Source organism: Drosophila biarmipes, unplaced genomic scaffold (genome assembly GCF_025231255.1).
Source record: "Drosophila biarmipes strain raj3 unplaced genomic scaffold, RU_DBia_V1.1 ptg000008l, whole genome shotgun sequence".
Taxonomy (NCBI): domain Eukaryota; kingdom Metazoa; phylum Arthropoda; class Insecta; order Diptera; family Drosophilidae; genus Drosophila; species Drosophila biarmipes.
In genome coordinates, this window is record NW_026114529.1 from 4,117,371 (window position 1) to 4,261,549 (window position 144,179).

General features: G+C 40.2%; 2 protein-coding genes and 2 long non-coding RNA genes across 5 annotated transcripts; 2 read left to right on the forward strand and 2 right to left on the reverse strand.

Moving 5' to 3' along the window:
• Positions 1 to 6,148: 6,148 nt before the first annotated feature.
• On the forward strand, positions 6,149 to 110,818 carry LOC127011768 (uncharacterized). The gene is made up of 3 exons (XR_007765087.1): positions 6,149 to 6,230; positions 60,463 to 60,681; positions 110,782 to 110,818. It is a non-coding gene; the product is annotated as an uncharacterized LOC127011768 (long non-coding RNA).
• Positions 26,642 to 41,140, forward strand: LOC127011770 (uncharacterized). Of its 2 annotated transcripts, none has more exons than XR_007765089.1 (3): positions 26,642 to 26,709; positions 26,812 to 26,983; positions 41,014 to 41,140. It is a non-coding gene; the product is annotated as an uncharacterized LOC127011770 (long non-coding RNA). The 2 variants fall into 2 exon arrangements; XR_007765090.1 differs by lacking the exon at positions 41,014 to 41,140 and adding an exon at positions 36,092 to 36,192.
• LOC127011764 (uncharacterized) lies at positions 91,274 to 98,745 on the reverse strand. Its single transcript, XM_050889848.1, has 2 exons — positions 98,360 to 98,745; positions 91,274 to 91,983 (listed from the first exon to the last, which is right to left on the reverse strand). The coding sequence occupies exons 1-2, from the start codon at positions 98,412 to 98,414 to the stop codon at positions 91,562 to 91,564; spliced, it is 477 nt and encodes a 158-aa protein (XP_050745805.1). The 5' UTR covers positions 98,415 to 98,745; the 3' UTR covers positions 91,274 to 91,561.
• On the reverse strand, positions 98,920 to 113,447 carry LOC127011765 (uncharacterized). The gene is made up of 2 exons (XM_050889849.1): positions 113,258 to 113,447; positions 98,920 to 99,161 (listed from the first exon to the last, which is right to left on the reverse strand). The coding sequence occupies exons 1-2, from the start codon at positions 113,318 to 113,320 to the stop codon at positions 98,982 to 98,984; spliced, it is 243 nt and encodes an 80-aa protein (XP_050745806.1). The 5' UTR covers positions 113,321 to 113,447; the 3' UTR covers positions 98,920 to 98,981.
• Positions 113,448 to 144,179: the final 30,732 nt, after the last annotated feature.

Below are 144,179 nucleotides of genomic sequence, written 5' to 3' on the forward strand. Positions count from 1 at the left end.
GCTATTGTTGTCCTCCTCAAGGGCTGCTGGATCCTGGTGGCTGATCATGGAGAAGAGAACTCAGTAGACGACTGCCACTGGAAAAGTCGCCTTTCCTCGAAGCCGGCGGCTTTCGTCAGAAAGGATTCTCTTCCTCTTCTAATCATTTAAGGTCTTTTATACCCTAGTAGAGCTTTCACTTAGCTGCCAGTTTGAATCGGATAAACTAGGTGTTCCCACCTTGGGTTACTATCTGTCGGTATCCGATATCTTTGGAGTCAACGGCCGGTTGTTGCACTTTGCCAGCTACCTGGGTATGGTTACCAGTCGGTCGATCGGCCGTTGCTTACCCCACGCGACACCAGTAAGTTGCCGAATTGCAATTTCTTTTGACCTTATTAGCCTGAGTGTGTTTAGTCAAATTCACCCTTTCCTCTGACTTAAGATTCGTCGTTGAATCTTTCTATACGGAGGGCGTACATAACAACAGCATTGTTCGTTAGTTTAAAAAAGTTTTTTTTAAATTCATTTTTGGCCAATTTCCTATGACTTGTATTTAAATAAATATACGACTTCAACCAATAAGACTGTTTACAAGAAAGTACCCTAGGAATATTTTTCAATTTAACACCATGTTGATACACAGCTGTAGATTTTTAAAATTAATTATAAAATTTAATTTGTTCGTTTGATCAGCATTAAATTTTGGTGTTCTCGAAGGTGGTGGTTATTTATTTTCATGACAAAAAGGCAGGGAATTATGTGCTATGTTGATATGTTTAATATGTTTAGGTCACTTATTTCCTGTTCATTTAAAAATTTAAAATCTAATAAAGGAAGGTGTTGACTCATGGCCCATCCATATAAATTGTTCGCATCAAAGTATGCTAAGAAATAAGTAGTTTTACTTCTATGAAAATCATTTAAGTATTTATTGTTAGAAATTCTCTGAGTACCCTGAGTCAACCCCCCTCGTATAGACCTTTTAATAAAACTATACATATCCGGATGCTTATAAGTAGCATAGCATCCCACGAAATGGAAGGGTGCTGTGACATAATTTACAGGATCTAATTTTTAAATGTTTAAAAATATTTTCCTAAAATTCTCGAAGACGTCTGCTGGAAGTATTATTCTAAGTATAAAATTAAATAGTCTATTAAATTGCAATTAAAGGTCGTTCTCGACAGTACTCCTCACATGGGTCCAATTCTCTTGTTGGTTTTGAATGGCTCCCCCAGTATTGGTTGCTCAAGGTAGTGCATTTGAGTGCCTTACAAAATTCATCTACGAATTGGTCCCTTTAAAAAAGTGAACATTAATATTATAAACAATCTGCATCTGGGCTACAATATAAATAATTACCTTCATATGTTCATAGTTTGCTTTTTGATGGATTATACTTGTAATGATCCCGCTCCGCCAATGAAGAAGATAGGTTCATAGTGTTTTCTGGTTCTCGTTCTTTACTTAAATTTATCATTTATTTTATATTTGGTTTTGTACAAATTTATTGGTTGTTTCGGAGCAGCCGTTGTTGCCGCTCCGAGCTCGAAGGATGTTCTTCCTAATTTTCTTAGGAGCTAAAGAGGTCTAAGTCTCGTAGCGGCGCTGCCATTATGCTGAAACTTGCACTATCAGCGTGCCGGCCAAGCTACAGCGAGCGGTTCGTATTTCACTTAAGTCGATGACCGAGACTCTGAATTGTATAAACACTGTGACAAAGTGTTACAGTGCGTGCCCCTTTTCGTACTCTTGGTACAGTGGCTGGTCGACAATTGCAATTATGCTGACACTTGCACTTTCAGCGTGCGGGCAAAGGCACAGCGTGCCCATTTTAGTACTCTTGGTATATATTTGCAAACTAAGAGAAAAAATGATATTTTTTATAGCAATAATATATGTTAATATGTTTTTTATTTTTTTTTCTATCTTTATCTTATTTTTTCTATCTTATTTTTTATGTTTTCTTTATCTCCTATTTCTTCTACCTTATAAGGACCTGTATATTTAAGATCTAACTTATGTCCTGTTTCATTTTTCAATAAAACCTGATTTCCTATTTTTAAATAGAAATCTAAACTAGTTTTGCCGTAACTAACTTTCTGTTTTAGCTTATGAGATTCTAGCATTAGTCTTGCTCTCTAAAATGTCTGTTCTAATCTAAATTTGGATTCCTTAGCATAATCTTCTATATTCTATATTATAAAGGGGTTTTATTTTATCTATGCTATTAAAATGTTTTGGTAGATTTGAAATTTTACCAAAAACTAGCTCATATGGACAATAGTCATGTGGGGTTGTATTAAAACAATAGACGAAGTATCGCAGCCATACATACCAATCTGTTTTGTCAACTGAGATGTATGAACGAATGAACTCATTGAGTGTTCTGTGGCTTCGCCCCACGGAACCTACTGTCTGGTGGTGGTGTGCAGTTAATGTTATGTTTTTAATATGTAAATATTTAGATAGATCTTCAATAATTGAATTTTTATATTCTATTCCCATGTCCGTAATGATCGCCTTTATTGGACCGAACTTTAAAATAAAATCTTCCAATATAGCTTTTGCTACTGTATTTGCACTTTTATTTGGTATAGGTATAGCTACTAGGTATTTAGTTAAATCGCAGATGAGTGTTACTGCGTATTCGATTCCATTATTACATTTTGGAAGTGGACCAATAGTATCTACAATTACTATATCGAAAGCTCTTTGTGGAGTTTCGGTTATAGTTAGTGGTGTTTTAGTATGTTTAGTCGTTTTCGACTTTTGGCATTTAGGACATTTCTTTATGTACTCTTTTATGTCTTTGGACATATTTTTCCAGTAATAGTGCCTCTGGACCTTGATCAAGGTTTTTGTAATGCCTGTATGACCACCTTGTATTGGATCATCATGGAATGCAGACAATATAGCTTCTTATTCTTTATTATTTTTTATTACGGTCACCGGGTTTTGTAGTGCTACTCTTAATGATTTCAATATATTATTGACCATAATTTAAAAATTATCAATTGAAACATGTTTAAAGATATTTTCCCACGGTGGCACTTTGAGTTGGCCAACTTTGTGAATACCAGCCTGCTTTTCAAGCCTTTGAAAGAATTGACCTAAGTCAATGATTCCATTAGTTAACAAATCGCTAACATTATATCTTGCTGTAATTTTCTTTTCGTGCTTAAATATATACATTTTATTATTCACATGCAAGGTAACTACTTTACGTAATTCATTATTATTAATGACTTCATATACGCTGCTTTTGGAATTTGCTTTCACCTTTCGTAAATGATCTTGATGCGTATGCAACTGAAAGCTCCACAAGCGTATTTGCTGGCATCTGTGATTATGCAAAATTCTTTGCTAAAATCTGGGTATTGCAACAGAGTAGGGTTTATTAATGCTGATTTAAGATGTTCGAAGGCTTTTTTACATTCTGTTGTCCATTCGAATTTTACATCTTTCTTACATAATCTTGTTATGTGACGAGAGTATAAGTTACTTCATGCATGAAAATTGAACATTTTTCAGGATGTAACTTTAGGTTGTGTTATCTACATTTCTCGAAAACATCAGTTAAGTTCTTGAGCATATGATTTTCAGAATAACCTATGACTATTTAGTCATCCATATAAAGAAATGCTTGCGAAGGTTCTAATCCAGAGAAAGATATAGTCATTATTCTCTAAAAAGAGATTGGCGCTATTTTTAAACTGAATGGTAATCGCGTGAAGCAATACGAACCATTGTTTGTTGAAAAGGATGTTATACCGATGTAGCTTTAGGTTGCGTTACCTACATTTCTCGAAAACATCAGTTAAGTTCTTGAGCATGTTTTTCAGAACAACCTATGACTATGTAACGAACTGATTTATTTGCTTTCTGCTCGCTACGGTATTTGTGCGGCTAGCTCAGAAGGTTGTGTGTGTTCGTCCCACCAAATTTATATAAACGTGACCGCCCAGTAGTTCAGTGAAAAAGCACAGAATTCACGGGTTCGTAGTGGGTTTATTGCGGGTATAGCTGCAGTCGGCTTTATAATTTGCTTGTCTTGCTGTCTCCGACGGTGTGGGTTGTCTCGATGTTCGCTCGCCTCGTTGACACGGTGTTCCCGTTTTGTCGCTCCTTGAAGATCCTTGACCGCTGCTTGCTCCTGACGCGTTTGGCTCGGTGACTGCTCGGCCACGATTCAGACTCGTTATGGGGTCAGCCGTGCGGGCTGAGGGAAGCGTCACCGTTCTCAGACTAGGGTGAACAGTGACGAGTTCTCCAGGATCACTCCTCTCGACACACGACCACCTGTCCCTTGCTGCCATGGGGTGCCACGGGGGTTTCCGCTCAGATCGTGCGGATAGTCAAGGCGGAACGCCTCGCTCTTCACTTTGCTTCTACGCCTCGTATAAACGAACGTTCCACCCTAGCCTCACCCTTTCGCGTACTGTCCGTGCAGTTCCTGCGGTCTCGATTCTCCTTGCGTGGCTGTTGCGGTGTGTTATCCTGCTTGCTGGTGGCGGCGTATTTCGAACTGCTCCTGACTGGGTGGCTATGCGTAGCGTGACTTCTGTGTTGGGTTCGTAGGCATACGCCGACCCGGGACTTCTCTCCCTTCTGGCTCGTTACTCTCGGGGTTCGGTCACGCCGCTCCGGGACTTCTCTTCCTTCTGGCTGGACTTTTTGGGTACTAACAAAAGTGGGCTATTATAAGGTGATACAGAGGGTTCCACAATTTTATCATTGATGAGTTTTTGGACTTGTTTTTTAATTTCGTCTTGTTGACTATGAGGATTTTTATAATTTTGTATATATATGGGTTAATTATCAGTTAATCTCAGCTTTTGTTTATAAAAATTATTGGTATTGATCGATTCGGTTTCTAGTCCGAATACATCACTATGCTGGGTGCATACTGCTGTAAGTTGTTCATTGAATTGAATTGCGGAAAGTTTTTGCAAGTTGGTATAATACAATTTTTTGTCTGGTTTCTAAATCCGCAAATAAATTATATAATATATAAACTACTTGATCTGTGTTGTTGTGGAATTTAGAAATCTTATATATGCATATTGGACTGTTGCAATGGTATTTGCGATATAGATACCATGCTGTATTTCTTGATTCTGAATTAATACACTGTCTTCTTCTGAATTTATTTCCATTTTTCGGACGACTTGGGATCTTGCTGCCAGAATTAGGGAGTTGTTACCAGAACTGTATGCCATTGCAACATAAATCGAATATTTGAGGTTATTTGGTCTTTTTATAAGCCAGTCTTCAGACGGCTTGAAATCTAATTGACAGTTGTATCTTTTGATAAAATCGATTCCTAGAATTCCATCACATGGAAAAGCGAATTGCATATTTACGAAATGGAAATCATTTGGAAGTTTGAATTTCAATAATAGTTAAGCCTTATTTGGTAACTTTCTGACATATACCCTGTATGTTTATAATGTGATTATCTTGAATGTTTTTAAAGTTATAGCAATTTTCCTTCAATATGGATAATTCTGCAGCTGTGTATAGTAGAAGAACTAATTCTTTTCCTGCATGTATGTATTTTGGCTGATATTTAGAGCGTTAATTTTAATGTTGCTTACTGTCGTGTATTTAAAGGTGCTTGGGAGTTTCCCGAATTTGTTTGTGCTACCCTAACGTTGTTATTGTGGTTGTTGTTGTTACCACCATTACCGTTGTTGTTTTCCCCACGACTGTATCCGCCGCGGTTGTTTCCCCCACGTTTGTTGTTTCCGTAATAATTGTTATTTTGGTTATTGTAATTTTTTTTTAGCCATTCTTTTGATTATATTCGTTATTCTGAGAATATCTGGTATTGGTATAATTACCTCGATTATTTCCTCCTTCGCGATAAGTGTTTTTATAATTATTACCGCGATAATTATTTCCACGTTGGGTGCTAGATTGTATGTACTTGGCGACGGCTTCGTTCATAGTTGCAAAATTGCATGCTTCCAATATTGTTTTGATGCGGCCATGCCCACAATTTTAGACCATTGTGGTGATGGCTTCCTTGGTTTTGAATTTGTCAGCGTGTTCGGCCGATAGGCCTTCATCAATATACGAATCTTCTAGGAGCTCTCGTTTAACTACGTCGAATGTTTCTCCGACTATAGTATCTTGCAGTTATTTATTTATAGCTTCTATTGTTGTTTCGTTTTGACTCTGTATAATGTCGATCCAATTATTTTGGATTTGATGACTTCTACAGCCAAAACCTCGAATGTAAGGTTAACCAACTTCAAAGCTCTGACGAATCTCTGAAGGTGTATCCTTTGCCCGTTAAACCCCGGGATGGCATTTGATATTTCTTTAATGTATGACCTTTGGGCAATTATCTCCTCAGTCATTGTGGTTGGTTTTATTTCTACAATGCTGTTGTTAGAAGTGGGTCCGGCCATACAGACCGATCTAGATCGGAACTTCCACATCAAGCGTAAGCTTAGCCAGCAGAACATCGCGGTAGGTAAACCGTGTCCCAATAGAAAATCAATTACCCGGGAGATCCAACAGAAATAGATTTGCGCTAGAAGAGAATAAACTAGAATAGGCTCAGGACAACAGAAACCTAATCCCCCACCAATTTACATTAGGGATAACATCTCGAAAGCCCTGGTCAACAAAATTCTTACGCTAACTGAGGACGAAAACTTTCATGTTGTTCCGGTCACAAAAAGGGATATGCGTGAAACCAAGCTGCAGACCAAATCTGAAGAACAATTCCGAGTTTTATCCAAATAACTGGAGGAAGCTTGGAAAAGCTACTAGACATACCAAATTGAGCCCAACGTAACCGTAAAGGAAATTATCGATGCTCCTAAGGAAAAAGGGAAAGGGAAAAGGAATGGAAAGTCTTGAAGACAAATGAAATATATATGAAATATATATAAGTGGCTCAACGACACCAAGCACGTGCTTGTTACGCGCGGGGCCCTTTTATCAATTTGGGTAAAAAATGCGAGTTCGCGAGGAAGACACATACATAAAACAAATAGAGACGGTACACAAGTGAAAATAAAAGGCATAATTAAGAATTAATAATTTTGTGTTAGTCTAACGGGAACGTTGAATGTTAGGCGGTTTAAAAGTTCTGCAGAATCAATGTCACCTCTTATAAGATTTTGTATAAGAATAGTACCAAGCATTGTTCTACGATTTACAAGTGTAGGTAAATTAAGCAATTGTAATCTACTCTCGTAGGAAGGAAGCCTTACGTTTTGATCCCAGCTCAAACTACGGAGGGCAAATAAGAGAAATTTTGTTTGTACCGACTCAATACGGTCGATGTGCACTTGATATTGTGGACTCCAAACCGACGAACAATATTCCAAAATAGGACTGACAAGGGAGGTAAATAATAATTTGGTCGTATAAGGGTCATCAAATTCTTTTGACCAACGCTTTATAAACCCAAGAACACTCATGGCTTTGTTAACAGTGGACATAATGAGTCAGTCAAATTTAAGTTTAGAGCCAAGAAGAACACCTAAATCGTTAACTGAATATATATGGTCAAGTGGCGTATTCTTAAGAAAGTAACTGATAAACATAGTAGCACCCCTATAAAAAGTCATAACGTTGCATTAAGGCAGTTCAAATTTAAAAGATTGTACTCACACCATCCATGAAAACAATCAATATCCGACTGTAAGTTAATTCCCGACGCTATATCATTATATGATAAACAAAGCTTAACATCATCAGCATACATTAGTACACGAGAATGTGTTATGATTGAGGGAAGATCGTTAATAAGCAAAGTAAACAGAAAAGAGTGGTTAACGGAGTCAAAGGCCTTACTAAAATCTGTATATACAATGTCAGTCTGCATTTTATTCTTAAACCCATTTATTACAATAGATGACAATTCAAGAAGATTGGTGGTGGTGATTCGCTTAACAAAACCATGCTGACACTGTGATATAAGCGAGGAACATAAATGTTGCAAATGAGAAGTGATAATACGTTCAAATGCTTTAGGAATCGCCGACAATTTAGAAATACCTCTATAATTTTGGGCATCTGCTTTCGCATCTTTTTTATGGAGTGGAATAATAAAAGAGTCCTTCCAGATAGAAGGAAAAACTGATGATGAAATAGACAAATTAAAAAGTTTAAGAATCGGTTTACAAATGGTTGACGCACAAAACTTAAGCACACATCCAGGAAGTCCATCTGAACCGGGACAACATGTTGGCGTTGTTGTTCCTGAATCTCTTACGAGAGAGCTTTTGGTGATTACAGGGGAGAAAATACAATTTGCCCTATTTAAGGGATTAGGGTAGTTAGAATTTGACCAAGCTGTCAAACTATAAGAAGTTTGGAAAAACTCAGCAAATAAATCAGCAATTCCAGAATCCGTCGATGCCTCCATTGAGTTTAGACGTACCGATAAAGGCAATGCCGATGCCTTACGCTTGGCATTAACAAAACTATAAAACTGTTTCGGATCGTTTACATCGACTTAGATACATAGAGTAGCAATGACTGTTGAGAACATTAAAATCTGTTCGAGCCACAACATATTTCGAAAAGTCTGCTGGTCTACCCGATTTTTTATACTTTTTATAAGTGTTAGATTGAAAGGTTTGATAGAAACCCATCAGGTACGCATTCATTAAAAAACGTATTTAGGACTGTATAGAATAGTTCAGTGGCACTTTCAATGTCTGTAGAATTGTACAAGTCTGTCAATTATAATGAGAAATCATATCGTTTATTATATTAGTTAACAAGTTTATTAGAGTTACATTTACGAAAACATCTCATTTTAGTTGGAGAAACTAAAGCAGAGAGGGTATCAGAGCAGGGGAGGCAAATTGTCAGTTCCATAGTTGGATGATATGGGTCTTCAGGTACAACAAGAGCGTCAATTCTACATACTGTGATTTCAGACGGATCTGAAACAAACACAAGATCTAAATGTCGTCTTAAGGAATTTTTTATAAAAATTACTTGCTGTAACGATAATTCTAAAAGGCCATCCACAAAATCATGGGCGGATAACGGCATAGCGACAAATGAGTCAGTAGGAGGAGACCAAGAAACTGATAGAAAGAAGGGATAAAACAGATTTTATTTCAGACAGATAGTGCTCATAAATTACTAGGTCAGAGCCAGGTGGAATATAAAAACATGTAACAAAATCAGATAACGATTGCAATGAAACTTCTACACTTAGAAATTCAATTTCATTAGGTATGTGAATGAGAATTCTTTCAGATGTTAGGCTAGAGGTAACGGCAATCAGGACACCGCCCCCCTTACGTGAGTGGCGATCGGTCCTATAAGTATTAAAGTTATTAGCCAAGTTTCCGTAAAAGCTAAAATATTTTCTGTAAATGCAGAGGAGTCAGCATAAAGCTTGGGTAGCTTCATATTTAATCCCCTAACATTTTGATACGCCGACATTAAACTTTTTAGTTTTTTGACACAGTGGAGGGCCTGTTATTTGTTCTCGGTTTATTTGGGACAAATTCTTTAATTACTAAACCATCATTAAGCCAAAAGCTTTCAGGAAGTAAAACATTAAAAATGTCAGGCGGGGCAAATATTTTCAAAGAAGATATCCTACGAGCATATGAAAATCGAAATTGTTCAACTGCAATATCTTCGGATGGAAATTTTTCATGTATAAATTCCAGAACATCCTCAGATGTGGTATCTGGGGTGAATCTAGAAACAAATAATTGTTTCCTTTGTGGAACAACTGAAAGTTTCTTACGCTCCCCAACAGCAGTCTGAACCTCACTAGGCTGAGATCCAGGAACGGTGCCTACAGTACCTATAGGAACTTAGCCAGTACAGAAGCTTTTAGTCCGGAAACATGAGCTAGCTGTATCCATACGCACAGTTGGTTCGCTTAACCCTGTGTCGACAGGAACTGCTGTTACCAAGTTTGGATTTGGGTTGGATTCCATGGTGGTATTAACGGCGGTTAAGCTGGCTTTTTTGCGTTTAGGCGACTCTGTTAATAATTTTTTATTATTAAACTGGGCACAGACGGTATGAACCCCTCATTGAATTGCCTAAAAGCACCCGAGATATTCAACAGGCTGTCTCGAGTCTGCTTCATAAAGCCGCTCATCTCAACCACCATTTCCTTGCAGGAACCACATGACGACTATAAACGACGCTTAGAGGGCTCTTGAACTTTACGTTTTATTTAATTATACAAGGTGAGTTCCAAAGTAAACAGGACTTAAAACAAAACAACAAATAGTTTTTTCGGCAAAATCAATTTATTTTAATCAAAATAGTCTCCTTCTGCTTTAATACAGCGTTTTGCACGGTCTAAAAGCATGTCGAGCGAGTGTTTTAGCTCGTTGCCCGGTATGGCCACCAGTACGCCAGTGTAAGCCTTTTGAAAGGCCTCTACGTCTGCATAACGCTTTCCTTTCACAGGCAAATGCATTTTTCCGCAGAGGCAGAAGTCGTATTGTGCCAAATCAGGTGAGTACGGGGAGAGGTTGATGTATAACACAAGCGTCGATCGATGACACGGCGCATTATCGTGCAACAAACGCCAACTTCCGTCTTCGCGATATTCGGGCAGAAAAAACGCTTCATAACTCCAAGGTAGAATACCGCATTAACGTTTTGGGTGGACAATACCCTTGGAATCATAAAAACAAATCAGCATTGTCCTCACTTTTGACTTCTCTACGCGCGATTTTTTGGGCTCGGTTTGTCCGACGCCTTCCATTCTGCACTCTAACGTTTCGTTTTGAGATCTTATTGAAGACAAAACTTTCGTCACCAGTTACAATCTTGTAAAGGAAGTTCGGGTCTTTTTTTGCCTCTTTAATGGTGTCCTTCGAATGTTGAATTCTGAGCAATTTTTGGACGTCAGTCAATTTGTGCGGAACAAACCGTGCACACACCTTGTGTAGGCCCAAATGTTCGGTCAAAATGCGATAAATCGATATTGTGGAGATGTTCAATTCTATTTCCATGAATTTCAAAGATGATTTCGACTGATTTTTTAAGAATTCACACACAGTTTCGATGGAATTTTCGGTGATCACGGATTTTGGTTGGCTCACATGTTCATCGTCATTTATGTCCTCACGACCACTTTGAAAACGTTGAAACCACTGACACTTCAAATGCAATAACCTCACTTTCAATAGATGAAATGTCATGAAATTTTTATTGACATTAGCTGACTCTTGACATATAGATGGCGCCACTAGAGGGCGCTAGATTAAAAAAGTCCTGTTTACTTTGGAACTCACCTTGTAATATAAAAATATAAGTTTATAAAAGAATGTGCTCAATAGATATAATATTATATTTGAATGGTTATTTATTAAAGATTAATTCTTGGTCCTAACTATGAAGGTATTGCTATTGTCCGATATTATATTATTATGCAAACGAGAAAGAATAATGCCTTTTGGAACGGTAGAGATGACAACAGCTTTTTTTGACTCGTACAATGTACAAGTGGAGAGAAATCTCTTAGTAACACCTTGTTAAATTTTTAAGAATGGTTGCTAGCATACGTGATATTAAAAAATAAAATTATTTCTCTCACCGATTCTTTGACAACTATTTTATTGTCGTTTGATTTTTATTAAATTTAATTCAAAATTATTAAAAACGGGAAAAATTATATTCGCATTATAATAAGATAATAAGAATAAAAGATATAATAATAAAAGAAATCATTTTAACAAATTTTTTCACGATTATTCCTATGGTAGCCATAAGATAAAGTGGTCCGATCCGGCTGGTTCCGACTTATATAGTACCTGCAAAAGAAGGAAGAAAGTTTCAGCCCGATAGCATTAAAACTGAGACTAGATTGCGTAGAAACGGACGGACCGACGGGCAGAGGGACAGACGGACATGTCTAGTGATGCTGATCAAGAATTTGGCATGTAAAAGAAAATTTGGCCGTATGCCGTAACCATGGTATTGACCGGGACTAGTCAGCTGTATTGTGAACCAAAAAAAAAGGTTTCCCATTTCCCGATGAAAAATATAAAAAAGGAATATGTTTTTTTTTCATTAATTTTTTTTTAATAATGCCAATGTAATCATTAAACATTGGCTTATCCTAGCATTTAATTCTACCATTGGCTTATCCTAGCAATTCTACCGTTTTTCGGTTCTTTTAAAGATACAGATTTATCTTCACAAAGCCAGGCGAAGTCTTTCTTTCTTAATTTTCGGGCCGATGAGAAATATAAGTAAGGAATATGTTTTTTTTTTCATTATTTTTTTTTTTAATAATGCCAATGTAATCATTAAACATTGGCTTATCCTAGCATTCAATTCTACCATTGGCTTATCCTAGCAATTCTACCGTTTTTCGGTTCTTTTAAAGATACAGATTTATCTTCACAAAGCCAGGCGAAGTCTTTTTTTCTTAATTTTCGGGCCGATGAAAAATATAAAAAAGGAATATGTTTTTTTTTTCATTAATTTTTTTTTTTATAATGCCAATGTAATCATTAAACATTGGCTTATCCTAGCATTCAATTCTACCATTGGCTTATCCTAGCAATTCTACCGTTTTTCGGTTCTTTTAAAGATACAGATTTATCTTCACAAAGCCAGGCGAAGTCTTTTTTTCTTAATTTTCGGGCGGCGCAGTTCATGCGACTGTCCGTTTTCCGATCCTCCCTTTGTACACGGCAGATGCGTTTTTGGGTTGCAAACAGTTGCAACTTACTGCGATCTTCCCTCTGGTTTCGGCTCCGTTGCCGGATCTCTCATTTATGTTTTTCTTTTACGAGGTGATCGTTCTTGCTTGCGTTTAGTTGTATCCAGCGCTGCTGGATACACACCTAATCCAATTGAATGCTATAGCAGAGCCCATTCATTCAGTCTTGAAAGAGCGGCAGTTATGATCCCTGCTCCACGTATCTTGTCCGTCAAGCAGCTTGTGTGGCTTGATAATATACTTGGTGTGCACGCATCACGTCTAGTGACATGATGGTCCCGAATTGTGGCTTTTATATATGCATTAGGATAGTTCTGATTAAGTGCTCTACCAATCATCTCCTATTCATTCGTGCAATCCCGCAGTTCTGAGTGTACCAACCTGATTCCGTAAATCATCCGCGTTCCGAACATGGCGTTATACGCTTCCAATATTTGTGACACAAATTTTTTCCCGTTGTCCGATTGTATAAACTCGGAGGCCTCATATTTATGGAAAATGTTGGTCTCAAGAAAGTTGACGACCTCGGCAGCTACTGCTTGTCTCATAGGCCGCAGCCAGGCAAATTTGGAGAAATGGTCATGGTATACAATAATCACCGAATTCCCAGCTTTGGCTTTGGGTATGTCGATTCCGTGACCCGCTGATCTTGGTGATCTTATAGACCTCTCCCACTTTCACTACTTTTTGGACGTCTACAGCCATCGCTGTACAAACCCCCATGCCACGCCGTTATGGCATGGATACTAAATCGGTTCGCTTGGTTGGTCCTCGCTGGTCACTTCGATTTTAGGTTGCTCTAAGCTGGTGGTTCCTAAGTCACGACAACTAATCAAAACCAAAACCAAATTCAATAAGTGGGTCCGGCCATACAGACCGATTTAGATCGGAGCTTCCACATCAAGCGTAAGCTTAGCCAGCAGAACATCGCGGTAGGTAAACCGTGTCCCAATAGAAAATCAATTACCCGGGAGTTCCAACAGAAATAGATTTGCGCTAGAAGAGAATAAACTTGAATAGGCTCAGGAGACTTAACAGAAACCTAAGCCCCCACCAATTTACATTAGGGATATCATCTCGCAAGGCCTGGTCAACAAAATTCTTACGCTAACTGAGGACGAAAACTTTCATGTTGTTCCGGTCACAAAAAGGGATATGCGTGAAACCAAGCTGCAGACCAAATCTGAAGAACAATTCCGAGTTTTATCCAAATAACTGGAGGAAGCTTGGAAAAGCTACTAGACATACTAAATCGAGCCCAACGTAACCGTAAAGGAAATTATCGATGCTCCTAAGGAAAAAGGGAAAGGGAAAAGGAATGGAAAGTCTTGAAGACAAATGAAATATATATGAAATATATATAAGTGGCCCAACGACACCAAGCACGTGCTTGTTACGCGCGGGGCCCTTTTATCAATTTGGGTAAAAAATGCGAGTTCGCGAGGAAGACACATACATAAAACAAATAGAGACGGGACACAAGTGAAAATAAAAGGCATAATTAAGAATTAATAATTTTGTGTTAGTCTAACGGGAACGTTGAATGTTAGGCGGTTTAAAAGTTCTGCAGAATCAATGTCACCTCTTATAAGATTTTGTATAAGAATAGTACCAAGCATTGTTCTACGATTTACAAGTGTAGGTAAATTAAGCAATTGTAATCTACTCTCGTAGGAAGGAAGCCTTACGTTTTGAGACCAGCTCAAATAAGAGAAATTTTGTTTGTACCGACTCAATACGGTCGATGTGCACTTGATATTGTGGACTCCAAACCGACGAACAATATTCCAAAATAGGACGGACAAGGGAGGTAAATAATAATTTGGTCGTATAAGGGTCATCAAATTCTTTTGACCAACGCTTTATAAACCCAAGAACACTCATGGCTTTGTTAACAGTGGACATAATGAGTCAGTCAAATTTAAGTTTAGAGCCAAGAAGAACACCTAAATCGTTAACTGAATATATATGGTCAAGTGGCGTTTTCTTAAGAAAGTAACTGATAAACGTAGTAGCACCCCTATAAAAAGTCATAACGTTGCATTAAGGCAGTTCAAATTTAAAAGATTGTACTCACACCATCCATGAAAACAATCAATATCCGACTGTAAGTTAATTCCCGACGCTATATCATTATATGATAAACAAAGCTTAACATCATCAGCATACATTAGTACACGAGAATGTGTTATGATTGAGGGAAGATCGTTAATAAGCAAAGTAAACAGAAAAGAGTGGTTAACGGAGTCAAAGGCCTTACTAAAATCTGTATATACAATGTCAGTCTGCATTTTATTCTTAAACCCATTTATTACAATAGATGACAATTCAAGAAGATTGGTGGTGGTGATTCGCTTAACAAAACCATGCTGACACTGTGATATAAGCGAGGAACATAAATGTTGCAAATGAGAAGTGATAATACGTTCAAATGCTTTAGGAATCGCCGACAATTTAGAAATACCTCTATAATTTTGGGCATCTGCTTTCGCATCTTTTTTATGGAGTGGAATAATAAAAGAGTCCTTCCAGATAGAAGAAAAACTGATGATGAAATAGACAAATTAAAAAGTTTAAGAATCGGTTTACAAATGGTTGACGCACAAAACTTAAGCACACATCCAGGAAGTCCATCTGAACCGGGACAACGTGTTGGCGTTGTTGTTCCTGAATCTCTTACGAGAGAGCTTTCGGTGATTACAGGGGAGAAAATACAATTTGCCCTATTTAAGGGATTAGGGTAGTTAGAATTTGACCAAGCTGTCGAACTATAAGAAGTTTGGAAAAACTCAGCAAATAAATCAGCAATTTCAGAATCCGTCGATGCCTCCATTGAGTTTAGACGTACCGATGAAGGCAATGCCGATGCCTTATACTTGGCATTAACAAAATTATAAAACTGTTTCGGATCGTTTACATCGACTTAGATACATAGAGTAGCAATGACTGTTGAGAACATTAAAATCTGTTCGAGCCACAACATATTTCGAAAAGTCTGCTGGTCTACCCGATTTTTTATACTTTTTATAAGTGTTAGATTGAAAGGTTTGAAAGAAACCCATCAGGTACGCATTCATTAAAAAACGTATTTAGGACTGTATAGAATAGTTCAGTGGCACTTTCAATGTCTGTAGAATTGTACAAGTCTGTCAATTATAATGAGAAATCATATCGTTTATTATATTAGTTAACAAGTTTATTAGAGTTACATTTACGAAAACATCTCATTTTAGTTGGAGAAACTAAAGCAGAGAGGGTATCAGAGCAGGGGAGGCAAATTGTCAGTTCCATAGTTGGATGATATGGGTCTTCAGGTACAACAAGAGCGTCAATTCTACATACTGTGATTTCAGACGGATCTGAAACAAACACAAGATCTAAATGTCGTCTTAAGGAATTTTTTATAAAAATTACTTGCTGTAACGATAATTCTAAAAGGCCATCCACAAAATCATGGGCGGATAACGGCATAACGACAAATGAGTCAGTAGGAGGAGACCAAGAAATATTAGGTAGGTTAAAGTCACCTAAAACAATCAAAAGGTCTCTGATAGAAAGAAGGGATAAAACAGATTTTATTTCAGACAGATAGTGCTCATAAATTACTAGGTCAGAGCCAGGTGGAATATAAAAACATGTAACAAAAACAGATAACGATTGCAATGAAACTTCTACACTTAGAAATTCAATTTCATTAGGTATATGAATGAGAATTCTTTCAGATGTTAGGCTAGAGGTAACGGCAAACAGGACACCGCCCCCCTTACGTGAGTGGCGGTCGGTCCTATAAGTATTAAAGTTATTAGCCAGAACTTCAGAGTCGGATATCCCTGGTTTCAGCGAAGTTTCCGTAAAAGCTAAAATATCTTCTGTAAATGCAGAGGAGTCAGCATAAAGCTTGGGTAGCTTCATATTTAACCCCCTAACCCCCTAACCGCCAACATTAAACTTTTTAGTTTTTTGACACAGTGGAGGGCCTGTTATTTGTTCTCGGTTTATTTGGGACGAATTCTTTAATTACTAAACCATCATTAAGCCAAAAGCTCTCAGAAAGTAAAACATTAAAAATGTAAGGCGGAGCAAATATTTTCAAAGAAGATATCCTACGAGCATATGAAAATCGAAATTGTTCAACTGCAATATCTTCGGATGGAAATTTTTCATGTATAAGTTCCAGAACATCCTCAGATGTGGTATCTGGGGTGAATCTAGAAACAAATAAATGCTTCCTTTGTGGAACAACTGAAAGTTTCTTACGCTCCCCAGCAGCAGTCTGAACCTCACTAGGCTGAGATCCAGGAACGGTGCCTACAGTACCTATAGGAACGGTCGGCACCGATTTCTTTGACTTAGCCAGTACAGAAGCTTTTAGTCCGGAAACATGGACTACACTCGAGCTAGCTGTATCCATACGCGCAGTTGGTTCGCTTAACCCTGTGTCGACAGGAACTGCTGCTACCAAGTTCGGATTTGGGTTGGATTCCATGGTGGTATTAACGGCGGTTAAGCTGGCTTTTTTGCGTTTAGGCGACTCTGTTAATAATTTTTTATTATTAAACTGGACACAGACGGTATGAACCCCTCATTGAATTGCCTAAAAGCACCCGAGATATTCAACAGGCTGTCTCGAGTCTGCTTCATAAAGCCGCTCATCTCAACCACCATTTCCTTGCAGGAACCACATGACCACATAAGACCACAGTTAAGATCAATAAAATCTTTAACTCTGCCGGTGAATCCTGCACATTTGACGTGCATCATCGAATCGCAGAGCCAGCAAAAAATAAAGGGGTCTTTCGTTGAAGACGCAAGTGTGCAGTTCTTCTTGGAACATACAAGGGCCATTATAAGACAAACAAATGAAATAAAATATCAAAAATACCTCAAAGTAAATTTGGCACTGGGATCAAATTTAAAAATCAACAAAGGCACAAAACACAAAAAAAAAATAAGAGCGCTAGATCGCGAAAATTTATCAAAACGTAAGAGAGCACGAGAGAAAAAAATATTCTATCGACTGAGCGTGGCTTGTGCTACACTAACAACTTTCAGTACGAACAAATACAAAGTAAATCAAGCAAGAGAGAGACAGAGAGAGAGTTGCAGAAAATAGCACCGAAAAAGTCTACTAGAAATTCAGCGGGTGCATAGAGAGCAGGTTACAGTAATAAAATAGAGCGAGGGAGATTGAGAGAGTAAAAGAGTTTTAGCAAGTTTGGGAGCGTAAGTTACAAAAACAAACCTATGAGATTAAACAAATCTAATAGAAATGCTAAAAGAACTATCAACACGTACCCGTTTACTGGGAGATCTATTTAGAAATACTAGCACAATTGTTAGGCTAATCTTTGCAAATAAATATACACAGAACACTCGCACAAAATCGCTTGTGAAAAGTAAACACAGCTGTTCACAAGCGACGCTAAATCGAAAAAGAAATGCACCCCATAACCTACCTAAAAATGCCTTTACTCCCAAAGTAGCTACAACAAAAATATTTTCTCGTTGGTTTTATATCAGTCAATTCATTCTATGGGTTTCTCCGCAAGCCACTCTAAACGTCGGGTATCTATCTCACATTTCTGTAAAAAACACATGTGCCAACTCACTTACCTAAAAATTGATTTAAATATCAATGTACAATTCAACAATAAATATTATTAAGACTAGCGATCATAGCAGGTAAAAAAAGGTCAGTCGTCTTAATTTATATATAAATTTTTAGGGAAATTCTAGTCTTTTCATGAAATCAGGCGCACGTGGTTTTTAACTTTACATTACACGAGTTTTTATATTATCTTACATTTTTTTCCGCGAGAGAGCGAGAATTGAGAGAGTCCTAGATACTTACAAATTGAATAAAAGGCATTTTAAATATTAAATATTAAAAATATTATTATTGAGGGTATAATGATTTCAGTCAGAAGTTTGCAACGCAGTGAAGGAGACGTTTCCGACCGCATAAAGTATATATATTCTTGATCAGCATCACTAGACGAGTCGAGCTATCCATGTCCGTCTGTCCGTCCGTCTGTCCGTCCGTTTCTACGCAAACTAGTCTCTCAGTTCTAAAGTTATCGGGTTGAAACTTTCCCAAAAGTCTTCTTTCTATTGCAGGTAGTATATAAATCGGAACCAGCCGGATCGGACAACTATATCTTATAGCTCGCGTAGGAACTATCGGGGAAAAAGGGGAGAGCAGGTTACAGTTATAAAATAGAGCGAGGGAGATTGAGAGAGAGTAAAAGAGTTTTAGCAAGTTTAGGAGCGTAAGTTACACAAACAAAGCTATGAGATTAAACAAATCTAATAGAAATGCTAAAAAAAACTATTAACACGTACCCGTTTACTGGGAAATCTATTTAGAATTACTAGCACAATTGTTAGGCTAATCTTTGTAAATAAATACACACAGAACACTCGCACAAAACCACTGGAAAAGACAAAAACTCGGAGCACAAAAGTAAACACAGCTGAATTTAAATTTTTATCAAAATCGGACGACTATATCTTATAGCTGCCATAGGAAATTAACATTTTTTAATTATATCTTAATTTTGAGTTAAATTTTATTAAAATCGGACGACTATATCATATAGTTGGATTAGATCGGATAATTGGTGGGAAATAATATGAAACAAATTATAGCTTTTGGGCTTTTTGACATATTATCTTATAATATTGGGAATATAAATTTTTATATTTTTAAGAATTTCGAATTCAATTAAATAAAATTATTGATTATTTTTTATACCTCAAGGGTATACAAACTTCGGCTTTCTTTCTTGTTTTTTTCATAAAATAATTCATACTTAATGATTACATTGGCTTATCCTAGCATATAATTCTACCAAGATTTTCGGTTCTTTTAAAGATACAGATATATCCTCACAAAGCCAGGCGAAGTCTTTTTTTTAATTTTCGGGCGGCGCAGTTCATGCGACTGTCAATTTTCCGATCCTTCCTTTGTACACGGCAGATCCGTTTTCGGGTCCGATAAAGTTGCTCCTGGACTCGGAGCAACTGAGCGCAAGTTTGTTTCAGCGGGGTGCCACGCCAACTCTAACGCCCACAATCCGCGAATATCTGTAGCGCCTGCAGTTTTTATGATAGAAACAAAATTTTAACTGAAATGAATTTGTCTCAACAATACCTATCGACGTGCCAAAAAAATGTGCCAGTAATAAATAAGGGATCACAGAGTATAAAAGACTATGTAGTATTCGATATATAATATATAATACCTATCGAAAATGGTATGTTTATTTGTGAATATATATGTAATATGGTATACTAAATTTCTTATAAATCTTAAGACTTTATAGACATTCTTGATGAGATGAAACCTGAGATTGGATACACTAAAGTTGAAAAATTTATTTAACAAAAATGGACAACGAACAGCTTTGTATGTTTTTACCTAAAAGTTATGTAAATAACTTTGCTAGAAAGACAGAGGACGGACAGCGGCGGTAGAAGGAGGAAGAGGCGCGGTGGCAGACCGATGCTCGGCACCGGGATGCCGAGAAGGAGAAGCGGCGATTGTGGTGGAAGACTCGTGTGACTTGCAGTCCGGCAGGAGGTGAACGAACCATGGGCGCCTTCCCATAGCTGGACGCGGTTGCTGTTTATTTATTTCTTTCCCGAAGATGAAGGCAATGTAAGGAGCTGAATAGCTCCCCACAAATAGCAGCACCAATTATATAAGGTGGCCTGGAGGCTACCAGATACGTGGCGAATAGGCCCGTAGCAACAGCATGGCGAAGAAATATGGAAGAGTAAGAAGTTGGAAGATATGAGATTGGAAAATGAGAGTTTGGAGAACGATAACTTGGAGAAAGAGAATTTTGAGAACGAGAAACTGAAGAAAGAGGATATTAAGACTTCGAGGGCTGATTTTAGTGGACACTGCGGTGGACTTTGGACCAGAAGAAGAACTGCTACATCTTAGCAGGACTAAAGGTGGAAGCCGTCCTGGACTAGCCCAGCCGTTCAGCAAGTCTCAGAGCGGCCAGAGTCGACCAAGAGAGATACATCTTAATTAATAGTGTTGAAAATTATTTTGTTTGCAGAGAGTATCAAATTTACCACCTGTAAAGGTGCACACATCAGCAAAACGCTGACTATTCACGACTATAAACGACGCTTAGAGGGCTCTTGGAACTTTACGTTTTATTTAATTATACAAGGTGAGTTCCAAAGTAAACAGGACTTAAAAAAAAACAACAAATAGTTTTTTCGGCAAAATCAATTTATTTTAATCAAAATAGTCTCCTTCTGCTTTAATACAGCGTTTTGCACGGTCTAAAAGCATGTCGAACGAGTGTTTCAGCTCGTTGCCCGGCATCACCACCAGTATGCCGGTGCAAGCCTTTTGGATGGCCTCTACGTCTGCATAACGCTTTCCTTTCATCGGCAAATGCATTTTTCCGAAAAGGCACAAGTTTTAACGTTTTGGCCGGGTGGGACTAATACTTTGCGGACAATACCCCTAAAATCATAAAAACAAATCAGCAATGTCCTCACTTTTGACTTCTCCATGCGCGATTTTTTGGGCTCGGCTCGTCCGGCGCCATTAGAGGGCGCTAGATTAAAAAAGTCCTGTTTACTTTGGAACTCACCTTGTAATATAAAAATATAAGTTTATAAAAGAATGTGCTCAATAGATATAATATTATATTTGAATGGTTATTTATTAAAGATTAATTCTTGGTCTTAACTATGAAGGTATTGCTATTGTCCGATATTATATTATTATGCAAACGAGAAAGAATAATGACTTTTGGAACGGTAGAGATGACAACAGCTTTTTTTGCCTCGTACAATGTACAAGTGGAGAGAAATCTCTTAGTAACACCTCGTTAAATTTTTAAGAATTGTTGCTAGCATACGTGATAATAAAAAATAAAATTATTTCTCTCACCGATTCTTTGACAACTATTTGTTATTGTCGTTTGATTTTTATTAAATTTAATTCAAAATTATTAAAAACGGGAAAAATTATATTCGCATTATAATAAGATGCATAGAAACGGTCTGACCGACGGGCAGAGGGACAGACGGACATGTCTAGTGATGCTGATCAAGAATTTGGCATGTAGAAGAAAATTTGGCCGTATGCCGTAACCATGGTATTGACCGGGACTAATCAGCTGTATTGTGAACCAAAAAAAAAAGTTTCCCATTTCCCGATGAAAAATATAAAAAAGGAATATGTTTTTTTTCATTAATTTTTTTTTTAATAATGCCAATGTAATCATTAAACATTGGCTTATCCTAGCATTCAATTCTACCATTGGCTTATCCTAGCAATTCTACCGTTTTTCGGTTCTTTTAAAGATACAGATTTATCTTCACAAAGCCAGGCGAAGTCTTTTTTTCTTAATTTTCGGGCGGCGCAGTTCATGAGACTGTCCGTTTTCCGATCCTCCCTTTGTACACGGCAGATGCGTTTTTGGGTTGCAAATAGTTGCAACTTACTGCGATCTTCCCTCTGGTTTCGGCTCCGTTGCCGGATCTCTCATTTACGTTTTTCTTTTACGAGGTGATTGTTCTTGCTTGAGTTTAGTTGTATCCAGCGCTGCTGGATACACACCTAATCCAATTGGATGCTATAGCAGAGCCCATTCATTCAGTCTTGAAAGAGCGGCAGTTGTGATCCCTGCTCCACGTATCTTGTCCGGCGAGCAGCTTGTGTGGCTTGATAATATACTTGGTGTGCACGCATCACGTCTAGTGACATGATGGTCCCGGATTGTGGCTTTTATATATGCATTAGGATAGTTCTGATTAAGTGCTCTACCAATCATCTCCTATTCATTCGTGCAATCCCGCAGTTCTGAGTGTACCAACCTGATTCCGTAAATCATCCGCGTTCCGAACATGGCGTTATACGCTTCCAATATTTGTGACACAAATTTTTTCCCCTTGTCCGATTGTATGAACTTGGAGGCCTCATATTTATGGAAAATGTTGGTCTCAAGAAAGTTGACGACCTCGGCAGCTACTGCTTGTCTCATAGGCCGCAGCCAGGCAAATTTGGAGAAATGGTCATGGCATACAATAATCACCGAATTCCCAGCTTTGGCTTTGGGTATGTCGATTCCGTGACCCGCTGATCTTGGTGATCTTATAGACCTTTCCCACTTTCACTACTTTTTGGACGTCTACAGCCATCCCTGTACAAACCCCCATGCCTCGCCGATATGGCTGGTCACTTCGATTTTAGGTTGCTCTAAGCTGGTGGTTCCTAAGTCACGACAACTAATCAAAACCAAAACCAAATTCAATAAGTGGGTCCGGCCATACAGACCGATTTAGATCGGAGCTTCCACATCAAGCGTAAGCTTAGCCAGCAGAACATCGCGGTAGGTAAACCGTGTCCCAATAGAAAATCAATTACCCCGGAGATCCAACAGAAATAGATTTGCGCTAGAAGAGAAACTAGAATAGGCTCAGGACAACAGAAACCTAATCCCCCACCAATTTACATTAGGGATAACATCTCGAAAGCCCTGGTCAACAAAATTCTTACGCTAACTGAGGACGAAAACTTTCATGTTGTTCCGGTCACAAAAAGGGATATGCATGAAACCAAGCTGCAGACCAAATCTGAAGAACAATTCCGAGTTTTATCCAAATAACTGGAGGAAGCTTGGAAAAGCTACTAGACAAATTATCGATGCTCCTAAGGAAAAAGGGAAAGGGAAAAGGAATGGAAAGTCTTGAAGACAAATGAAATATATATGAAATATATATAAGTGGCCCAACGACACCAAGCACGTGCTTGTTACGCGCGGGGCCCTTTTATCAATTTGGGTAAAAAATGCGAGTTCGCGAGGAAGACACATACATAAAACAAATAGAGACGGGACACAAGTGAAAATAAAAGGCATAATTAAGAATTAATAATTTTGTGTTAGTCTAACGGGAACGTTGAATGTTAGGCGGTTTAAAAGTTCTGCAGAATCAATGCCACTTCTTATAAGATTTTGTATAAGAATAGTACCAAGCACTGTTCTACGATTTACAAGTGTAGGTAAATTAAGCAATTGTAATCTACTCTCGTAGGAAGGAAGCCTTACGTTTTGATCCCAGCTCAAACTACGGAGGGCAAATAAGAGAAATTTTGTTTGTACCGACTCAATACGGTCGATGTGCACTTGATATTGTGGACTCCAAACCGACGAACAATATTCCAAAATAGGACGGACAAGGGAGGTAAATAATAATTTGGTCGTATAAGGGTCATCAAATTCTTTTGACCAACGCTTTATAAACCCAAGAACACTCATGGCTTTGTTAACAGTGGACATAATGTGTCAGTCAAATTTAAGTTTAGAGCCAAGAAGAACACCTAAATCGTTAACTGAATATATATGGTCAAGTGGCGTATTCTTAAGAAAGTAACTGATAAACGTAGTAGCACCCCTATAAAAGTCATAACGTTGCATTTAGGCAGTTCAAATTTAAAAGATTGTTCTCACACCATCCATGAAAACAATCAATATCCGACTGTAAGTTAATTCCCGACGCTATATCATTATATGATAAACAAAGCTTAACATCATCAGCATACATTAGTACACGAGAATGTGTTATGATTGAGGGAAGATCGTTAATAAGCAAAGTAAACAGAAAAGAGTGGTTAACGGAGTCAAAGGCCTTACTAAAATCTGTATATACAATGTCAGTCTGCATTTTATTCTTAAACCCATTTATTACAATAGATGACAATTCAAGAAGATTGGTGGTGGTGATTCGCTTAACAAAACCATGCTGACACTGTGATATAAGCGAGGAACATAAATGTTGCAAATGAGAAGTGATAATACGTTCAAATGCTTTAGGAATCGCCGACAATTTAGAAATACCTCTATAATTTTGGGCATCTGCTTTCGCATCTTTTTTATGGAGTGGAATAATAAAAGAGTCCTTCCAGATAGAAGGAAAAACTGATGATGAAATAGACAAATTAAAAAGTTTAAGAATCGGTTTACAAATGGTTGACGCACAAAACTTAAGCACACATCCAGGAAGTCCATCTGAACCGGGACAACATGTTGGCGTTGTTGTTCCTGAATCTCTTACGAGAGAGCTTTTGGTGATTACAGGGGAGAAAATACAATTTGCCCTATTTAAGGGATTAGGGTAGTTAGAATTTGACCAAGCTGTCAAACTATAAGAAGTTTGGAAAAACTCAGCAAATAAATCAGCAATTCCAGAATCCGTCGATGCCTCCATTGAGTTTAGACGTACCAATAAAGGCAATGCCGATGCCTTACGCTTGGCATTAACAAAACTATAAAACTGTTTCGGATCGTTTACATCGACTTAGATACATAGAGTAGCAATGACTGTTGAGAACATTAAAATCTGTTCGAGCCACAACATATTTCGAAAAGTCTGCTGGTCTACCCGATTTTTTATACTTTTTATAAGTGTTAGATTGAAAGGTTTGAAAGAAACCCATCAGGTACGCATTCATTAAAAAACGTATTTAGGACTGTATAGAATAGTTCAGTGGCACTTTCAATGTCTGTAGAATTGTACAAGTCTGTCAATTATAATGAGAAATCATATCGTTTATTATATTAGTTAACAAGTTTATTAGAGTTACATTTACGAAAACATCTCATTTGAGTTGGAGAAACTGAAGCAGAGAGGGTATCAGAGCAGGGGAGGCAAATTGTCAGTTCCATAGTTGGATGATATGGGTCTTCAGGTACAACAAGAGCGTCAATTCTACATACTGTGATTTCAGACGGATCTGAAACAAACACAAGATCTAAATGTCGTCTTAAGGAATTTTTTATAAAAATTACTTGCTGTAACGATAATTCTAAAAGGCCATCCACAAAATCATGGGCGGATAACGGCATAGCGACAAATGAGTCAGTAGGAGGAGACCAAGAAACTGATAGAAAGAAGGGATAAAACAGATTTTATTTCAGACAGATAGTGCTCATAAATTACTAGGTCAGAACCAGGTGGAATATAAAAACATGTAACAAAATCAGATAACGATTGCAATGAAACTTCTACACTTAGAAATTCAATTTCATTAGGTATGTGAATGAGAATTCTTTCAGATGTTAAGCTAGAGGTAACGGCAATCAGGACACCGCCCCCCTTACGTGAGTGGCGATCGGTCCTATAAGTATTTAAGTTATTAGCCAAGTTTCCGTAAAAGCTAAAATATTTTCTGTAAATGCAGAGGAGTCAGCATAAAGCTTGGGTAGCTTCATATTTAATCCCCTAACATTTTGATACGCCGACATTAAACTTTTTAGTTTTTTGACACAGTGGAGGGCCTGTTATTTGTTCTCGGTTTATTTGGGACAAATTCTTTAATTACTAAACCATCATTAAGCCAAAAGCTTTCAGGAAGTAAAACATTAAAAATGTCAGGCGGGGCAAATATTTTCAAAGAAGATATCCTACGAGCATATGAAAATCGAAATTGTTCAACTGCAATATCTTCGGATGGAAATTTTTCATGTATAAATTCCAGAACATCCTCAGATGTGGTATCTGGGGTGAATCTAGAAACAAATAATTGTTTCCTTTGTGGAACAACTGAAAGTTTCTTACGCTCCCCAACAGCAGTCTGAACCTCACTAGGCTGAGATCCAGGAACGGTGCCTACAGTACCTATAGGAACTTAGCCAGTACAGAAGCTTTTAGTCCGGAAACATGAGCTAGCTGTATCCATACGCACAGTTGGTTCGCTTAACCCTGTGTCGACAGGAACTGCTGTTACCAAGTTCGGATTTGGGTTGGATTCCATGGTGGTATTAACGGCGGTTAAGCTGGCTTTTTTGCGTTTAGGCGACTCTGTTAATAATTTTTTATTATTAAACTGGGCACAGACGGTATGAACCCCTCATTGAATTGCCTAAAAGCACCCGAGGCTGTCTCGAGTCTGCTTCATAAAGCCGCTCATCTCAACCACCATTTCCTTGCAGGAACCACATGACGACTATAAACGACGCTTAGAGGGCTCTTGAACTTTACGTTTTATTTAATTATACAAGGTGAGTTCCAAAGTAAACAGGACTTAAAACAAAACAACAAATAGTTTTTTCGGCAAAATCAATTTATTTTAATCAAAATAGTCTCCTTCTGCTTTAATACAGCGTTTTGCACGGTCTAAAAGCATGTCGAGCGAGTGTTTTAGCTCGTTGCCCGGTATGGCCACCAGTACACCAGTGTAAGCCTTTTGAAAGGCCTCTACGTCTGCATAACGCTTTCCTTTCATAGGCAAATGCATTTTTCCGCAAAGGCAGAAGTCGCACTGTGCCAAATCAGGTGAGTACGGGGAGAGGAGAGAGATGACACGGCGCATTATCGTGCAACAAACGCCAACTTTCGTCTTCGCGATATTCGGGCAGAAAAAACGCTTCATTACTCCAAGGTAGAATACCGCATTAACGTTTTGGGTGAACAATACCCATGGAATCATAAAAACAAATCAGCATTGTCCTCACTTTTGACTTCTCTACGCGCGATTTTTTGGGCTCGGTTTGTCCGGCGTCTTCCATTCAGCACTCTAACGTTTCGTTTCGAGATCTTATTGAAGACAAAAATTTCGTCACCAGTCACAATCTTGTAAAGGAAGTTCGGGTCTTTTTTTGCCCCTTTACTGATGTCCTTCGAATGTTGAATTCTGAGCAATTTTTGGACGTCAGTCAATTTGTGCGGAACAAACCGTGCACACACCTTGTGTAAGCCCAAATGTTCGGTCAAAATGCGATAAATCAATATTGTGGAGATGTTCAATTCTATTTCCATGAATTTCAAAGATGATTTCGACTGATTTTTTAAGAATTCACACACAGTTTCGGTGGAATTTTCGGTGATCACGGATTTTGGTTGGCTCACATGTTCATCGTCATTTATATCCTCACGACCACTTTGAAAACGTTGAAACCACTGACACTTCAAACGCAATAACCTCACTTTCAATAGATGAAATGTCATGACATTTTTACTGACATTAGCTGATTTTTGACATATAGATGGCGCCACTAGAGGGCGCTAGATTAAAAAAGTCCTGTTTACTTTGGAACTCACCTTGTAATATAAAAATATAAGTTTATAAAAGAATGTGCTCAATAGATATAATATTATATTTGAATGGTTATTTATTAAAGATTAATTCTTGGTCTTAACTATGAAGGTATTGCTATTGTCCGATATTATATTATTATGTAAACGAGAAAGAATAATGACTTTTGGAACGGTAGAGATGACAACAGCTTTTTTTGCCTCGTACAATGTACAAGTGGAGAGAAATCTCTTAGTAACACCTTGTTAAATTTTTAAGAATGGTTGCTAGCATACGTGATATTAAAAAATAAAATTATTTCTCTCACCGATTCTTTGACAACTATTTTATTGTCGTTTGATTTTTATTAAATTTAATTCAAAATTATTAAAAACGGGAAAAATTATATTCGCATTATAATAAGATAATAATTCAAATAACACCCAAGCTATAATTAGTTAAATATTATTTTCTCACAAATCGTTTTTATGGCAACTATATAATACAGTCGGCCAATTTTGATTAAATTAAATTCAAAATTTAAAACTAATAAAAAATGTTATTTCCAAGCTTAGGAGATTTTATGTTAAAAAAACCAAAGATATAATTTTAACAAATTTTTTCACGATTATTCCTATGGTAGCCATAAGATAAAGTGGTCCGATCCGGCTGGTTCCGACTTATATAGTACCTGCCAAAGAAGGAAGAAAGTTTCAGCCCGATAGCATTAAAACTGAGACTAGATTGCGTAGAAACGGTCGGACCGACGGGCAGAGGGACAGACGGACATGTCTAGTGATGCTGATCAAGAATTTGGCAAGTAAAAGAAAATTTGACCGTATGCCGTAACCATGGTATTGACCGGGACTAGTCAGCTGTATTGTGAACCAAAAAAAAAGGTTTCCCATTTCCCGATGAAAAATATAAAAAAGGAATATGTTTTTTTTCATTAATTTTTTTTTTAGTAATGCCAATGTAATCATTAAACATTGGCTTATCCTAGCATTTAATTCTACCATTGGCTTATCCTAGCAATTCTACCGTTTTTCGGTTCTTTTAAAGATACAGATTTATCTTCACAAAGCCAGGCGAAGTCTTTCTTTCTTAATTTTCGGGCCGATGAAAAATATAAGTAAGGAATATGTTTTTTTTTTTATTAATTTTTTTTTTAATAATGCCAATGTAATCATTAAACATTGGCTTATCCTAGCATTTAATTCTACCATTGGCTTATCCTAGCAATTCTACCGTTTTTCGGTTCTTTTAAAGATACAGATTTATCTTCACAAAGCCAGGCGAAGTCTTTTTTTCTTAATTTTCCGGCCGATGAAAAATATAAAAAAGGAATATGTTTTTTTTTTCATTAATTTTTTTTTTATAATGCCAATGTAATCATTAAACATTGGCTTATCCTAGCATTCAATTCTACCATTGGCTTATCCTAGCAATTCTACCGTTTTTCGGTTCTTTTAAAGATACAGATTTATCTTCACAAAGCCAGGCGAAGTCTTTTTTTCTTAATTTTCGGGCGGCGCAGTTCATGCGACTGTCCGTTTTCCGATCCTCCCTTTGTACACGGCAGATGCGTTTTTGGGTTGCAAACAGTTGCAACTGACTGCGATCTTCCCTCTGGTTTCGGCTCCGTTGCCGGATCTCTCATTTATGTTTTTTTTACGAGGTGATTGTTCTTGCTTGAGTTTAGTTGTATCCAGCGCTGCTGGATACACACCTAATCCAATTGAATGCTATAGCAGAGCCCATTCATTCAGTCTTGAAAGAGCGGCAGTTGTGATCCCTGCTCCACGTATCTTGTCCGGCGAGCAGCTTGTGTGGCTTGATAATATACTTGGTGTGCACGCATCACGTCTGGTGACATGATGGTCCCGGATTGTGGCTTTTATATATGCATTAGGATAGTTCTGATTAAGTGCTCTACCAATCATCTCCTATTCATTCGTGCAATCCCGCAGTTCTGAGTGTACCAACCTGATTCCGTAAATCATCCGCGTTCCGAACATGGCGTTATACGCTTCCAATATTTGTGACACAAATTTTTTCCCGTTGTCCGATTGTATAAACTCGGAGGCCTCATATTTATGAAAAATGTTGGTCTCAAGAAAGTTGACGACCTCGGCAGCTACTGCTTGTCTCATAGGCCGCACCCAGGCAAATTTGGATAAATGGTCATGGCATACAATAATCACAGAATTCCCAGCTTTGGCTTTGGGTATGTCGATTCCGTGACCCGCTGATCTTGGTGATCTTATAGACCTCTCCCACTTTCACTACTTTTTGGACGTCTGCAGCCATCCCTGTACAAACCCCCATGCCACGCCGTTATGGCATGGATACTAAATCGGTTCGCGATGTCGGAATTTCGCTTGGTTGGTCCTCGCTGGTCACTTCGATTTTAGGTTGCTCTAAGCTGGTGGTTCCTAAGTCACGACAACTAATCAAAACCAAAACCAAATTCAATAAGGGGGTCCGGCCATACAGACCGATTTAGATCGGAGCTTCCACATCAAGCGTAAGCTTAGCCAGCAGAACATCGCGGTAGGTAAACCGTGTCCCAATAGAAAATCAATTACCCGGGAGTTCCAACAGAAATAGTTTTGCGCTAGAAGAGAATAAACTTGAATAGGCTCAGGAGACTTAACAGAAACCTAAACCCCCACCAATTTACATTAGGGATAACATCTCGCAAGCCCTGGTCAACAAAATTCTTACGCTAACTGAGGACGAAAACTTTCATGTTGTTCCGGTCACAAAAAGGGATATGCATGAAACCAAGCTGCAGACCAAATCTGAAGAACAATTCCGAGTTTTATCCAAATAACTGGAGGAAGCTTGGAAAAGCTACTAGACATACCAAATCGAGCCCAACGTAACCGTAAAGGAAATTATCGATGCTCCCAAGGAAAAAGGGAAAGGGAAAAGGAATGGAAAGTCTTGAAGACAAATGAAATATATATGAAATATATATAAGTGGCCCAACGACACCAAGCACGTGCTTGTTACGCGCGGGGCCCTTTTATCAATTTGGGTAAAAAATGCGAGTTCGCGAGGAAGACACATACATAAAACAAATAGAGACGGGACACAAGTGAAAATAAAAGGCATAATTAAGAATTAATAATTTTGTGTTAGTCTAACGGGAACGTTGAATGTTAGGCGGTTTAAAAGTTCTGCAGAATCAATGTCACCTCTTATAAGATTTTGTATAAGAATAGTACCAAGCATTGTTCTACGATTTACAAGTGTAGGTAAATTAAGCAATTGTAATCTACTCTCGTAGGAAGGAAGCCTTACGTTTTGAGACCAGCTCAAATAAGAGAAATTTTGTTTGTACCGACTCAATACGGTCGATGTGCACTTGATATTGTGGACTCCAAACCGACGAACAATATTCCAAAATAGGACGGACAAGGGAGGTAAATAATAATTTGGTCGTATAAGGGTCATCAAATTCTTTTGACCAACGCTTTATAAACCCAAGAACACTCATGGCTTTGTTAACAGTGGACATAATGAGTCAGTCAAATTTAAGTTTAGAGCCAAGAAGAACACCTAAATCGTTAACTGAATATATATGGTCAAGTGGCGTTTTCTTAAGAAAGTAACTGATAAACGTAGTAGCACCCCTATAAAAAGTCATAACGTTGCATTAAGGCAGTTCAAATTTAAAAGATTGTACTCACACCATCCATGAAAACAATCAATATCCGACTGTAAGTTAATTCCCGACGCTATATCATTATATGATAAACAAAGCTTAACATCATCAGCATACATTAGTACACGAGAATGTGTTATGATTGAGGGAAGATCGTTAATAAGCAAAGTAAACAGAAAAGAGTGGTTAACGGAGTCAAAGGCCTTACCAAAATCTGTATATACAATGTCAGTCTGCATTTTATTCTTAAACCCATTTATTACAATAGATGACAATTCAAGAAGATTGGTGGTGGTGATTCGCTTAACAAAACCATGCTGACACTGTGATATAAGCGAGGAACATAAATGTTGCAAATGAGAAGTGATAATACGTTCAAATGCTTTAGGAATCGCCGACAATTTAGAAATACCTCTATAATTTTGGGCATCTGCTTTCGCATCTTTTTTATGGAGTGGAATAATAAAAGAGTCCTTCCAGATAGAAGGAAAAACTGATGATGAAATAGACAAATTAAAAAGTTTAAGAATCGGTTTACAAATGGTTGACGCACAAAACTTAAGCACACATCCAGGAAGTCCATCTGAACCGGGACAACATGTTGGCGTTGTTGTTCCTGAATCTCTTACGAGAGAGCTTTTGGTGATTACAGGGGAGAAAATACAATTTGCCCTATTTAAGGGATTAGGGTAGTTAGAATTTGACCAAGCTGTCAAACTATAAGAAGTTTGGAAAAACTCAGCAAATAAATCAGCAATTCCAGAATCCGTCGATGCCTCCATTGAGTTTAGACGTACCAATAAAGGCAATGCCGATGCCTTATGCTTGCATTAACAAAATTATAAAACTGTTTCGGATCGTTTACATCGACTTAGATACATAGAGAAGCAATGACTGTTGAGAACATTAAAATCTGTTCGAGCCACAACATATTTCGAAAAGTCTGCTGGTCTACCCGATTTTTTATACTTTTTATAAGTGTTAGATTGAAAGGTTTGAAAGAAACCCATCAGGTACGCATTCATTAAAAAACGTATTTAGGACTGTATAGAATAGTTCAGTGGCACTTTCAATGTCTGTACAATTGTACAAGTCTGTCCAATTATAATGAGAAATCATATCGTTTATTATATTAGTTTATAAGTTTATTATAGTTACATTTACGAAAACATCTCATTTTAGTTGGAGAAACTAAAGCAGAGAGGGTATCAGAGCAGGGGAGGCAAATTGTCAGTTCCATAGTTGGATGACATGGGTCTTCAGGTACAACAAGAGCGTCAATTCTACATACTGTGATTTCAGACGGGTCTGAAACAAACACAAGATCTAATTGTCTTCTTAAGGAATTTTTTATAAAAATTACTTGCTGTAACGATAATTCTAAAAGGCCATCCACAAAATCATGGGCGGATAACGGCATAGCGACAAATGAGTCAGTAGGAGGAGACCAAGAAATATTAGGTAGGTTAAAGTCACCTAAAACAATCAAAAGGTCTCTGATAAAAAGAAGGGATAAAACAGATTTTATTGCAGACAGATGGTGCTCATAAATTACTAGGTCAGAGCCAGGTGGAATATAAAAACATGTAACAAAAACAGATAACGATTGCAATGAAACTTCTACACTTAGAAATTCAATTTCATTAGGTATATGAATGAGAATTCTTTCAGATGTTAGGCTAGAGGTAACGGCAATCAGGACACCGCCCCCCTTACATGAGTGGCGGTCGGTCCTATAAGTATTAAAGTTATTAGCCAGAACTTCAGAGTCGGATATCCCTGGTTTCAGCGAAGTTTCCGAAAAAGCTAAAATATCTTCTGTAAATGCAGAGGAGTCAGCATAAAGCTTGGGTAGCTTCATATTTAACTCCCTAACCCCCTAACCGCCAACATTAAACTTTTTAGTTTTTTGACATAGTGGAGGGCCTGTTATTTGTTCTCGGTTTATTTGGGACGAATTCTTTAATTACTAAACCATCATTAAGCCAAAAGCTCTCAGAAAGTAAAACATTAAAAATGTAAGGCGGAGCAAATATTTTCAAAGAAGATATCCTACGAGCATATGAAAATCGAAATTGTTCAACTGCAATATCTTCGGATGGAAATTTTTCATGTATAAATTCCAGAACATCCTCAGATGTGGTATCTGGGGTGAATCTAGAAACAAATAATTGCTTCCTTTGTGGAACAACTGAAAGTTTCTTACGCTCCCCAGCAGCAGTCTGAACCTCACTAGGCTGAGATCCAGGAACGGTGCCTACAGTACCTATAGGAACGGTCGGCACCGATTTCTTTGACTTAGCCAGTACAGAAGCTTTTAGTCCGGAAACATGGACTACACTCGAGCTAGCTGTATCCATACGCGCAGTTGGTTCGCTTAACCCTGTGTCGACAGGAACTGCTGCTACCAAGTTCGGATTTGGGTTGGATTCCATGGTGGTATTAACGGCGGTTAAGCTGGCTTTTTTGCGTTTAGGCGACTCTGTTAATAATTTTTTATTATTAAACTGGGCACAGACGGTATGAACCCCTCATTGAATTGCCTAAAAGCACCCGAGATATTCAACAGGCTGTCTCGAGTCTGCTTCATAAAGCCGCTCATCTCAACCACCATTTCCTTGCAGGAACCACATGACCACATAAGACCACAGTTAAGATCAATAAAATCTTTAACTCTGCCGGTGAATCCTGCACATTTGACGTGCATCGCAGAGCCAGCAAAAAATAAAGGGGTCTTTCGTTGAAGACGCAAGTGTGCAGTTCTTCTTGGAACATACAAGGGCCATTATAAGACAAACAAATGAAATAAAATATCAAAAATACCTCAAAGTAAATTTGGCACTGGGATCAAATTTAAAAATCAACAAAGGCACAAAACGCAAAAAAAAAAATAAGAGCGCTAGATCGCGAAAATTTATCAAAACGTAAGAGAGCACGAGAGAAAAAAATATTCTATCGACTGAGCGTGGCTTGTGCTACACTAACAACTTTCAGTACGAACAAATACAAAGTAAATCAAGCAAGAGAGAGAGAGAGAGAGAGTTGCAGAAAATAGCACCGAAAAAGTCTACTAGAAATTCAGCGGGTGCATAGAGAGCAGGTTACAGTAATAAAATAGAGCGAGGGAGATTGAGAGAGTAAAAGAGTTTTAGCAAGTTTAGGAGCGTAAGTTACACAAACAAAGCTATGAGATTAAACAAATCTAATAGAAATGCTAAAAAAAACTATTAACACGTACCCGTTTACTGGGAAATCTATTTAGAATTACTAGCACAATTGTTAGGCTAATCTTTGTAAATAAATACACACAGAACACTCGCACAAAACCACTGGAAAAGACAAAAACTCGGAGCACAAAAGTAAACACAGCTGAATTTAAATTTTATCAAAATCGGACGACTATATCTTATAGCTGCCATAGGAAATTAACATTTTTTAATTATATCTTAATTTTGAGTTAAATTTTATTAAAATCGGACGACTATATCATATAGTTGGATTAGATCGGATAATTGGTGGGAAATAATATGAAACAAATTATAGCTTTTGGGCTTTTTGACATATTATCTTATAATATTGGGAATATAAATTTTTATATTTTTAAGAATTTCGAATTCAATTAAATAAAATTATTGATTATTTTTTATACCTCAAGGGTATACAAACTTCGGCTTTCTTTCTTGTTTTTTTCATAAAATAATTCATACTTAATGATTACATTGGCTTATCCTAGCATATAATTCTACCAAGATTTTCGGTTCTTTTAAAGATACAGATACATCCTCACAAAGCCAGGCGAAGTCTTTTTTTTAATTTTCGGGCGGTGCAGTTTATGCGACTGTCAATTTTCCGATCCTTCCTTTGTACACGGCAGATCCGTTTTTGGGTCCGATAAAGTTGCTCCTGGACTCGGAGCAACTGAGCGCAAGTTTGTTTCAGCGGGGTGCCACGCCAACTCTAACGCCCACAATCCGCGAATATCTGTAGCTCCTGCAGTTTTTATGATAGAAACAAAATTTTAACTGAAATGTATTTGCATCATCAATACCTATCGACATGCCAAAAAAAGGTGCCATGCCCACTCAAATAAAATCGTGTAATAAATAAGGGATCCCAGAGTATAAAAGGCTATGTAGTGTTCGATATATAATATATAGTACCTATCGAAAATGGTATGTTTAATTGTGAATATATATGTAATATGGTATACTAAATTTATAAATCTTAAGACTTTATAGACATTCTTGATGAGATGAAACTTGTTATTGGATACACTAAAGTTGAAAATCTATGTATTGATTTTGAATACCAGATTATTGGCTGCAAACTGAAGAAAACATCTTACGGTAAATAAATAGTTCTTTATTTAACGAAAATGGACAACGAACAGCTTTGAATATTTTTACCTAAAGTTACGTAAATAACTTTGCTTGAAAGACACCCTTTAGGAAATTGAGTGAAAATGGAATTTTGTATATTGTATATAAAGGAAAAGATATGAAAAGATTTAGCCACGCCTTGATTAAATTTATAAAAAAATAAATAAAGTAGATAAAAACAGTTTTTCAATATAAACCAATATAACCAATATAAGTTTCCCTATTTTACATCAGTCTTTTTAAGAATACCTAAGAGTAAAAGTCAACCAAAAGAATGCTAGCCAAGCAAATTTAACTTTTTCTTATTCAATTCGAAGACATGGTTTTCGAGGAACACATCAGAAGGTTGGAGCATTTGAGGAGGACTTCGAGGAAAAAGAGCTTATTTACTCAAAGTATGGATTTCATTACAAACTTTGTCCCTGGAGTGATGACGACGCTACTGTTGGACCAGACACATGCCAGTGTCATAATTTAACGAGTTTAAAAGACGAAGCCCTTATTATTATGCTGAAATATTATAAGTTAAACCAACAATATAAGCTCCTAAAATAAATAATCTTAATTGACATTGAAATTCTATTTAGAGTGACTTTTTTATTTTAAAATATTTTTTCAATATTTTTAAAATTAGCTTATTATAAGTTATAGTTAAAATCATTTCGCTTAAAATCAGATGCGAAGACACCCTTAAAAATATCTTTTGTACATTCATTGAAAGTAAATTATCAATTTGTTATTTATTCATTTTAAAGAGGTACTCGAGTATTTAGATTTTTTTCAATATCAAACATATAGTCGTATTCACAATATACCAGAAATGTTACTGCTTCATAAAGTGGCTTAGAAAATATTCCTTTATTTCGGGTGGTTCCTTGAGTAATTAAATTTGAGCAAACCGTTGTGTATGAATGATCTGCAGGTAGATCGAACGCTAATATAAAACTATTTGATCAAACATTCCCTTTGTAATTTAAAGGTCTTGATCGTAATGTTAAATCCCACTAGACTTGAATAACATATTATATCCTTTGGATATTTGAGTAATCAAACCCAAGAGCTTGAGAAGGTACGTGAACTTTGTTAACTAAAAGGTTAAAGCGTTGAATTTTAAAATGTTCGAAATTTAAAGGATCTATTTCACGGTCTCCAGAGTAAGCTCGATTTTGTATCATGCAGAATGCTGGAAAACGTTGTATCTGTCCAATAACTAGGTTATCTATCGATAATGTATTATTACCAGGATAAATTGTAAAAGATTTTATTTTACTTGATTTAATTTTAATTTTACTTGTACTTTTTTAAACGGATATAGAGAATTTTTGGTTGTAAAACATGATGACGAGCCTGTAATTAATTCTTACATCAACGTTATTTACAAGATATTTGGGTTGATTAAATATATCTACATTTACTTTTCCGAATAATTCTACCTTGTTACTATTTTGAAAGATAATTTTAAGGGTTAAAACTGTTTGCAAGTAAGCTCTATAATGATAATTATTATCACTTTTCGAAACCAATGTGTTGTTTGATAAACTGAAGAGCTTCTAAACAAAGAACATCAAATATTGTTGACTAAACCAACGGCATTATGATTTTTTCTAAGTTGCACAACATGTCGTAAATAAACGCTTGATAAATCCCCATAGGTTTCACCATTTCCCAGGCAAACAAATTCGATTGAAGAGTCACTGTCCAAGGAAGCAATTGGATTATATGATACTTCTTCAATTCTTAAAATGCAACTTTGCTTTGGGTGTGAGTCTAATTCACTTTTCATACATTCGATATGGATTTAGATTTTTTTTGCAAGCTATTTTCGTCTGAATATATAATAAATAACTCTGTTGAGTTTTCTGGATAAATTTGTCTTGCTAAACACTGAAATTGAATCTTATCACTGGGATTTTTAAATGCCACAATATATTTGGTATTTAGTGAAATATCTCTGGTGTGCGAAGATCTGTGAAATATATTCTGACTTACCACTATTACTGATAAGTTTCTATGGTGTGATCCTTTAGTAAAAAGTTCACAAAAACTTTTGTTAAAAGCTCCCACCATCAAGTCATCCAATATTAAGAGAATAGGTTCATTTGTTCCATTTTTAATTGTTTCAAGAACACCTTTAAGGTATTTAACCTTCTTAAATTGGTCTTGGTACTCTCCTCTCCATAACACCAAATAATTCGCTATATTGAAATGTTAAAAAGTTCACTGTTTTTCCCGATCCTTATAGACCACAAATTAGCATCGTGAAAGGGTGGATAAATTGTGTAAACATTTTTATATATTATTAAAAATTGTAATTTTTCTGGGTAAATCTTTTATTATTACTATTTTTTTATATAATGGTTTAAATTACAATACTTTTTCGTAAGATTCTCCTGGTCGCGTTTCCTGGCACTGTTTTTCTCGAAATTTGTATCAGATCCGCAATAATTACAATAAATATGTTGAGAGTATCCCTTTTTGCGGGGGTCATCTCCAAACAAACCCTTAATGACCCTCCATTGAGTAATGCAACCTCTCAGTTCAACTAGTTTTTATTGACTAAACTTAAAACATATATATCAGCGCTAAGATATACCGTATAATTTGAGTTTTCCAAGAATAAAAATAGTTTAAGCAAATTATTTAATGCACATCTAAGTGGAAGCTTTTTTCTATGTATTCTACAAGTGGTGAAACAAATTTGGAGTTTGGTTTAATCTTTTTTCTTTTTGATTTTAGTCAGAAGTTTGCAACGCAGTGAAGAAGACGTTTCCGACCCCATAGTAGTATATATTCTTGATTAGCGTCACAAGACGAGTCGATCTAGCCATGTCCGTCTGTCCGTCCGTCTGTCCGGCTGTCCGTCATTCTGTCCGTCCGTTTCTACGCAAACTAGTCTCTCAGTTTTAAACTTTCCCAAAAGTCTTCTTTCAATTGCAGGTAGTATATAAGTCGGAACCAGGATCGGACAACTATATCTTATAGCTCCCAACTAAATCAGTTCTGAATTTCGAATCATATAGCTCCCATAGGAACAATCGGAAAAATAGTGTTAAAATAATATTGAAAATTAAATCTTCGGTGTTTTTTAACTTATAACCTTCTACGCTTGGAAATAACATTTTTTATTTGGTTTTGAATTTCGAATTAAAAAATCAAAATCGGACGACTATATCATATAGGTGCATATTGGAACGATCGGAAAATTAGTCGGAAAACATGAATGAAATTATATCTTTGGTGTTTTTTAACATATAATCTTATAAGCTTGAAAATAAAAGTTTTTAATTAGTGTTGAATTTCGAATTTAATTTTACTAAAATCGTACGACTATATCATAGAGCTGTCCTTGGCACGATCGGATAATTGGTGGGAAATAATATGAAACAAATTATAGCTTTGGGGCTTTTTGACATATTATTTTATAATACTGGGAATATAAGTTTTTATATGTTTCAGAATTTTGAATTCAATTTAATAAAATTATTGATTATTTTTTATACCTCAAGGGTATACAAACTTCGGCTTGCCGAAGTTAACTTCCTTTCTTGTTTCTAGTGCAGTATATGGTATATCTTCTGCTGACCAATGCAATCGGTTTATATTTTGTTAGTTTAGGTTTTGTTGTCTAATGGTTTCATTATCCAATTCTTTTATGCTAAATGAAAGCATAAGATGATAGAAGTTCGGTATCACTGTTATCACCAGACGGCATAAATGCTAGCTCTTTAATAAAAATTCTTTTGTTGTTTCCAAATAAATATTGAAAATCAACTATAACGATTGTGTTTAAATCTACAAAAACAAAAAAAAAAAACTTTGTGGGATTTGATAAAAATCAGTGGATGCAACTCCTTACATACAAGGAGTATATTCAATTGAAACTGGATCACTACGACTTCTTGATGCTGGATACAATTATTGATCATCAAACTGACTACTATAAAATGTAATTTTAGGTTTCGAAAATCAGATGATGTAATTAACCAATACGGAATGAAAATTGAGTTTGATAGTGAGTCCTGAGAGGCCATCCTTTATAAGATTTGACATATTTTTTACAACATTTTTATGTTGGAATTCTATATTAAGACAACAAGTTTAATACCTTTACCATAATCATATTATTCCTGTGCTTTACAAAAATATGATATTCAACTATTTGACTTAGGTGGGTCTTACGATAAAAATGTACAAATAGATAAATATCTAAAAAAAATGCGTGAAGAAACAAAATGCGAATGCCGTAAATTTGTTAAAAAAGGGATTTGCCATTACATGGCAAATTTATTTAGTTTAAATGCTTCCATATAGTAATGAAAATAATCATATGCCGTTGCAGTCAAAACAAAGTCCGCACCAGATGTTACAGACGCAATAAGAAAGGTTTTTAAAACAGTTAATACTAAGCCAAGAAATGTTCAGTCAAATTAACGCAAAAAATTTTTTAATTCTACATTCGGAGAATTTATGAAAAATCAACATATAAATCTTTATCGTACCTATACAAAGTTATTTCCAAAACATAAATTTTTAGTAGGAGACTTCTTAAGAATAAGCATTTGTGAACTGTTATGAACCAAATTTTACAACGGAAATTTTTGAAGTAACGAAAATTAAGTCAACCAACTTAGTAACATTTGAGTTGCAAGATTATAAGATTGATCACATAAGGGGTCTTTTTATGAACAAGAACTTCAATGAGTTAAAGATGCCAATGCATATTTGGTAGAAAATATAATAAAAAGAAGAACAAAATTAAGGTGAAATGCCTTGGATTTGATGATACTTATTCCTGCGGGATAGATGAAACAAATTTGCTAAGATAAAATATTGGAATACCACAAAAGACATATATAATTCATTTTATATATTTTTTTATTTCTTATTATTTTTTTGTACATTGGTTTCTATTAAAATAAATACATTAGAAATTCTCCATCTTTACTTCTTATTGTGTGCTGTTTTCCACAACATTTTTATGTTTTATACATTTTATACAATCAGTATGCGTTAATTTAATAACTAGACATTTTATTTAATAAATAATAAATTTGTTTTTCATTACGCTCTTTCACGATTAAAATTAAGCATGCCTTGACTTTTAACCCTGCAAATAATTGGAGGGAGAGGCGTCCGATTTTCAGGCACCGTTTTTGCCAGTCGGCATATGCCGTGTCTAAGTAATATAATGTTGCCTAAAACATATGTAATAATTCTACTTGAACATTATTTTTATTAGCGGAGAGTATCGAATTTACCACCCGTAAGGTGCGCACATAAGCAAAACGCTGACTATTCACGTCTACAAACGTCGCTCAGAGGGCTCTTGGAATTGAGCATAAAACTACAAAGCTGATACTTGCAGCCAAAAGGTAAGAAACAGTCTATATAACAAAATTTTTTGAACTGCACGTATATTTATATATGTATGCTTTAAGAAAGGAACCGGGTTCTGACAAACACACCCCCTTTTAATCCTGTGCGATGAGATCTCGACGCTCCGGATCCTGGGGTTTGCAAAATATTATATTGGATATATATATAAATATACGTGCACTAAAAGACTGCTGCTCCTAAGAATACCAATTCACTTAAACACAAAATATATATATGCCTGACGCACGCGTCGTCCGTAACGCTGGTGGTGAGACTCGTCTTCGCTCATTTTTTATCAGGATCAACACTATCGATTTACTTGATTTAAATGTATTTCAATACATTTTTGAATTCTTCCAATGTTTTTGATTTTCACTTGTGTTTTGGTTGTATTATATGAGCATTTGGTTATGCGTAAGTTCAATTTAGCTTGGGTTGATTCGATAAACACATTTCATTGCACCACCACTTTTTCGAAGTATGCTGTTGGTCAATAAGCCTCTGATGGGGTGGCTCCTACAGCTGAACAATCTTCGGAAGAATGAGGATTTCGAGTACTGCGGCCACAATCATCCCAGTATGTCGAATGTCGTCCTTGTGGTTGATCATCCCTCCTTCTTGGATTATAATGGCGGCGATGGTCCGACACATGAAAATCTTTTGAGCTATTGTTGTCCTCCTCAAGGGCTGCTGGATCCTGGTGGCTGATCATGGAGAAGAGAACTCAGTAGACGACTGCCACTGGAAAAGTCGCCTTTCCTCGAAGCCGGCGGCTTTCGTCAGAAAGGATTCTCTTCCTCTTCTAATCATTTAAGGTCTTTTATACCCTAGTAGAGCTTTCACTTAGCTGCCAGTTTGAATCGGATAAACTAGGTGTTCCCACCTTGGGTTACTATCTGTCGGTATCCGATATCTTTGGAGTCAACGGCCGGTTGTTGCACTTTGCCAGCTACCTGGGTATGGTTACCAGTCGGTCGATCGGCCGTTGCTTACCCCACGCGACACCAGTAAGTTGCCGAATTGCAATTTCTTTTGACCTTATTAGCCTGAGTGTGTTTAGTCAAATTCACCCTTTCCTCTGACTTAAGATTCGTCGTTGAATCTTTCTATACGGAGGGCGTACATAACAACAGCATTGTTCGTTAGTTTAAAAAAGTTTTTTTTAAATTCATTTTTGGCCAATTTCCTATGACTTGTATTTAAATAAATATACGACTTCAACCAATAAGACTGTTTACAAGAAAGTACCCTAGGAATATTTTTCAATTTAACACCATGTTGATACACAGCTGTAGATTTTTAAAATTAATTATAAAATTTAATTTGTTCGTTTGATCAGCATTAAATTTTGGTGTTCTCGAAGGTGGTGGTTATTTATTTTCATGACAAAAAGGCAGGGAATTATGTGCTATGTTGATATGTTTAATATGTTTAGGTCACTTATTTCCTGTTCATTTAAAAATTTAAAATCTAATAAAGGAAGGTGTTGACTCATGGCCCATCCATATAAATTGTTCGCATCAAAGTATGCTAAGAAATAAGTAGTTTTACTTCTATGAAAATCATTTAAGTATTTATTGTTAGAAATTCTCTGAGTACCCTGAGTCAACCCCCCTCGTATAGACCTTTTAATAAAACTATACATATCCGGATGCTTATAAGTAGCATAGCATCCCACGAAATGGAAGGGTGCTGTGACATAATTTACAGGATCTAATTTTTAAATGTTTAAAAATATTTTCCTAAAATTCTCGAAGACGTCTGCTGGAAGTATTATTCTACGTATAAAATTAAATAGTCTATTAAATTGCAATTAAAGGTCGTTCTCGACAGTACTCCTCACATGGGTCCAATTCTCTTGTTGGTTTTGAATGGCTCCCCCAGTATTGGTTGCTCAAGGTAGTGCATTTGAGTGCCTTACAAAATTCATCTACGAATTGGTCCCTTTAAAAAAGTGAACATTAATATTATAAACAATCTGCATCTGGGCTACAATATAAATAATTACCTTCATATGTTCATAGTTTGCTTTTTGATGAATTATACTTGTAATGATCCCGCTCCGCCAATGAAGAAGATAGGTTCATAGTGTTTTCTGGTTCTCGTTCTTTACTTAAATTTATCATTTATTTTATATTTGGTTTTGTACAAATTTATTGGTTGTTTCGGAGCAGCCGTTGTTGCCGCTCCAAGCTCGAAGGATGTTCTTCCTAATTTTTTTAGGAGCTAAAGAGGTCTAAGTCTCGTAGCGGCGCTGCCATTATGCTGAAACTTGCACTATCAGCGTGCCGGCCAAGCTACAGCGAGCGGTTCGTATTTCACTTAAGTCGATGACCGAGACTCTGAATTGTATAAACACTGGGACAAAGTGTTACAGTGCGTGCCCCTTTTCGTACTCTTGGTACAGTGGCTGGTCGACAATTGCAATTATGCTGACACTTGCACTTTCAGCGTGCGGGCAAAGGCACAGCGTGCCCATTTTAGTACTCTTGGTATATATTTGCAAACTAAGAGAAAAAATGATATTATTTATAGCAATAATATAATTTTTTTTTAGTTTTTAATTTGTTTTTTATTTTTTTTTTCTATCTTTATCTTATTTTTTCTATCTTATTTTTTATGTTTTCTTTATCTCCTATTTCTTCTACCTTATAAGGACCTGTATATTTAAGATCTAACTTATGTCCTGTTTCATTTTTCAATAAAACCTGATTTCCTATTTTTAAATAGAAATCTAAACTAGTTTTGCCGTAACTAACTTTCTGTTTTAGCTTATGAGATTCTAGCATTAGTCTTGCTCTCTAAAATGTCTGGTCTAATCTAAATTTGGATTCCTTAGCATAATCTTCTATATTCTATATTATAAAGGGGTTTTATTTTATCTATGCTATTAAAATGTTTTGGTAGATTTGATATTTTACCAAAAACTAGCTCATATGGACAATAGTCATGTGGGGTTGTATTAAAACAATAGACGAAGTATCGCAGCCATACATACCAATCTGTTTTGTCAACTGAGATGTATGAACGAATGAACTCATTGAGTGTTCTGTGGCTTCGCCCCACGGAACCTACTGTCCGGTGATGGTGTGCAGTTAATGTTATGTTTTTAATATGTAAATATTTACATAGATCTTCAATAATTGAATTTTTATATTCTATTCCCATGTCCGTAATGATCGCCTTTATTGGACCGAACTTTAAAATAAAATCTTCCAATATAGCTTTTGCTACTGTATTTGCACTTTTATTTGGTATAGGTATAGCTACTAGGTATTTAGTTAAATCGCAGATGAGTGTTACTGCGTATTCGATTCCATTATTACATTTTGGAAGTGGACCAATAGTATCTACAATTACTATATCGAAAGCTCTTTGTGGAGTTTCGGTTATAGTTAGTGGTGTTTTAGTATGTTTAGTCGTTTTCGACTTTTGGCATTTAGGACATTTCTTTATGTACTCTTTTATGTCTTTGGACATATTTTTCCAGTAATAGTGCCTCTGGACCTTGATCAAGGTTTTTGTAATGCCTGTATGACCACCTTGTATTGGATCATCATGGAATGCAGACAATATAGCTTCTTATTCTTTATTATTTTTTATTACGGTCACCGGGTTGTGTAGTGCTACTCTTAATGATTTCAATATATAATTGACCATAATTTTAAAATTATCAATTGAAACATGTTTAAGATATTTTCCCACGGTGGCACTTTGAGTTGGCCAACTTTGTGAATACCAGCCTGCTTTTCAAGCCTTTGAAAGAATTGACCTAAGTCAATGATTCCATTAGTTAACAAATCGCTAACATTATATCTTGCTGTAATTTTCTTTTCGTGCTTAAATATATACATTTTATTATTCACATGCAAGGTCACTACTTTACGTACTTCATTATTATTAATGACTTCATATACGCTGCTTTTGGAATTTGCTTTCACCTTTCGTAAATGATCTTGATGCGTATGCAACTGAAAGCTCCACAAGCGTATTTGCTGGCATCTGTGATTATGCAAAATTCTTTGCTAAAATCTGGGTATTGCAACAGAGTAGGGTTTATTAATGCTGATTAAGATGTTCGAAGGCTTTTTTACATTCTGTTGTCCATTCGAATTTTACATCTTTCTTACATAATCTTGTTATGTGACGAGAGTATAAGTTACTTCATGCATGAAAATTGAACATTTTTCAGGATGTAACTTTAGGTTGTGTTATCTACATTTCTCGAAAACATCAGTTAAGTTCTTGAGCATATGATTTTCAGAATAACCTATGACTATTTAGTCATCCATATAAAGAAATGCTTGCGAAGGTTCTAATCCAGAGAAAGATATAGTCATTATTCTCTAAAAAGAGATTGGCGCTATTTTTAAACTGAATGGTAATCGCGTGAAGCAATACGAACCATTGTTTGTTGAAAAGGATGTTATATCCCGTAACCGATGTAGCTTTAGGTTGCGTTACCTACATTTCTCGAAAACATCAGTTAAGTTCTTGAGCATGTTTTTCAGAACAACCTATGACTATGTAACGAACTGATTTATTTGCTTTCTGCTCGCTACGGTATTTGTGCGGCTAGCTCAGAAGGTTGTGTGTGTTCGTCCCACCAAATTTATATAAACGTGACCGCCCAGTAGTTCAGTGAGAAAGCACAGAATTCACGGGTTCGTAGTGGGTTTATTGCGGGTATAGCTGCAGTCGGCTTTATAATTTGCTTGTCTTGCTGTCTCCGACGGTGTGGGTTGTCTCGATGTTCGCTCGCCTCGTTGACACGGTGTTCCCGTTTTGTCGCTCCTTGAAGATCCTTGACCGCTGCTTGCTCCTGACGCGTTTGGCTCGGTGACTGCTCGGCCACGATTCAGACTCGTTATGGGGTCAGCCGTGCGGGCTGAGGGAAGCGTCACCGTTCTCAGACTAGGGTGAACAGTGACGAGTTCTCCAGGATCACTCCTCTCGACACACGACCACCTGTCCCTTGCTGCCATGGGGTGCCACGGGGGTTTCCGCTCAGATCGTGCGGATAGTCAAGGCGGAACGCCTCGCTCTTCACTTTGCTTCTACGCCTCGTATAAACGAACGTTCCACCCTAGCCTCACCCTTTCGCGTACTGTCCGTGCAGTTCCTGCGGTCTCGATTCTCCTTGCGTGGCTGTTGCGGTGTGTTATCCTGCTTGCTGGTGGCGGCGTATTTCGAACTGCTCCTGACTGGGTGGCTATGCGTAGCGTGACTTCTGTGTTGGGTTCGTAGGCATACGCCGACCCGGGACTTCTCTCCCTTCTAGCTCGTTACTCTCGGGGTTCGGTCACGCCGCTCCGGGACTTCTCTTCCTTCTGGCTGGACTTTTTGGGTACTAACAAAAGTGGGCTATTATAAGGTGATACAGAGGGTTCCACAATTTTATCATTGATGAGTTTTTGGACTTGTTTTTTAATTTCGTCTTGTTGACTATGAGGATTTTTATAATTTTGTATATATATGGGTTAATTATCAGTTAATCTCAGCTTTTGTTTATAAAAATTATTGGTATTGATCGATTCGGTTTCTAGTCCGAATACATCACTATGCTGGGTGCATACTGCTGTAAGTTGTTCATTGAATTGAATTGCGGAAAGTTTTTGCAAGTTGGTATAATACAATTTTTTGTCTGTTTTCTAAATCCGCAAATAAATTATATAATATATAAACTACTTGATCTGTGTTGTTGTGGAATTTAGAAATCTTATATATGCGTATTGGACTGTTGCAATGGTATTTGCGATATAGATACCATGCTGTATTTCTTGATTCTGAATTAATACACTGTCTTCTTCTGAATTTATTTCCATTTTTCGGACGACTTGGGATCTTGCTGCCAGAATTAGGGAGTTGTTACCAGAACTGTATGCCATTGCAACATAAATCGAATATTTGAGGTTATTTGGTCTTTTTATAAGCCAGTCTTCAGACGGCTTGAAATCTAATTGACAGTTGTATCTTTTGATAAAATCGATTCCTAGAATTCCATCACATGGAAAAGCGAATTGCATATTTACGAAATGGAAATCATTTGGAAGTTTGAATTTCAATAATAGTTAAGCCTTATTTGGTAACTTTCTGACATATACCCTGTATGTTTATAATGTGATTATCTTGAATGTTTTTAAAGTTATAGCAATTTTCCTTCAATATGGATAATTCTGCAGCTGTGTATAGTAGAAGAACTAATTTTTTTCCTGTATGTATGTATTTTGGCTGATATTTAGAGCGTGAATTTTAATGTTGCTTACGGTCGTGTATTTAAAGGTGTTTAGGAGTTTCCCGAATTTGTTTGTGCTACCCTAACGTTGTTATTGTGGTTGTTGTTGTTACCACCATTACCGTTGTTGTTTTCCCCACGGCTGTATCCGCCGCGGTTGTTTCCCCCACGTTTGTTGTTTCCGTAATAATTGTTATTTTGGTTATTGTAATTTTTTTTTAGCCATTCTTTTGATTATATCCGTTATTCTGAGAATATCTGGTATTGGTATAATTACCTCGATTATTTCCTCCTTCGCGATAAGTGTTTTTATAATTATTACCGCGATAATTATTTCCACGTTGGGTGCTAGATTGTATGTACTTGGCGACGGCTTCGTTCATAGCTGCAAAATTGCATGCTTCCAATATTGTTTTGATGCGGCCATGCTCACAATTTTTGACCATTGTGGTGTTGGCTTCCTTGGTTTTGAATTTGTCAGCGTGTTCGGCCGATAGGCCTTCATCAATATACGAATCTTCTAGGAGCTCTCGTTTAACTACGTCGAATGTTTCTCCGACTATAGTATCTTGCAGTTATTTATTTATAGCTTCTATTGTTGTTTCGTTTTGGACTCTGTCGATCCAATTATTTTGGATTTGATGACTTCTACAGCCAAAACCTCGGATGTAAGGTTAACCAACTTCAAAGCTCTTACGAATCTCTGAAGGTGTATCCTTTGCCCGTTAAACCCCGGGATGGCATTTGATATTTCTTTAATGTATGACCTTTGGGCAATTATCTCCTCAGTCATTGTGGTTGGTTTTATTTCTACAGTGCTGTTGTTAGAATCCGCGTCAGTCAAGTCCTGGTCTGATAAATGAGATTGAATGAGGACTGCCGGAATAGTGAGGTAGTTTATATCTTTTTCCTATATATAGGGATCTGTAGAGATAGGGTCGTCAGCCTCAGCTTGTACTGGTGGATCTGATGACTCTGACTGTTCTCTAGCTTTTATCTTCAACGGTGTGTTTAGAATATTTGGTACTGAAATTCGTCAGTCGTACCTTTGATTTATAGCTATTAGGTTATCCCGTAATTTGTTGAAGTATTTTGATACCTGAGACCTTGCTTAGCCTGTCTCTCTGATCGTGTATTAGGATAGGCGCTGTATTAAAGCGGTTTACTAATATAATATATTTCGGCATGCATGTTCAGAGTGTTTTGCTGTGCTGGCCGGGGTCTTGATAATGACTTATAAGATTTGTCAAAATCAATTTTTATAGTATTTAGTTCTTTATATAATTCGTCCAATTCCATTATTTAATGGAATATTTTCTAGATTCTTGAAACCATCAATGAAAGATGTCTTCCAAGTATATTGTTATTGTTAATAACTGATTTAATTTTTAGGATCTGGACGGTGCTCAATACCATGGCCTTCTGGGTACTTGAGCAATGAATCGAGGGAGAAAATCAAGTTGTACCTATTAATGTTCGATTATTGATAATACCCTGTTATGAAAGTTGGGTTCCTTATCAAGAGTGATTCTAATACACTCTGTAGTATTCATATTTTTTTTTATTTATTTATTTTTGTTGTACATTAGATAAGATTATTGGATAAAATAACATTTTTATTCAATATATGGATATACGTATTTATATTAGATGGTTTGTGGGTTTTTTATTATTTCTTTTTTCTTTTTGATCATGTTTTTATAATTATTGTTGGCGCTTTATATATTTTATATTTTGTCCAGACCATTGGCCTGGCTTTTATTTATGGCTCTCTTTGATATACATTTATTATGAAACATATATGACTGGTACAAAATAAATGCGCTCATAATGAAGACAACGATTGATAATAAAATACTCGTTAAATCCGTATTTATTGGTTTGGATTCGATTTTATTTATGATATTTGCTGTGAAATCCACTTCTTTCTACTACGTCTACTAAACGCATTTTGAATGTTTTTCTGTGAGCTGATATAGGATTTTTTATTTTAGGCGTGTAATTTATAATTGCCATTTAGTTTGGCTCATGTAGTTAAAAACAGCCTTATTGGGCAGTAGGTTTTTTTATATGATTTCAACACTGTCTATATAATTGTAAGAGGAAAACCTGCCTATTTTAATGTCGCTCAATTTTCCATTAGTTTTTTATATAATACAAAGAAAATATGCATCGCAGTGCAATAAAAACATTTATGCAACGCAGTGCATGGTTGAAAAACGCTGCCGGTTCACTTCTCCTTGGTCTCGCTTGATTGGCAAGATGTGGCCGGTGCTCGCTGCGCAGGCTTGACTTCCTCGACGGTCTTCCTTGTTGGGACACCGGTTCTGGCTGCACAGGTGTACTCGCAATGAGGCGAGCACAGTGGTTCCTCGCAGTCGTTTGGGCACTTCTACTTTAATTTTGGTATTTCTGTCTTCTGTGGTGGAGGTAATTTTATATTAGCTTTAGCGAAACTCTTAATTGCAGGGTAAGTGGATGTGTGTGTGGCTGTAATTTGATTTTTTTTCACTTAAATTTACTTCCGCTTTTGAGTAGCTTCAGTAAATCAGCCCTTCTGGCTTTTAATCTTTTTACTTTACTCACTGCGATCTTTATTTTTTCCGTTGTCTGCTTCAAATTTTGTTTTTTTATTTCCTTCGCTTTTCCATCTTGCGTTCCTTCGATGTCCTCGTTCTTGAAGTTTACATCCTGTGTCCTCTCACGGTCGCCATGTAATGTTCCCGATTCGCCAATGAAGAAGATAGGTTCATAGTGTTTTTATTTCTTGTTATTTCCTAAATGTATCATTTTTATCCCTTTTGTTTTTTTTATAAATTTATTGATTGTTTCGAAGCAGCTGTTGTTGCCGATCCGAGCTCGAAGGAGTTTCTTGTCAAGCCCAATTTACTTAAGAGCTAAAGAGGCAGCGGAGAGACGGCCTATGTATTCTTAAGTATATAGCTATGCTCACTTAGTCAGAAGCACGGAGGTACATGCACATACATGAGGTCTGCTCGTGTTGCAATTATGCTGACACTTGCACTTTCAGCGTGTGGGCCAAGGCACAGCGAGCGGTTCATATTTCGGCCACTTAGGTTGATGACCGAGACCCTGAATTGTATAAACACTGCGACAAAGTGTTACAGTGAGCAGCAGACATGAGGTCTGCTCGTGTTGCAATTATGCTGACACTTGCACTTTCAGCGTGTGGGCCAAGGCACAGCGAACGGTTCGTATTTCGGCCATTTAGATTGTTGATCGAGACCCTGAATTGTATAAACACTGCGGCAAAGTGTTGCAGTGCGTGCCCTTTTGGTACTCTTGGTACAGTGGGTGGTCGATATACATATTTTATATGTGTGCATACTACATCTTTTCTAATATTAATTTTACAAACTTTATTTTTTTATAACAATAAGATAAAACATTTTTTAAAATTTATTTATATATTTTTAATTTGTCTTGCTTTTGTTATTATTGTGTACTCTTATTTTAGATATGGTTATCCTATGTATTCTTATATTATTTATGTCCATTCGTGATATACTTATGAAATAAAAATTGATTATAAAATAAAGAGTTGTAATCTATCTTTATATACTTTTTTCTTTTTATTATTTAATATAGTTATGTTATCTCTATCTCCTATTTGTTGTACCTTATAAGCACCTGTATATTTCAAATCTAACTTATGCCATGTTTCACTTTCAATTAAACCTAATCCCAAATTTTTGAATCGAAATTATTGGTCAAGCTCTCTTAAATGCCTGCATAATCATCTATATTATAAAAGGGTTTTATTTTATCTATGCTATTAAAATGTTTTGGAAGATTTAAAATTTTACCAAAAACTAGCTCATATGGACAATAGTCATGTGCCATAGATGGGGTTATAATTTTCAATCCGAGCTTCAAAGAGTTAAGACGTGCAACTAACCTACGCTTCAAGCTACTGCTTATCAGTTTAATCTACCAACCGATCATCCGATTCGAAAACTTCTTCGCGATTAACCGAAAAGAAACGATACCTATAAACAAGTGAACTTGCTTTACTTACGCACCAAGGGCCCGAGCCCAAAACAACTACAATGTCTCGTTCCCACGACCGACCGCCCGACCGACCACTGACAACGATTAACACAATAAAAAGTGAACCAAAGTACATAATTATTACCAGAACTGATAATGGGAATTTTGAAAAAATATCACCTTTTATTATTAAAAAAGTGATAGACTACACCTGTAATGGACCAGTCGATACATGCAAAAAACTTAGATCTGGTACCCTTCTCGTCAAAACAAAAAACCATATTCAAGCTCAGAAATTACTTAAAATGAAATTATTCCACACCTTCCCGGTACACTCCGAAGAGCACAAAACTCTAAACTCCACTAAAGGCATTATATACTCCAACGATCTAAGGAATATTGATGAAAATGAAATCTTGGAAGAACTTAAACCTTAAAACGTTATTGACGTCCGAAAAATATTAAGAAAAGACAAAAACGATAGCAATAAAACAACAGAAACAGGCCTTATCATACTTACCTTTGCAACAATTACCCTACCCGACAAACTCTGGATAGGATACGAAGTGGTTAACATACGACCATACATTCCTCCTCCAATGAGATGCTTCAACTGTCTCAGATTTGGACACCCCTCCTCCCACTGTAAAAGCCCTAAAACATGCGCCAACTGCTCCAATGAAATTCACACAACAGACAACGAACCATGCACCAATACCCCAACCTGCATCAACTGCAAATACGAAGATGATCAAATGAAACACCACAACGCTATGGACAAATCATGCCCCGCCTTTATCAAACAAAAAGAATTTACAGCCATCAAAATAACGCAAAAAGTAGACCACAAGACAGCCCGCTTCATATACAATACACGCCATACCCACCCACCAATATCCTACGCCCAAAAAGCAGCTATCACTGCCCACAGAAAACCAACTACGGAAACAACAACGCACGCTCTACATCAAAAACACCAACCCCAAATCCTATAACTAGACAAATTATCACCTATGAAGACTCCCCTGAAGAACACATGGACACCACTGCATCAACATCATTATACCCCACACGCTCCGAAATTTCGGATGAACTTAAATTAAAAATATTCACAACCAAATCAAATAAGTTAGGAACTACCTTGAAATCAAAAGACAAAAACAACCAAAAAACTAAACCCGAAAAGAAAATTAGTAAGAAATGTAAGATATCTGATAACATGAATATAATGAGCACAGATGAAGATTTAGACCTATGAAATGATATGTAACATATTAATAGAAAATTATTTTAGTTCTAGTTATCCTTAAACTATGCCCTATTCATGCTTAAAGTATTACAATTAAATATAAATGGATACCTCAATAATTATAATCACCTACAAATACTCATAAAAAAAGACAACCCTAAAATAATTTCCATTCAAGATACTCACCTTCACTCTACCAATCATATTCCTATCCCAATAAACTACACTCTTTATCACATAAATACTTCAAACAACCCATACGGCGGGGTAGCTCTCCTAATCCACAACTCTTTGCAACAAGAACAAACCCAAATCCACAATATAAGCTTTGACTCAGTCGCCGTAACAGTACAATCTAAAGTAAAATTTACAATAATTTCTAGTTATATACCTCCCAACAAACCATTCACCCTACAAGAATTACAAGACACTTATAACAATATAAACACTCCTTGCCTAATAACAGGCGATTTCAATAGCTGGCACAAAAGTTGGGGCTCACAAAATAATAACGCACGAGGCAACCTGTTGTTTAAATTTATAAACCAATCCTTGATAACCACACTCAATAATGGCTCCCCAACCCACTTCACCACACACCACACATTTACACATATTGACCTCTCCTTAGCTTCCCCTGAACTATTCCTACACGCTTAATGGACAATTGACAATCAACTGTCAGTTAGTAACCACTTCCCGATCTCTATCCAACTTTTTGGAAATGAATCAACTGACTCCTCCATTAGCAAACCAAAATTTAATATTGATAAAGCTAACTGGCCTCTCTATCAAAAACTTAGCAAACAGTTCTCCGATGATAGACCACTCAGCCAACAAATAAACCAAGAAACAGCACACCTTTGTACCCTCATGAAGCATAGCGCCCATTTATCCATACCACAATATCACCCTAACTAATCAGGTTTCCTGGTGGGACTCCGATCTACAAATTCTAAAAACCAACAACAAAATAGCCTGGAAAAACATGTGTCGTAATATAAACACAGCCAACATAATAGCCTACAAAAAAGCCAACGCCATTCTTAAACGAGAAATAAAACAGAAAAAACGCATAGCCCTATACGAATTTACCTCAGACGTAAACCCACAAACCCCAATTCCAACAATATGGAAAAGAATCAACAGATTCTGTGGCCTTTAGACTAACACACAGATACACTGTCTTATTAACCCTAACAACCCATCTGACATCCATACAAGCAAATACGACATTTCCAAAGCCCTTTGCGAATTCTGGTCAAATGCATCACTTAACAACAATTTCCATCCTACTTTTATATCACACAAAGAAAAAATTAGCTTCAATTTCTCCCACAGTACATCTCCACTAACCCAATCCTTAGAATGCGATATTTCAATTATGGAATTAAAAAGCGCTTTAAACCAATTAAAAGGCAAGACACCAGGTAGAGACCGTATTAGTTACCCGATGATCAAAAATCTACCAGATATATAACAATATCCTCAACGCACATATTCCACAGCAATTCAAAGTAAGCAACGTAATACCAATATTAAAACCAGACTCAAACAAAACCGAAATATCTTCCTACAGACCCATATCCCTGAATAGCTGTCTATCTAAAGTCATGGATAAAATAATATCTAAGCTACTATGGTGGCTAGTCAACAACAGCCAGCTACTCGATAGTCGTCAAATGGGTTTCAGAAAGGGTAAATCGGTATCTGACTCTCTAGCAACGCTAGACTATCTGACTACCACCACCCTCTCCAGAAAAAGCCACATTACAATAATTTCACTAGACTTCTTAAAAGCATTTGACAAAATAGGAATTCACACAATCCTAGACGAACTCGTATATTGGAAATTAGGACCAGTAATTATGAAATACATAATAAACTTTCTAACTAATCGAAAAATTTGCGTTCAAATTCAAGGCATACAATCTCAACCCTTGCCACTCGAAAATGGAATTCCCCAAGGATCACCATTATCAGTTATTCTGTTTGCCATTGCCTACAATAAAGTTAATAGAATCATAGGTCTTCACAAATCATTTGAATTTACAGCATACGCTGATGACTATACAATTATAAATAGGCACAAAAGAACAGACAAAACAATAAACGTAAACCCACTGCTTACTGACATTCAAGAATGGTGTAAATACTCTGGAGCCAGTCTTTCTATACCCAAATCTAAATTCCTACACATTTGTCGAAAAAAAAAATGCAACTTTAAATTGATTAGTACCTTTAACGTAAAAAATGTAAAGTCTCTAATACTTGGTATTACCATAACCAATAATTATAAATGGGATGCTCACATAGATCGACTAACAACACAAATTTCTAAAAGACTAAATATTATAAAATGTCTATCTAGCACTAGTTTCAACTGCCACATTAAAATTATTATTTATATAATACACTCAATTATTATGTCAAAAATTGATTATGGGTTATTTCTATACGGAAAAGCACACAAATCAAAACATAACAAAATAAAAACAATGTACCATTCAGCTATTAGAATAGCCTTCGGGGCCTTTCGCTCCTCACCAATAAACAACCTACTATACGAATCTAACATAAAACCTATAGAACAAAGAATTAAACTTGCTACATTAAAAAACTTTAAAATGATATCCACCGCAAAAAAAACACCCCTAGAACAAATTATAAAAAAAATTTCGAAAACAAAACGAATCCCAAAACTGCCATCAGCAATAAAAGACACTATCGACCACTGCAAAGCACTACAACTTCAACCTGCCCCCATAACTAATAAAAAAGAAACCACGCCAACTTGGTCCTTCAACTTTTCAAAAATAAACAAATCTTTACACACCTTATTAAAGCCAAATACACCACCAATAGTCTACAACAAAAACTTCCTAGAAATAAAATATACTCTCAAAAAGCACACATTCTTATACACAGACGGTTCCAAATCCGACAAGGGAGTTGCTTACAGCGTAACCTCCTCACAACAGGTGATAACTCAGAAAATACTTCCTCCCTATTCATCCATTTTCACCGCTGAAGTAGCAGCCATTCTCCACGCATGCAGATATGCGGAAAGGCAAAAAGAAAAATTTGCTATTTGCACTGACTCACTCTCAGCCCTTACAGCACTGGAAAACCCAAACAACTCAACGTACTACATATTAGAAATTAGAAAAATAATGGTAAAATACAAATGCAAATACAAATACACACTGATATGGGTCCCAGGACACTGCGGCATAATAGGCAACGAGCTCGCAGACAAAGCTGCTAAGCAAGCAACCTCACTGCCACTAATATCAGAACAAAATTACAACATACACGATACTCTTAAATACATTAGTAACCACATGAAAGCCCAAAACGACCTAATCTGGAACAACACATCTGTTCACTACAAACTAATCAACACAAAAAAACATAACAATTTAGATCTATTAAACCCAACTACCTCCTGATTAGACACCATTAAATTTATGAGACTCCGAATTGGACACACTAAACTGACTCACTGCCACCTATTTGACAAAACACCTCCCCCCACATGCTAACAATGTAGCCAAAACCTTACCCTATCACACATATTCCTTGAATGCCCCAGATATATTGAGCAAAGACATAAATTCCTCCAACAATCCACAACAATCCAATTTCTGAAATCCATTAACCTCTATAATAACATTTAAATTTAATTCGAATGAACATACAAACCTAGATTAAGCACACATATGCATATACATCTATATTTAAGTCAAATGTCACATCGAGTTTAAGCAGAAGGCCTTTGTAGCTATTGCTTAATACAAACAAAAATTACCCGCACTTTATAATTCCTGGCAATTTCGTTATAATAATAATAATAAAAATGGGGTTATATTAAAACAATAGACGAAGTATCGCAGCCATACATACCAATCTGTTTTGTCAACTGAGATGTATGAACGAATGAACTCATTGAGTGTTCTGTGGCTTCGCCCCACGGAACCTACTGTCTGGTGGTGGTGTGCAGTTAATGTTATGTTTTTAATATGTAAATATTTACATAGATCTTCAATAATTGAATTTTTATATTCTATTCCCATGTCCGTATTGATCGCCTTTATTGGACCGTACTTTAGAATAAAATCTTCCAATATAGCTTTTGCTACTGTATTTGCACTTTTATTTGGTATAGGTATAGCTACTAGGTATTTAGTTAAGTCGCAGATGAGTGTTACTGCGTATTCGATTCCATTATTACATTTTGGAAGTGGACCAATAGTATCTACAATTACTATATCGAAAGCTCTTTGTGGAGTTTCGGTTATAGTTAGTGGTGTTTTAGTATGTTTAGTCGTTTTCGACTTTTGGCATTTAGGACATTTCTTTATGTACTCTTTTATGTCTTTGGACATATTTTTCCAGTAATAGTGCCTCTGGACCTTGAGCAAGGTTTTTGTAATGCCTGTATGACCACCTTGTATTGGATCATCATGGAATGTAGACAATATAGCTTCTTATTCTTTATTATTTTTTATTACGGTCACCGGGTTGTGTAGTGCTACTCTCAATGATTTCAATATATTATTGACAATAATATTAAAATTATCAATTGAAACATGTTTTAAGATATTTTCCCACGGTGACACTTTGAGTTGGCCGACTTTGTGAATACCAGCCTGCTTTTCAAGCCTTTGAAAGAATTGACCTAAGTCAATGATTCCATTAGTTAACAAATCGCTAACATTATATCTTGCTGTAATTTTCTTTTCGTGCTTAAATAAATACATTTTATTATTCACATGCAAGGTCACTACTTTACGTACTTCATTATTATTAATGACTTCATATACGCTGCTTTTGGAATTTGCTTTCACCTTTCGTAAATGATCTTGATGCGTATGCAACTGAAAGCTCCACAAGCGTATTTGCTGGCATCTGTGATTATGCAAAATTCTTTGCTAAAATCTGGGTATTGCAACAGAGTAGGGTTTATTAATGCTGATTAAGATGTTCGAAGGCTTTTTTACATTCTGTTGTCCATTCGAATTTTACATCTTTCTTACATAATCTTGTTATGTGACGAGAGTATAAGTTACTTCATGCATGAAAATTGAACATTTTTCAGGATGTAACTTTAGGTTGTGTTATCTACATTTCTCGAAAACATCAGTTAAGTTCTTGAGCATATGATTTTCAGAATAACCTATGACTATTTAGTCATCCATATAAAGAAATGCTTGCGAAGGTTCTAATCCAGAGAAAGATATAGTCATTATTCTCTAAAAAGAGATTGGCGCTATTTTTAAACTGAATGGTAATCGCGTGAAGCAATACGAACCATTGTTTGTTGAAAAGGATGTTATATCCCGTAACCGATGTAGCTTTAGGTTGCGTTACCTACATTTCTCGAAAACATCAGTTAAGTTCTTGAGCATGTTTTTCAGAACAACCTATGATTATGTAACGAACTGATTTATTTGCTTTCTGCTCGCTACGGTATTTGTGCGGCTAGCTCAGAAGGTTGTGTGTGTTCGTCCCACCAAATTTATATAAACGTGACCGCCCAGTAGTTCAGTGAGAAAGCACAGAATTCACGGGTTCGTAGTGGGTTTATTGCGGGTATAACTGCAGTCGGCTTTATAATTTGCTTGTCTTGCTGTCTCCGACGGTGTGGGTTGTCTCGATGTTCGCTCGCCTCGTTGACAAGGTGTTCCCGTTTTGTCGCTCCTTGAAGATCCTTGACCGCTACTTGCTCCTGACGCGTTTGGCTCGGTGACTGCTCGGCCACGATTCAGACTCGTTATGGGGTCAGCCGTGCGGGCTGAGGGAAGCGTCACCGTTCTCAGACTAGGGTGAACAGTGACGAGTTCTCCAGGATCACTCCTCTCGACACACGACCACCTGTCCCTTGCTGCCATGGGGTGCCACGGGGGTTTCCGTTCAGATCGTGCGGATAGTCAAGGCGGAACGCATCGCTCTTCACTTCGCTTCTACGCCTTGTATAAACGAACGTTCCACCCTAGCCTCACCCTTTCGCGTACTGTCCGTGCAGTTCCTGCGGGCTCGATTCTCCTTGCGTGGCTGTTGCGGTGTTGTGTCCTGCTTGCTGGTGGCGGCGAACTGCGAACTGCTCCTGACTGGGTGGCTATGCGTAGCGTGACTTCTGTGTTGGGTTCGTAGGCATACGCCGATCCGGGACTTCTCTCCCTTCTGGCTCGTTACTCTCGGGGTTCTGTCGCGTCGCTCCGGGACTTCTCTCACTTCTGGCTCGTTACTCTCGGGGTTCGGTCACGCCGCTCCGGGACTTCTCTCCCTTCTGGCTGGACTTTTTCGGTACTAACAAAAGTGAGCTATTATAAGGTGATACAGAGGGTTCCACAATTTTATCATTGATAAGTTTTTGGACTTGTTTTTTAATTTCGTCTTGTTGACTATGAGGATTTTTATAATTTTGTATATATACGGGTTCATTATCAGTTAATCTCAGCTTTTGCTTATAAAAATTATTGGTAGTGATCGATTCGGTTTCTAGTCCGAATACATCACTATACTGGGTGCATACTGCTGTAAGTTGTTCATTGAATTGAATTGCGGAAAGTTTTTGCAAGTTGCTATAATACAATTTTTTGTCTGGTTTCTAAATCCGTAAATAAATTATATAATATATAAACTACTTGATCTGTGTTGTTGTGGAATTTAGAAATCTTATATATGCATATTGGACTGTTGCAATGGTATTTGCGATATAGATACCATGCTGTATTTCTTGATTCTGAATTAATACACTGTCTTCTTCTGAATTTATTTCCATTTTTCGGACGACTTGGGATCTTGCTGCCAGAATTAGGGAGTTGTTACCAGAACTGTATGCCATTGCAACATAAATCGAATATTTGAGGTTATTTGGTCTTTTTATAAGCCAGTCTTCAGACGGCTTGAAATCTAGTTGACAGTTGTATCTTTTGATAAAATCGATTCCTAGAATTCCATCACATGGAAAAGCGAATTGCATATTTACGAAATGGAAATCATTTGGAAGTTTGAATTTCAATAGTAATTAAGCCTTATTTGGTAACTTTCTGACATATACCCTGTATGTTTATAATGTGATTATCTTGAATGTTTTTAAAGTTATAGCAATTTTCCTTCAATATGGATAATTCTGCAGCTGTGTATAGTAGAAGAACTAATTTTTTTCCTGTATGTATGTATTTTGGCTGATATTTAGAGCGTGAATTTTAATGTTGCTTACGGTCGTGTATTTAAAGGTGTTTAGGAGTTTCCCGAATTTGTTTGTGCTACCCTAACGTTGTTATTGTGGTTGTTGTTGTTACCACCATTACCGTTGTTGTTTTCCCCACGGCTGTATCCGCCGCGGTTGTTTCCCCCACGTTTGTTGTTTCCGTAATAATTGTTATTTTGGTTATTGTAATTTTTTTTTAGCCATTCTTTTGATTATATCCGTTATTCTGAGAATATCTGGTATTGGTATAATTACCTCGATTATTTCCTCCTTCGCGATAAGTGTTTTTATAATTATTACCGCGATAATTATTTCCACGTTGGGTGCTAGATTGTATGTATGCTGCAAAATTGCATGCTTCCAATATTGTTTTGATGCGGCCATGCTCACAATTTTTGACCATTGTGGTGATGGCTTCCTTGGCCTTCATCAATATACGAATCTTCTAGGAGCTCTCGTTTAACTACGTCGAATGTTTCTCCGACTATAGTATCTTGCAGTTATTTATTTATAGCTTCTATTGTTGTTTCGTTTTGGACTCTGTCGATCCAATTATTTTGGATTTGATGACTTCTACAGCCAAAACCTCGGATGTAAGGTTAACCAACTTCAAAGCTCTTACGAATCTCTGAAGGTGTATCCTTTGCCCGTTAAACCCCGGGATGGCATTTGATATTTCTTTAATGTATGACCTTTGGGCAATTATCTCCTCAGTCATTGTGGTTGGTTTTATTTCTACAGTGCTGTTGTTAGAATCCGCGTCAGTCAAGTCCTGGTCTGATAAATCAGATTGAATGAGGACTGCCGGAATAGTGAGGTAGTTAATATCTTTTTCCTATATATAGGGATCTGTAGAGATAGGGTCGTCAGCCTCAGCTTGTACTGGTGGATCTGATGACTCTGACTGTTCTCTAGCTTTTATCTTCAACGGTGTGTTTAGAATATTTGGTACTGAAATTCGTCAGTCGTACCTTTGATTTATAGCTATTAGGTTATCCCGTAATTTGTTGAAGTATTTTGATACCTGAGACCTTGCTTAGCCTGTCTCTCTGATCGTGTATTAGGATAGGCGCTGTATTAAAGCGGTTTACTAATATAATATATTTCGGCATGCATGTTCAGAGTGTTTTGCTGTGCTGGCCGGGGTCTTGATAATGACTTATAAGATTTGTCAAAATCAATTTTTATAGTATTTAGTTCTTTATATAATTCGTCCAATTCCATTATTTAATGGAATATTTTCTAGATTCTTGAAACCATCAATGAAAGATGTCTTCCAAGTATATTGTTATTGTTAATAACTGATTTAATTTTTAGGATCTGGACGGTGCTCAATACCATGGCCTTCTGGGTACTTGAGCAATGAATCGAGGGAGAAAATCAAGTTGTACCTATTAATGTTCGATTATTGATAATACCCTGTTATGAAAGTTGGGTTCCTTATCAAGAGTGATTCTAATACACTCTGTAGTATTCATATTTTTTTTTATTTATTTATTTTTGTTGTACATTAGATAAGATTATTGGATAAAATAACATTTTTATTCAATATATGGATATACGTATTTATATTAGATGGTTTGTGGGTTTTTTATTATTTCTTTTTTCTTTTTGATCATGTTTTTATAATTATTGTTGGCGCTTTATATATTTTATATTTTGTCCAGACCATTGGCCTGGCTTTTATTTATGGCTCTCTTTGATATACATTTATTATGAAACATATATGACTGGTACAAAATAAATGCGCTCATAATGAAGACAACGATTGATAATAAAATATTCGTTAAATCCGTATTTATTGGTTTGGATTCGATTTTATTTATGATATTTGCTGTGAAATCCACTTCTTTCTACTACGTCTACTAAACGCATTTTGAATGTTTTTCTGTGAGCTGATATAGGATTTTTTATTTTAGGCGTGTAATTTATAATTGCCATTTAGTTTGGCTCATGTAGTTAAAAACAGCCTTATTGGGCAGTAGGTTTTTTATATGATTTCAACACTGTCTATATAATTGTAAGAGGAAAACCTGCCTATTTTAATGTCGCTCAATTTTCCATTAGTTTTTTATATAATACAAAGAAAATATGCATCGCAGTGCAATAAAAACATTTATGCAACGCAGTGCATGGTTGAAAAGCGCTGCCGGTTCACTTCTCCTTGGTCTCGCTTGATTGGCAAGATGTGGCCGGTGCTCGCTGCACAGGCTTGACTTCCTCGACGGTCTTCCTTGTTGGGACACCGGTTCTGGCTGCACAGGTGTACTCGCAATGAGGCGAGCACAGTGGTTCCTCGCAGTCGTTTGGGCACTTCTACTTTAATTTTGGTATTTCTGTCTTCTGTGGTGGAGGTAATTTTATATTAGCTTTAGCGAAACTCTTAATTGCAGGGTAAGTGGATGTGTGTGTGGCTGTAATTTGATTTTTTTTCACTTAAATTTACTTCCGCTTTTGAGTAGCTTCAGTAAATCAGCCCTTCTGGCTTTTAATCTTTTTACTTTACTCACTGCGATCTTTATTTTTTCCGTTGTCTGCTTCAAATTTTGTTTTTTTATTTCCTTCGCTTTTCCATCTTGCGTTCCTTCGATGTCCTCGTTCTTGAAGTTTACATCCTGTGTCCTCTCACGGTCGCCATGTAATGTTCCCGATTCGCCAATGAAGAAGATAGGTTCATAGTGTTTTTATTTCTTGTTATTTCCTAAATGTATCATTTTTATCCCTTTTGTTTTTTTTATAAATTTATTGATTGTTTCGAAGCAGCTGTTGTTGCCGATCCGAGCTCGAAGGAGTTTCTTGTCGAGCCCAATTTACTTAAGAGCTAAAGAGGCAGCGGAGAGACGGCCTATGTATTCTTAAGTATATAGCTATGCTCACTTAGTCAGAAGCACGGAGGTACATGCACATACATGAGGTCTGCTCGTGTTGCAATTATGCTGACACTTGCACTTTCAGCGTGTGGGCCAAGGCACAGCGAGCGGTTCATATTTCGGCCACTTAGGTTGATGACCGAGACCCTGAATTGTATAAACACTGCGACAAAGTGTTACAGTGAGCAGCAGACATGAGGTCTGCTCGTGTTGCAATTATGCTGACACTTGCACTTTCAGCGTGTGGGCCAAGGCACAGCGAACGGTTCGTATTTCGGCCATTTAGATTGTTGATCGAGACCCTGAATTGTATAAACACTGCGGCAAAGTGTTGCAGTGCGTGCCCTTTTGGTACTCTTGGTACAGTGGGTGGTCGATATATATATTTTATATGTGTGCATACTACATCTTTTCTAATATTAATTTTACAAACTTTATTTTTTTATAACAATAAGATAAAACATTTTTTAAAATTTATTTATATATTTTTAATTTGTCTTGCTTTTGTTATTATTGTGTACTCTTATTTTAGATATGGTTATCCTATGTACTCTTATATTATTTATGTCCATTCGTGATATACTTATGAAATAAAAATTGATTATAAAATAAAGAGTTGTAATCTATCTTTATATACTTTTTTCTTTTTATTATTTAATATAGTTATGTTATCTCTATCTCCTATTTGTTGTACCTTATAAGCACCTGTATATTTCAAATCTAACTTATGCCATGTTTCACTTTCAATTAAACCTAATCCCAAATTTTTGAATCGAAATTATTGGTCAAGCTCTCTTAAATGCCTGCATAATCTTCTATATTATAAAAGGGTTTTATTTTATCTATGCTATTAAAATGTTTTGGAAGATTTAAAATTTTACCAAAAACTAGCTCATATGGACAATAGTCATGTGCCATAGATGGGGTTATAATTTTGAATCCGAGCTTCAAAGAGTTAAGACGTGCAACTAACCTACGCTTCAAGCTACTGCTTATCAGTTTAATCTACCAACCGATCATCAGATTCGAAAACTTCTTCGCGATTAACCGAAAAGAAACGAAACCTATAAACAAGTGAACTTGCTTTACTTACGCACCAAGGGCCCGAGCCCAAAACAACTACAATGTCTCGTTCCCACGACCGACCGCCCGACCGACCACTGACAACGATTAACACAATAAAAAGTGAACCAAAGTACATAATTATTACCAGAACTGATAATGGGAATTTTGAAAAAATATCACCTTTTATTATTAAAAAAGTGATAGACTACACCTGTAATGGACCAGTCGATACATGCAAAAAACTTAGATCTGGTACCCTTCTCGTCAAAACAAAAAACCATATTCAAGCTCAGAAATTACTTAAAATGAAATTATTCCACACCTTCCCAGTACACTCCGAAGAGCACAAAACTCTAAACTCCACCAAAGGCATTATATACTCCAACGATCTAAGGAATATTGATGAAAATGAAATCTTGGAAGAACTTAAACCTTAAAACGTTATTGACGTCCGAAAAATATTAAGAAAAGACAAAAACGATAGCAATAAAACGACAGAAACAGGCCTTATCATACTTACCTTTGCAACAATTACCCTACCCGACAAACTCTGGATAGGATACGAAGTGGTTAACATACGACCATACATTCCTCCTCCAATGAGATGCTTCAACTGTCTCAGATTTGGACACCCCTCCTCCCACTGTAAAAGCCCTAAAACATGCGCCAACTGCTCCAAAGAAATTCACACAACAGACAACGAACCATGCACCAATACCCCAACCTGCATCAACTGCAAATACGAAGATGATCAAATGAAACACCACAACGCTATGGACAAATCATGCCCCGCCTTTATCAAACAAAAAGAATTTACATCCATCAAAATAACGCAAAAAGTAGACCACAAGACAGCCCGCTTCATATACAATACACGCCATACCCACCCACCAATATCCTACGCCCAAAAAGCAGCTATCACTGCCCACAGAAAACCAACTACGGAAACAACAACGCACGCTCTACATCAAAAACACCAACCCCAAATCCTATAACTAGACAAATTATCACCTATGAAGACTCCCCTGAAGAACACATGGACACCACTGCATCAACATCATTATACCCCACACGCTCCGAAATTTCGGATGAACTTAAATTAAAAATATTCACAACCAAATCAAATAAGTTAGGAATTACCTTGTAATCAAAAGACAAAAACAACCAAAAAACTAAACCCGAAAAGAAAATTAGTAAGAAATGTAAGATATCTGATAACATGAATATAATGAGCACAGATGAAGATTTAGACCTATGAAATGATATGTAACATATTAATAGAAAATTATTTTAGTTCTAGTTATCCTTAAACTATGCCCTATTCATGCTTAAAGTATTACAATTAAATATAAATGGATACCTCAATAATTATAATCACCTACAAATACTCATAAAAAAAGACAACCCTAAAATAATTTCCATTCAAGATACTCACCTTCACTCTACCAATCATATTCCTATCCCAATAAACTACACTCTTTATCACATAAATACTTCAAACAACCCATACGGCGGGGTAGCTCTCCTAATCCACAACTCTTTGCAACAAGAACAAACCCAAATCCACAATATAAGCTTTGACTCAGTCGCCGTAACAGTACAATCTAAAGTAAAATTTACAATAATTTCTAGTTATATACCTCCCAACAAACCATTCACCCTACAAGAATTACAAGACACTTATAACAATATAAACACTCCTTGCCTAATAACAGGCGATTTCAATAGCTGGCACAAAAGTTGGGGCTCACAAAATAATAACGCACGAGGCAACCTGTTGTTTAAATTTATAAACCAATCCTTGATAACCACACTCAATAATGGCTCCCCAACCCACTTCACCACACACCACACATTTACACATATTGACCTCTCCTTAGCTTCCCCTGAACTATTCCTACACGCTTAATGGACAATTGACAATCAACTGTCAGTTAGTAACCACTTCCCGATCTCTATCCAACTTTTTGGAAATGAATCAACTGACTCCTCCATTAGCAAACCAAAATTTAATATTGATAAAGCTAACTGGCCTCTCTATCAAAAACTTAGCAAACAGTTCTCCGATGATAGACCACTCAGCCAACAAATAAACCAAGAAACAGCACACCTTTGTACCCTCATGAAGCATAGCGCCCATTTATCCATACCACAATATCACCCTAACTAATCAGGTTTCCTGGTGGGACTCCGATCTACAAATTCTAAAAACCAACAACAAAATAGCCTGGAAAAACATGTGTCGTAATATAAACACAGCCAACATAATAGCCTACAAAAAAGCCAACGCCATTCTTAAACGAGAAATAAAACAGAAAAAACGCATAGCCCTATACGAATTTACCTCAGACGTAAACCCACAAACCCCAATTCCAACAATATGGAAAAGAATCAACAGATTCTGTGGCCTTTAGACTAACACACAGATACACTGTCTCATTAACCCTAACAACCCATCTGACATCCATACAAGCAAATGCGACATTTCCAAAGCCCTTTGCGAATTCTGGTCAAATGCATCACTTAACAACAATTTCCATCCTTCTTTTATATCACACAAAGAAAAAATTAGCTTCAATTTCTCCCACAGTACATCTCCACTAACCCAATCCTTAGAATGCGATATTTCAATTATGGAATTAAAAAGCGCTTTAAACCAATTAAAAGGCAAGACACCAGGTAGAGACCGTATTAGTTACCCGATGATCAAAAATCTACCAGATATATAACAATATCCTCAACGCACATATTCCACAGCAATTCAAAGTAAGCAACGTAATACCAATATTAAAACCAGACTCAAACAAAACCGAAATATCTTCCTACAGACCCATATCCCTGAATAGCTGTCTATCTAAAGTCATGGATAAAATAATATCTAAGCTACTATGGTGGCTAGTCAACAACAGCCAGCTACTCGATAGTCGTCAAATGGGTTTCAGAAAGGGTAAATCGGTATCTGACTCTCTAGCAACGCTAGACTATCTGACTACCACCACCCTCTCCAGAAAAAGCCACATTACAATAATTTCACTAGACTTCTTAAAAGCATTTGACAAAATAGGAATTCACACAATCCTAGACGAACTCGTATATTGGAAATTAGGACCAGAAATTATGAAATACATAATAAACTTTCTAACTAATCGAAAAATTTGCGTTCAAATTCAAGACATACAATCTCAACCCTTGACACTTGAAAATGGAATCCCTCAAGGATCACCATTATCAGTTATTCTGTTTGCCATTGCCTACAATAAAGTTAATAGAATCATAGGTCTTCACAAATCATTTGAATTTACAGCATACGCTGATGACTATACAATTATAAATAGGCACAAAAGAACAGACAAAACAATAAACGTAAACCCACTGCTTACTGACATTCAAGAATGGTGTAAATACTCTGGAGCCAGTCTTTCTATACCCAAATCTAAATTCCTACACATTTGTCGAAAAAAAAAATGCAACTTTAAATTGATTAGTACCTTTAACGTAAAAAATGTAAAGTCTCTAATACTTGGTATTACCATAACCAATAATTATAAATGGGATGCTCACATAGATCGACTAACAACACAAATTTCTAAAAGACTAAATATTATAAAATGTCTATCTAGCACTAGTTTCAACTGCCACATTAAAATTATTATTTATATAATACACTCAATTATTATGTCAAAAATTGATTATGGGTTATTTCTATACGGAAAAGCACACAAATCAAAACTTAACAAAATAAAAACAATGTACCATTCAGCTATTAGAATAGCCTTCGGGGCCTTTCGCTCCTCACCAATAAACAACCTACTATACGAATCTAACATAAAACCTATAGAACAAAGAATTAAACTTGCTACATTAAAAAACTTTAAAATGATATCCACCGCAAAAAAAACACCCCTAGAACAAATTATAAAAAAAATTTCGAAAACAAAACGAATCCCAAAACTGCCATCAGCAATAAAAGACACTATCGACCACTGCAAAGCACTACAACTTCAACCTGCCCCCATAACTAATAAAAAAGAAACCACGCCAACTTGGTCCTTCAACTTTTCAAAAATAAACAAATCTTTACACACCTTATTAAAGCCAAATACACCACCAATAGTCTACAACAAAAACTTCCTAGAAATAAAATATACTCTCAAAAAGCACACATTCTTATACACAGACGGTTCCAAATCCGACAAGGGAGTTGCTTACAGCGTAACCTCCTCACAACAGGTGATAACTCAGAAAATACTTCCTCCCTATTCATCCATTTTCACCGCTGAAGTAGCAGCCATTCTCCACGCATGCAGATATGCGGAAAGGCAAAAAGGAAAATTTGCTATTTGCACTGACTCACTCTCAGCCCTTACAGCACTGGAAAACCCAAATAACTCAACGTACTACATATTAAAAATTAGCAAAATAATGGTAAAATACAAATGCAAATACAAATACACACTGATATGGGTCCCAGGACACTGCGGCATAATAGGCAACGAGCTCGCAGACAAAGCTGCTAAGCAAGCAACCTCACTGCCACTAATATCAGAACAAAATTACAACATACACGATACTCTTAAATACATTAGTAACCACATGAAAGCCCAAAACGACCTAATCTGGAACAACACATCCAACTACCTCCCGATTAGACACCATTAAATTTATGAGACTCCGAATTGGACACACTAAACTGACTCACTGCCACCTATTTGACAAAACACCTCCCCCCACATGCCAACAATGTAACCAAAACCTTACCCTATCACACATATTCCTTGAATGCCCCAGATATATTGAGCAAAGACATAAATTCCTCCAACAATCTTTAGAAAAAATAGTAGACCCCATGAATATATCCACAACAATCCAATTTCTGAAATCCATTAACCTCTATAATAACATTTAAATTTAATTCGAATGAACATACAAACCTAGATTAAGCACACATATGCATATACATCTATATTTAAGTCAAATGTCACATCGAGTTTAAGCAGAAGGCCTTTGTCGCTATTGCTTAATACAAACAAAAATTACCCGCACTTTATAATTCCTGGCAATTTCGTTATAATAATAATAATAATAAAAATGGGGTTATATTAAAACAATAGACGAAGTATCGCAGCCATACATACCAATCTGTTTTGTCAACTGAGATGTATGAACGAATGAACTCATTGAGTGTTCTGTGGCTTCGGAACCACGGAACCTACTGTCTGGTGGTGGTGTGCAGTTAATGTTATGTTTTTAATATGTAAATATTTAGATAGATCTTCAATAATTGAATTTTTATATTCTATTCCCATGTCCGTATTGATCGCCTTTATTGGACCGTACTTTAGAATAAAATCTTCCAATATAGCTTTTGCTAATTAATTTGTCTTGCTTTTGTTATTATTGTGTACTCTTATTTCAGATATGGTTATCCTATGTACTCTTATATTATTTATGTCCATTCGTGATATATTTATGAAATAAAAATTGATTATAAAATAAAGAGTTGTAATCTATCTTTATATACTTTTTTCTTTTTATTATTTAATATAGTTATGTTATCTCTATCTCCTATTTGTTGTACCTTATAAGCACCTGTATATTTCAAATCTAACTTATGCCATGTTTCACTTTCAATTAAACCTAATCCCAAATTTTTGAATCGAAATTATTGGTCAAGCTCTCTTAAATGCCTGCATAATCTTCTATATTATAAAAGGGTTTTATTTTATCTATGCTATTAAAATGTTTTGGAAGATTTAAAATTTTACCAAAAACTAGCTCATATGGACAATAGTCATGTGCCATAGATGGGGTTATAATTTTCAATCCGAGCTTCAAAGAGTTAAGACGTGCAACTAACCTACGCTTCAAGCTACTGCTTATCAGTTTAATCTACCAACCGATCATCCGATTCGAAAACTTATTCGCGATTAACCGAAAAGAAACGAAACCTATAAACAAGTGAACTTGCTTTACTTACGCACCAAGGGCCCGAGCCCAAAACAACTACAATGTCTCGTTCCCACGACCGACCGCCCGACCGACCACTGACAACGATTAACACAATAAAAAGTGAACCAAAGTACATAATTATTACCAGAACTGATAATGGGAATTTTGAAAAAATATCACCTTTTATTATTAAAAAAGTGATAGACTACACCTGTAATGGACCAGTCGATCGATACATGCAAAAAACTTAGAACTGGTACCCTTCTCATCAAAACAAAAAACCATATTCAAGCTCAGAAATTACTTAAAATGAAATTATTCCACACCTTCCCGGTACACTCCGAAGAGCACAAAACTCTAAACTCCACCAAAGGCATTATATACTCCAACGATCTAAGGAATATTGATGAAAATGAAATCTAGGAAGAACTTAAACCTTAAAACGTTATTGACGTCCGAAAAATATTAAGAAAAGACAAAAACGATAGCAATAAAACGACAGAAACAGGCCTTATCATACTTACCTTTGCAACAATTACCCTACCCGACAAACTCTGGATAGGATACGAAGTGGTTAACATACGACCATACATTCCTCCTCCAATGAGATGCTTCAACTGTCTCAGATTTGGACACCCCTCCTCCCACTGTAAAAGCCCTAAAGCATGCGCCAACTGCTCCAAAGAAATTCACACAACAGACAACGAACCATGCACCAATACCCCAACCTGCATCAACTGCAAATACGAAGATGATCAAATGAAACACCACAACGCTATGGACAAATCATGCCCCGCCTTTATCAAACAAAAAGAATTTACAGCCATCAAAATAACGCAAAAAGTAGACCACAAGACAGCCCGCTTCATATACAATACACGCCATACCCACCCACCAATATCCTACGCCCAAAAAGCAGCTATCACTGCCCACAGAAAACCAACTACGGAAACAACAACGCACGCTCTACATCAAAAACACCAACCCCAAATCCTATAACTAGACAAATTATCACCTATGAAGACTCCCCTGAAGAACACATGGACACCACTGCATCAACATCATTATACCCCACACGCTCCGAAATTTCGGATGAACTTAAATTAAAAATATTCACAACCAAATCAAATAAGTTAGGAACTACCTTGAAATCAAAAGACAAAAACAACCAAAAAACTAAACCCGAAAAGAAAATTAGTAAGAAATGTAAGATATCTGATAACATGAATATAATGAGCACAGATGAAGATTTAGACCTATGAAATGATATGTAACATATTAATAGAAAATTATTTTAGTTCTAGTTATCCTTAAACTATGCCCTATTCATGCTTAAAGTATTACAATTAAATATAAATGGATACCTCAATAATTATAATCACCTACAAATACTCATAAAAAAAGACAACCCTAAAATAATTTCCATTCAAGATACTCACCTTCACTCTACCAATCATATTCCTATCCCAATAAACTACACTCTTTATCACATAAATACTTCAAACAACCCATACGGCGGGGTAGCTCTCCTAATCCACAACTCTTTGCAACAAGAACAAACCCAAATCCACAATATAAGCTTTGACTCAGTCGCCGTAACAGTACAATCTAAAGTAAAATTTACAATAATTTCTAGTTATATACCTCCCAACAAACCATTCACCCTACAAGAATTACAAGACACTTATAACAATATAAACACTCCTTGCCTAATAACAGGCGATTTCAATAGCTGGCACAAAAGTTGGGGATCACAAAATAATAACGCACGAGGCAACCTGTTGTTTAAATTTATAAACCAATCCTTGATAACCACACTCAATAATGGCTCCCCAACCCACTTCACCACACACCACACATTTACACATATTGACCTCTCCTTAGCTTCCCCTGAACTATTCCTACACGCTTAATGGACAATTGACAATCAACTGTCAGTTAGTAACCACTTCCCGATCTCTATCCAACTTTTTGGAAATGAATCAACTGACTCCTCCATTAGCAAACCAAAATTTAATATTGATAAAGCTAACTGGCCTCTCTATCAAAAACTTAGCAAACAGTTCTCCGATGATAGACCACTCAGCCAACAAATAAACCAAGAAACAGCACACCTTTGTACCCTCATGAAGCATAGCGCCCATTTATCCATACCACAATATCACCCTAACTAATCAGGTTTCCTGGTGGGACTCCGATCTACAAATTCTAAAAACCAACAACAAAATAGCCTGAAAAAACATGTGTCGTAATATAAACACAGCCAACATAATAGCCTACAAAAAAGCCAACGCCATTCTTAAACGAGAAATAAAACAGAAAAAACGCATAGCCCTATACGAATTTACCTCAGACGTAAACCCACAAACCCTAATTCCAACAATATGGAAAAGAATCAACAGATTCTGTGGCCTTTAGACTAACACACAGATACACTGTCTCATTAACCCTAACAACCCATCTGACATCCATACAAGCAAATACGACATTTCCAAAGCCCTTTGCGAATTCTGGTCAAATGCATCACTTAACAACAATTTCCATCCTACTTTTATATCACACAAAGAAAAAATTAGCTTCAATTTCTCCCACAGTACATCTCCACTAACCCAATCCTTAGAATGCGATATTTCAATTATGGAATTAAAAAGCGCTTTAAACCAATTAAAAGGCAAGACACCAGGTAGAGACCGTATTAGTTACCCGATGATCAAAAATCTACCAGATATATAACAATATCCTCAACGCACATATTCCACAGCAATTCAAAGTAAGCAACGTAATACCAATATTAAAACCAGACTCAAACCAAACCGAAATATCTTCCTACAGACCCATATCCCTGAATAGCTGTCTATCTAAAGTCATGGATAAAATAATATCTAAGCTACTATGGTGGCTAGTCAACAACAGCCAGCTACTCGATAGTCGTCAAATGGGTTTCAGAAAGGGTAAATCGGTATCTGACTCTCTAGCAACGCTAGACTATCTGACTACCACCACCCTCTCCAGAAAAAGCCACATTACAATAATTTCACTAGACTTCTTAAAAGCATTTGACAAAATAGGAATTCACACAATCCTAGACGAACTCGTATATTGGAAATTAGGACCAGAAATTATGAAATACATAATAAACTTTCTAACTAATCGAAAAATTTGCGTTCAAATTCAAGACATACAATCTCAACCCTTGCCACTTGAAAATGGAATCCCTCAAGGATCACCATTATCAGTTATTCTGTTTGCCATTGCCTACAATAAAGTTAATAGAATCATAGGTCTTCACAAATCATTTGAATTTACAGCATACGCTGATGACTATACAATTATAAATAGGCACAAAAGAACAGACAAAACAATAAACGTAAACCCACTGCTTACTGACATTCAAGAATGGTGTAAATACTCTGGAGCCAGTCTTTCTATACCCAAATCTAAATTCCTACACATTTGTCGAAAAAAAAAAATGCAACTTTAAATTGATTAGTACCTTTAACGTAAAAAATGTAAAGTCTCTAATACTTGGTATTACCATAACCAATAATTATAAATGGGATGCTCACATAGATCGACTAACAACACAAATTTCTAAAAGACTAAATATTATAAAATGTCTATCTAGCACTAGTTTCAACTGCCACATTAAAATTATTATTTATATAATACACTCAATTATTATGTCAAAAATTGATTATGGGTTATTTCTATACGGAAAAGCACACAAATCAAAACTTAACAAAATAAAAACAATGTACCATTCAGCTATTAGAATAGCCTTCGGGGCCTTTCGCTCCTCACCAATAAACAACCTACTATACGAATCTAACATAAAACCTATAGAACAAAGAATTAAACTTGCTACATTAAAAAACTTTAAAATGATATCCACCGCAAAAAAAACACCCCTAGAACAAATTATAAAAAAAATTTCGAAAACAAAACGAATCCCAAAACTGCCATCAGCAATAAAAGACACTATCGACCACTGCAAAGCACTACAACTTCAACCTGCACCCATAACTAATAAAAAAGAAACCACGCCAACTTGGTCCTTCAACTTTTCAAAAATAAACAAATCTTTACACACCTTATTAAAGCCAAATACACCACCAATAGTCTACAACAAAAACTTCCTAGAAATAAAATATACTCTCAAAAAGCACACATTCTTATACACAGACGGTTCCAAATCCGACAAGGGAGTTGCTTACAGCGTAACCTCCTCACAACAGGTGATAACTCAGAAAATACTTCCTCCCTATTCATCCATTTTCACCGCTGAAGTAGCAGCCATTCTCCACGCATGCAGATATGCGGAAAGGCAAAAAGAAAAATTTGCTATTTGCACTGACTCACTCTCAGCCCTTACAGCACTGGAAAACCCAAACAACTCAACGTACTACATATTAGAAATTAGAAAAATAATGGTAAAATACAAATGCAAATACAAATACACACTGATATGGGTCCCAGGACACTGCGGCATAATAGGCAACGAGCTCGCAGACAAAGCTGCTAAGCAAGCAACCTCACTGCCACTAATATCAGAACAAAATTACAACATACACGATACTCTTAAATACATTAGTAACCACATGAAAGCCCAAAACGACCTAATCTGGAACAACACGTCTGTTCACTACAAACTAATCAACACAAAAAAACATAACAATTTAGATCTATTAAACCCAACTACCTCCCGATTAGACACCATTAAATTTATGAGACTCCGAATTGGACACACTAAACTGACTCACTGCCACCTATTTGACAAAACACCTCCCCCCACATGCCAACAATGTAGCCAAAACCTTACCCTATCACACATATTCCTTGAATGCCCCAGATATATTGAGCAAAGACATAAATTCCTCCAACAATCTTTAGAAAAAATAGTAGACCCCATGAATATATCCACAACAATCCAATTTCTGAAATCCATTAACCTCTATAATAACATTTAAATTTAATTCGAATGAACATACAAACCTAGATTAAGCACACATATGCATATACATCTATATTTAAGTCAAATGTCACATCGAGTTTAAGCAGAAGGCCTTTGTAGCTATTGCTTAATACAAACAAAAATTACCCGCACTTTATAATTCCTGGCAATTTCGTTATAATAATAATAATAAAAATGGGGTTATATTAAAACAATAGACGAAGTATCGCAGCCATACATACCAATCTGTTTTGTCAACTGAGATGTACGAACGAATGAACTCATTGAGTGTTCTGTGGCTTCGCCCCACGGAACCTACTGTCTGGTGGTGGTGTGCAGTTAATGTTATGTTTTTAATATGTAAATATTTAGATAGATCTTCAATAATTGAATTTTTATATTCTATTCCCATGTCCGTATTGATCGCCTTTATTGGACCGTACTTTAGAATAAAATCTTCCAATATAGCTTTTGCTAATTAATTTGTCTTGCTTTTGTTATTATTGTGTACTCTTATTTTAGATATGGTTATCCTATGTACTCTTATATTATTTATGTCCATTCGTGATATACTTATGAAATAAAAATTGATTATAAAATAAAGAGTTGTAATCTATCTTTATATACTTTTTTCTTTTTATTATTTAATATAGTTATGTTATCTCTATCTCCTATTTGTTGTACCTTATAAGCACCTGTATATTTCAAATCTAACTTATGCCATGTTTCACTTTCAATTAAACCTAATCCCAAATTTTTGAATCGAAATTATTGGTCAAGCTCTCTTAAATGCCTGCATAATCTTCTATATTATAAAAGGGTTTTATTTTATCTATGCTATCAAAATGTTTTGGAAGATTTAAAATTTTACCAAAAACTAGCTCATATGGACAATAGTCATGTGCCATAGATGGGGTTATAATTTTCAATCCGAGCTTCAAAGAGTTAAGACGTGCAACTAACCTACGCTTCAAGCTACTGCTTATCAGTTTAATCTACCAACCGATCATCCGATTCGAAAACTTATTCGCGATTAACCGAAAAGAAACGAAACCTATAAACAAGTGAACTTGCTTTACTTACGCACCAAGGGCCCGAGCCCAAAACAACTACAATGTCTCGTTCCCACGACCGACCGCCCGACCGACCACTGACAACGATTAACACAATAAAAAGTGAACCAAAGTACATAATTATTACCAGAACTGATAATGGGAATTTCGAAAAAATATCACCTTTTATTATTAAAAAAGTGATAGACTACACCTGTAATGGACCAGTCGATCGATACATGCAAAAAACTTAGAACTGGTACCCTTCTCATCAAAACAAAAAACCATATTCAAGCTCAGAAATTACTTAAAATGAAATTATTCCACACCTTCCCGGTACACTCCGAAGAGCACAAAACTCTAAACTCCACCAAAGGCATTATATACTCCAACGATCTAAGGAATATTGATGAAAATGAAATCTAGGAAGAACTTAAACCTTAAAACGTTATTGACGTCCGAAAAATATTAAGAAAAGACAAAAACGATAGCAATAAAACGACAGAAACAGGCCTTATCATACTTACCTTTGCAACAATTACCCTACCCGACAAACTCTGGATAGGATACGAAGTGGTTAACATACGACCATACATTCCTCCTCCAATGAGATGCTTCAACTGTCTCAGATTTGGACACCCCTCCTCCCACTGTAAAAGCCCTAAAACATGCGCCAACTGCTCCAAAGAAATTCACACAACAGACAACGAACCATGCACCAATACCCCAACCTGCATCAACTGCAAATACGAAGATGATCAAATGAAACACCACAACGCTATGGACAAATCATGCCCCGCCTTTATCAAACAAAAAGAATTTACAGCCATCAAAATAACGCAAAAAGTAGACCACAAGACAGCCCGCTTCATATACAATACACGCCATACCCACCCACCAATATCCTACGCCCAAAAAGCAGCTATCACTGCCCACAGAAAACCAACTACGGAAACAACAACGCACGCTCTACATCAAAAACACCAACCCCAAATCCTATAACTAGACAAATTATCACCTATGAAGACTCCCCTGAAGAACACATGGACACCACTGCATCAACATCATTATACCCCACACGCTCCGAAATTTCGGATGAACTTAAATTAAAAATATTCACAACCAAATCAAATAAGTTAGGAACTACCTTGAAATCAAAAGACAAAAACAACCAAAAAACTAAACCCGAAAAGAAAATTAGTAAGAAATGTAAGATATCTGATAACATGAATATAATGAGCACAGATGAAGATTTAGACCTATGAAATGATATGTAACATATTAATAGAAAATTATTTTAGTTCTAGTTATCCTTAAACTATGCCCTATTCATGCTTAAAGTATTACAATTAAATATAAATGGATACCTCAATAATTATAATCACCTACAAATACTCATAAAAAAAGACAACCCTAAAATAATTTCCATTCAAGATACTCACCTTCACTCTACCAATCATATTCCTATCCCAATAAACTACACTCTTTATCACATAAATACTTCAAACAACCCATACGGCGGGGTAGCTCTCCTAATCCACAACTCTTTGCAACAAGAACAAACCCAAATCCACAATATAAGCTTTGACTCAGTCGCCGTAACAGTACAATCTAAAGTAAAATTTACAATAATTTCTAGTTATATACCTCCCAACAAACCATTCACCCTACAAGAATTACAAGACACTTATAACAATATAAACACTCCTTGCCTAATAACAGGCGATTTCAATAGCTGGCACAAAAGTTGGGGATCACAAAATAATAACGCACGAGGCAACCTGTTGTTTAAATTTATAAACCAATCCTTGATAACCACACTCAATAATGGCTCCCCAACCCACTTCACCACACACCACACATTTACACATATTGACCTCTCCTTAGCTTCCCCTGAACTATTCCTACACGCTTAATGGACAATTGACAATCAACTGTCAGTTAGTAACCACTTCCCGATCTCTATCCAACTTTTTGGAAATGAATCAACTGACTCCTCCATTAGCAAACCAAAATTTAATATTGATAAAGCTAACTGGCCTCTCTATCAAAAACTTAGCAAACAGTTCTCCGATGATAGACCACTCAGCCAACAAATAAACCAAGAAACAGCACACCTTTGTACCCTCATGAAGCATAGCGCCCATTTATCCATACCACAATATCACCCTAACTAATCAGGTTTCCTGGTGGGACTCCGATCTACAAATTCTAAAAACCAACAACAAAATAGCCTGGAAAAACATGTGTCGTAATATAAACACAGCCAACATAATAGCCTACAAAAAAGCCAACGCCATTCTTAAACGAGAAATAAAACAGAAAAAACGCATAGCCCTATACGAATTTACCTCAGACGTAAACCCACAAACCCTAATTCCAACAATATGGAAAAGAATCAACAGATTCTGTGGCCTTTAGACTAACACACAGATACACTGTCTCATTAACCCTAACAACCCATCTGACATCCATACAAGCAAATACGACATTTCCAAAGCCCTTTGCGAATTCTGGTCAAATGCATCACTTAACAACAATTTCCATCCTACTTTTATATCACACAAAGAAAAAATTAGCTTCAATTTCTCCCACAGTACATCTCCACTAACCCAATCCTTAGAATGCGATATTTCAATTATGGAATTAAAAAGCGCTTTAAACCAATTAAAAGGCAAGACACCAGGTAGAGACCGTATTAGTTACCCGATGATCAAAAATCTACCAGATATATAACAATATCCTCAACGCACATATTCCACAGCAATTCAAAGTAAGCAACGTAATACCAATATTAAAACCAGACTCAAACAAAACCGAAATATCTTCCTACAGACCCATATCCCTGAATAGCTGTCTATCTAAAGTCATGGATAAAATAATATCTAAGCTACTATGGTGGCTAGTCAACAACAGCCAGCTACTCGATAGTCGTCAAATGGGTTTCAGAAAGGGTAAATCGGTATCTGACTCTCTAGCAACGCTAGACTATCTGACTACCACCACCCTCTCCAGAAAAAGCCACATTACAATAATTTCACTAGACTTCTTAAAAGCATTTGACAAAATAGGAATTCACACAATCCTAGACGAACTCGTATATTGGAAATTAGGACCAGAAATTATGAAATACATAATAAACTTTCTAACTAATCGAAAAATTTGCGTTCAAATTCAAGACATACAATCTCAACCCTTGACACTTGAAAATGGAATCCCTCAAGGATCACCATTATCAGTTATTCTGTTTGCCATTGCCTACAATAAAGTTAATAGAATCATAGGTCTTCACAAATCATTTGAATTTACAGCATACGCTGATGACTATACAATTATAAATAGGCACAAAAGAACAGACAAAACAATAAACGTAAACCCACTGCTTACTGACATTCAAGAATGGTGTAAATACTCTGGAGCCAGTCTTTCTATACCCAAATCTAAATTCCTATACATTTGTCGAAAAAAAAAATGCAACTTTAAATTGATTAGTACCTTTAACGTAAAAAATGTAAAGTCTCTAATACTTGGTATTACCATAACCAATAATTATAAATGGGATGCTCACATAGATCGACTAACAACACAAATTTCTAAAAGACTAAATATTATAAAATGTCTATCTAGCACTAGTTTCAACTGCCACATTAAAATTATTATTTATATAATACACTCAATTATTATGTCAAAAATTGATTATGGGTTATTTCTATACGGAAAAGCACACAAATCAAAACTTAACAAAATAAAAACAATGTACCATTCAGCTATTAGAATAGCCTTCGGGGCCTTTCGCTCCTCACCAATAAACAACCTACTATACGAATCTAACATAAAACCTATAGAACAAAGAATTAAACTTGCTACATTAAAAAACTTTAAAATGATATCCACCGCAAAAAAAACACCCCTAGAACAAATTATAAAAAAAATTTCGAAAACAAAACGAATCCCAAAACTGCCATCAGCAATAAAAGACACTATCGACCACTGCAAAGCACTACAACTTCAACCTGCACCCATAACTAATAAAAAAAAAACCACGCCAACTTGGTCCTTCAACTTTTCAAAAATAAACAAATCTTTACACACCTTATTAAAGCCAAATACACCACCAATAGTCTACAACAAAAACTTCCTAGAAATAAAATATACTCTCAAAAAGCACACATTCTTATACACAGACGGTTCCAAATCCGACAAGGGAGTTGCTTACAGCGTAACCTCCTCACAACAGGTGATAACTCAGAAAATACTTCCTCCCTATTCATCCATTTTCACCGCTGAAGTAGCAGCCATTCTCCACGCATGCAGATATGCGGAAAGGCAAAAAGGAAAATTTGCTATTTGCACTGACTCACTCTCAGCCCTTACAGCACTGGAAAACCCAAACAACTCAACGTACTACATATTAGAAATTAGAAAAATAATGGTAAAATACAAATGCAAATACAAATACACACTGATATGGGTCCCAGGACACTGCGGCATAATAGGCAACGAGCTCGCAGACAAAGCTGCTAAGCAAGCAACCTCACTGCCACTAATATCAGAACAAAATTACAACATACACGATACTCTTAAATACATTAGTAACCACATGAAAGCCCAAAACGACCTAATCTGGAACAACACATCTGTTCACTACAAACTAATCAACACAAAAAAACATAACAATTTAGATCTATTAAACCCAACTACCTCCCGATTAGACACCATTAAATTTATGAGACTCCGAATTGGACACACTAAACTGACTCACTGCCACCTATTTGACAAAACACCTCCCCCCACATGCCAACAATGTAGCCAAAACCTTACCCTATCACACATATTCCTTGAATGCCCCAGATATATTGAGCAAAGACATAAATTCCTCCAACAATCTTTAGAAAAAATAGTAGACCCCATGAATATATCCACAACAATCCAATTTCTGAAATCCATTAACCTCTATAATAACATTTAAATTTAATTCGAATGAACATACAAACCTAGATTAAGCACACATATGCATATACATCTATATTTAAGTCAAATGTCACATCGAGTTTAAGCAGAAGGCCTTTGTAGCTATTGCTTAATACAAACAAAAATTACCCGCACTTTATAATTCCTGGCAATTTCGTTATAATAATAATAATAAAAATGGGGTTATATTAAAACAATAGACGAAGTATCGCAGCCATACATACCAATCTGTTTTGTCAACTGAGATGTACGAACGAATGAACTCATTGAGTGTTCTGTGGCTTCGCCCCACGGAACCTACTGTCTGGTGGTGGTGTGCAGTTAATGTTATGTTTTTAATATGTAAATATTTAGATAGATCTTCAATAATAGAATTTTTATATTCTATTCCCATGTCCGTATTGATCGCCTTTATTGGACCGTACTTTAGAATAAAATCTTCCAATATAGCTTTTGCTACTGTATTTGCACTTTTATTTGGTATAGGTATAGCTACTAGGTATTTAGTTAAGTCGCAGATGAGTGTTACTGCGTATTCGATTCCATTATTACATTTTGGAAGTGGACCAATAGTATCTACAATTACTATATCGAAAGCTCTTTGTGGAGTTTCGGTTATAGTTAGTGGTGTTTTAGTATGTTTAGTCGTTTTCGACTTTTAGCATTTAGGACATTTCTTTATGTACTCTTTTATGTCTTTGGACATATTTTTCCAGTAATAGTGCCTCTGGACCTTGACCAAGGTTTTTGTAATGCCTGTATGACCACCTTGTATTGGATCATCATGGAATGTAGACAATATAGCTTCTTATTCTTTATTATTTTTTATTACGGTCACCGGGTTGTGTAGTGCTACTCTCAATGATTTCAATATATTATTGACAATAATTTTAAAATTATCAATTGAAACATGTTTTAAGATATTTTCCCACGGTGACACTTTGAGTTGGCCGACTTTGTGAATACCAGCCTGCTTTTCAAGCCTTTGAAAGAATTGACCTAAGTCAATGATTCCATTAGTTAACAAATCGCTAACATTATATCTTGCTGTAATTTTCTTTTCGTGCTTAAATAAATACATTTTATTATTCACATGCAAGGTCACTACTTTACGTACTTCATTATTATTAATGACTTCATATACGCTGCTTTTGGAATTTGCTTTCACCTTTCGTAAATGATCTTGATGCGTATGCAACTGAAAGCTCCACAAGCGTATTTGCTGGCATCTGTGATTATGCAAAATTCTTTGCTAAAATCTGGGTATTGCAACAGAGTAGGGTTTATTAATGCTGATTTAAGATGTTCGAAGGCTTTTTTACATTCTGTTGTCCATTCGAATTTTACATCTTTCTTACATAATCTTGTTATGTGACGAGAGTATAAGTTACTTCATGCATGAAAATTGAACATTTTTCAGGATGTAACTTTAGGTTGTGTTATCTACATTTCTCGAAAACATCAGTTAAGTTCTTGAGCATATGATTTTCAGAATAACCTATGACTATTTAGTCATCCAAATAAAGAAATGCTTGCGAAGGTTCTAATCCAGAGAAAGATATAGTCATTATTCTCTAAAAAGAGATTGGCGCTATTTTTAAACTGAATGGTAATCGCGTGAAGCAATACGAACCATTGTTTGTTGAAAAGGATGTTATATCCCGTAACCGATGTAGCTTTAGGTTGCGTTACCTACATTTCTCGAAAACATCAGTTAAGTTCTTGAGCATGTTTTTCAGAACAACCTATGACTGTGTAACGAACTGATTTATTTGCTTTCTGCTCGCTACGGTATTTGTGCGGCTAGCACAAAAGGTTGTGTGTGTTCGTCCCACCAAATTTATATAAACGTGACCGCACAGTAGTTCAGTGAGAAAGCACAGAATTCACGGGTTCGTAGTGGGTTCATTGCGGGTATAACTGCAGTCGGCTTTATAATTTGCTTGTCTTGCTGTCTCCGACGGTGTGGGTTGTCTCGATGTTCGCTCGCCTCGTTGACACGGTGTTCCCGTTTTGTCGCTCCTTGAAGATTCTCGACCGCTGCTTGCTCCTGACGCGTTTGGCTCAGTGACTGCTCAGCCACGATTCAGAGTCGTCAGCATTCTCAGGCAAGGGTGAACAGACTGACGAGCTCTCCAGGATCACTACTCTCGATACCCGACCGCCTGTCCCTTGCTCTGTCCCGGATGGTCCCACGGGGCTTCCGCTCAGATCGTGCGGACAGTCAAGGCGGAACGCCAGGAAGCTGCTTCGCTCTTCACTTCGCTTCTACGCCTCGTATAAACGAACGTTCCACCCTAGCCTCACCCTTTCGCATACTGTCCGTGCAGTTCCTGCGGGCTCGATTCTCCTTGCGTGGCTGTTGCGGTGTGGTATCCTGCTTGCTGGTGGCGGCGTATTTCGAACTGCTCCTGACAGGGTGGCTGTACGTCGTGACTTCTGTGCTGGGTTCCGATCCGGGACTTCTCTCTTCTGGCTCATGACTCTCGGGGCTCTGTCGCGCCGCTCCGGGACTTCTCTCCCCTCTGGCTCGCTACTCTCGGGGTTCTGTAGCGCCGCTCCGGACTTCCCTCCCTTCCGGATCGCTACTCTCGGGGTTCTGTTGCGCCGCTCCGGGACTTCGTTGGCACGAATGAACAGACCGCCTTGACTTAGCCGTGTGGTGCTTCCTTAGACCTCAGCCACCTGTGTCTCACTTCGGAGATTCCTTGTAATTCCCAATCCCGAACGTCTCGGCGTGACAATCTTGCTCCTTGTAGGCTCCTACTGCGCTGTTTCCAACGACTCGCCTTGTTGTTTGCTTGGTTGGTATTTGTTCAAATGCTTCTCTTGATCTCGACAGATTAATTTCCACTGACTGACTGCTCGTACTCGACTGATCGATCTCCAAGCTCTCTCGTTCTCCAACCGCTCTTCGCCGCGCCGTGTACCTGTTGAGCGGCCGGCCATCTGCTGCTGGGATTTGTGTGGAGTTTTTCAACACCTCACATTCCACCCTTACTTCGGGAAAGATTTAAGAAAATCAGCGCTCCCACTCTCCGGCGTTCCCTTGTATATCCTAGCCCTTGAGTCATGGTGCATCTCGGTATGATTCCCTCGGCGCTCCCTCGTTGCTCCCTCGACGTTCCCTCGACGCTTTTAACCTTGCTACGTTTCCACACTACGTTTCAAATCTCCCGCGCCGATCCTCCATCTGTTCCCACTGGGCACCGATATTAATCGGCTATCAATAACCAGAGGGCCTGCTCACGATATCGTTATCGCAGGTGTGGCGTTGCCACTTGCTCGCCGCGATGTTCATCACCGATATTTCCATATTGCTTGTGCCAATCGATCGCTCTATCGTCCAATGCCAATCGATCGCCTATCGAGGCGCCCCCTTCCCTGTTGTATGGTGATTTTGCAAATTGTTTATGCCCGTGCACCTGTCGGCCGGAGTTTAGTTTTTTTGTACCCCTCATCCCGGCGTTTCCACTTGTCCTTGCCACTACGTAAGTACTCTGATCTCACACCCAACTCCTTGTATGTGCTCATCAGCTTATTTTATCTTGGCAGGTTGCCTTTGTTGACCATGAGTGCCCTTTCAGACTCCTGAAGCTGTGTTTCTTGGTTTGGACCCCGATCCGGCCGGCGATTCCGTCTTCTCATCTGGGCATTACGCCCTTCCCCGGAATGCTTGGCCTCTTTCGGTACAGCTCTCTTAGTTGTTCCGACTTCCCCCTTCCTTCGGCAGACTGCTGCTGCCAGTCCTAATCAAATCCTTGGAGACCTTGGTTCGTTCCTTTCCGCTTTTATCCTTGACGTGTTCCTTGTACTGTATATGATTGTATCGTAGTGCCTTGTAGAGAATCCTTCGAGTTTTATATGTGTAGCCTTTAAGAATCCTAGGAGTGATCCTCGGAGTCTTTCCTCATTCCTGAGCATCCTTGGAATTATCCTCGGTCTCTTTTCTTTGCATCCTTTGAGCATCCTTGGAGCTATCCTTGGACCCTTCTCGCGTCCTTTGGGTGTCCTTGGCGCTATCCATGGACCCCTCGTGTCCTTCGGGTATACTTGGAGCCATCCTTAGACCCTTTTCTTCGTGTCCTTTGGGTATCCTTGGAGCTATCCTTGGACCCTTTTCCTCGTGTCCTTTGGGTATCCTTGGAGCTATCCTTGGACCCTTTTCCTCGTGTCCTTTGAGACTTTACTGTTGGCTTTTGTCTACCGTATCTGCTTGTAGCTGCTCGCTTGTGTTCTGTGTTTGTTGTTGTTTCAACTCGCTCACGTGGATGGACCTCTCTTTCTTTGTGTTCACGTGCCGTAATTTGCAGATTACTGGTGACGCAAAATCCGTGACCTGGTAAGATCCGTCGTATCTTGGGGCCAACTTTGCTGCGAACCCCACGGCCACCTTTGACAAATGATGTACCTTGGCCCACACGACGTCCCCCACCGCTGGTGTCCATTGTCTCCTCCTTAGGTTGCCTGATCCTCCAGATTCCGCCCTACAATCTCAAAGATTTCCCCGAGTTGGTTGGCCTTCGACCCTGGAGTCTCAGTGGGTCGCCCTGTTCCCAAGGTCTCTCTGTCGGTAGTCTCGGTTTTCTGCCTTGAGTAATAAACGCCGGCGTGTACCCTGTGGATATCAGCACCAGCAGCATTTGGTTGCCATGTTTTGAACGCGGCAGGGGTCCGACGATGTCTGCCCATACTGTAGACCACGGTTCCTCTGGCACCTGCGTGAGCATTTTCCCAGCTGCCTGCATCTGATTCGGCTTGAATCTGATACACGTCTCGCACCCTCTTACGTGGGCTCGAGCGTCTCGGTGCATGCCAGGCCAGTAGTACCGGGCTGCCAGGCGTGATATTGTCCTTCTGCTTCCTACATGGACAGCTGTCGGTGAGTCATGGTTCTCTTTCAGCACCGCTTCTCGTAGAGCTTTAGAGACGCACATCTTCCATGTCGCGACATCCTCACTGCCTGCTCTGTGCGGAATGTTCCTGTACAAGGTGTCTCCCTCCATTAAGTCGATTGATGTTCCTCTGTCTACACCCACTTGTTGCCTTTGCGCAGCAGATCGTTGAGAGGTTTGACTATTTTTGCGAAGTCAGGTACAAATCGCCGATACCATGATGCTACTCCCAGGTACTGTCGGAGTTCTCTAACTGTTGGCGGCGGCTCTAATTCGGCGATGGGCATCGCATTCGGCAAATGCGTGCGGCGACATCTCGGGACCAATCACCCGGTCCAACACCCGCTGGAAGGTTGCAGATGCCGAATGGAGTCCAAACGGCATTACTCTCCACTGGAAAAAGCCCTTTTCCGGCACTATAAACGCAGTGTACTGCCTGCTGCTTTCTTTCAGCGGGTTTTGCCACATTCGCATTGATCTCCCCTTGAACTTTCGGGTTCTTGGCGTAGTATCTCTACTTTATTGGTTTGTCGTCCTTCATCGTGATTTGATGCTCTGCCATGTTCGTCGTTCCTGTCAAGGTTGTGAAATTGGATAGCTCTGCCTCCAGGAACTTCGCTGTATCGTCATATTCGAGCCACCCATTGTGTCGGTTCCTGGCCGGTATTATCACCTCGTGTCCAGCACACCTTACCTCGGTTCCGACCTAAGTTAGAAAGTTCCATCCTAACACCGATGAATCCACTAACCCTAGTAGTATCTGCAAGCTCATGGTCAGTCGCTTGTTCCCGAATGCGGGACACCTCAAGCTGTTCATCGATCCGGCCGCACCTTCCGTCTGATAACCTAACTTGCCGCCGTGTCCTTGTAATCCTCCCGATGGCAGCCAGGTTGTCCCCCAATTCCTTGCTTATAAAGCTCCCTGTTGCCCCGGTGTCGATCGTGGCCTTGTACGTGCCTTTCCCAATCGTCACCGCTGCGGACAACTGCTGCTCCTCCTCGATTAGCTCGCCCGTTAGTTTGGAGAGGTAGCATCTTGCGACCCCCGCTTACCTCTCTGCGGCTGAGGTCGCTAGGCATTTCCCGCCTGCTGGCAGCACTCGACGCTCCTGACACCTACTCTCCCGCACACCCAGCAGAACAACAGGCGTTGGAGTCGACATCCTCGTGCCTAGGCTTCATGGGCATCTGCAATGTGTGTCGTTCCCCGCGATCTCTGTGTTGTGATTGGCGGTCTCCACACCGTGTTCGCTGGTTGCTTCTGTTGCTGCTGTGGTGGCGTCCATTGGCCTCCTAGTGGTGCTCCTGGTGCCTGCTGTCGTGGGACTCGTTGCGCCGGTGAAAATTGGTCATTTCTCCGTGTCTCCTGGCTATCTGTCTCCCCGCATATTCTGCACGTGACCTGCGTTGGTGGTGACGACTTTGCCTTTCAGAACTTGTTTTCTTGTGCAAACGCTTCCCGCTCCTTTTTCAGTTCTTTGTATTCATCGGCTAATAGCATCAACGTGTCCAGGTCCGGCACTTTGTACGCCCTTAGGAAGATCCTTAGGATTGGGGTGCAGTTTTCCTTTATGATCTTTAAGGAGTCTCTCGTAGAATAGTTTAGTGGCCTCGACATCGTCTGCATGTCGATCATGTAGTCTTTAAATGCCTCACTGAAACCCTGCTTTCGTTGCCTGACCTGATGCGACAGCCCTGTGAAGAAATCTCTCGGCAGAAAGTAAAGATAGAAACTCTCAATGAACTCCGCCTAGGTTTTCCACTGTTTATTGTTGGCGATAAACCACTTCTACGCCCTTCCTTTCAGCAACTCCGGCATTGCTCGGGGATCATGTCTAGGTCTAAGCTGTTCCAGGAACTCGAACGGTTTCTCCGCCCCGCCGAACCTGAATGACCACTCGCGGACTTATTTAGCGACCCTTGCATAATCCGACTGGCTGGGTCTAGAGGTCAGCACTGTTGTCTTCCTGTCCTGGCTTGACTCTCTCCTGTGGGCCTCCATTTGCAAGTTGTCGACGCTGAAGCTTGCTACTAGGTTATCCTCTTCAGCGTTAGTTTGCGTGATACTCGGGCGGGTTCTGTCGTAATACATGGCTTCCAACTCAGCCTAGATGTCGGCAAGTTATGGGTCGTTCTCTGTCTCGGAGTAATACTCCGACAATGTCCCATCATGTCCTCTAATCTACCGTCCAGGGCGACATTAAGTCTTTGTGCGACATGGGCGAAATCCTCCTTCTTAAGGCGGTAAATCCACTTCTTTCCCATTCTGTTTATTTTGCTTTCACCGCTGGGACAATCACGTTTTGGTCGCCAGATGTAACGAACTGATTTATTTGCTTTCTGCTCGCTACGGTAGTTGTGCGGCTAGCTCAGTAGATTATGTGTGTTCGTCCCACCAAATTTATATAAACGTGAATTCACGGGTTCGTAATGGGTTTATTGCGGGTATAACTGCAGTCGGCTTTATAATTTGCTTGTCTTGCTGTCTCCGACGGTGTGGGTTGTCTCGATGTTCGCTCGCCTCGTTGACAAGGTGTTCCCGTTTTGTCGCTCCTTGAGGATTCTTGACCGCTGCTTGCTCCTGACGCGTTTGGCTCGGTGACTGCTCGGCCACGATTCAGACTCGTTATGGGGTCAGCCGTGCGGGCTGAGGGAAGCGTCACCGTTCTCAGACTAGGGTGAACAGTGACGAGTTCTCCAGGATCACTCCTCTCGACACACGACCACCTGTCCCTTGCTGCCATGGGGTGCCACGGGGTGCCACGGGGGTTTCCGTTCAGATCGTGCGGATAGTCAAGGCGGAACGCATCGCTCTTCACTTCGCTTCTACGCCTTGTATATACGAACGTTCCACCCTAGCCTCACCCTTTCGCGTACTGTCCATGCAGTTCCTGCGGGCTCGATTCTCCTTGCGTGGCTGTTGCGGTGTGGTGTCCTGCTTGCTGGTGGCGGCGAACTGCGAACTGCTCCTGACTGGGTGGCTATGCGTAGCGTGACTTCTGTGTTGGGTTCGTAGGCATACGCCGATCCGGGACTTCTCTCCCTTCTGGCTCGTTACTCTCGGGGTTCTGTCGCGTCGCTCCGGGACTTCTCTCACTTCTGGCTCGTTACTCTCGGGGTTCGGTCGCGCCGCTCCGGGACTTCTCTCCCTTCTGGCTGGACTTTTTGGGTACTAACAAAAGTGGGCTATTATAAGGTGATACAGAGTGTTCCACAATTTTATCATTGATCAGTTTTTGGACTTGTTTTTTAATTTCGTCTAGTTGACTATGAGGATTTTTATAATTTTGTATATATACGGGTTCATTATCAGTTAATCTCAGCTTTTGTTTATAAAAATTATTGGTAGTGATCGATTCGGTTTCTAGTCCGAATACATCACTATGCTGGGTGCATACTGCTGTAAGTTGTTCACTGAATTGAATTGCGGAAAGTTTTTGCAAGTTGGTATAATACAATTTTTTGTCTGGTTTCTAAATCCGTTTTAACAATATAATAAATAAATTATATAATAAATAAACTACTTGATCTGTGTTGTTGTGGCATTTAGAAATCTTATATATGCATATTGGACTGTTGCAATGGTATTTGCGATATAGATACCATGCTGAATTTCTCGATTCTGAATTAATACACTGTCTTCTTCTGAATTTATTTCCATTTTTCGGACGACTTGGGATCTTGCTGCCAGAATTAGGGAGTTGTTACCAGAACTGTATGCCATTGGAACATAAATCGAATATTTGAGGTTATTTGGTCTCTTTATAAGCCAGTCTTCAGACGGCTTGAAGTCTAATTGACAGTTGTATCTTTTGATAAAATCGATTCCTAGAATTCCATCACATGGAAAAGCGAATTGCATATTTACGATATGGAAATCATGTGGAAGTTTGAATTTCAATAGTAGTTAAGCCTTTTTATTTGGTAACTTTCTGACATATACCCTGTATGTTTATAATGTGATTATCTTGAATTTTTTTAAAGTTATCGCAATTTTCCTTCAATATGGATAATTCTGCAGCTGTGTATAGTAGAAGAACTAATTCTTTTCCTGTATGCATGTATATTGGCTGATATTTAGAGCGTGAATTTTAATGTTGCTTACTGTCGTGTATTTAAAGGTGTTTGGGAGTTTCCCGAATTTGTTTGTGCTACCCTAACGTTGTTATTGTGGTTGTTGTTGTTACCACCATTACCGTTGTTGTTTTCCCCACGGCTGTATCCGCCGCGGTTGTTTCCCCCACGTTTGTTGTTTCCGTAATAATTGTTATTTTGGTTATTGTAATTTTTTTTTAGCCATTCTTTTGATTATATCCGTTATTCTGAGAATATCTGGTATTGGTATAATTACCTCGATTATTTCCTCCTTCGCGATAAGTGTTTTTATAATTATTACCGCGATAATTATTTCCACGTTGGGTGCTAGATTGTATGTACTTGGCGACGGTTTCGTTCATAGTTGCAAAATTGCATGCTTCCAATATTGTTTTGATGCGGCCATGCTCACAATTTTTGACCATTGTGGTGATGGCTTCCTTGGTTTTGAATTTGTCAGCGTGTTCGGCCGATAGGCCTTCATCAATATACGAATCTTCTAGGAGCTCTCGTTTAACTACGTCGAATGTTTCTCCGACTATAGTATCTTGCAGTTATTTATTTATAGCTCCTATTGTTGTTTCGTTTTGGACTCTGTATAATGTCGATCCAATTATTTTGGATTTGATGACTTCTACAGCCAAAACCCCGAATGTAAGGTTAACCATCTTTAAAGCTCTTTCGAATCTCTGAAGGTGTATCCTTTGCACGTTTAACCCCGGGATGGCATTTGATATTTCTTTAATGTATGACCTTTGGGCAATTATCTCTTCAGTCATTTTGGTTGGTTTTATTTCTACAATGCTATTGTTAGAATCCGGTCGGTCAACTCCTTGTCTGATAAATCAGATTGAATGAGGACTGCCGGAATAGTGAGGTAGTTTATATCTTTTTCCTATATATAGGGATCTGTAGAGATAGGGTCGTCAGCCTCAGCTTGTACTGGTGGATCTGATGACTCTGACTGTTCTCTAGCTTTTATCTTCAACGGTGTGTTTAGGATATTTGGTACTGAAATTCGTCAGTCGTACCTTTGATTTATAGCTATTAGGTTATCCCGTAATTTGTTTAAGTATTTTGATACCTGAGACCTTGCTTAGCCTGTCTCTCTGATCGTGTATTAGGATAGGCGCTGTATTAAAGCGGTTTACTAATATAATATGGAGCTTTTCAACTCCTCACATTCCCCCCTTACTTCGGGAAAGATTTAAGAAAATCAGCGCTCCCACTCTCCGGCGTTCCCTTGTATATCCTTGCCCTTGAGTCATGGTGCATATCGGTACGATTCCCTCGGCGCTCCCTCGTTGCTCCCTCGACGTTCCCTCGACGCTTTTAACCTTGCTACGTTTCCACACTCCCGCGCCGATCCTCCATCTGTTCCCACTGGGCACCGATACTAATCGGCTATCAATACCCAGAGGACCTGCTCACGATATCGATATCGCAGGTGCGGCGTTGCCACTTGCTCGCCGCGATGTTCATCACCGATATTTCCATATTGCTTGATCCCATCGATCGCTCTATCGTCCAATGCCAATCGATCGCCTATCAAGGCGCCCCCTTCCCTGTTGCACCTGTCGGCCGGAGTTTAGTTTTTTTGTACCCCTCATCCCGGCGTTTCCACTTGTCCTTGCCACTACGTAAGTACTCTGATCTCACACCCGACTCCTTGTATGTGCTTATCAGCTTATATTATCTTGGCAGGTTGCCTTTGTTGACCATGAGTGCCCTTTCAGACTCCTGAAGCTGTGTTTCTTGGTTTGGACCCCGATCCGGCCGGCGATCCCGTCTTCTCATCTGGGCATTAAGCCCTTCCCCGGGATGCTTGGCCTCTTTCGGTACAGCTCTCTTAGTTGTTCCGACTTCCCCCTTCCTTCGGCAGACTGCTGCTGCCAGTCCTAATCAAATCCTTGGAGACCTTGGTTCGTTCCTTTCCACTTTTATCCTTGACGTGTTCCTTGTACTTTTGGGTATCCTTGGAGCTATCCTTGGACCCTTTTCCTCGTGTCCTTTGGGTATCCTTGGAGCTATCCTTGGACCCTTTTCCTCGTGTCCTTTGAGACTTTACTGTTGGCTTTTGTCTACCGTATCTGCTTGTAGCTGCTCGCTTGTGTTCTGTGTTTGTTGTTGTTTCAACTCGCTCACGTGGATGGTCCTCTCTTTCTTTGTGTTCACGTGCCGTATTTTGCAGATTACTGGTGACGCAAAATCCGTGACCTGGTAAGATCCGTCGTATCTTGGGGCCAACTTTGCTGCGAACCCCTCGGCCACCTTTGACAAATAATGTACCTTGGCGCACACGACGTCCTCCAACGCTGGTATCCATGGTCTCCTCGTTAGGTTGTAACGCCTAGCCTGATCCTCCAGATTCCACCTTACAATCTCAAAGACTTCCCCGAGTTGGCCTTCGACCCTGGAGTCTCAGTGGGTCGCCCTGTTCCCAAGGTCTCTCTGTCGGTAGTCTCGGTTTTCTGCCTTGAGTAATAAACGCCGGCGTGTACCCTGTGGATATCAGCACCAGCAGCATTTGGTTGCCATGTTTTGAACGCGGCAGGGGTCCGACGATGTCTGCCCATACTGTAGCCCACGGTTCCTCTGGCACCTGCGCTAGCATTTTCCCAGCTGCCTGCATCTGATTCGGCTTGAATCTGATACACGTCTCGCACCCTCTTACGTGGGCTCGAGCGTCTCGGTGTATGCCTGGCCAGTAGTACCGGGCTGCCAGGCGTGCTATTGTCCTTCTGCTTCCTACATGGCCAACTGTCGGTGAGTCGTGGTTCTCTTTCAGCACCGCTTCTCGTAGAGCTTTCGAGACGCACATCTTGTCGCGACATCCTCACTGCCTGCTCTGTGCGGAATGTTCCTGTACAAGGTGTCTCCCTCCATTACGTCGATTGATGTTTCTGTGTCCACACCCACTTGTTGCCTTTGCGCAGCAGATCGTTGAGAGGTTTGACTATTTTTGCGAAGTCAGGTACAAATCGCCGATACCATGATGCTACTCCCAGGTACTGTCGGAGTTCTCTAACTGTTGGCGGCGGCTCTAATTCGGCGATGGCTGCTACCTTTTCCGGATCCGTGCCTATCCCGTCGCTAGTCATTCTATGACCCAAATAAAGCAGCTCCATCTTGAAAAACTGGCATTTTTCCGGGTTCAATCTCAGAATAGCGTCTTTCAGCCGCCGGAATACCTCTATCAAGTTTGCCTTGTGCTCTTATAGTGTGTGTCCGATCACTATGATATCGTCCTGGTACGCAAATGCGTGCGGCGACATCTCGGGACCAATCACCCGGTCCAACACCCGCTGAAAGGTCGCAGATGCCGAATGGAGTCCAAACGACATTACTCTCCACTGGAATAAGCCCTTTCCCGGCACTATAAACGCAGTGTACTGCCTGCTGCTTTCTTTCAGCGGGTTTTGCCACATTCGCATTGATCTCCCCTTGAACTTTCGGGTTCTTGGCGTAGTATCGCTACTTTATTGGTTTGTCGCCATGTTCGTCGTTCCTGTCAAGGTTGTGAAATTGGATAGCTCTGCCTCCAGGAACTTCGCTGTATCGTCATATTCGAGCCACCCATTGTGTCGGTTCCTGGCCGGTATTATCACCTCGTGTCCAGCACACCTTACCTCGGTTCCGACCTAAGTTAGAAAGTTCCATCCTAACACCGATGAATCCACTAACCCTAGTAGTATCTGCAAGCTCATGGTCAGTCGCTTGTTCCCGAATGCGGGACACCTCAAGCTGTTCATCGATCCGGCCGCACCTTCCGTCTGATAACCTAACTTGCCGCCGTGTCCTTGTAATCCTCCCGATGGCAGCCAGGTTGTCCCCCAATTCCTTGCTTATAAAGCTTCCTGTTGCATGGGCATCTGCAATGTGTGTCGTTCCCCGCGATCTCTGTGTTGTGATTGGCGGTCTCCACACCGTGTTCGCTGGTTGCTTCTGTTGCTGCTGTGGTGGCGTCCATTGGCCTCCTAGTGGTGCTCCTGGTGCCTGCTGTCGTGGGACTCGTTGCGCCGGTGAAAATTGGTCATTTCTCCGTGTCTCCTGGCTATCTGTCTCCCCGCATATTCTGCACGTGACCTGCGTTGGTGGTGACGACTTTGCCTTTCAGAACTTGTTTTTTTGTGCAAACGCTTCCCGCTCCTTTTTCAGTTCTTCGCATTCATCGGCTAATAGCATCAACGTGTCCAGGTCCGGCACTTTGTACGCCCTTAGAAAGATCCTTAGGATTGGGGTGCAGTTTTCCTTTATGATCTTTAAGAAGTCTCTCGTAGAATAGTTTAGTGGCCTCGACATCGTCTGCATGTCGATCATGTAGTCTTTAAATGCCTCACTGAAACCCTGCTTTCGTTGCCTGACCTGATGCGACAGCCCTGTGAAGAAATCTCTCGGCAGAAAGTAAAGATAGAAACTCTCAATGAACTCCGCCTAGGTTTTCCACTGTTTATTGTTGGCGATAAACCACTTCTACGCCCTTCCTTTCAGCAACTCCGGCATTGCTCGGGGGATCATGTCTAGGTCTAAGCTGTTCCAGGAACTCGAACGGTTTCTCCGCCCCGCCGAACCTGAATGACCACTCGCGGACTTATTTAGCGACCCTTGCATAATCCGACTGGCTGGGTCTAGAGGTCAGCACTGTTGTCTTCCTGTCCTGGCTTGACTCTCTCCTGTGGGCCTCCATTTGCAAGTTGTCGACGCTGAAGCTTGCTACTAGGTTATCCTCTTCAGCGTTAGTTTGCGTGATACTCGGGCGGGTTCTGTCGTAATACATGGTCGTTCTCTGTCTCGGAGTAATACTCCGACAATGTCCCATCATGTCCTCTAATCTACCGTCCAGGGCGACATTAAGTCTTTGTGCGACATGGGCGAAGTCCTCCATCTTAAGGCGGTAAATCCACTTCTTTCCCATTCTGTTTATTTTGCTTTCACCGCTGGGACAATCACGTTTTGGGCGCCAGATGTAACGAACTGATTTATTTGCTTTCTGCTCGCTACGGTATTTGTGCGGCTAGCTCAGTAGATTGTGTGTGTTCGTCCCACCAAATTTATATAAACGTGACCGCCCAGTAGTTCAGTGGGAAAGCACAGAATTCACGGGTTCGTAGTGGGTTTATTGCGGGTATAACTGCAGTCGGCTTTATAATTTGCTTGTCTTGCTGTCTCCGACGGTGTGGGTTGTCTCGATGTTCGCTCGCCTCGTTGACACGGTGTTCCCGTTTTGTCGCTCCTTGAAGATCCTTGGCCGCTGCTTGCTCCTGACGCGTTTGGCTCGGTGACTGCTCGGACACGATTCAGACTCGCTATGGGGTCAGCCGTGCGGGCTGAGGGAAGCGTCACCGTTCTCAGACTAGGGTGAACAGTGACGAGTTCTCCAGGATCACTCCTCTCGACACACGACCACCTGTCCCTTGCTGCCATGGGGTGCCACGGGGTGCCACGGTGGTTTCCGTTCAGATCGTGCGGATAGTCAAGGCGGAACGCATCGCTCTTCACTTCGCTTCTACGCCTTGTATAAACGAACGTTCCACCCTAGCCTCACCCTTTCGCGTACTGTCCGTGCAGTTCCTGCGGGCTCGATTCTCCTTGCGTGGCTGTTGCGGTGTGGTGTCCTGCTTGCTGGTGGCGGCGTTTTGCGAACTGCTCCTGACTGGGTGGCTATGCGTAGCGTGACTTCTGTGTTGGGTTCGTAGGCATACGCCGATCCGGGACTTCTCTCCCTTCTGGCTCGTTACTCTCGGGGTTCTGTCGCGTCGCTCCGGGACTTCTCTCACTTCTGGCTCGTTACTCTCGGGGTTCGGTCACGCCGCTCCGGGACTTCTCTCCCTTCTGGCTGGACTTTTTGGGTACTAACAAAAGTGGGCTATTATAAGGTGATACAGAGGGTTCCACGATTTTATCATTGATGAGTTTTTGGACTTTTGGATTTTTATAATTTTGTATATATACGGGTTCATTATCAGTTAATCTCAGCTTTTGTTTATTTTATTGGTAGTGATCGATTCGGTTTCTAGTCCTAATACATCACTATACTGGGTGCATACTGCTGTAAGGTGTTCATTGAATTGAATTGCGGAAAGTTTTTGCAAGTTGGTATAATACAATTTTTTGTCTGGTTCCCAAATCCGTTTTAACAATATAATAAATAAACTACTTGATCTGTGTTGTTGTGGCATTTAGAAATCTTATATATGCATATTGGACTGTTGCAATGGTATTTGCGATATAGATACCATGCTGAATTTCTCGATTCTGAATTAATACACTGTCTTCTTCTGAATTTATTTCCATTTTTCGGACGACTTGGGATCTTGCTGCCAGAATTAGGGAGTTGTTACCAGAACTGTATGCCATTGGAACATAAATCGAATATTTGAGGTTATTTGGTCTCTTTATAAGCCAGTCTTCAGACGGCTTGAAGTCTAATTGACAGTTGTATCTTTTGATAAAATCGATTCCTAGAATTCCATCACATGGAAAAGCGAATTGCATATTTACGATATGGAAATCATGTGGAAGTTTGAATTTCAATAGTAGTTAAGCCTTTTTATTTGGTAACTTTCTGACATATACCCTGTATGTTTATAATGTGATTATCTTGAATTTTTTTAAAGTTATCGCAATTTTCCTTCAATATGGATAATTCTGCAGCTGTGTATAGTAGAAGAACTAATTCTTTTCCTGTATGCATGTATATTGGCTGATATTTAGAGCGTGAATTTTAATGTTGCTTACTGTCGTGTATTTAAAGGTGTTTGGGAGTTTCCCGAATTTGTTTGTGCTACCCTAACGTTGTTATTGTGGTTGTTGTTGTTACCACCATTACCGTTGTTGTTTTCCCCACGGCTGTATCCGCCGCGGTTGTTTCCCCCACGTTTGTTGTTTCCGTAATAATTGTTATTTTGGTTATTGTAATTTTTTTTTAGCCATTCTTTTGATTATATCCGTTATTCTGAGAATATCTGGTATTGGTATAATTACCTCGATTATTTCCTCCTTCGCGATAAGTGTTTTTATAATTATTACCGCGATAATTATTTCCACGTTGGGTGCTAGATTGTATGTACTTGGCGACGGCTTTGTTCATAGTTGCAAAATTGCATGCTTCCAATATTGTTTTGATGCGGCCATGCTCACAATTTTTGACCATTGTGGTGATGGCTTCCTTGGTTTTGAATTTGTCAGCGTGTTCGGCCGATAGGCCTTCATCAATATACGAATCTTCTAGGAGCTCTCGTTTAACTACGTCGAATGTTTCTCAGACTATAGTATCTTGCAGTTATTTATTTATAGCTTCTATTGTTGTTTCGTTTTGGACTTTGTATAATGTCGATCCAATTATTTGGGATTTGATGACTTCTACAGCCAAAACCTCGAATGTAAGGTTAACCAACTCCAAAGCTAATGCTTTAGTGTATAACCTTTGGGCAATTATCTCCTCAGTCATTGTGGTTGGTTTTATTTCTACAATGCTATTGTTAGAATCCGCGTCGGTCAACTCCTTGTCTGATAAATCAGATTGAATGAGGACTGCCGGAATAATGAGGTAGTGTATATCTTTTTCCTATATATAGGGATCTGTAGAGATAGGGTCGTCAGCCTCAGCTTGTACTGGTGGATCAGATGACTCTGACTGTTCTCTAGCTTTTATCTTCAACGGTGTGTTTAGGATATTTGGTACTGAAAGTCGTCAGACGTACCTTTCATTTATAGCTATTAGGTTATCCCGTAATTTGTTTAAGTATTTTGATACCTGAGACCTTGCTTAGCCTGTCTCTCTGATCGTGTATTAGGATAGGCGCTATATTAAAGCGGTTTACTAATATAATATGGAGCTTTTCAACTCCTCACACTCCCCCCTTACTTCGGGAAAGATTTAAGAAAATCAGCGCTCCCACTCTCCGGCGTTCCCTTGTATATCCTTGCCCTTGAGTCATGGTGCATCTCGGTACGATTCCCTCGGCGCTCCCTCGTTGCTCCCTCGACGTTCCCTCGACGCTTTTAACCTTGCTACGTTTCCACACTACGTTTCAAATCTCCCGCGCCGATCCTCCATCTGTTCCCACTGGGCACCGATACTAATCGGCTATCAATACCCAGAGGGCCTGCTCACGATATCGATATTGCAGGTGCGGCGTTGCCACTTGCTCGCCGCGATGTTCATCACCGATATTTCCATATTGCTTGTCCCCATCGATCGCTCTATCGTCCAATGCCAATCGATCGCCTATCAAGGCGCCCCCTTCCCTGTTGCACCTGTCGGCCGGAGTTTAGTTTTTTTGTACCCCTCATCCCGGCGTTTCCACTTGTCCTTGCCACTACGTAAGTACTCGTGTCCTTTGGGTATCCTTGGAGCTATCCTTGGACCCTTTTCCTCGTGTCCTTTGGGTATCCTTGGAGCTATCCTTGGACCCTTTTCCTCGTGTCCTTTGAGACTTTACTGTTGGCTTTTGTCTACCGTATCTGCTTGTAGCTGCTCGCTTGTGTACTGTGTTTGTTGTTGTTTCAACTCGCTCACGTGGATGGTCCTCTCTTTCATTGTGTTCACGTGCCGTATTTTGCAGATTACTGGTGACCCAAAATCCGTGACCTGGTAAGATCCGTCGTATCTTGGGGACAACTTTGCTGCGAAGCCCTCGGCCACCTTTGACAAATGATGTACCTTGGCCCACACGACGTCCCCCACCGCTGGTGTCCATTGTCTCCTCCTTAGGTTGTAACGCCTAGCCTGATCCTCCAGATTCCGCCTTACAATCTCAAAGATTTCCCCGAGTTGGTTGGCCTTCGACCCTGGAGTCTCAGTGGGTCGCCCTGTTCCCAAGGTCTCTCTGTCGGTAGTCTCGGTTTTCTGCCTTGAGTAATAAACGCCGGCGTGTACCCTGTGGATATCAGCACCAGCAGCATGTGGTTGCCATGTTTTGAACGCGGCAGGGGTCCGACGATGTCTGCCCATACTGTAGCCCACGGTTCCTCTGGCACCTGCGTTAGCATTTTCCCAGCTGCCTGCATCTGATTCGGCTTGAATCTGATACATGTCTCGCACCCTCTTACGTGGGCTCGAGCATCTCGGTGTATGCCTGGCCAGTACGACCGGGCTGCCAGATGTGCTATTGTCCTTCTGCTTCCTACATGGCCAGCTGTCGGTGATTCGTGGTTCTCTTTCAGCACCGCTTCTCGTAGAGCTTTCGAGACGCATATCTTCCATGTCGCGACATCCTCACTGCCTGCTCTGTGCGGAATGTTCCTGTACAAGGTGTCTCCCTCCATTACGTCGATTGATGTTCCTGTGTCCACACCCACTTGTTGCCTTTGCGCAGCAGATCGTTGAGAGGTTTGACTATTTTTGCGAAGTCAGGTACAAATCGCCGATACCATGATGCTACTCCCAGGTACTGTCGGAGTTCTCTAACTGTTGGCGGCGGCTCTAATTCGGCGATGGCTGCTACCTTTTCCGGATCCGTGCCTATCCCGTCGCTAGTCACTCTATGACCCAAATAAAGCAGCTCAATCTTGAAAAACTGGCATTTTTCCGGGTTCAATCTCAGAATAGCGTCTTTCAGCCGCCGGAATACCTCTATCAAGTTTGCCTTGTGCTCTTATAGTGTGTGTCCGATCACTATGATATCGTCCTGGTAAGCAAATGCGTGCGGCGACATCTCGGGACCAATCACCCGGTCCAACACCCGCTGAAAGGTCGCAGATGCCGAATGGAGTCCAAACGACATTACTCTCCACTGGAATAAGCCCTTTCCCGGCACTATAAACGCAGTTTACTGCCTGCTACTTTCTTTCAGCGGGTTTTGCCACATTCGCATTGATCTCCCCTTGAACTTTCGGGTTCTTGGCGTAGTATCGCTACTTTATTGGTTTGTCGCCATGTTCGTCGTTCCTGTCAAGGTTGTGAAATTGGATAGCTCTGCCTCCAGGAACTTCGCTGTATCGTCATATTCGAGCCACCCATTGTGTCGGTTCCTGGCCGGTATTATCACCTCGTGTCCAGCACACCTTACCTCGGTTCCGACCTAAGTTAGAAAGTTCTATCCTAACACCGATGAATCCACTAACCCTAGTAGTATCTGCAAGCTCATGGTCAGTCGCTTGTTCCCGAATGCGGGACACCTCAAGCTGTTCATCGATCCGGCCGCACCTTCCGTCTGATAACCTAACTTGCCGCCGTGTCCTTGTAATCCTCCCGATGGCAGCCAGGTTGTCCCCCAATTCCTTGCTTATAAAGCTCCCTGTTGCCCCGGTGTCGATCGTGGCCTTGTACGTGCCTTCCCCAATCGTCACCGCTGCGGACAACTGCTGCTTCTCCTCGATTAGCTCGCCCGTTAGTTTGGAGAGGTAGCATCTTGCGACCCCCACTTACCTCTCTGCGGCTGAGGTCGCTAGGCATTTCCCGCCTGCTGGCAGCACTCGACGCTCCTGACACCTACTCTCCCGCACACCCACAAGAACAACAGGCGTTGGAGTCGACATCCTCGTGCCTAGGCTTCATGGGCATCTGCAATGTGTGTCGTTCCCCGCGACCTCTGTGTTGTGATTGGCGGTCTCCACACCGTGTTCGCTGGTTGCTTCTGTTGCTGCTGTGGTGGCGTCCATAGGCCTCCTAGTGGTGCTCCTGGTGCCTGCTGTCGTGGGACTCGTTGCGCCGGTGAAAATTGGTCATTTCTCCGTGTCTCCTGACTATCTGTCTCCCCGCATATTCTGCACGTGACCTGCGTTGGTGGTGACGACTTTGCCTTTCAGAACTTGTTTTCTTGTGCAAACGCTTCCCGCTCCTTTTTCAGTTCTTTGTATTCATCGGCTAATAGCATCAACGTGTCCAGGTCCGGCACTTTGTACGCCCTTAGAAAGATCCTTAGGATTGGGGTGCAGTTTTCCTTTATGATCTTTAAGAAGTCTCTCGTAGAATAGTCGACTCGACATCGTCTGAATGTCGATCATGTAGTCTTTAAATGCCTCACTGAAACCCTGCTTTCGTTGCCTGACCTGATCCGACAGCCCTGTGAAGAAATCTCTCGGCAGAAAGTAAAGATGGAAACTCTCAATGAACTCCGCCTAGGTTTTCCACTGTTTATTGTTGGCGATAAACCACTTCTACGCCCTTCCTTTCAGCAACTCCGGCATTGCTCGGAGGATCATGTCTAGGTCTAAGCTGTAGGTGTTGGCGGACCATTCAACTTGGTTCAGGAACTCGAACGGTTTCTCCGCCCCGCCGAACCTGAATGACCACTCGCGGACTTGTTTAGCGACCCTTGCATAATCCGACTGGCTGGGTCTAGAGGTCAGCACTGTTGTCTTCCTGTCCTGGCTTGACTCTCTCCTGAGGGCCTCCATATGCAAGTTGTCGACGCTGAAGTTTGCTACTAGGTTATCCTCTTCAGCGTTAGTTTGCGTGATACTCGGGCGGGTTCTGTCGTAATACATGGCTTCCAACTCAGCCTAGATGTCGGCAAGTTATGCGTCGTTCTCTGTCTCGGAGTAATACTCCGACAATGTCCCATCATGTCCTCTAATCTACCGTCCAGGGCGACATTAAGTCTTTGTGCGACATGGGCGAAGTCCTCCATCTTAAGGCGGTAAATCCACTTCTTTCCCATTCTGTTTATTTTGCTTTCACCGCTGGGACAATCACGTTTTGGGCGCCAGATGTAACGAACTGATTTATTTGCTTTCTGCTCGCTACGGTATTTGTGCGGCTAGCTCAGTAGATTGTATGTGTTCGTCCCACCAAATTTATATAAACGTGACCGCCCAGTAGTTCAGTGGGAAAGCACAGAATTCACGGGTTCGTAGTGGGTTTATTGCGGGTATAACTGCAGTCGGCTTTATAATTTGCTTGTCTTGCTGTCTCCGACGGTGTGGGTTGTCTCGATGTTCGCTCGCCTCGTTGACACGGTGTTCCCGTTTTGTCGCTTCTTGAAGATCCTTGGCCGCTGCTTGCTCCTGACGCGTTTGGCTCGGTGACTGCTCGGCCACGATTCAGACTCGCTATGGGGTCAGCCGTGCGGGCTGAGGGAAGCGTCACCGTTCTCAGACTAGGGTGAACAGTGACGAGTTCTCCAGGATCACTCCTCTCGACACACGACCACCTGTCCCTTGCTGCCATGGGGTGCCACGGGGTGCCACGGGGGTTTCCGTTCAGATCGTGCGGATAGTCAAGGCGGAACGCATCGCTCTTCACTTCGCTTCTTCACCCTTTCGCGTACTGTGCGTGCAGTTCCTTGCGTGGCTGTTGCGGTGTTGTGTCCTCCTTGCTGGTGGCGGCGTTTTGCGAACTGCTCCTGACTGGGTGGCTATGCGTAGCGTGACTTCTGTGTTGGGTTCGTAGGCATACGCCGATCCGGGACTTCTCTCCCTTCTGGCTCGTTACTCTCGGGGTTCTATCGCGTCGCTCCGGGGCTTCTCTCACTTCTGGCTCGTTACTCTCGGGGTTCGGTCACACCGCTCCGGGACTTCTCTCCCTTCTGGCTGGACTTTTTGGGTACTAACAAAAGTGGGCTATCATAAGGTGATACAGAGGGTTCCACAATTTTATCATTGATGAGTTTTTGGACTTGTTTTTTAATTTCGTCTTGTTGACTATGAGGATTTTTATAATTTTGTATATATACGGGTTCATTATCAGTTAATCTCAGCTTTTGTTTATAAAAATTATTGGTAGTGATCGATTCGGTTTCTAGTCCGAATACATCACTATACTGGGTGCGTACTGCTGTAAGTTGTTCATTGAATTGAATTGCGGAAAGTTTTTGCAAGTTGGTATAATACAATTTTTTGTCTGGTTTCTAAATCCGTTTTTACAATATAATAAATAAATTATATTATAAATAAACTACTTGATCTGTGTTGTTGTGGCATTTAGAAATCTTATATATGCATATTGGACTGTTGCAATGGTATTTGCCATATAGATACCTGAATTTCTTGACTTTGAATTAATACACTGTCTTCTTCTGAATTTATTTCAATTTTTCGGACGACTTGGGATCTTTCTGCCAGAATTAGGGAGTTGTTACCAGAACTGTATGCCATTGGAACATAAATCAAATATTTGAGGTTATTTGGTCTCTTTATAAGCCAGTCTTCAGACGGCTTGAAGTCTAATTGACAGTTATATCTTTTGATAAAATCGATTCCTAGAATTCCATCACATGGAAAAGCGAATTGCATATTTACGATATGGAAATCATGTGGAAGTTTGAATTTCAATAGTAGCTAAGCCTTTTTATTTGGTAACTTCCTGACAAATACCCTGTATGTTTATAATGTGATTATCTTGAATTTTTTAAAGTTATCGCAATTTTCCTTCAATATGGATAATTCTGCAGCTGTGTATAGTAGAAGAACTAATTCTTTTCCTGTGTGTATGTATTTTGGCTGATATTTAGAGCGTGAATTTTAATGTTGCTTACTGTCGTGTATTTAAAGGTGTTTGGGAGTTTCCCGAATTTGTTTGTGCTACCCTAACGTTGTTATTGTGGTTGTTGTTGTTATCACCATTACCGTTGTTGTTTTCCCCACGGCTGTATCCGCCGCGGTTGTTTCCCCCACGTTTGTTGTTTCCGTAATAATTGTTATTTTGGTTATTGTAATTTTTTTTTTAGCCATTCTTTTGATTATATCCGTTATTCTGAGAATATCTGGTATTGGTATAATTACCTCGATTATTTCCTCCTTCGCGATAAGTGTTTTTATAATTATTACCGCGATAATTATTTTCACGTTGGGTGCTAGATTGTATGTACTTGGCGACGGCTTCGTTCATAGTTGCAAAATTGCATGCTTCCAATATTGTTTTGATGCGGCCATGCTCACAATTTTTGACCATTGTGGTGATGGCTTCCTTGGTTTTGAATTTGCCAGCGTGTTCGGCCGATAGGCCTTCATCAATATACGAATCTTCTAGGAGCTCTCGTTTAACTACGTCGGATGTTTCTCCGACTATAGTATCTTGCAGTTATTTGTTTATAGCTTCTATTGTTGTTTCGTTTTGGACTCTGTATAATGTCGATCCAATTATTTTGATTGTGATGTCTTCTACAGCCAAAACCTCGAATGTACCTTTCGTAAGATTAACCAACTTCAAAGCTCTTACGAATCTCTGAAGGTGTATCCTTTGCCCGTTAAACTCCGGGATGGCATTTGATATATCTTTAATGTATGACCTTTGGGCAATTATCTCCTCAGTCATTGTGGTTGGTTTTATTTCTACAATGCTGTTGTTAGAATCGGCGTCGGTCAAGTCCTGGTCTGATAAATCAGATTGAATAAGGACTGCCGGAATAGTGAGGTAGTTTATATATCTGTAGATCTGTAGAGATAGGGTCGTCAGCCTCAGCTTGTACTGGTGGATCTGATGACTCTGACTGTTCTCTAGCTTTTATCTTTAACGGTGTGTTTAGGATATTTGGTACTGAAATTCGTCAGTCGTACCTTTGATTTATAGCTATTAGGTTATCCCGTAATTTGTTTAAGTATTTTGATATCTGAGACCTTGCTTAGCCTGTCTCTCTGATCGTGTATTAGGATAGGCGCTGTATTAAAGCGGTTTACTAATATAATATGGAGCTTTTCAACTCCTCACACTCCCCCCTTACTTCGGGAAAGATTTAAGAAAATCAGCGCTCCCACTCTCCGGCGTTCCCTTGTATATCCTAGCCCTTGAGTCATGGTGCATCTCGGTACGATTCCCTCGGCGCTCCCTCGTTGCTCCCTCGACGTTCCCTCGACGCTTTTAACATTGCTACGTTTCCACACTACGTTTCAAATCTCCCGCGCCGATCCTCCATCTGTTCCCACTGGGCACCGATACTAATCGGCTGTCAATACCCAGAGGGCCTGCTCACGATATCGATATCGCAGGGCGTTGCCACTTGCTCACCGCGATGTTCATCACCGATATTTCCATATTGCTTGTCCCCATCGATCGCTCTATCGTCCAATGCCAATCGATCGCCTATCAAGGCGCCCCCTTCCCTGTTGCACCTGTCGGCCGGAGTTTAGTTTTTTTGTACCCCTCATCCCGGCGTTTCCACTTGTCCTTGCCACTACGTAAGTACTCTGATCTCACACCCGACTCCTTGTATGTGCTCATCAGCTTATATTATCTTGGCAGGTTGCCTTTGTTGACCATGAGTGCCCTTTCAGACTCCTGAAGCTGTGTTTCTTGGTTTGGACCCCGATACGGCCGGCGATCCCGTCTTCTCATCTGGGCATTAAGCCCTTCCCCGGGATGCTTGGCCTCTTTCGGTACAGCTCTCTTAGTTGTTCCGACTTCCCCCTTCCTTCGGCAGACTGCTGCTGCCAGTCCTAATCAAATCCTCGGTCTCTTTTCTTTGCATCCCTTGAGCATCCTTGGAGCTCGTGTCCTTTGAGACTTTACTGTTGGCTTTTGTCTACCGTATCTGCTTGTAGCTGCTCGCTTGTGTTCTGTGTTTGTTGTTGTTTCAACTCGCTCACGTGGATGGACCTCTCTTTCTTTGTGTTCACGTGCCGTATTTTGCAGATTACTGGTGACGCAAAATCCATGACCTGGTAAGATCCGTCGTATCTTGGGGCCAACTTTGCTGCGAACCCCTCGGCCACCTTTGACAAATTTTGTACTTTGGCCCACACGACCACCGCTGGTGTCCATTGTCTCCTCCTTAGCTTGTAACGCCTAGCCTGATCCTCCAGATTCCGCCTTACAATCTCAAAGATTTCCCCGAGTTGGTTGGCCTTCGACCCTGGAGTCTCAGTGGGTCGCCCTGTTCCCAAGGTCTCTCTGTCGGTAGTCTCGGTTTTCTGCCTTGAGTAATAAACGCTGGCGTGTACCCTGTGGATATCAGCACCAGCAGCATGTGGTTGCCATGTTTTGAACGCGGCAGGGGTCCGACGATGTCTGCCCATACTGTAGCCCACGGTTCCTCTGGCACCTGTGTTAGCATTTTCCCAGCTGCCTGCATATGATTCGACTTGAATCTGATACACGTCTCGCACCCTCTTACATGGGCTCGAGCGTCTCGGTGTATGCCTGGCCAGTAGGACCGGGCTGCCAGATGTGCTATTGTCCTTCTGCTTCCTACATGGACAGCTGTCGGTGAGTCATGGTTCTCTTTCAGCACCGCTTCTCGTAGAGCTTTAGAGACGCACATCTTCCATGTCGCGACATCCTCACTGCCTGCTCTGTGCGGAATGTTCCTGTACAAGGTGTCTCCCTCCATTAAGTCGATTGATGTTCCTCTGTCTACACCCACTTGTTGCCTTTGCGCAGCAGATCGTTGAGAGGTTTGACTATTTTTGCGAAGTCAGGTACAAATCGCCGATACCATGATGCTACTCCCAGGTACTGTCGGAGTTCTCTAACTGTTGGCGGCGGCTCTAATTCGGCGATGGCTGCTACCTTTTCCGGATCCGTGCCTATCCCGTCGCTAGTCACTCTATGACCCAAATAAAGCAGCTCCATCTTGAAAAACTGGCATTTTTCCGGGTTCAATCTCAGAATAGCGTCTTTCAGCCGCCGGAATACCTCTATCAAGTTTGCCTTGTGCTCTTATAGTGTGTGTCCGATCACTATGATATCGTCCTGGTACGCAAATGCGTGCGGCGACATCTCGGGACCAATCACCCGGTCCAACACCCGCTGAAAGGTCGCAGATGCCGAATGGAGTCCAAACGACATTACTCTCCACTGGAATAAGCCCTTTCCCGGCACTATAAACGCAGTGTACTGCCTGCTGCTTTCTTTCAGCGGGTTTTGCCACATTCGCATTGATCTCCCCTTGAATTTTCGGGGTCTTGGCGTAGTATCGCTACTTTATTGGTTTGTCGTCCTTCATCGTGATTTGATGCTCTGCCATGTTCGTCGTTCCTGTCAAGGTTGTGAAATTGGATAGCTCTGCCTCCAGGAACTTCGCTGTATCGTCATATTCGAGCCACCCATTGTGTCGGTTCCTGGCCGGTATTATCACCTCGTGTCCAGCACACCTTACCTCGGTTCCGACCTAAGTTAGAAAGTTCCATCCTAACACCGATGAATCCACTAACCCTAGTAGTATCTGCAAGCTCATGGTCAGTCGCTTGTTCCCGAATGCGGGACACCTCAAGCTGTTCATCGATCCGGCCGCACCTTCCGTCTGATAACCTAACTTGCCGCCGTGTCCTTGTAATCCTCCCGATGGCAGCCAGGTTGTCCCCCAATTCCTTGCTTATAAAGCTCCCTGTTGCCCCGGTGTCGATCGTGGCCTTGTACGTGCCTTCCCCAATCGTCACCGCTGCGGACAACTGCTGCTCCTCCTCGATTAGCTCGCCCGTTAGTTTGGAGAGGTAGCATCTTGCACCCCCGCTTACCTCTCTGCAGGCTGAGGTCGCTAGGCATTTCCCGCCTGCTGGCAGCACTCGACGCTCCTGACACCTACTCTCCCGCACACCCAGCAGAACAACAGACGTTGGAGTCGACATCCTCGTGCCTAGGCTTCATGGGCATCTGCAATGTGTGTCGTTCCCCGCGACCTCTGTGTTGTGATTGGCGGTCTCCACACCGTGTTCGCTGGTTGCTTCTGTTGCTGCTGTGGTGGCGTCCATTGGCCTCCTAGTGGTGCTCCTGGTGCCTGCTGTCGTGGGACTCGTTGCGCCGGTGAAAATTGGTCATTTCTCCGTGTCTCCTGGCTATCTGTCTCCCCCCATATTCTGCACGTGACCTGCGTTGGTGGTGACGACTTTGCCATTCAGAACTTGTTTTCTTGTATTCTCTTCGTATTCATCGGCTAATAGCATCAACGTGTCCAGGTCCGGCACTTTGTACGCCCTTAGAAAGATCCTTAGGATTGGGGTGCAGTTTTCCTTTATGATCTTTAAGAAGTCTCTCGTAGAATAGTCGACTCGACATCGTCTGAATGTCGATCATGTAGTCTTTAAATGCCTCACTGAAACCCTGCTTTCGTTGCCTGACCTGATCCGACAGCCCTGTGAAGAAATCTCTCGGCAGAAAGTAAAGATGGAAACTCTCAATGAACTCCGCCTAGGTTTTCCACTGTTTATTGTTGGCGATAAACCACTTCTACGCCCTTCCTTTCAGCAACTCCGGCATTGCTCGGGGGATCATGTCTAGGTCTAGGCTGTAGGTGTTGGCGGACCATTCAACTTGGTTCAGGAACTCGAACGGTTTCTCCGCCCCGCCGAACCTGAATGACCACTCGCGGACTTGTTTAGCGACCCTTGCATAATCCGACTGGCTGGGTCTAGAGGTCAGCACTGTTGTCTTCCTGTCCTGGCTTGACTCTCTCCTGAGGGCCTCCATATGCAAGTTGTCGACGCTGAAGTTTGCTACTAGGTTATCCTCTTCAGCGTTAGTTTGCGTGATACTCGGGCGGGTTCTGTCGTAATACATGGCTTCCAACTCAGCCTAGATGTCGGCAAGTTATGCGTCGTTCTCTGTCTCGGAGTAATACTCCGACAATGTCCCATCATGTCCTCTAATCTACCGTCCAGGGCGACATTAAGTCTTTGTGCGACATGGGCGAAGTCCTCCATCTTAAGGCGGTAAATCCACTCCTTTCCCATTCTGTTTATTTTGCTTTCACCGCTGGGACAATCACGTTTTGGGCGCCAGATGTAACGAACTGATTTATTTGCTTTCTGCTCGCTACGGTAGTTGTGCGGCTAGCTCAGTAGATTGTGTATGTTCGTCCCACCAAATTTATATAAACGTGACCGCCCAGTAGTTCAGTGGGAAAGCACAGAATTCACGGGTTCGTAGTGGGTTTATTGCGGGTATAACTGCAGTCGGCTTTATAATTTGCTTGTCTTGCTGTCTCCGACGGTGTGGGTTGTCTCGATGTTCGCTCGCCTCGTTGACACGGTGTTCCCGTTTTGTCGCTCCTTGAAGATCCTTGACCGCTGCTTGCTCCTGACGCGTTTGGCTCGGTGACTGCTCGGCCACGATTCAGACTCGCTATGGGGTCAGCCATGCGGGCTGAGGGAAGCGTCACCGTTCTCAGACTAGGGTGAACAGTGACGAGTTCTCCAGGATCACTCCTCTCGACACACGATCACCTGTCCCTTGCTGCCATGGGGTGCCACGGGGGTTTCCGTTCAGATCGTGCGGATAGTCAAGGCGGAACGCATCGCTCTTCACTTCGCTTCTACGCCTTGTATAAACGAACGTTCCACCCTAGCCTCACCCTTTCGCGTACTGTCCGTGCAGTTCCTGCGGGCTCGATTCTCCTTGCGTGGCTGTTGCGGTGTGGTGTCCTGCTTGCTGGTGGCGGCGTTTTGCGAACTGCTCCTGACTGGGTGGCTATGCGTAGCGTGACTTATGTGTTGGGTTCGTAGGTATACGCCGATCCCTTCTGGCTCGTTACTCTCGGGATTCTATCGCGTCGCTCCGGGACTTCTCTCACTACTGGCTCGTTACTCTCGGGGTTCGGTCACACCGCTCCGGGACTTCTCTCCCTTCTGGCTGGACTTTTTGGGTACTAACAAAAGTGGGCTATTATAAGGTGATACAGAGGGTTCCACAATTTTATCATTGATGAGTTTTTGGACTTGTTTTTTAATTTCGTCTTGTTGACTATGAGGATTTATATAATTTTGTATATATATACGGGTTCATTATCAGTTAATCTCAGCTTTTGTTTATTTTATTGGTAGTGATCGATTCGGTTTCTAGTCCTAATACCTCACTATACTGGGTGCATACTGCTGTAAGTTGTTCATTGAATTGAATTGCGGAAAGTTTTTGCAAGTTGGTATAATACAATTTTTTGTCTGGTTCCTAAATCCGTTTTTACAATATAATAAATAAATTATATAATAAATAAACTACTTGATCTGTGTTGTTGTGGCATTTAGAAATCTTATATATGCATATTGGACTGTTGCAATGGTATTTGCGATATAGATACCATGCTGAATTTCTCGATTCTGAATTAATACACTGTCTTCTTCTGAATTTATTTCCATTTTTCGGACGACTTGGGATCTTGCTGCCAGAATTAGGGAGTTGTTACCAGAACTGTATGCCATTGGAACATAAATCGAATATTTGAGGTTATTTGGTCTCTTTATAAGCCAGTCTTCAGACGGCTTGAAGTCTAATTGACAGTTGTATCTTTTGATAAAATCGATTCCTAGAATTCCATCACATGGAAAAGCGAATTGCATATTTACGATATGGAAATCATGTGGAAGTTTGAATTTCAATAGTAGTTAAGCCTTTTTATTTGGTAACTTTCTGACATATACCCTGTATGTTTATAATGTGATTATCTTGAATTTTTTTAAAGTTATCGCAATTTTCCTTCAATATGGATAATTCTGCAGCTGTGTATAGTAGAAGAACTAATTCTTTTCCTGTATGCATGTATATTGGCTGATATTTAGAGCGTGAATTTTAATGTTGCTTACTGTCGTGTATTTAAAGGTGTTTGGGAGTTTCCCGAATTTGTTTGTGCTACCCTAACGTTGTTATTGTGGTTGTTGTTGTTACCACCATTACCGTTGTTGTTTTCCCCACGGCTGTATCCGCCGCGGTTGTTTCCCCCACGTTTGTTGTTTCCGTAATAATTGTTATTTTGGTTATTGTAATTTTTTTTTAGCCATTCTTTTGATTATATCCGTTATTCTGAGAATATCTGGTAATGGTATAATTACCTCGATTATTTCCTCCTTCGCGATAAGTGTTTTTATAATTATTACCGCGATAATTATTTCCACGTTGGGTGCTAGATTGTATGTACTTGGCGACGGCTTTGTTCATAGTTGCAAAATTGCATGCTTCCAATATTGTTTTGATGCGGCCATGCTCACAATTTTTGACCATTGTGGTGATGGCTTCCTTGGTTTTGAATTTGTCAGCGTGTTCGGCCGATAGGCCTTCATCAATATACGAATCTTCTAGGAGCTCCTTTGCCCGTTAAGCCCCGGAATGGCATTTGATATTTCTTTAATGTATAACCTTTGGGCAATTATCTCCTCCGACATTGTGGTTGGTTTTATTTCTACAATGCTATTGTTAGAATCCGCGTCGGTCAACTCCTTGTCTGATAAATCAGATTGAATGAGGACTGCCGGAATAGTGAGGTAGTTTATATCTTTTTCCTATATATAGGGATCTGTAGAGATAGGGTCGTCAGCCTCAGCTTGTACTGGTGGATCTGATGACTCTGACTGTTCTCTAGCTTTTATCTTCAACGGTGTGTTTAGGATATTTGGTACTGAAATTCGTCAGTCGTACCTTTGATTTATAGCTATTAGGTTATCCCGTAATTTGTTTAAGTATTTTGATACCTGAGACCTTGCTTAGCCTGTCTCTCTGATCGTGTATTAGGATAGGCGCTGTATTAAAGCGGTTTACTAATATAATATGGAGCTTTTCAACTCCTCACACTCCCCCCTTACTTCGGGAAAGATTTAAGAAAATCAGCGCTCCCACTCTCCGGCGTTCCCTTGTATATCCTTGCCCTTGAGTCATGGTGCATCTCGGTACGATTCCCTCGGCGCTCCCTCGTTGCTCCCTCGACGTTCCCTCGACGCTTTTAACCTTGCTACGTTTCCACACTACGTTTCAAATCTCCCGCGCCGATCCTCCATCTGTTCCCACTGGGCACCGATACTAATCGGCTATCAATACCCAGAGGGCCTGCTCACGATATCGATATCGCAGGTGCGGCGTTGCCACTTGCTCGCCGCGATGTTCATCACCGATATTTCCATATTGCTTGTCCCCATCGATCGCTCTATCGTCCAATGCCAATCGATCGCCTATCAAGGCGCCCCCTTCCCTGTTGCACCTGTCGGCCGGAGTTTCGTTTTTTTGTACCCCTCATCCCGGCGTTTCCACTTGTCCTTGCCACTACGTAAGTACTCTGATCTCACACCCAACTCCTTGTATGTGCTCATCAGCTTATTTTATCTTGGCAGGTTGCCTTTGTTGACCATGAGTGCCCTTTCAGACTCCTGAAGCTGTGTTTCTTGGTTTGGACCCCGATCCGGCCGGCGATCCCGTCTTCTCATCTGGGCATTACGCGCTTCCCCGGGATGCTTGGCCTTTTTCGGTACAGCTCTCTTACTTGTTCCGACTTCCCCCTTCCTTCGGCAGACTGCTGCTGCCAGTCCTAATCAAATCCTTGGAGACCTTGGTTCGTTCCTTTCCGCTTTTATCCTTGACGTGTTCCTTGTACTGTATATGATTGTATCGTAGTGCCTTGTAGAGAATCCTTCGAGTTTTATATGTGTAGCCTTTAAGAATCCTAGGAGTGATCCTCGGAGTCTTTCCTCATTCCTGAGCATCCTTGGAATTATCCTCGGTCTCTTTTCTTTGCATCCTTTGAGCATCCTTGGAGCTATCCTTGGACCCTTCTCGCGTCCTTTGGGTGTCCTTGGCGCTATCCATGGACCCCTCGTGTCCTTCGGGTATACTTGGAGCCATCCTTAGACCCTTTTCTTCGTGTCCTTTGGGTATCCTTGGAGCTATCCTTGGACCCTTTTCCTCGTGTCCTTTGGGTATCCTTGGAGCTATCCTTGGACCCTTTTCCTCGTGTCCTTTGAGACTTTACTGTTGGCTTTTGTCTACCGTATCTGCTTGTAGCTGCTCGCTTGTGTTCTGTGTTTGTTGTTGTTTCAACTCGCTCACGTGGATGGACCTCTCTTTCTTTGTGTTCACGTGCCGTATTTTGCAGATTACTGGTGACGCAAAATCCATGACCTGGTAAGATCCGTCGTATCTTGGGGCCAACTTTGCTGCGAACCCCTCGGCCACCTTTGACAAATTATGTACTTTGGCCCACACGACGTCCCCCACCGCTGGTGTCCATTGTCTCCTCCTTAGGTTGTAACGCCTAGCCTGATCCTCCAGATTCCGCCTTACAATCTCAAAGATTTCCCCGAGTTGGTTGGCCTTCGACCCTGGAGTCTCAGTGGGTCGCCCTGTTCCCAAGGTCTCTCTGTCGGTATTCTCGGTTTTCTGCCTTGAGTAATAAACGCCGGCGTGTACCCTGTGGATATCAGCACCAGCAGCATTTGGTTGCCATGTTTTGAACGCGGCAGGGGTCCGACGATGTCTGCCCATACTGTAGCCCACGGTTCCTCTGGCACCTGCGTTAGCCTTTTCCCAGCTGCCTGCATATGATTCGGCTTGAATCTGATTCACGTCTCGCACCCTCTTACGTGGGCTCGAGCGTCTCGGTGTATGCCTGGCCAGTAGTACCGGGCTGCCAGACGTGCTATTGTCCTTCTGCTTCCTACATGGCCAGCTGTCGGTGAGTCGTGGTTCTCTTTCAGCACCGCTTCTCGTAGAGCTTTCGAGACGCACATCTTGTCGCGACATCCTCACTGCCTGCTCTGTGCGGAATGTTCCTGTACAAGGTGTCTCCCTCCATTACGTCGATTGATGTTTCTGTGTCCACACCCACTTGTTGCCTTTGCGCAGCAGATCGTTGAGAGGTTTGACTATTTTTGCGAAGTCAGGTACAAATCGCCGATACCATGATGCTACTCCCAGGTACTGTCGGAGTTCTCTAACTGTTGGCGGCGGCTCTAATTCGGCAATGGCTGCTACCTTTTCCGGATCCGTGCCTATCCCGTCGCTAGTCACTCTATGACCCAAATAAAGCAGCTCCATCTTGAAAAACTGGCATTTTTCCGGGTTCAATCTCAGAACAGCGTCTTTCAGCCGCCGGAATACCTCTATCAAGTTTGCCTTGTGCTCTTATAGTGTGTGTCCGATCACTATGATATCGTCCTGGTACGCAAATACGTGCGGCGACATCTCGGGACCAATCACCCGGTCCAACACCCGCTGAAATGTCGCAGATGCCGAATGGAGTCCAAACGACATTACTCTCCATTGGAATAAGCCCTTTCCCGGCACTATAAACGCAGTGTACTGCCTGCTGCTTTCTTTCAGCGGGTTTTGCCACATTCGCATTGATCTCCCCTTGAACTTTCGGGTTCTTGGCGTAGTATCGCTACTTTATTGGTTTGTCGCCATGTTCGTCGTTCCTGTCAAGGTTGTGAAATTGGATAGCTCTGCCTCCAGGAACTTCACTGTATCGTCATATTCGAGCCACCCATTGTGTCGGTTCCTGGCCGGTATTATCACCTCGTGTCCAGCACACCTTACCTCGGTTCCGACCTAAGTTAGAAAGTTCCATCCTAACACCGATGAATCCACTAACCCTAGTAGTATCTGCAAGCTCATGGTCAGTCGCTTGTTCCCGAATGCGGGACACCTCAAGCTGTTCATCGATCCGGCCGCACCTTCCGTCTGATAACCTAACTTGCCGCCGTGTCCTTGTAATCCTCCCGATGGCAGCCAGGTTGTCCCCCAATTCCTTGCTTATAAAGCTCCCTGTTGCCCCGGTGTCGATCGTGGCCTTGTACGTGCCTTCCCCAATCGTCACCGCTGCGGACAACTGCTGCTCCTCCTCGATTAGCTCGCCCGTTAGTTTGGAGAGGTAGCATCTTGCACCCCCGCTTACCTCTCTGCAGGCTGAGGTCGCTAGGCATTTCCCGCCTGCTGGCAGCACTCGACGCTCCTGACACCTACTCTCCCGCACACCCAGCAGAACAACAGACGTTGGAGTCGACATCCTCGTGCCTAGGCTTCATGGGCATCTGCAATGTGTGTCGTTCCCCGCGACCTCTGTGTTGTGATTGGCGGTCTCCACACCGTGTTCGCTGGTTGCTTCTGTTGCTGCTGTGGTGGCGTCCATTGGCCTCCTAGTGGTGCTCCTGGTGCCTGCTGTCGTGGGACTCGTTGCGCCGGTGAAAATTGGTCATTTCTCCGTGTCTCCTGGCTATCTGTCTCCCCCCATATTCTGCACGTGACCTGCGTTGGTGGTGACGACTTTGCCATTCAGAACTTGTTTTCTTGTATTCTCTTCGTATTCATCGGCTAATAGCATCAACGTGTCCAGGTCCGGCACTTTGTACGCCCTTAGAAAGATCCTTAGGATTGGGGTGCAGTTTTCCTTTATGATCTTTAAGAAGTCTCTCGTAGAATAGTCGACTCGACATCGTCTGAATGTCGATCATGTAGTCTTTAAATGCCTCACTGAAACCCTGCTTTCGTTGCCTGACCTGATCCGACAGCCCTGTGAAGAAATCTCTCGGCAGAAAGTAAAGATGGAAACTCTCAATGAACTCCGCCTAGGTTTTCCACTGTTTATTGTTGGCGATAAACCACTTCTACGCCCTTCCTTTCAGCAACTCCGGCATTGCTCGGGGGATCATGTCTAGGTCTAAGCTGTTCCAGGAACTCGAACGGTTTCTCCGCCCCGCCGAACCTGAATGACCACTCGCGGACTTATTTAGCGACCCTTGCATAATCCGACTGGCTGGGTCTAGAGGTCAGCACTGTTGTCTTCCTGTCCTGGCTTGACTCTCTCCTGAGGGCCTCCATATGCAAGTTGTCGACGCTGAAGTTTGCTACTAGGTTATCCTCTTCAGCGTTAGTTTGCGTGATACTCGGGCGGGTTCTGTCGTAATACATGGCTTCCAACTCAGCCTAGATGTCGGCAAGTTATGCGTCGTTCTCTGTCTCGGAGTAATACTCCGACAATGTCCCATCATGTCCTCTAATCTACCGTCCAGGGCGACATTAAGTCTTTGTGCGGCATGGGCGAAGTCCTCCATCTTAAGGCGGTAAATCCACTTCTTTCCCATTCTGTTTATTTTGCTTTCACCGCTGGGACAATCACGTTTTGGTCGCCAGATGTAACGAACTGATTTATTTGCTTTCTGCTCGCTACGGTATTTGTGCGGCTAGCTCAGTAGATTGTATGTGTTCGTCCCACCAAATTTATATAAACGTGACCGCCCAGTAGTTCAGTGGGAAAGCACAGAATTCACGGGTTCGTAGTGGGTTTATTGCGGGTATAACTGCAGTCGGCTTTATAATTTGCTTGTCTTGCTGTCTCCGACGGTGTGGGTTGTCTCGATGTTCGCTCGCCTCGTTGACACGGTGTTCCCGTTTTGTCGCTCCTTGAAGATCCTTGGCCGCTGCTTGCTCCTGACGCGTTTGGCTCGGTGACTGCTCGGCCACGATTCAGACTCGCTATGGGGTCGGCCGTGCGGGCTGAGGGAAGCGTCACCGTTCTCAGACTAGGGTGAACAGTGACGAGTTCTCCAGGATCACTCCTCTCGACACACGACCACCTGTCCCTTGCTGCCATGGGGTGCCACGGGGTGCCACGGGGGTTTCCGTTCAGATCGTGCGGATAGTCAAGGCGGAACGCATCGCTCTTCACTTCGCTTCTACGCCTTGTATAAACGAACGTTCCACCCTAGCCTCACCCTTTCGCGTACTGTCCGTGCAGTTCCTGCGGGCTCGATTCTCCTTGCGTGGCTGTTGCGGTGTGGTGTCCTGCTTGCTGGTGGCGGCGTTTTGCGAACTGCTCCTGACTGGGTGGCTATGCGTAGCGTGACTTCTGTGTTGGGTTCGTAGGCATACGCCGATCCGGGACTTCTCTCCCTTCTGGCTCGTTACTCTCGGGGTTCTATCGCGTCGCTCCGGGACTTCTCTCACTACTGGCTCGTTACTCTCGGGGTTCGGTCACACCGCTCCGGGACTTCTCTCCCTTCTGGCTGGACTTTTTGGGTACTAACAAAAGTGAGCTATTATAAGGTGATACAGAGGGTTCCACAATTTTATCATTGATGAGTTTTTGGACTTGTTTTTTAATTTCGTCTTGTTGACTATGAGGATTTTTATAATTTTGTATATATACGGGTTCATTATCAGTTAATCTCAGCATTTGTTTATTTATTGGTAGTGATCGATTCGGTTTCTAGTCCTAATACCTCACTATACTGGGTGCATACTGCTGTAAGTTGTTCATTGAATTGAATTGCGGAAAGTTTTTGCAAGTTGGTATAATACAATTTTTTGTCTGGTTTCTAAATCCGTTTTTACAATGTAATAAATAAATTATATAATAAATAAACTACTTGATCTGTGTTGTTGTGGCATTTAGAAATCTTATATATGCATATTGGACTGTTGCAATGGTATATTCGATATAGATACCATGCTGAATTTCTTGATTCTGAATTAATACACTGTCTTCTTCTGAATTTATTTCCATTTTTCGGACGTCTTGGGATCTTGCTGCCAGAATTATGGAGTTTTTACCAGAACTGTATGCCATTGGAACATAAATCGAATATTTGAGGTTATTTGGTCTCTTTATAAGCCAGTCTTCAGACGGCTTGAAGTCTAATTGACAGTTGTATCTTTTGATAAAATCGATTCCTAGAATTCCATCACATGGAAAAGCGAATTGCATATTTACGATATGGAAATCATGTGGAAGTTTGAATTTCAATAGTAGTTAAGCCTTTTTATTTGGTAACTTCCTGACAAATACCCTGTATGTTTATAATGTGATTATCTTGAATTTTTTAAAGTTATCGCAATTTTCCTTCAATATGGATAATTCTGCAGCTGTGTATAGTAGAAGAACTAATTCTTTTCCTGTGTGTATGTATTTTGGCTGATATTTAGAGCGTGAATTTTAATGTTGCTTACTGTCGTGTATTTAAAGGTGTTTGGGAGTTTCCCGAATTTGTTTGTGCTACCCTAACGTTGTTATTGTGGTTGTTGTTGTTATCACCATTACCGTTGTTGTTTTCCCCACGGCTGTATCCGCCGCGGTTGTTTCCCCCACGTTTGTTGTTTCCGTAATAATTGTTATTTTGGTTATTGTAATTTTTTTTTAGCCATTCTTTTGATTATATCCGTTATTCTGAGAATATCTGGTATTGGTATAATTACCTCGATTATTTCCTCCTTCGCGATAAGTGTTTTTATAATTATTACCGCGATAATTATTTCCACGTTGGGTGCTAGATTGTATGTACTTGGCGACGGCTTCGTTCATAGCTGCAAAATTGCATGCTTCCAATATTGTTTTGATGCGGCCATGCTCACAATTTTTGACCATTGTGGTGTTGGCTTCCTTGGTTTTGAATTTGTCAGCGTGTTCGGCCGATAGGCCTTCATCAATATACGAATCTTCTAGGAGCTCTCGTTTAACTACGTCGAATGTTTCTCCGACTATAGTATCTTGCAGTTATTTATTTATAGCTTCTATTGTTGTTTCGTTTTGGACTCTGTCGATCCAATTATTTTGGATTTGATGACTTCTACAGCCAAAACCTCGAATGTAAGGTTAACCAACTTCAAAGCTCTTACGAATCTCTGAAGGTGTATCCTTTGCCCGTTAAACCCCGGGATGGCATTTGATATTTCTTTAATGTATGACCTTTGATCAATTATCTCCTCAGTCATTGTGGTTGGTTTTATTTCTACAATGCTGTTGTTAGAATCCGCGTCAGTCAAGTCCTGGTCTGATAAATCAGATTGAATGAGGACTGCCGGAATAGTGAGGTAGTTTATATCTTTTTCCTATATATAGGGATCTGTAGAGATAGGGTCGTCAGCCTCAGCTTGTACTGGTGGATCTGATGACTCTGACTGTTCTCTAGCTTTTATCTTCAACGGTGTGTTTAGGATATTTGGTACTGAAATTCGTCAGTCGTACCTTTGATTTATAGCTATTAGGTTATCCCGTAATTTGTTTAAGTATTTTGATACCTGAGACCTTGCTTAGCCTGTCTCTCTGATCGTGTATTAGGATAGGCGCTGTATTAAAGCGGTTTACTAATATAATATGGAGCTTTTCAACTCCTCACACTCCCCTCTTACTTCGGGAAAGATTTAAGAAAATCAGCGCTCCCACTCTCCGGTGTTCCCTTGTATATCCTAGCCCTTGAGTCATGGTGCATCTCGGTACGATTCCCTCGGCGCTCCCTCGTTGCTCCCTCGACGTTCCACACTACGTTTCAAATCTCCCGCGCCGATCCTCCATCTGTTCCCACTGGGCACCGATACTAATCGGCTATCAATACCCAGAGGGCCTGCTCACGATATCGATATCGCATGTGCGGCGTTGCCACTTGCTCGCCGCGATGTTCATCACCGATATTTCCATATTGCTTGTCCCCATCGATCGCTCTATCGTCCAATGCCAATCGATCGCCTATCAAGGCACCCCCTTCCCTGTTGCACCTGTCGGCCGGAGTTTAGTTTTTTTGTACCCCTCATCCCGGCGTTTCCACTTGTCCTTGCCACTACGTAAGTACTCGTGTCCTTTGGGTATCCTTGGAGCTATCCTTGGACCCTTTTCCTCGTGTCCTTTGGGTATCCTTGGAGCTATCCTTGGACCCTTTTCCTCGTGTCCTTTGAGACTTTACTGTTGGCTTTTGTCTACCGTATCTGCTTGTAGCTGCTCGCTTGTGTACTGTGTTTGTTGTTGTTTCAACTCGCTCACATGGATGGTCCTCTCTTTCATTGTGTTCACGTGCCGTATTTTGCAGATTACTGGTGACCCAAAATCCGTGACCTGGTAAGATCCGTCGTATCTTGGGGACAACTTTGCTGCGAAGCCCTCGGCCACCTTTGACAAACGATGCACCTTGGCCCACACGACGTCCCCCACCGCTGGTGTCCATTGTCTCCTCCTTAGGTTGTAACGCCTAGCCTGATCCTCCAGATTCCGCCTTACAATCTCAAAGATTTCCCCGAGTTGGTTGGCCTTCGACCCTGGAGTCTCAGTGGGTCGCCCTGTTCCCAAGGTCTCTCTGTCGGTAGTCTCGGTTTTCTGCCTTGAGTAATAAACGCTGGCGTGTACCCTGTGGATATCAGCACCAGCAGCATGTGGTTGCCATGTTTTGAACGCGGCAGGGGTCCGACGATGTCTGCCCATACTGTAGCCCACGGTTCCTCTGGCACCTGTGTTAGCATTTTCCCAGCTGCCTGCATATGATTCGACTTGAATCTGATACACGTCTCGCACCCTCTTACATGGGCTCGAGCGTCTCGGTGTATGCCTGGCCAGTAGGACCGGGCTGCCAGATGTGCTATTGTCCTTCTGCTTCCTACATGGCCAGCTGTCGGTGAGTCGTGGTTCTCTTTCAGCACCGCTTCTCGTAGAGCTTTCGAGACGCACATCTTCCATGTCGCGACATCCTCACTGCCTGCTCTGTGCGGAATGTTCCTGTACAAGGTGTCTCCCTCCATTACGTCGATTGATGTTCCTGTGTCCACACCCACTTGTTGCCTTTGCGCAGCAGATCGTTGAGAGGTTTGACTATTTTTGCGAAGTCAGGTACGAATCGCCGATACCATGATGCTACTCCCAGGTACTGTCGGAGTTCTCTAACTGTTGGCGGCGGCTCTAATTCGGCGATGGCTGCTACCTTTTCCGGATCCGTGCCTATCCCGTCGCTAGTCACTCTATGACCCAAATAAAGCAGCTCCATCTTGAAAAACTGGCATTTTTCCGGGTTCAATCTCAGAACAGCGTCTTTCAGCCGCCGGAATACCTCTATCAAGTTTGCCTTGTGCTCTTATAGTGTGTGTCCGATCACTATGATATCGTCCTGGTACGCAAATGCGTGCGGCGACATCTCGGGATCAATCACCCGGTCCAACACCCGCTGAAAGGTCGCAGATGCCGAATGGAGTCCAAACGGCATTACTCTCCACTGGAATAAGCCCTTTCCCGGCACTATAAACGCAGTGTAATGCCTGCTGCTTTCTTTCAGCGGGTTTTGCCACCTTCGCATTGATCTCCCCTTGAACTTTCGGGTTCTTGGCGTAGTATCGCTACTTTATTGGTTTGTCGCCATGTTCGTCGATCCTGTCAAGGTTGTGAAATTGGATAGCTCTGCCTCCAGGAACTTCGCTGTATCGTCATATTCGAGCCACCCATTGTGTCGGTTCCTGGCCGGTATTATCACCTCGTGTCCAGCACACCTTACCTCGGTTCCGACCTAAGTTAGAAAGTTCCATCCTAACACCGATGAATCCACTAACCCTAGTAGTATCTGAAAGCTCATGGTCAGTCGCTTGTTCCCGAATGCGGGACACCTCAAGCTGTTCATCGATCCGGCCGCACCTTCCGTCTGATAACCTAACTTGCCGCCGTGTCCTTGTAATCCTCCCGATGGCAGCCAGGTTGTCCCCCAATTCCTTGCTTATAAAGCAAATGTCATGAAAATTGGTCATTTCTCCGTGTCTCCTGGCTATCTGTCTCCCCGCATATTCTGCACGTGACCTGCGTTGGTGGTGACGACTTTGCCTTTCAGAACTTGTTTTCTTGTGCAAACGCTTCCCGCTCCTTTTTCAGTTCTTTGTATTCATCGGCTAATAGCATCAACGTGTCCAGGTCCGGCACTTTGTACGCCCTTAGGAAGATCCTTAGGATTGGGGTGCAGTTTTCCTTTATGATCTTTAAGGAGTCTCTCGTAGAATAGTTTAGTGGCCTCGACATCGTCTGCATGTCGATCATGTAGTCTTTAAATGCCTCACTGAAACCCTGCTTTCGTTGCCTGACCTGATCCGACAGCCCTGTGAAGAAATCTCTCGGCAGAAAGTAAAGATGGAAACTCTCAATGAACTCCGCCACTGTTTTCCACTGTTTATTTTTGGCGATAAACCACTTCTACGCCCTTCCTTTCAGCAACTCCGGCATTGCTCGGGGGATCATGTCTAGGTCTAAGCTGTAGGTGTTGGCGGACCATTCAACTTGTTCCAGGAACTCGAACGGTTTCTCCGCCCCGTCGAACCTGAATGACCACTCGCGGACTTGTTTAGCGACCCTTGTGTGTGCCCGTTTTGTCGCTCCTTGCAGATCCTTGACCGCTGCTTGCTCTTGACGCGTTTGGCTCGGTGACTGCTCGGCCACGATTCAGACTCGCTATGGGGTCAGCCGTGCGGGCTGAGGGAAGCGTCACCGTTCTCAGACTAGGGTGAACAGTGACGAGTTCTCCAGGATCACTCCTCTCGACACACGACCACCTGTCCCTTGCTGCCATGGGGTGCCACGGGGGTTTCCGTTCAGATCGTGCGGATAGTCAAGGCGGAACGCATCGCTCTTCACTTCGCTTCTACGCCTTGTATAAACGAACGTTCCACCCTAGCCTCACCCTTTCGCGTACTGTCGGTGCAGTTCCTGCGGGCTCGATTCTCCTTGCGTGGCTGTTGCGGTGTGGTGTCCTGCTTGCTGGTGGCGGCGTTTTGCGAACTGCTCCTGACTGGGTGGCTATGCGTAGCGTGACTTCTGTGTTGGGTTCGTAGGCATACGCCGATCCGGGACTTCTCTCCCTTCTGGCTCGTTACTCTCGGGGTTCTATCGCGTCGCTCCGGGACTTCTCTCACTTCTGGCTCGTTACTCTCGGGGTTCGGTCACGCCGCTCCGGGACTTCTCTCCCTTCTGGCTGGACTTTTTGGGTATTAACAAAAGTGGGCTATCTTTTGATAAAATCGATTCCTAGAATTCCATCACATGGAAAAGCGAATTGCATATTTACGATATGGAAATCATGTGGAAGTTTGAATTTCAATAGTAGTTAAGCCTTTTTATTTGGTAACTTCCTGACAAATACCATGTATGTTTATAATGTGATTATCTTGAATGTTTTTAAAGTTATCGCAATTTTCCTTCAATATGGATAATTTTGCAGCTGTGTATAGTAGAAGAACTAATTCTTTTCCTGTATGTATTTATTTTGGCTGATATTTAGAGCGTGAATTTTAATGTTGCTTACTGTCGTGTATTTAAAGGTGTTTGGGAGTTTCCCGAATTTGTTTGTGCTACCCTAACGTTGTTATTGTGGTTTTTGTTGTTACCACCATTACCGTTGTTGTTTTCCCCACGGCTGTATCCGCCGCGGTTGTTTCCCCCACGTTTGTTGGTTCCGTAATAATTGTTATTTTGGTTATTGTAATTTTTTTTTTAGCCATTCTTTTGTTTATGTCCGTTATTCTGAAAATATCTGGTATTGGTAAAATTACCTCGATTATTTCCTCCTTCGCGATAAGTGTTTTTATAATTATTACCGCGATAATTATTTCCACGTTGGGTGCTAGATTGTATGTACTTGGCGACGGCTTCGTTCATAGTTGCAAAATTGCATGCTTCCAATATTGTTTTGATGCGGCCATGCTCACAATTTTTGACCATTGTGGTGATGGCTTCCATGGTTTTGAATTTGTCAACGTGTTCGTCCGATAGGCCTTCATCAATATACGAATCTTCTAGGAGCTCTCGTTTAACTACGTCGGATGTTTCTCCGACTATAGTATCTTGCAGTTATTTGTTTATAGCTTCTATTGTTGTTTCGTTTTGGACTCTGTATAATGTCGACCCAATTATTTTGATTTTGATGTCTTCTACAGCCAAAAGCTCGAATGTACCTTTCGTAAGATTAACCAACTTCAAAGCTCTTACGAATCTCTGAAGGTGTATCCTTTGCCCGTTAAACCCCGGGATGGCATTTGATATTTCTTTAATGTATGACCTTTGGGCAATTATCTCCTCAGTCATTGTGGTTGGTTTTATTTCTACAATGTTGTTGTTAGAATCCGCGTCGGTCAAGTCCTGGTCTGATAAATCAGATTGAATAAGGACTGCCGGAATAGTGAGGTAGTTTATATATTTTTCCTATATATAGGGATCTGTAGAGATAGGGTCGTCAGCCTCAGCTTGTACTGGTGGATCTGATGACTCTGACTGTTCTCTAGCTTTTATCTTTAACGGTGTGTTTAGGATATTTGGTACTGAAATTCGTCAGTCGTACCTTTGATTTAAAGCTATTAGCTTATCCCGTAATTTTAAGTATTTTGTTTCCACTTGTCCTTGCCACTACGTAAGTACTCTGATCCCACACCCGACTCCTTGTATGTGCTCATCAGCTTATTTTCTCTTGGCAGGTTGCCTTTGTTGACCACGAGTGCCCTTTTCAGACTCCAATAGCTGTGCTTCCTGGTTTGGACCCCGATCCGGTCGGCGATCCCGTCTTCTCATCTGGGCATGATGCCCTTCTCCGTGATGCTTGGCCTCTTTCGATACAGCTCTCTTAGTTGTTCCGACTTCCCCCTTCCTTCGGCAGACTGCTGCTGCCAGTCCTAATCAAATCCTTTGAGACCTTGGTTCGTTCCTTTCCGCTTTTATCCTTGACGTGTTCCTTGTACTGTATATGATTGTATCGTAGTGCCTTGTAGAGAATCCTTCGAGTTTTATCTGTATTCTTTAAGAATCCTAGGAGTAATCCTCGGAGTCTCTCCTCATTCCTGAGCATCCTTGGAATAATCCTCGGGCTTTTTTCTTTGTATCCTTTGGGCATCCTTGGAGCTTTCTTTGGACCCTTCTCCTCGCGTCCTTTGGGTATCCCTGGAGCTATCCTTGGACCCCTTTCCTCGTGTCCTTCGGGTATCCGTGGAGCTATCCTTGGACCCCTTTCCTCGTGTCCTTCGGGTATCCTTGGAGCTATCCTTGGACCCTTTTCCTCGTGTCCTTTGAGACTTTACTGTTGGCTTTTGTCTACCGTATCTGCTTGTAGCTGCTCGCTGGTGTTCTTTGTTTGTTGTTGTTTCAGCTCGCTCACGTGGATGGTCCTCTCTTTCTTTGTGTTCACGTGCCGTATTTTGCAGATTACTGGTGACGCAAAATCCGTGACCTGGTAAGGTCCGTCGTGTCTTGGGGCCAACTTTGCTGCGAACCCCTCGGCCGCCTTCGACAAATGATGTTCCTTGGCCCACACGACGTCTCCCACCGCTGGTGTCCATTGTCTCCTTCTTAGGTTGTAATGCCTAGCCTGATCCTGGGAGGCTCTCTCCTTCTCCATTGTTGGTCTCCAAACTCTCTTGGTCTCCGTACCCTCTTGCTCTCCAAACTGTCTCGCTCTGCAAATTCCCTTGTCTCCAAACTCTTACGTTCTCCGTTCTCGATCTCCAAACTCTCTCGTTCTCCGTCCTCGATCTCCAAACTCTCTCGTTCTCCGTCCTCTTTCTTCGCCGCGCCGCCACTACGTGAATTCGCCGCGTACCTGGTGAGCGGCCGGCCATCTGCTGCTGGGATTTGTGTGGAGTTATTCAACTCCTCACAGAATATTAGATTAATCCAGCAAGGAGAATCAGGCGACGATTTACCATCGAATCTTTCATTTGAATCGAAAAGGCCCAGGACGATGAAGCAGAATTATTAGTTTCGCTTTGCTCTGAGAGCCCATATGATGTCGGTACAGTTTGCGTTTTTAAAAGTTGTTGCGGAAGTTTAAAGTTATTTAACCGAGCCAGAAATGATTGTTCCAGTCAAATCCCGATCTGGGAGACGACCGGTGGCAACGGAAGAGAGATGCGGAAAATGTAGTGATAGAGTTAGGTATAAGATTACGCAATACGTTTTTGTTCACCAAGAAGAGCAGAAAAGGAAAAGTTAAGTTTATTTTTATCTGTGCAAGTGTGAATTGAAGTTTTTTTTTTTTGAAATTCATCTTAGATTAAATTAAATGCTTAAATTTATCCTACCTTTGACAATATACATATCTTTGGCTATGCATGTGATTTTTTTATTCTATTTATTTAGCCAGCTTCAACGAGAAAAACCCTTTCATCGGTGGATGGATAAAGGTATGGTGAGTTTTTTTTTATATATATTCATACAAATAAAATTTATGGAAAAAGTAAAATATAAAATAAACAAGAAAGGAAGTTAACTACGGCAAGACAAAGTTTGTATACCCTTGCAGTTGTAAAAAAATCAATAATTTTATCAAATTGAATTAGAAATTCTTAAAAATATAAAAATGTATATTCCCAATATTATAAGATAATATGTCAAAAAGCCCGAAGGATATAATTTGTTTCATATTATTTCCCACCAATTATCCGACCGTTCCCATGACAGCTAGATGATATAGTCGTCCGATTTTAATAAAATGTAATTCGAAATTCATATCTGTTCTTCGAAATGTTATTTTCAAGCTTATAAAATTATATGTTAAAAAACACTAAAGATATAATTTTTTTTCATTTTCATAACATATTTCGCAACGGTACTGACCGGTTGTGTTTTATTTGAGCTCTTGAAATTACCTTGTAATCGCGGTTACACCGAACGTGTATAATCATAAAATTGGAGAATAACTTTTTCAATCCCCGCTTAACACTTCACGTACCGTATACGAGTATAAACATTACATCGCGCCAATTAACATATTTAATTGAATCACAATTCATCTGCTGTTGCCACTAAGGGCTTCGCGGGTGCTTTGTTTTTGTTCCCTACCGCCGTTTTCGCGTCTGTTCTTTACACCCACTCGCCAATTGCTCTCTCAAGTGTCCTAACGGTCCTCTCTCCGTTTACTTCCAGTCGGTCGCCTGTCTCATCGCCTTACTTACTGCGGATCTTCGAATTGGCTCTCCGAATTGTCGCCTCTCCCATCACTCTATCTGCCACTACCTGGTGTTCTGCGTGTCTCTTTTATATCCCACGGCCTGCTCTTCTGGAAGATTCTCTTAACTGCCTCTTAACTGCATAGTGTCCAAACAATCACTAAAATGAGTGTCGTCATCTGTTCTTCAAAGAAATGCGAGTTCAATGGTTTTATCATTGGAGATAATTATTTGTCTTGTTGGCTTTGTGACAATTGCGCTCTAGTAAAATGCGCAGGAATGGGTCAAAACGGCCGTGTAGTTGATCTGATCTCGAAGAGAGGCGGCTTAACTTGGTTCTGCCTTACCTTCCTCGTACTTACTCTGGAGATGAAAGCCTTCATGAGCCCAACAATGAAGGCGCTTACAGAATTTCGTAAACAGCTGACCAGCAGCTTTGAAGTCTTCTCAATTATGGTGACTCAATTTCTCGACTGTAAACTGCTAAATGAATCACCAAAGTGAAAGATTGCGAACCATAATAAAAATTCGCTGCAAATTCCATCTCCCTGCATTGCTGCAGTTGGTATTCCGTCACCTATTAGTGCGTGCCTGAATTCACTCTTGGCTGTTAAAAACTCAGCTGGACCGGGCACATAGGGATTGCAGTCTAGCTTCGCCTTTAACAACACCTCACCTGGGTCTGAGCCTGGAGCATCTGGATTGCAGCCTAACCAAAATACCGGTACGACTGCAGAAGGCTCTTCAAGTCCTCAACAGTTAGCACCTGGCCCTAGCTTACTACATATAAAACCAGATCATGCTACTAGAATCGCATCGGTCGCGATTCATTCGAGCCAACCGGCTGCTAATAAACCCCTCAGTGCTTTCCCACTATCTGGCGTGGCTCCCAGATCCAATGCGGCGGATCTTCCTCTCAGAGGCATTGCACCTAATAGGTCGGTCTTTGTTTCTCGTCTCAATCCGGAAGCCACTGCTGATTGTCTTAAAAGCTAACTGTGCGAAAAATTGGGTGCACAACCTAATAGTATAAGTGTCTTTAAATTTAATTTCAAACAACCACGTAATATCTCTTTTTTTTAATTTACTCTTCCAGAATCTATGTTTTCTAACGCTTTAGATCCCACAATTTGGCCGGAGCACACTATAATGCACGAATACAGCGGCAAAGGCGCATCTCAGGATCCCAATTCTGTTGATGCAATCGCTCAGTATCTGTTGCTTATCAGAATGTTCGTAGTCTATTGGGGAAACTAAAAAGAGTTTACTCAAACAGAACCTTGCTGGATTTTGACAATATTGCTATAACAGAAACCTGGCTCAACACAACTGTTCTGCACAACAAATATTCGTTAACAAGTTTGTCATTTACGCCAACTCGTGGCGCTGGCGTTCTGATTGCGGTACTAAACTCTCATTCTTCTGAACTTATTCCTTACGATAATATGCACAGCATTGAGTCTATAGCAGTTAAAGTTACCACCAATAAATGTGATGTATTTCTTACTTGCTCCTACATACCCCCTGGCTCTGATCCTGCTATTTATCTTCATCACTTTTCTACTTTTTCTGCAGTTTCTTCTTTGGTTTAATGAATCGGTTTGCTCTGCCTTAGATACCTTATTAAAGCTTCCTTGGTTCTCCAGGCATTTGTCCTACATAAAAAATACAAAATCGCGTCTTTTTAAAAGATATACAAAATCCGGGTCCGCCACAGATTTTTCCCAATATGTTATTGCCCGATCTAATTTCGTAATATCCAATAATCAATGTTATGCTAAGTATATTGCTGAATGTAGACAAAATATCAGATCTGATCCTAAAAAATTATATTCCTTTGTAATGTCTAAAAGAAAATCTAATGTATTTCCGCCATGTCTCCATTTTGGTAATCTTTCAGAATCTTCCGATATTAACATTTCTAACCTCTTTGCTACTTTCTTTCAATCTACATACTCTTCTCTCTCCTATAACTCATCGACTAGTTATCCATACGCTTTGCCCCACATTAATAAAATCCACATTTCACCTTTTAAAATCAGTGACGTTCTAAATGGTATGTTAACTATTGACGAGACTTCCTCTGCAGGTCCGGTTAAAATTCCGAGATGCATTATCAAACAGTGTGCTGCATCACTTTTCTACTTAACCTCTCATTGCAACAGTCATTCTTTCCAAGTCTTTGAAAGACATCTTTTTTAATCCTTTTTTATAAAAGTGATGTCGGTAACTACCGAGATATTGCCAAGCTGTCTGCGATCCCGAAGCTTTTCGAACGTCTAGTTACCTGTCAGATTCAGCATATGTGTAGTAGTTCAATTATTTCAACCTCCCAACACCGATTTGTTAAGAAACGTTCTACTTCTACGAATCTTCTCGAATTTTCGTGTCTAATTCATTGTAGTTTTCTCCAGAAGAAACAAACAGATGTCTTATTCACCGATTTCAGCAAGGCGTTCGATTCGGTTAACCACTCTTTACTTATTTATAAACTATCTCTCATTGGATTTCCTCCCTACTTACTTGATTGGATTTCAGATGATATGCAGATGATGTGAAAATCTGTATGTCGTTTTCTAATTTAAGCTCACAACTTCTTATTCAGCATGACCTCAATAAGTTTCAGGCTTGGGCCTCAACAAACTTGTTATCACTAAATTATTCAAAATGAAAAACAATGTCTGATAACCTAACTTGCCGCCGTGTCCTTGTAATCCTCCCGATGGCAGCCAGGTTGTCCCCCAATTCCTTGCTTATAAAGCAAATGTCATGAAAATTGGTCATTTCTCCGTGTCTCCTGGCTATCTGTCTCCCCGCATATTCTGCACGTGACCTGCGTTGGTGGTGACGACTTTGCCTTTCAGAACTTGTTTTCTTGTGCAAACGCTTCCCGCTCCTTTTTCAGTTCTTTGTATTCATCGGCTAATAGCATCAACGTGTCCAGGTCCGGCACTTTGTACGCCCTTAGGAAGATCCTTAGGATTGGGGTGCAGTTTTCCTTTATGATCTTTAAGGAGTCTCTCGTAGAATAGTTTAGTGGCCTCGACATCGTCTGCATGTCGATCATGTAGTCTTTAAATGCCTCACTGAAACCCTGCTTTCGTTGCCTGACCTGATCCGACAGCCCTGTGAAGAAATCTCTCGGCAGAAAGTAAAGATGGAAACTCTCAATGAACTCCGCCACTGTTTTCCACTGTTTATTTTTGGCGATAAACCACTTCTACGCCCTTCCTTTCAGCAACTCCGGCATTGCTCGGGGGATCATGTCTAGGTCTAAGCTGTAGGTGTTGGCGGACCATTCAACTTGTTCCAGGAACTCGAACGGTTTCTCCGCCCCGTCGAACCTGAATGACCACTCGCGGACTTGTTTAGCGACCCTTGTGTGTGCCCGTTTTGTCGCTCCTTGCAGATCCTTGACCGCTGCTTGCTCTTGACGCGTTTGGCTCGGTGACTGCTCGGCCACGATTCAGACTCGCTATGGGGTCAGCCGTGCGGGCTGAGGGAAGCGTCACCGTTCTCAGACTAGGGTGAACAGTGACGAGTTCTCCAGGATCACTCCTCTCGACACACGACCACCTGTCCCTTGCTGCCATGGGGTGCCACGGGGGTTTCCGTTCAGATCGTGCGGATAGTCAAGGCGGAACGCATCGCTCTTCACTTCGCTTCTACGCCTTGTATAAACGAACGTTCCACCCTAGCCTCACCCTTTCGCGTACTGTCGGTGCAGTTCCTGCGGGCTCGATTCTCCTTGCGTGGCTGTTGCGGTGTGGTGTCCTGCTTGCTGGTGGCGGCGTTTTGCGAACTGCTCCTGACTGGGTGGCTATGCGTAGCGTGACTTCTGTGTTGGGTTCGTAGGCATACGCCGATCCGGGACTTCTCTCCCTTCTGGCTCGTTACTCTCGGGGTTCTATCGCGTCGCTCCGGGACTTCTCTCACTTCTGGCTCGTTACTCTCGGGGTTCGGTCACGCCGCTCCGGGACTTCTCTCCCTTCTGGCTGGACTTTTTGGGTATTAACAAAAGTGGGCTATCTTTTGATAAAATCGATTCCTAGAATTCCATCACATGGAAAAGCGAATTGCATATTTACGATATGGAAATCATGTGGAAGTTTGAATTTCAATAGTAGTTAAGCCTTTTTATTTGGTAACTTCCTGACAAATACCATGTATGTTTATAATGTGATTATCTTGAATGTTTTTAAAGTTATCGCAATTTTCCTTCAATATGGATAATTCTGCAGCTGTGTATAGTAGAAGAACTAATTCTTTTCCTGTATGTATTTATTTTGGCTGATATTTAGAGCGTGAATTTTAATGTTGCTTACTGTCGTGTATTTAAAGGTGTTTGGGAGTTTCCCGAATTTGTTTGTGCTACCCTAACGTTGTTATTGTGGTTTTTGTTGTTACCACCATTACCGTTGTTGTTTTCCCCACGGCTGTATCCGCCGCGGTTGTTTCCCCCACGTTTGTTGGTTCCGTAATAATTGTTATTTTGGTTATTGTAATTTTTTTTTTAGCCATTCTTTTGTTTATGTCCGTTATTCTGAAAATATCTGGTATTGGTAAAATTACCTCGATTATTTCCTCCTTCGCGATAAGTGTTTTTATAATTATTACCGCGATAATTATTTCCACGTTGGGTGCTAGATTGTATGTACTTGGCGACGGCTTCGTTCATAGTTGCAAAATTGCATGCTTCCAATATTGTTTTGATGCGGCCATGCTCACAATTTTTGACCATTGTGGTGATGGCTTCCATGGTTTTGAATTTGTCAACGTGTTCGTCCGATAGGCCTTCATCAATATACGAATCTTCTAGGAGCTCTCGTTTAACTACGTCGGATGTTTCTCCGACTATAGTATCTTGCAGTTATTTGTTTATAGCTTCTATTGTTGTTTCGTTTTGGACTCTGTATAATGTCGATCCAATTATTTTGATTTTGATGTCTTCTACAGCCAAAAGCTCGAATGTACCTTTCGTAAGATTAACCAACTTCAAAGCTCTTACGAATCTCTGAAGGTGTATCCTTTGCCCGTTAAACCCCGGGATGGCATTTGATATTTCTTTAATGTATGACCTTTGGGCAATTATCTCCTCAGTCATTGTGGTTGGTTTTATTTTTACAATGCTGTTGTTAGAATCCGCGTCGGTCAAGTCCTGGTCTGATAAATCAGATTGAATAAGGACTGCCGGAATAGTGAGGTAGTTTATATATTTTTCCTATATATAGGGATCTGTAGAGATAGGGTCGTCAGCCTCAGCTTGTACTGGTGGATCTGATGACTCTGACTGTTCTCTAGCTTTTATCTTTAACGGTGTGTTTAGGATATTTGGTACTGAAATTCGTCAGTCGTACCTTTGATTTAAAGCTATTAGCTTATCCCGTAATTTTAAGTATTTTGTTTCCACTTGTCCTTGCCACTACGTAAGTACTCTGATCCCACACCCGACTCCTTGTATGTGCTCATCAGCTTATTTTCTCTTGGCAGGTTGCCTTTGTTGACCACGAGTGCCCTTTTCAGACTCCAATAGCTGTGCTTCCTGGTTTGGACCCCGATCCGGTCGGCGATCCCGTCTTCTCATCTGGGCATGATGCCCTTCTCCGTGATGCTTGGCCTCTTTCGATACAGCTCTCTTAGTTGTTCCGACTTCCCCCTTCCTTCGGCAGACTGCTGCTGCCAGTCCTAATCAAATCCTTTGAGACCTTGGTTCGTTCCTTTCCGCTTTTATCCTTGACGTGTTCCTTGTACTGTATATGATTGTATCGTAGTGCCTTGTAGAGAATCCTTCGAGTTTTATCTGTATTCTTTAAGAATCCTAGGAGTAATCCTCGGAGTCTCTCCTCATTCCTGAGCATCCTTGGAATAATCCTCGGGCTTTTTTCTTTGTATCCTTTGGGCATCCTTGGAGCTTTCTTTGGACCCTTCTCCTCGCGTCCTTTGGGTATCCCTGGAGCTATCCTTGGACCCCTTTCCTCGTGTCCTTCGGGTATCCGTGGAGCTATCCTTGGACCCCTTTCCTCGTGTCCTTCGGGTATCCTTGGAGCTATCCTTGGACCCTTTTCCTCGTGTCCTTTGGGTATCCTTGGAGCTATCCTTGGACCCTTTTCCTCGTGTCCTTTGAGACTTTACTGTTGGCTTTTGTCTACCGTATCTGCTTGTAGCTGCTCGCTGGTGTTCTTTGTTTGTTGTTGTTTCAGCTCGCTCACGTGGATGGTCCTCTCTTTCTTTGTGTTCACGTGCCGTATTTTGCAGATTACTGGTGACGCAAAATCCGTGACCTGGTAAGGTCCGTCGTGTCTTGGGGCCAACTTTGCTGCGAACCCCTCGGCCGCCTTCGACAAATGATGTTCCTTGGCCCACACGACGTCTCCCACCGCTGGTGTCCATTGTCTCCTCCTTAGGTTGTAATGCCTAGCCTGATCCTGGGAGGCTCTCTCCTTCTCCATTGTTGGTCTCCAAACTCTCTTGGTCTCCGTACCCTCTTGCTCTCCAAACTGTCTCGCTCTGCAAATTCCCTTGTCTCCAAACTCTTACGTTCTCCGTTCTCGATCTCCAAACTCTCTCGTTCTCCGTCCTCGATCTCCAAACTCTCTCGTTCTCCGTCCTCTTTCTTCGCCGCGCCGCCACTACGTGAATTCGCCGCGTACCTGGTGAGCGGCCGGCCATCTGCTGCTGGGATTTGTGTGGAGTTATTCAACTCCTCACAGAATATTAGATTAATCCAGCAAGGAGAATCAGGCGACGATTTACCATCGAATCTTTCATTTGAATCGAAAAGGCCCAGGACGATGAAGCAGAATTATTAGTTTCGCTTTGCTCTGAGAGCCCATATGATGTCGGTACAGTTTGCGTTTTTAAAAGTTGTTGCGGAAGTTTAAAGTTATTTAACCGAGCCAGAAATGATTGTTCCAGTCAAATCCCGATCTGGGAGACGACCGGTGGCAACGGAAGAGAGATGCGGAAAATGTAGTGATAGAGTTAGGTATAAGATTACGCAATACGTTTTTGTTCACCAAGAAGAGCAGAAAAGGAAAAGTTAAGTTTATTTTTATCTGTGCAAGTGTGAATTGAAGTTTTTTTTTTTTGAAATTCATCTTAGATTAAATTAAATGCTTAAATTTATCCTACCTTTGACAATATACATATCTTTGGCTATGCATGTGATTTTTTTATTCTATTTATTTAGCCAGCTTCAACGAGAAAAACCCTTTCATCGGTGGATGGATAAAGGTATGGTGAGTTTTTTTTTTTATATATATTCATACAAATAAAATTTATGGAAAAAGTAAAATATAAAATAAACAAGAAAGGAAGTTAACTACGGCAAGACAAAGTTTGTATACCCTTGCAGTTGTAAAAAAATCAATAATTTTATCAAATTGAATTAGAAATTCTTAAAAATATAAAAATGTATATTCCCAATATTATAAGATAATATGTCAAAAAGCCCGAAGGATATAATTTGTTTCATATTATTTCCCACCAATTATCCGACCGTTCCCATGACAGCTATATGATATAGTCGTCCGATTTTAATAAAATGTAATTCGAAATTCATATCTGTTCTTCGAAATGTTATTTTCAAGCTTATAAAATTATATGTTAAAAAACACTAAAGATATAATTTTTTTCCATTTTCATAACATATTTCGCAACGGTACTGACCGGTTGTGTTTTATTTGAGCTCTTGAAATTACCTTGTAATCGCGGTTACACCGAACGTGTATAATCATAAAATTGGAGAATAACTTTTTCAATCCCCGCTTAACACTTCACGTACCGTATACGAGTATAAACATTACATCGCGCCAATTAACATATTTAATTAAATCACAATTCATCTGCTGTTGCCACTAAGGGCTTCGCGGGTGCTTTGTTTTTGTTCCCTACCGCCGTTTTCGCGTCTGTTCTTTACACCCACTCGCCAATTGCTCTCTCAAGTGTCCTAACGGTCCTCTCTCCGTTTACTTCCAGTCGGTCGCCTGTCTCATCGCCTTACTTACTGCGGATCTTCGAATTGGCTCTTCGAATTGTCGCCTCTCCCATCACTCTATCTGCCACTACCTGGTGTTCTGCGTGTCTCTTTTATATCCCACGGCCTGCTCTTCTGGAAGATTCTCTTAACTGCCTCTTAACTGCATAGTGTCCAAACAATCACTAAAATGAGTGTCGTCATCTGTTCTTCAAAGAAATGCGAGTTCAATGGTTTTATCATTGGAGATAATTATTTGTCTTGTTGGCTTTGTGACAATTGCGCTCTAGTAAAATGCGCAGGAATGGGTCAAAACGGCCGTGTAGTTGATCTGATCTCGAAGAGAGGCGGCTTAACTTGGTTCTGCCTTACCTTCCTCGTACTTACTCTGGAGATGAAAGCCTTCATGAGCCCAACAATGAAGGCGCTTACAGAATTTCGTAAACAGCTGACCAGCAGCTTTGAAGTCTTCTCAATTATGGTGACTCAATTTCTCGACTGTAAACTGCTAAATGAATCACCAAAGTGAAAGATTGCGAACCATAATAAAAATTCGCTGCAAATTCCATCTCCCTGCATTGCTGCAGTTGGTATTCCGTCACCTATTAGTGCGTGCCTGAATTCACTCTTGGCTGTTAACAACTCAGCTGGACCGGGCACATAGGGATTGCAGTCTAGCTTCGCCTTTAACAACACCTCACCTGGGTCTGAGCCTGGAGCATCTGGATTGCAGCCTAACCAAAATACCGGTACGACTGCAGAAGGCTCTTCAAGTCCTCAACAGTTAGCACCTGGCCCTAGCTTACTACATATAAAACCAGATCATGCTACTAGAATCGCATCGGTCGCGATTCATTCGAGCCAACCGGCTGCTAATAAACCCCTCAGTGCTTTCCCACTATCTGGCGTGGCTCCCAGATCCAATGCGGCGGATCTTCCTCTCAGAGGCATTGCACCTAATAGGTCGGTCTTTGTTTCTCGTCTCAATCCGGAAGCCACTGCTGATTGTCTTAAAAGCTAACTGTGCGAAAAATTGGGTGCACAACCTAATAGTATAAGTGTCTTTAAATTTAATTTCAAACAACCACGTAATATCTCTTTTTTTTAATTTACTCTTCCAGAATCTATGTTTTCTAACGCTTTAGATCCCACAATTTGGCCGGAGCACACTATAATGCACGAATACAGCGGCAAAGGCGCATCTCAGGATCCCAATTCTGTTGATGCAATCGCTCAGTATCTGTTGCTTATCAGAATGTTCGTAGTCTATTGGGGAAACTAAAAAGAGTTTACTCAAACAGAACCTTGCTGGATTTTGACAATATTGCTATAACAGAAACCTGGCTCAACACAACTGTTCTGCACAACAAATATTCGTTAACAAGTTTGTCATTTACGCCAACTCGTGGCGCTGGCGTTCTGATTGCGGTACTAAACTCTCATTCTTCTGAACTTATTCCTTACGATAATATGCACAGCATTGAGTCTATAGCAGTTAAAGTTACCACCAATAAATGTGATGTATTTCTTACTTGCTCCTACATACCCCCTGGCTCTGATCCTGCTATTTATCTTCATCACTTTTCTACTTTTTCTGCAGTTTCTTCTTTGGTTTAATGAATCGGTTTGCTCTGCCTTAGATACCTTATTAAGCTTCCTTGGTTCTCCAGGCATTTGTCCTACATAAAAAATACAAAATCGCGTCTTTTTAAAAGATATACAAAATCCGGGTCCGCCACAGATTTTTCCCAATATGTTATTGCCCGATCTAATTTCGTAATATCCAATAATCAATGTTATACTAAGTATATTGCTGAATGTAGACAAAATATCAGATCTGACCCTAAAAAATTATATTCCTTTGTAATGTCTAAAAGAAAATCTAATGTATTTCCGCCATGTCTCCATTTTGGTAATCTTTCAGAATCTTCCGATATTAACATTTCTAACCTCTTTGCTACTTTCTTTCAATCTACATACTCTTCTCTCTCCTATAACTCATCGACTAGTTATCCATACGCTTTGCCCCACATTAATAAAATCCACATTTCACCTTTTAAAATCAGTGACGTTCTAAATGGTATGTTGACTATTGACGAGACTTCCTCTGCAGGTCCGGTTAAAATTCCGAGATGCATTATCAAACAGTGTGCTGCATCACTTTTCTACTTAACCTCTCATTGCAACTAGAATCGCATCGGTCGCGATTCATTCGAGCCAACCGGCTGCTAATAAACCCCTCAGTGCTTTCCCACTATCTGGCGTGGCTCCCAGATCCAATGCGGCGGATCTTCCTCTCAGAGGCATTGCACCTAATAGGTCGGTCTTTGTTTCTCGTCTCAATCCGGAAGCCACTGCTGATTGTCTTAAAAGCTAACTGTGCGAAAAATTGGGTGCACAACCTAATAGTATAAGTGTCTTTAAATTTAATTTCAAACAACCACGTAATATCTCTTTTTTTTAATTTACTCTTCCAGAATCTATGTTTTCTAACGCTTTAGATCCCACAATTTGGCCGGAGCACACTATAATGCACGAATACAGCGGCAAAGGCGCATCTCAGGATCCCAATTCTGTTGATGCAATCGCTCAGTATCTGTTGCTTATCAGAATGTTCGTAGTCTATTGGGGAAACTAAAAAGAGTTTACTCAAACAGAACCTTGCTGGATTTTGACAATATTGCTATAACAGAAACCTGGCTCAACACAACTGTTCTGCACAACAAATATTCGTTAACAAGTTTGTCATTTACGCCAACTCGTGGCGCTGGCGTTCTGATTGCGGTACTAAACTCTCATTCTTCTGAACTTATTCCTTACGATAATATGCACAGCATTGAGTCTATAGCAGTTAAAGTTACCACCAATAAATGTGATGTATTTCTTACTTGCTCCTACATACCCCCTGGCTCTGATCCTGCTATTTATCTTCATCACTTTTCTACTTTTTCTGCAGTTTCTTCTTTGGTTTAATGAATCGGTTTGCTCTGCCTTAGATACCTTATTAAAGCTTCCTTGGTTCTCCAGGCATTTGTCCTACATAAAAAATACAAAATCGCGTCTTTTTAAAAGATATACAAAATCCGGGTCCGCCACAGATTTTTCCCAATATGTTATTGCCCGATCTAATTTCGTAATATCCAATAATCAATGTTATGCTAAGTATATTGCTGAATGTAGACAAAATATCAGATCTGACCCTAAAAAATTATATTCTTTTGTAATGTCTAAAAGAAAATCTAATGTATTTCCGCCATGTCTCCATTTTGGTAATCTTTCAGAATCTTCCGATATTAACATTTCTAACCTCTTTGCTACTTTCTTTCAATCTACATACTCTTCTCTCTCCTATAACTCATCGACTAGTTATCCATACGCTTTGCCCCACATTAATAAAATCCACATTTCACCTTTTAAAATCAGTGACGTTCTAAATGGTATGTTGACTATTGACGAGACTTCCTCTGCAGGTCCGGTTAAAATTCCGAGATGCATTATCAAACAGTGTGCTGCATCACTTTTCTACTTAACCTCTCATTGCAACAGTCATTCTTTCCAAGTCTTTGAAAGACATCTTTTTTAATCCTTTTTTATAAAAGTGATGTCGGTAACTACCGAGATATTGCCAAGCTGTCTGCGATCCCGAAGCTTTTCGAACGTCTAGTTACCTGTCAGATTCAGCATATGTGTAGTTCAATTATTTCAACCTCCCAACACCGATTTGTTAAGAAACGTTCTACTTCTACGAATCTTCTCGAATTTTCGTGTCTAATTCATTGTAGTTTTCTCCAGAAGAAACAAACAGATGTCTTATTCACCGAATTCAGCAAGGCCTTCGATTCGGTTAACCACTCTTTACTTATTTATAAACTATCTCTCATTGGATTTCCTCCCTACTTACTTGATTGGATTTCGTCATACTTGTCAAATAGATCTCAACTTGTATTGTTCAAAAACGAAGTATCTTCTCTGGTAAATGTTACTTCAGGCGTACCACAAGGTAGTCACCTGGGACCATTACTATTCATTTTGTTTATTAATGACCTCCCACAGGTGATGTCCCACTGCACCACTTTTATGTATGCAGATGATGTGAAAATCTGTATGTCGTTTTCTAATTTAAGCTCACAACTTCTTATTCAGCATGACCTCAATAAGTTTCAGGCTTGGGCCTCAACAAACTCGTTATCACTAAATTATTCAAAATGCAAAACAATGTCGTTCTTCCGCACTACTTTTCACACAACCTCGTACACCCTTAGGAACTCCTTATTGGAGCGCGTGGTGAAAATTAATGATCTTGGTGCGTTGTTCGATCAAAAACTTTCTTTCAATAGCCATATCTCAGTTATAGTTAATAAAGCTACTGGCGTCTTAGCCTTTATTAAGCGTTGGGAAAAACAGTTCAATGATCCGTATACAACTAAATCGTTATACGTAAGCCTAGTTCGCCCAATTATTGAGTACTGTTCTGAGGTATGGAATACCAACAGAACTTCGGTTCAAAAACAATTTTTGTTATTTGCTTTGCGCAACCTTAATTGGGATCATGATCGGCACTCACCACCTTATTTCTCCAGGCTAAAATTGATTGACCTAAACACCTTAAAACACCGCAGCTTTTGTAACGGCGTAATATTTATACACAAATTGCAGACCGGTGCGGTGTATTCTCCTACTCTGTTGAGAGACATAAATATTGCAGTCCCGTCAAGATACACTCGTGCCTTCCGACCTATCCTTCTACCAATTGTGAGATCTTATTTTTCCCTTCATGAACCATTCCGTGTTTTATGTACTTATTATAATTTAGCCTATCAATGTATATCTTTTGAGTCTTCTATTGATTCTATATCTTCTCAAATTTACTGTAACCTTGAATCACTAAATGTATAAATGTATTAACTGTTAATTTGTTAAGTTAGCTGTCCATAGTAAACTATAAGCCAAATAAATAAATAAATTTTCGGACTAATTTTCCGATCGTTCCTATGGCAGCTATATGATATAGTCGTCCGATTTTGATAAAATTTAATTCGAAATTCAAAACCAAATAAAAAATGTTATTTCCAAGCGTCGGAGGATATATGTTAAAAAACACCGAAGATATAATATGATATGACTATATGATATAGTCGTCCGATTTTGATAAAATTTAATTCGAAATTCAAAACTAATTTAAAAATGTTATATCCAAGCTTAGAAAGGTATAGAGGTAAAAAAACACCAATGATATACTTCTTTATTTAATTTTTTCCCCGATAGTTCCTATGGGAGCTATAAGATATAATTGTCCGATCCGGCTGGTTCCGATTTATATACTACCTGCAAACCCATAGCTCGATAGCTTTAAAACTGAGAGACTAGTTTGCATAGAAACGGACGGACAGACGGACGGACAGACTGACATGGCTAGATCGACTAGTCTTGTGACGCTGATCAAGAATATATATACTTTATGGGGTCGGAAACATCTCCTGCACTGCGTTGCAAACTTCTGACTGAAATCATTAAACCCTCTGCAAGGGTATTTATTTCATTTTTATATATATATATTTACTGTTTATATTTTTATATTTTCATGCCTTTTCTCGGCATAGTTTAAGTAATGCTTTATATTTTTAGCTTTTAATAAAATTTTGTAATGCTTTTCTATGACGAAAAACTCGCCGTAGCTAGCTTTGTCTCGTAACATAGAATAGCACTTAGTAGGTTGGGCGTGACCAAGAACTCCAGGGCATTCCGAGATATCAGAAGACCATCAAACACATGTCTGAACATGCGCTGGTATCTTAAGATAACAACTGGCCTAAAATCTTTGTCCATAGGTGTAGCAGTTCGTTACGCATCTGGAACATCTTATCTAAATTGCCCGACTCTCTCAAGAGCAAGAAACAGATACCTCGGTGCCCCAGTACTGCCATCACTAGGAAACGCCTCCAGCAAGGAACCAGGCGAACTTCTTGCATTCGCCAAAAACACCTCGATCCTTGTGGACATAAAAACTTCTTAACTAATCTCAAGGTTCATACACATCAATCGGACAACTGCGGCTGGATGAGGACCGTCCGGGTTAACATAATTTACTAAGCTTCTGTTTTTTTGGAGGTTTCGCCATATTTTCCGTGAACCGCCGTTCACCGTACTGATAGTTCAGGAAAGCGGCCATAAAACTTTCATGGCTTCCTAACTCAGACTCTTTATAATTTATGAGGGGTTAACCAATTTGTCACTTGGGCAAGTTAAACGTTCTACTTCTACGAATCTTCTCGAATTTTCGTGTCTAATTCATTGTAGTTTTCTCCAGAAGAAACAAACAGATGTCTTATTCACTGATTTCAGCAAGGCGTTCGATTCGGTTAACCACTCTTTACTTATTTATAAACTATCTCTCATTGGATTTCCTCCCTACTTACTTGATTGGATTTCGTCATACTTGTCGAATAGATCTCAACGTGTATTGTTCAAAAACGAAGTATATTCTCTGGTAAATGTTACTTCAGGCGTACCACAAGGTAGTCACCTGGGACCATTACTATTCATTTTGTTTATTAATGACCTCCCACAGGTGATGTCCCACTGCACCACTTTTATGTATGCAGCTGATGTGAAAATCTGTATGTCGTTTTCTAATTTAAGCTCACATCTTCTTATTCAGCCTGACCTCAATAAGTTTCAGGCTTGGGCCTCAACAAACTTGTTATCACTAAATTATTCAAAATGCAAAACAATGTCGTTCTTCCGCACTACTTTTCACACAACCTCGTGCACCCTTAGAAACTCCTTATTGGAGCGCCTGGTGAAAATTAATTATTTTTGTGCGTTGTTCGATCAAAAACTTTGTTTCAATAGCCATATCTCAGTTATAGTTAATAAAGCTACTGGCGTCTTAGCCTTTATTAAGCGTTGGGAAAAGCAGTTCAATGATCCGTATACAACTAAATCGTTATACGTAAGCCTAGTTCGCCCAATTATTAAGTACTGTTCTGAGGTATGGAATACCAACAGAACTTAATAGAATCGGTTCGAAAACAATTTTTGTTATTTGCTTTGCGCAACCTTAATTGGGATCATGATCGGCACTCACCACCTTATTTGTGCAGGCTAAAATTGATTGACCTAAACACCTTAAAACACCGCAGATTTTGTAACTGCGTAATATTTTACACAAACTGCTGACCGGTGCGGTGTGTTCTCCTACTCTGTTGAGAGACATAAATATTGCTGTCCCGTCAAGATACACTCGTGCCTTCCGACCTATCCGTCTACCAATTGTGAGATCTAATTTTTCCCTTCATGAACGATTCCGTGTTTTATGTACTTATTATAATTTAGCCTATCAATGTATATCTTTTGAGTCTTCTATTGATTCTATATCTTCTCAAATTTACTGTAACCTCGAATCACTAAATGTATAAATGTATTAACTGTTAATTTGTTAAGTTAGCTGTCCATAGTAAACTATAAGCCAAATAAATAAACAAATTTTCGGACTAATTTTCCGATCGTTCCTATGGCAGCTATTTTGATAAAATTTAATTTGAAATTCAAAACCAAATAAAAAATGTTATTTCCAAGCGTCGGACCATATATGTTAAAAAACACCGAAGATATAATATGATATGACTATATGATATAGTCGTCCGATTTTGATAAAATTTAATTCGAAATTCAGAACTAATTTAAAAATGTTATATCTAAGCTTAGAAAGGTATAGAGGTAAAAAACACCAAAGATATACTTTTTTTTTAATTTTTTCCTCGATAGTTCCTATGAGAGCTATAAGATATAATTGTCCGATCCGGCTGGTTCCGATTTATATACTACCTGCAAACCGATAGCCCGATAGCTTCTGTTCTTGTGACGCTGATCAAGAATATATATACTTTATGGGGTCGGAAACATCTCCTGCACTGCGTTGCATACTTCTGACTGAAATCATTATACCCTCTGCAAGGGTATACAAAAAAATATTTATATTTAACAATAATGGTTTAACATTCTCGTTATTATTTTTTTCATTTTGCTATATATATATTTACTGTTTATATTTTTATATTTTCATGCCTTTTCTCGGCATAGTTTAAGTAATGATATATATTTTTAGCTTTTAATAAAATTTTGTAATGCTTTTCTATGACGAAAAACTCGCCGCAGCTAGCTTTGTCTCGTAATATAGAATATCACTTGAAGAAGCGGTCGCTCAGGCTATTAGGCGGCGAGGGTGACCAAGAACTCCAGTACATCGAAGTTTTTAGTTTGGCGATGCACGCGAGTATCTATGTATGTATTATTATAAATGGGCATTCCGAGATATCAGAAGACCATCAAAAACATGTCGGAACATGCGCTGGTATCTCAAGATAACAACTGGCCTAAAATCTTTGTCCATAGCTGTAGCAGTTCGTTACGTATCTGGAACATCTTATCTAAATTGCCCGACTCTCTCAAGAGCAAGAAACAGATACCTCGGTGCCCCAGTACTGCCATCACTAGGAAACGCCTCCAGCAAGGAACCAGGCGAACTTCTTGCATTCGCCAAAAACACCTCGATCCTTGTGGACATAAAAACTTCTTAACTAATCTCAAGGTTCATACACATCAATCGGACAACTAATTGGCCTATGCGCGGCTGCTTGAGGACCGTCCGGGTTAACCTAATTTACTAAGCTTCTGGTTTTTTGGAGGTTTCGCCATATTTTCCGTGAACCGCCGTTCACCGTACTGATAATTCAGGAAAGCGCCCATAAAACTTTCATGGCTTCCTAACTCAGACTCTTTATAATTTATGATGGGTTAACTAATTTGTCACTTGGGCAAGATAATTCCATTACAAAATCTAGAGAAAGGATCCTTGACCTAATTTTTGGTAGCAATGTGTCTGTGGCAACCGTTTCCAGATGCGATCCTGTGTCCACACCGGAAGATTGGTAACATTCTGCTCTATATCTAAGCGTTCACATCAATTTTGAAGCTACGAATCATTCCGCCTCACAACGCGTTAAGTGTTTTAGGAAAACTGACTATACGGGATTACATTCCCACTTTGACCATCTAAACTGGTCGACCTTATACTCTTTGTTCTTTGGTTTAATGAATCGGTTTGCTCTGCCTTAGATACCTTTGTCCCCGAAGTTACCGTTGGAAACTCATTAAAGCCTCCTTGGTTCTCCAGGCATTTGTCCTACATTAAAAATACAAAATCGCGTCTTTTTAAAAGATATACAAAATCCGGGTCCGCCACAGATTTTTCCCAATATGTTATTGCCCGATCTAATTTCGTAATATCCAATAATCAATGTTATGCTAAGTATATTGCTGAATGTAGACAAAATATCAGATCTGACCCTAAAAAATTATATTCCTTTGTAATGTCTAAAAGAAAATCTAATGTATTTCCGCCATGTCTCCATTTGGGTAATCTTTCAGAATCTTCCGATATTAACATTTCTAACCTCTTTGCTACTTTCTCTCAATCTACATACTCTCTCCTATAACTCATCGACTAGTTGTCCATACGCTTTGCCCCACATTAATAATATCCACATTCCACCTTTTAAAATCAGTGACGTTCTAAATGGTATGTTGACTATTGACGAGTCTTTCTCTGCAGGTCCGGGTAAAATTCCGAGTTGCATTATCAAACAGTGTGCTGCATCTCTTTGCGGCCAAATCACTTTTCTACTTAATCTCTTATTGTAACAGTCATTCTTTCCAAGTCTTTGGAAGACACCTTTTTTAATCCCTCTTCATAAGAAAGGTTCTAAAACTGATGTCGGTAACTACCGAGATATTGCCAAGCTGTCTGCGATCCCGAAGCTTTTCGAACGTCTAGTTACCTGTCAGATTCAGCATATGTGTAGTTCAATTATTTCAACCTCCCAACACCGATTTGTTAAGAAACGTTCTACTTCTACGAATCTTCTCGAATTTTCGTGTCTAATTCATTGTAGTTTTCTCCAGAAGAAACAAACAGATGTCTTATTCACCGAATTCAGCAAGGCCTTCGATTCGGTTAACCACTCTTTACTTATTTATAAACTATCTCTCATTGGATTTCCTCCCTACTTACTTGATTGGATTTCGTCATACTTGTCGAATAGATCTCAACGTGTATTGTTCAAAAACGAAGTATATTCTCTGGTAAATGTTACTTCAGGCGTACCACAAGGTAGTCACCTGGGACCATTACTATTCATTTTGTTTATTAATGACCTCCCACAGGTGATGTCCCACTGCACCACTTTTATGTATGCAGATGAT

Coding starts and splice junctions, on each gene's coding strand:
- LOC127011764 (XM_050889848.1), bottom strand. CDS start 98,414: ATGGACACCAGCGGTGGGGGACGTCGTGTGGGCCAAGGTACATCATTT. Junction 91,984..98,359: donor AGGTACATCATTTGTCAAAG/GTGGCCGAGGGC, acceptor TATTTGTCAAAG/GTGGCCGAGGGGTTCGCAGC.
- LOC127011765 (XM_050889849.1), bottom strand. CDS start 113,320: ATGGAGCTGCTTTATTTGGGTCATAGAGTGACTAGCGACGGGATAGGC. Junction 99,162..113,257: donor TAGGCACGGATCCGGAAAAG/GTAGCAGCCATT, acceptor GATCCGGAAAAG/GTAGCAGCCATCGCCGAATT.